The sequence below is a fragment of the Molothrus ater genome, chromosome Z, assembly GCF_012460135.2.
Source record: "Molothrus ater isolate BHLD 08-10-18 breed brown headed cowbird chromosome Z, BPBGC_Mater_1.1, whole genome shotgun sequence".
In the NCBI taxonomy this organism is placed as follows: Eukaryota; Metazoa; Chordata; class Aves; order Passeriformes; family Icteridae; genus Molothrus; species Molothrus ater.
Window position 1 is genome coordinate 11,734,448 of NC_050511.2, and position 144,179 is coordinate 11,878,626.

General features: G+C 37.9%; 1 protein-coding gene across 1 annotated transcript; it reads left to right on the forward strand.

The window, feature by feature from the left end:
• Positions 1-53,318: 53,318 nt before the first annotated feature.
• On the forward strand, positions 53,319-119,281 carry SLC1A3 (solute carrier family 1 member 3). Its single transcript, XM_036402882.2, has 10 exons — positions 53,319-53,445; positions 55,832-56,105; positions 73,027-73,164; positions 99,004-99,208; positions 100,944-100,986; positions 109,371-109,666; positions 111,694-111,927; positions 113,715-113,909; positions 115,302-115,436; positions 116,711-119,281. Exons 2-10 carry the CDS (start codon positions 55,925-55,927, stop codon positions 116,913-116,915), a joined length of 1,632 nt encoding a protein of 543 aa, XP_036258775.1. The 5' UTR covers positions 53,319-53,445; positions 55,832-55,924; the 3' UTR covers positions 116,916-119,281.
• Positions 119,282-144,179: the final 24,898 nt, after the last annotated feature.

Sequence of the window (144,179 nt, forward strand, 5' to 3'; positions counted from 1 at the left end):
GCAAGTGGCTGCTCTTGGCAGTGCTGCACCCTATGGTGCCACACTGCACCGCTTTTGCCATCTGTACTGGCTTCTGCTCAGACACAGCAACACTGCTCTCAGATTTCTTAAGAAAACTCTACCTACAGCTCACCTAGAGTTTAGTAAACTTTTTCTGAAGTAACATCTTAAGCCTTCAGCTTCTACTGAGATTTAAACCTCTATTCTTGTCATTTAAGTATTGGCTAGATTAAGAAAATTATGGCAGAGATGTAGCAAAAAGTAAGAAATGTGTTTTAATGATGAATGCTACTAGTAAATTATAAAAACTTTTCTGAACTGATGACAGGTCAGAAGACAACATTAGATTTCACATATTTTTGACGTCAGAAGAAAAGACATGAAATTGTTTTGAAAAGCAACATTGCTGAAAGCAGTTACATTTAGCTAAAAATGACATTTCGGTGTTCTTGGAATTGAGACAAGAACAAAGAATTTGTTATTACTTGCTGGTGTCTGGAAACTCAGACACATTGCTCTTTTCACCTTGATTGTGAGGCATTAAATCCTTTACAGTATTTTCTTCTGAACTGAGGTTTTATAAAACTATCTCCTACTATAACAAATACAACTAAGATCATGGAAAATACTTGTAATAAAAGATGCAGTTAACAATCAGAAAAAATAAGTGCTTCCCAGAAACAAAATTTTAAATCTTCTTTTTAATGTGACTCTTAATAGATGCGCATTTAAAGATTCTAATTCATGCTGACCTGTTTATCAAAAGACCAGAAGCAGCAGAGTAGCTGAAGCTAGGGCATGTTAGAAGCACTACTTGTGTTGATGAGAAAGACTGATATCTAGTGGATATGTTTGAAGATAACAAATACAATTGCTTTGGATTAGACTTTTACATAACATATTTTAGAAAATTAATATCGGTTATTGCAAAAATGCCTTTGAAGCTTACACCTCAGACTTTGTTTTTAAAAGGATGCAAGTACCAATCTAATTTACCAACAACAATTATAAAAGGTGCTTAAATCCCTTAGAATCTGATTATGTCTTCACCATGGTGATTATTCAAGGTTTGTTTCAGTAGCACTGATGTTCTCAATTTCTGATATGATCACACATCCTCAAATTACATTTTACACATCTCCAGAAAAGAATGGCAGTCAAACAGTATAGCCTTTTAGTCAAATCAGTGTGTGCTGTGACTACAACCGTCCCTCATATGTTTGAATACTTTGCACATATCCCTGTTCACTAAACAACTGGATGGCTTGGTGATGGCAAGAAAGTAGTGGATGGTGTTTATATAAATTTCAGTGCTGCTTTTGGCACAATCTCTTGAGACATCCTTATAGACAAACTGAAATACAGACCAGGTAAATGAGATGGATGGAAAGCTGGCTGGACTTCAGCCTCAAAATAATGTCTTCAGTGGCACAAATCCAGCTGGAAGCCAGACACTTGACCTCAGGGCTGGGTATTGGCATCAATACTGGAGTGAGTCCACTGAGAGGCCATGAAGACAATTGGGTTGGACTGCCTGAATACAAGGAGGAGCTAAGAGAGCTAGGACTGTCCAGCCTGGAGTGAAGAAAACTCAGGGGGTTGTTATCAATGTGTATAAATATCAGGGGCATGGGGCTGGCAGACTAAAGAAGACGGAGACAGGCTCTGTTCAGTGGTGCCCAGTGACAGGACAAGAGGCAATGGGAAGAAACCAAAATACAGGAAACACTGTCTAAACCTCAGAGTTTTTTTCTAAATGCCTAAGTGATGAATGCATAAGTGATTGAACAGAAAATCAGGTCGCCCAGGAGAAGTTACAGGGTCTCCATTCCTGGCAATATTCAAAACATGGAAGGACCCAGTCCTGGGCTGCCTGCTGTTGCTGAGCCTGCTCGGAGCAGGCAGGTTGGACTGGGCATTCTCTGGAGGTGCCTTCCAACCACCACTCTTCCATAATTCTACCATTTAATTCATCCCTTAAATGCCTCTAAACTGGGACACTCCTATGTGAATAAACCATAACATGACAACTACAGAGAATTCCAGTGACTGATTCAATCACACTCTGAATTGATCTAGAAGCTTTCTCCCATGTTTTCTTAGTGGGACACTTTGAAAAGGAGGGTTTTCTACTTTTTCTGATATGCTGGTTTTCAAAGGCTGAAGAATTATTAGCACCTGCAAAATATTAACAGAATAAACAACACCAAATAATTTAAAACATCTGCTTTTTGTGAGCAAGTTTAAAAAAAAAAACAAACCAAAGGCTTTGTAATAAAAATGCTGTCTAACAATATAATCTTGAAGCAGTCTGACAAGTTGCCCAATTCTTTCATGGCTGGTGCCTTTAAAACCTACTCCCTGTTGTGCAGTACTTTGCTGAAGTTCCTGAAGTCTGTTTTGTCTTGCCAGTGTTTCTCTCCTTGCTCATAGTTCAAAGACACACCATGCAAAGCACAGCACTTTTATGACATTAGTGATTAATATTGTTTATTATTTTATCTTGCCCTGAGTGAGCCAGATATTTCTCAGGAAGTGCATCCCAGAAACACATGGGCCTGCCTTTATTATGCTGATAGTCCTCATGTCTAATATGGCCCATTTCTTTTTTGTTCTGTTGGGTATTTGGCAGCACAGAAAGAGCATTAAAACACTTCCCTTATCATCTAGAAAACTCAGGATCAGTGCAGCTTTCTGCCATAAGAAATTTCCATCTGCACACAGAGCTACAGAGGGAGCAGTATAACAAACAGTAATTTTTCCCCTTTGCTGGGATGGAGCAACAAAGGGGTTGAAAAGCCCATTCATTCCTTCCCCTCTAAACCCTGGCTGGAGGCAAGTTCAGAGCACCAGAATTATTGTGTAACCTGGGCATTGCCCTAAAGTCACACTTTGTTCAAGGCTTCACAGAGGCTGTGCTTGACTGCCACTGATATTTTTTTTCCCTGAGATGCCAAGATCAATTGCACAGGAAAATGACAAGCTTTATTTTCACATTTCTATTAGGCCTTTCCTGCCTTTGACAGATGGTGTATTCTTCTGCTCACATGTATGAAGAGGAAAACATTTTTCAACTTGTTGTTTTATTCCCTGTACAATCTTCCAGGCAGGCAGTTTTTCACTAACACTACATTCTTATTCTCTAGAAAATACAAGCCTCTTTCCCCATTTCAAAGACTTTTGGGCCCACAGCCCCATATGCTATTTCCCATTTTTACTGAGATACCAATCTCTGGTTTTCATCAACTACTTTCTTCTGAAGTATCCTGATTGCTTATAAACAGCACTTTAAATGTCTCTTCAGTAGACTGCCAATAAGAAGATGATAATTGAGTTTGTGGTTTGCTTATCATGCAGACCAATGATATCTTAACATCCCCTTGGGCTTAGCTGATGATATCTAATGTCACTTGTTTTCTACTATTAGATTATTTACCAAAAAAAAAAAATTCTGTGAACTTCTGGTCCATGAATCAGATTTATTGGCATTAAAGTAATGCTATTATTATTCTTTGAGGTAATTTAAGTAACAACAGTAACAACAGTAACAATAATTATTGGGTAAGCATAGTAATTATGAAGATTATTATTATTAACAATATCAATAAATTTTTTAAACTTTTTATCTTGCTATAGTGCAAAAACTGACAATATCATCGAGTAATAAAAGTTCAAATACATCCTTTCAGTAATAAACAAATGGGATCTGCTCTAGTCCTATAAACCATTGGGAAATACTGGCTATCCCCAGAAGGTGGTGCTTATGTGCCGCTAAATGAAAACCACGACGCCGTCCTCCAGTTACAGGAAAGTTTCTCACATGACAGAACATAAAATAAACAATCGTTCCTGACCTCAGTGCTTCATTTTGAAAAGACTGACTGAATTGTCAAGATAACAAACTGGTATCTTTCTTCCACAGAAATGACTTTTCCAAGTTTTCTAAAATGAGCTCTCATCTCATTTTACATGCAATGACAGTAACATAACTTTTTGCTGGTGGTGAGTATTATTATGCCCAAAACAATGAGAAATAATTCATAAATTTTTTTGTTACAAGACAAAAACATGTAAGTTGTTTTAAGTACAGATTATTTAATTTTGTACTAACATATACCTGACAAGAAGCTTCAGTTTTAATAGTTTTTTGCAGATTTTTACTATCTTTCTGCAGTTCTAATGATTGATTTTTACTACTTCAAATTAAGAAAATGCTTTTTAAAGCCAGAAAGTGAAGATAAAAATATGTTTGCAAAAATAAGCTCAAAAGGGTTTCTTTGGAATTAAAATGTAAAGTATCTGGATGTCAAAAGAATCCATAAACCCCCTAATTTATTAAAAAAAAAAAAAAAAACAATATTTTCATTTATGCTTATGTATTATGTATTTTTCACACAACAGGAACCCAGAAATTGTTTTAGAGCCTTTGGTATATAATATCTAGAATTTCATATGCTCTATTTAAAAAGCTAATGTGGAGAAGTGAGGATTGTATCCTCTACTTCTGTTATCAGCTGTAAATGCTTGAAAACTTGTCTGTTTCAGTCTGAAACTCAGCTTAGACTACACAGATGGTCTCATTCACTGATTTCTAACAGGGACTGGAGGCACAGGAGACCAGGAGTTGCTCTCTCCAGGTGTTATTTCTGTGTCTCCATAGACTCAGTGCTAACCCAGAGCACAGCATCTCCCCAGAAACACAAACTATTCTGATATCTAAAATGCTGAAGTGCTACAGTCACCACAGTTTTTCCTGGTTGTATGACCTGGTTCTTGCTAATAAACATGTGGCCTTTATTGCAGGTCTGTGTCTTGCCCAGGTTTCCCACTGGATAAAGCCATTTAGATGAGTTTATGGATTGGTTGGCAACTGTTTATTTAATCAGGCAGATACCTGACTGGAGAACCTTGGTAGGGTTGCTTCTGCCTGTGTTTTAAGCTCCATGGTATGTCAACTCTTCTGTGAACCTGAATTAATCTAATGGTTAAAAATAGAAACAAAACAAAACACTCAAAAACACAAAAACCAACCAAAACAAAACCCAAAACCATATCAAAATTGCAATCAAAGCGAAATGGTTGATTAATTTTAGTATGCAAATGTGGATGTTCATTACACTATCAACTTTCTTGACAGAGCCTGCCAACTTCATACCACTATGTATTCACACTACTGAGTTAAAAAGTTAGCCAAAGTTTAGGGCCTTGATGTGTTATCTCCATTAGAATCAGGAATGGGGAATCTGAGTTAGACATCTCCAGACTTACTTCCAAACAAAAAACAGACTAAGTTTCTGTTTTCTTGAAGATACTTTAACCAGCTATAGGTAGAGTCTTCACTTAAAAACTGCCCAATCCATTACCCTGCCAAGAATTGTCTTCAGAAACCTCCAGGCCTATTCTCAGATTCACATATCCAATTATTTTGCCTCCCATTATAACTGTACTATTAAATACATTCTGTGACTTTTTGGAAGTGCTACCATTGGAGGCTACATTCACTTGCTGTGAAGGCAACAGACAGAAACACTAAGAAAAACAGATGTCACCTCCGTTTGGTCCTTTACCAGAAAAAATAAGAAAAGGAAAATGTCCTCAAACAACTCAAATGTCCTCTCATGATCTGTGGCAGAAAAGCAGAAAACAACAACCAGCATTGTTCTGCTTCTTACCCCCACTGCTTGGTGACCGGCTGAGAAGGCATTGATCTACTTGTTGTACATGTATAGAGCAATTAAAGGAGTTATTTTCAAACCTGGCTTAATTGGAGGTTGAAGGACACAAGGAATATGCTGCTGAGGAAGGAAAATTGCATTTACCAGAGCTGTCCTTACGTTTGTTTGTTTCCTGTAACTATCTCTTTTGGTGGTGCTTAAATGACTTAAAGCCTGACTTACATCTATATGGACCTTACTCCTTCCTTTTTAGAAGGTTCTTTTCCCTCTCTTTCACCTCTTCCCTGTGGAGCTCAGAAACATGGTATCTTTGCACAGTTGAAACTGCGCAGTGTTCTGTCCTCCTCAGAAGAATGAGGTGAGGCTCCCTGTAGAAGGACCCAGTCAACAGATGCTCCAAACCTTTTTGCTCGATTTCATGAGGAAACAAGGCTCTGATGAGATCTCTTTTTACAAGTCTTTGTACCCCAAGGGTTCTCTTCTGCTTTGGTTCTCTATAACCTCACACATTATGAATTTCAGTTGAGCCTTGAGCCACAGAACAGACATTCCTGGTATTTTTCTCTCGTTTTTCAGAGCTCTGATAAGGGCTGGGCTGAAATCATCCCCTCAGCATGTCTTGATTAACAGTTTTACTCAACCAGTGCATACAGGAAACCAGGCTTCACTTAGCCCAGCACTCAATGAACCCTTTCCTATTCCAAGGAGTCAGCCCAGTATCTCTGACAGGGATGTAACTCTGCCTCTCCTCCCATCCTTCCCCCTGGTACCTGAAAATCCTTTAATAACCAGACTGTAGGTATTTCTTTCCCAGTTTCCCCTCAAGTGTGGCCTGCGTGGTGACTGCCCTCACCGCTGCTTGACCTATCAACAATAGGTTTGAAGCATTTGCTCCTCTTTAAAAGCTTGAGCTGGCAGAAATACAGTTTTTATTCCAAGCTTCCAAGAGGAACTTCTGCTGAGCACACCTCAGCCAGCAGAGCCAAGACCTCTGTCCTGAAGGTTGGTGTAAGACACTGCAGGAGAGTTTCTGCAGAACTGTTCCACACAAGGAGAGCACAGGCATGTCTACACTGGATGTGGAGTTACTCAGCCCACACAGAGCTGCGGCTTGCTGCCTCATATGAGGCAAACTGGGGTCTTTTCTAAAGAAAGGACTGAACCACAGATCTTGATTTTCACAAGAGTATGCACAGGCTGCTCACCAAACCCAAAATCACAACCTTCCCTCTAAACAGAATGCAGCATTTTACAAAGTAAGGACTTTTCTATCCTAATGTGCCCTCATTAAAAAAATTAGATTAAAACACTTTTTTTTTAACCTGTAAGGTTTTTTTCAGATTTATTTCACCAGTAGTTACAAGAGGTTTGATAGTGCTATACATCCATGCATGACATAGCATGACATTTACAAGAATATCCTACATTGGACAATCCAGTTTGTCAAACACCCACTATGTATGTTTGCATGGTGTTTTATATACTTTTGGCTGACTTCTAATATCTAATAATATTATTTTTGCCCAGTACTATTAAATTTCCTTTTCATCTTTACGCATTCTGCATACATTGACATAGCTCTCTTGCTTAATCACTTCACTACTTATTATTATTGTAGAACAAGTTGAAGAGTTGCTGCTAAAATGCTAAGTTCATGTCTTAAAGAAATCAGCACCAATTTCCCTTCCCATGCATGTCAAACACTTAATTCTGCTGCAGTGGAAATTTACAGTACACTGAAAAGAAATTTGATCAGGTTTTTTTTCTGTATGCAAATGAATAAAAGTTTTTGAGAAGAGGTTGTCATTGCAAAGGGACTAGAGAATTTAGGAAATTAATCTCTAAGAAAAAGACTAAGACTTATGCAACCCTGGTGACATATGTCATGTATATTCAAAGGTTTCTTTTAAAAGATCACTATAGTATGTGAATCCTCTTGTAAAAATACTCAGTATTTAAAAGCACAGGATATTGAAGAAATAGGTTAATTCTGTCACCTAATATATGTGGTGTTTTCTTCAGAGGAAAGAAAGGTGAATGTGGAGTTAAAAGAGAGGAAGGACTGGTTAACCAGGATAGACACAATCAAAAGTTTTTCTGATATTATAACTTGAGCTTGAAAAAATGGATTAACTTTTAAAAAACAGATGGCTTGATGTGGCAGACTTCTTTGAGAAGGAAAGGATTTTCAGAGAATTCACATGTTTGAGGAGAAAATGAAACAAAGCTAATTCAAAGAAAAGTCTGAAAGCTGAGGAAAAAAACCCTGCCTATTCTAATAACATTAAGTGCTCAGTGGGAATGTCAATTTTCTTTTGGTTATAAAACTTGGATTAGACTGGAAAATGAAGTGCTTGAATTTTAAGGACTGAGTCAATCTTTGAATACTCTCTGCAATTATGGTCTCCCTGTAATTCTTTCTTGAACTTTATCCTGAGTAATCTTCACATGCATGCTTTGCATTCTAAATCATTAAGGGTTTTTTTCCTATGTTGTTTTGCATGGACCAAGGACCTGCTCCAATAGAGCAACTCCTGCACTCTAAATCAGTAGTTTTCAAACTATTGTTTGCAGTCATCCACAGAGAGCTGGCTTGTCACACGGTGCTGGCTGTAACCTTGTAAACAGAAATAAAAGACACTACAAAGATGTATTAAAAACTTTCCCACTCAGTCTCGGCAGATGAAACTGAAGGGACTATGCAGAGCTGTAAGAGCATGGGGAGTGTTCTGGGATAAACCTTGGATTCTGAATGTGATTTTTGTGTACTTCTAAAGCTTCCACTGCTTCCTTGGAGTACCAGGACTACTCACCACAGAGAATTCTGTTATGAGAACAGCAGTGAAGAGTGGTGAAACTAAGGAGAGGAAGGCAAAATAAAAACAATCTACCTTCAGGAAGGTAGATTCCAGTAAACTCAGGGAAACATTAGTTAAGAATTTATGGCAGGCAAGTTCATGGGGGAAAGGATTTAAAGAGACCTGGCAATTCCTCAAAGAAATGGTATTGAGGCACAAGTACAAACTGGCCCAATGCAGAGGAAGGATGGAAAGCGTAGAAAGAGACCGGCCTGGCGAAGTCATGAGCTTGTTATTAGCCCCAAACACAGGAAGAGAGCACAGAGAAAGTGGAAATTAGGTTAGACTGCTGAGGACAAGTATTTTTCAAAAGACGCAAAACTCAGGCCAAGGCACAAAGAGCTGTAATTAGCAAGGAAGACAAAGAGGAACAAGGAAGAAATATATAAGTAATAATTACATTAGTAACAATAAGCAAAGCAAGAATAATACACCAAGAATAGTACAACAAGAATAATAGGAGAGAGGCAAAGCTTCAGAAACCACGAAAGAGATCACTTGAGAACACAAAGCTAACACACTTCATTGAGTGCTAAAATATACAGCTTGAATTTATAAAGGAAGAACAAGCTAGGCAATTTTTAAATATGTTATATGTGAAAACAACTCAAAGTAACTTCCATATTGGTTTGACCCACTATCAAAATTTTCTTAGCATAATGCCTGATACCACCTCAGGGCATAAGCAGTCCTCTGAGTACTTGTGAAAGAAAACAGAGATAAGAAGCCTCTACAGAGGCAAAATATAACGTATAACTTTATTTGGAGAGATGGAAAGAAGGAGAAAGTGTTCAATGACTGAGAAAATCCCACCAACAATGACCCTTAAGGATCCCCTCCAACTCAAGACATTCTATGATTCAGTGAAAGCATGTCAAGTTTTTTTCTGTAAAGTAACAGGACTTGCAGCTGAGGATGCAGCAGGTAATTCAATGTTTTCAGACACTATAGAGGCTTTTGAAAACTGTCCCATAAAACATCCTCATCAACAGGTTACAGAAGCTTTTTTTGACTCTTAACATAGAAAGAGTGTATAATTTGTTGGAAATCCATACCTATAGTGTCCTTATTTATGTTTAGCTGTCAAAAAGGAGGGCAGTACTGAGTGATGCCATGACCTGAATGAAGCCCAGCAGGCATGCATAAAAGTACTATAGAAAACAGGGGTAATCTACCAACTATACAAATACCATAGACAGGAGAGCTGGCTAAGGAGGAACTAGGGATAAATCACATGCTGAATGTGAGCCAAGACAGGCTTGCTCTTACAAAGGAAGCAAAGACTCAGACTAGGTTATATAAACAGAATGTATACCACAGAACAAGTGACGTAATCTGTCTAGTCGGATCAGCGCTGATAAAACCACAGGGTGTGCAGGATAAGGCAACCAGTGTGAGGCACTGCCCTTCAAGCAACACTTAGATCCACTCTAGTGGCAAGTCTAATGGAACCACAGGTTCCATGAAAACATAACCTGAATAGACTATTAACAAAAAAAACCCAAAACACCAAAAACTGAAAATAAACATGATAATAGTGAAAAGCATAAAAAGAAAGAGATTGGGTTTTTTTTCTGTACCTGCATGTGACTGCTATCTGCTGATAGAATGATTTTTCTATGTGCCTATTCATTAAAATTCCCAAATCTTAGGCACATTCCTGTGGTTCCAATCAGTTATTTTAGAAAAACATTGTAGAAGGCAAATAGTGTTCAAACTTTCATTACTGTAATGAATATATCATACTATATACCAGTCATACCTTTGTCATCAACTCCAGTTCAGAACTGTCACATTCTTCAGCACAAGAAAAATGCAGTATACATATACAAACAGTGTTCCCAAATTGTTTTTAATTAATGCTTCTTCAGTTTCCTTTTAAGGGAACACATCACCCAAACCAAAAAATGTTCTTGTTTCTAGCTTCCTTTGCTTTATATTCCTCTCTCCTATGCAATAATGACCAAAAATTCCAGCTAGGTAGCTTAAATAACCTTTCTCACACAGAAAGGACTCCTGAAATAACCCTGAAAAAATAAGAGTGCTGCTTTCCTGATGACTGTCCAAGATCTTATTTCACAGTTAAGTCTGAGCAACTAAAACAGAAGTGAAAAATGGGGAAAATTCACAGTATTAAAATAACCTCACCAAAACAGCTAGTCAAGTAGATCACCTCTGCAAAGCAGAACACATCTTAAAGTTGAAAGCCCTATTGTATCTGAGAGTTGAAATCACACTGCATTTCTTTTTAGGAATAATTATTAGTGTTAGCTACTGTTTTTTTCCACAAGAGCGTGAGACAGAAATCTTTATCATGAGAGCTGAATTACTTTAATTTACTAAACTGTTGGACTGACAATAACACAGGCATTGCTTGATACATTACACATGGGATGCATGGAAAGAATTAGTGAAAAGAAACAGATTAATTACTCCTTTGAAATACTATTGTTACAACTGGTTCATAATTCATAAAGTCAGCAAGGAAATTAACCCAGAATTTATTCTGGGTTTTGCCCACTCAGACTAAATTCTTTCCTCCTTAAAATGTCAATCTTAGAAACTGAGATGGATTTGCAAACTGTTTTGATGAAATTTTCATTATTTTTTAAACTGTTACTCATTTATTGTCCTGATAAGAAACCAAGGTTCTCTGATCTCCACTGCTATCACATTTTGAAAGTTGGTTAATGGACATCCAACCTGGTGCTATGGAAGAATTTGAGATGTCAAATGTTGTATGAACTGCTACTCTTTCTGCTGTCAACAGCAGATAGTAAAAATTTACCCTCTCGCATAATGAAAGTGCAAAAGCACATGTAAGGGGAAGCACATGAGTGCAATTCCACAGGTACAAGACCAAGATAGAGCCCTGTTTACTATTTGAGAGCATATTCTGTATTCTTGAGGACAAGAGGCTTAAGTACTTAGAGACAATACCTAAACAACAAACCAATTGGTTAGATGGTTTTGTATTTAGGAAACAGCTACAAAAACTTCACTGATGTTGCAAAATTCAAGCATTGGAAAATTAGGAAATCCCCTCTGCAACCTTGGCTTTCACAAGTTTACAGTATTTTTCATACTGAATATCCTGCTCCAACAGGCATGTTCCTGACACAGAAAGTTTTTGAGTTTTTGTAATGCTATGTGAGGAAAAGATAGCTGCTTCCAGTGTCATTTTAGCAACAGCCAAGCTGACACTCCTACAAAAAAATTCCAGCCCACAACAATTAGGGTGGTGAAAAAGTCTAATCATTGAAAAATAAGATTTCATAAAATTTTAATGGAAATGGGAGGTAAATTTATTAATAATAAATATTTAACATACACACAGCTGCAGGCACAGATGTATATACACTACTGGTCAAGACTGGCAAAAAAGTATGGGAAGTTTGTGCCATTCTAGCAGTTACAATACTATGAAAATAAGCAAAGGTATAATTTGCAATTAAAAAAAAAGTTTGTGAAGCATCCATAACAAAAACTGTAGGTAACATCCAGACAACTTGATTTTAGTGGTGACACTTAAATTCTTTTGGATAGAGTATAATGCTTTTTTTTTTCAATTTAGACCAGTGAGACTTTTATCATGCACCAATCTGCACAATGCAGTGTTCACATTTTTTTGTGAGGGATTGTACTGTCTTTTCTTCTTCATTTCAAAGTGCTTCCTTTCTCAGGGTAGTGCTCTCTCTTTCATGGTGAGTCACTCGGAAGTACTCTAGCAATGCTGCATCTTGCAAATAACTGAAGGCTTATGCTTTCTCCTTTATTTTGGTGGTCTCTAATTTGGGTGGTCTCTAATTTGCATTTGGTTTAAATGTGAAAGCAGTTACCGTATGCTCAACTGATTTTTTTTAAGTACACATTTAGTGATTACCTAAAAAAGGGTAAAATCACATATCTGCTATCAAGCAGGTCCTGATAAAAAAGATCATGTTCTTCTTCAGACATGAGAACAACCAGTAGCTATTTCTAATCAACAGTAATTAAAGAGAATAGCAGGGCTCATTTGAAGTTTAATTCAGGAGGATCACAGTAGCAGCACTAGTTCCAGTGTGCTGGTCATATTTCTGTCCTCAGAGTGACCCTGAAGGGCTCCTGTTCCCCTTCTCAGCATCAATGCAGGCAGTCCCTGGAGGATGGACACTCCCTAATCCACCTTCAGAAGGTCAAAAGGATTAAATAATAGATGTAAGATTTATTTACAGGTAACTGGGATGCTGCAGTGTTACATTTCTATGCTACATGGTTCAAAAGGCCTTGCAAAACAGCAGATGATAAGGCTGGCAATGAAAGGAGGCAGTTTATGCAATTTATCTATAAAGGAAAAAAATAGCTTTTTTGAGGATGAATCACAGTTCCCGTGAAATCAATTGATTCAGTCAGACCAGATATTCACTCTGGTAGGTAACTTTAGTTGTTTGTAAAGGTAGCTCTAGTGTGCATTTACTGACTGAATAAGTACAATTGAAGTTCGTATTTTATTATTTAGAATTTTTTCCCTGTTTTAGTGTATGAACACACATGACACCCCTTTAGACCACAGGTCTTTCTTTACACACTGGACACATTTCTGAGAAAAAAACCCACTTTGTTTATCAATAGAACACATCAAGTGTGAGGTGAAAACAACCGAGTGACAGCACAGGTAACTTTTGCCTGCTCTTTCCATTCTCCTGGATTTCACTTGTGGCCACTGCTACAGGAAAGAGTTTGGCAGACAGTGTGGCGTAGATTGGCAAAAGGAAAAGAGAGGGATTAATTAGTCAGTAAGAGAGAGAACAGGGAAGAGAGAAAGAAAGTTCACAGTCCTGGTTCCTGCATCAATCCACCTGATGGGGTGTCCAATGTCCGCATGCACTTGGGATTGCTGGGAGTATCTTTTTACAGGTAGGTTTTCCCCACTTTGGAGATACATTTCTCTCTTTCTATGCAAATCAGTTCTCAGGTGCTATTCATTCTTTCAGACCTTTCTGGAAGTGAGTTGGAGGTTTTGGGGGTCCTGGGTAGTCTTGATCCCCCCTACAGCCCCTGCCCACTTCTTGGCCTCATTCCTGCTGTGCTGTGCTGTGTTGTGCTTATTCCCAGGAGCCAGAACAAAGACATTTGTTCCGAAGAGTGCTGCCCTTACTGTGTGTGTCCCCTTCTGCAGCCACATCCTGTTCTTTCTCACAGCATGTTTGTACCAACAATCCTTGCTTGGAATTACCAACAAACCTTAGCTGGCTCCTCAGCTATGTGGCTATTGGTGTTCAATATCTGGATACCTACACACTACCCCCCTTAACTTCTGGGTGTTTATAAACCGAGCATAAAATAGAAAAACAGCTATAATTAAAGAGGAAGAATTTTAAGTTAATCCTAAGTAAAAAGGTCTGAACAGCGCCCAGACACATGGCTTACATTCTGACATTTTTCTGCAGGAACTTCTAAAATACTTGTTCTCTTCATCTACATAGTCATTGGAATAAAGTTGAGATGATAATATACTACACAGTGTCCAAATCAGAGGTGTTTAATAAAAATATATTAAAGACCATAGTGGTAGGAAACAGAAGATTATGGGAAGTTTTAGAAAGGTAAAAGAATATAGTCACAAAGCCCAGTAGGTTCAGAAAAATATTTTCCATTGCAAGGGGATAGTGTTTCATCTCCTGACTAGCATCCCTAAAATTTCCAGGCCTACAAGCAATTAGAGGACATATCTGAAGGATTCTACAGGAGCACAGACCCTCAGTCTTTGTCTTGCATCACTTAGTGTGAGACTTCTACCATTTGTTTGAATGATGTATTTGAATTGCTTCTACTGCAAACATTTGCTGCCCCCAAAGACTCCATAGCTCAGTTCCCATGGCACCGTGTACTTTGAAAGATGTGTCATATCTACAGTATCACGTTTCTGTGGCTGCTGTGGAAATGAAAGTACTTGTCTTTAACAACATTGCAAAGTGAAAAAGAGGGATATAAAGCATGAAGATTAAACACAGAGTTTGAAGTTAATTACTGAGGGAGGTTTGGCTAAATATGTAACAGACATACCAGTGACTTTACCTTCTTTCTGTGTAAGATTAATATGAAGCTGAAGTAATATAATCAAAATAACCCCTTTACCTAGACAGTTCTGCCTATTTGATTTGTGCATTGATTGCACAAATGTGTATATTTGTTAAAAAAGATACTAGTCGATGACTGACTAGTATCTCATCATTTCTGCATTTTCCTCCGCAATGTAATTGTTCCATTACTTTCTAGACCATATCTTTATTAGTGTTTCTAATGAACAATGACAATGTGTTATTTGAGTCCAAAGCTAGAGTAGAAAGCATTCCTTGTGCTTATAAAATTAATATTTTGTTGTCCGAATTCCCCATCCAGTGCGTAAAGAGGGTAGCAAAAGAGGGTGCCCCTTACCAAACTTTAGTACTTCCTACAGAGGAAATGAACCAACTGGGATACTGTATTTTGTAAGAAGCTAAAATATGGAAGTTGTCAAGTAAACAAAGGATGGGGACACAGAAAACATGAGTGTAAACTTGAAACAGCAAAACAGGATCTGCTTGTGGAAAGTAAAATCTAAACCACTAAGGAAGTGAATCAGCATCTCACACATATACATTGCTATATACTTTCTATAGAAACACACAGAAACACATACAGACATAGTCTTATACATGCAAACGCAGTATAAACTTAAAGAGGAATGAGTGGAAACATCGATAAATGTGCCAATAACATTTTGGCATCACAGCCAGCAACACATAAGAAATAAGAAGTAAGTGTGCAAAGAGCTGTGGTTAAAACCCAATATATTTTGCATTGCATATACACAAATAAGTTGACATTAGGCAAAAAAGCCTGTCTGTATTTTGTACAATTCTATTGCAACCATGCCTGTAATTCTGGACTCACCACATCTGTTAGAGTAGCACATTACATTCTTTCTCATCTGCTGGAAACAGCTTTTCAAAGTGCTAAGCTCTGAGGAATGTTTTCAATTATCTAGACATACATTACCTTACACCTCATACTATCATTCTGTTACTCTGGTCTCAAGACCATTCAAACCTTTCTCTCTGACCACAGGTGCCTCCCAGTCCTATGGCAGTGCATACAGGCATCATAGCAGTTCTTGTCTTGAGTTTATGGTCTAAAATTATTATGAAAAAAAGAAAAAAAATTAGATGAGAAATTAAATGAGAACTAAGGCCAGTGAGTCCCTGTGAGTTAACTGCAGTCCCATACAAAGCCTGTAACTTAGCCAAGACATGATCCCAAATCACCAGGGTCTCAGTTAATGCCTAAACTGCAAAGCAATGCTTTATGTTGGAATAATATTAAGCCAATGAGTCCTCCACACCATCACTGATATGACAACCTTGGCATTTTTCCTTCCTTTTAACGATATCAATGGTAACAATTTTATTTGCAATAAACATGTGTCTCATACAAGCATGATATTGCATTGTTTACATATCAAAGAAATTTTCATGCTCATTCAAATTATAATGGCAGTGTTGCTCCCTTAGAATTAGTTACAGAAATTTACTACATACTATTAAACTCCTGACTGACAACAAGAATTTTTGCTTTCCTTGCTTTTCTCTAACATTTATCAGGACAATATCTGAGTTGTTTGTTCTTGTTAATTTAAGTTTTATGACACTCATATGGAACAAAGGGGACATACCACCTTATAGATACAATAAAGTTGTAGAGTACAAGCTTACATATTCTAGGAAATTTCTCTGAAGTTTCCATTTTCTAGTCTTTCCCTGAAAAGCAAATGAGAAACACCAACCAACCAAAACAAAGATCCCAGCTTTCATCTTGAAATTTGCCCCTTTTTGTTCTCTCCATTCTTCCTTTCTTTTTAATTATGTCTTTTAAAATTTGTTCTTTTATGTTTTTCTAAACCATGAGAAGAAGAATCTAAAGCTAACAGCACAGCAACTGTGCTAAAGGAGTAAGCCATCAGTGACAGTCACTGTGCTTATTAGGACCCTGAGAAGCATCAGGATCAATTGCTATTTGGCCAGATACAGAGACACTAGCTCACAGATGAGCAGTGGAATGCAGAGAACTGGGACAGAAGTGTTCTTTTATGTGCTCTTTTTCACATCTCCACCTCCTTTCTTCATACTTTGCTAAGCTAAAGGGTGCCAACACTGCTGTGCAGCATGTCCCATGTATTGACACTCACAGGTCTTCCAAACATCAATCTATATTGCATCCACCCTTTGTGGAGGGCTACAATTCTAAAGACCTATGTTATCTTAATTTCAGTCCCATTCCCCTTACCTGCCCAGTCTACTACAAAATAAATGGGGTTATCTTTTGTTCTTCCCTTTCCATTTTATCCATGTTTAGACTTGTAATCCCTAAGCATACAGAGATAAAAACTAAAAGGAAATAAATTCACCCTCCTGGCTTACCATTCACTTCACCATTACCAGCAACATTCCTTTGTACAAGTCAAACCCATTCTCAGACCTTATCACTATTCTTTTGTTCTATTAAAATCCATCTTGCTTCCATAGTGAATCTTGTCAGATTTCTCTTCCTTGACTTTCAGCCCAAATCAAATTAAAGAAAGTGCCTCAAAAAGGGAGATTTTCTCAGTGATGGTGCTTTATCCTTCTCCCTTCTGTGCTGTGGGCTGCATCCCCCTCCAATGCACTTTATGTTAGAATTGACACCTGTTGGAGCCCTTGAATGGTCACTTTAGTCTCCTAATGTTGCTTAAGACAAACTGAGAGGAAAAGGCTGGATAATTTCTGCTGGGTATGGTGTATTGAGGCAGCTTAGTGTCACTTATCAGTGTCACAGCAAGGGATTGGACAACGTACCAAATGCAAGAAGGGGAAGGGGGGCAGGAATGGGAAGGACATGTGGATTAAAGGACACAGCACATCTTGGTTTCCTAACTTTCATAAGGAACTGCAGCCTAAATCTTCCCTTTCCCTGTCTTGCTAGGCATTTTCCAGCTCCATTTCCTGTCAGTTCCCTGTCCATGATGTTGTGCTATGTGTGTACATATCCCAAGCCCCACTCCCAGTTCAGTGCCCTATCCCCCCTGCCCATCTGCCCCCTGCAAGTCAACACTCCAGCCCCCAGTACTTTCCCTGGGTCAGTGCTTGTCTCCACTGCATTCCTGCCAGGTTCCTCCTGCCCCAGCCCTGTCTGCACAGCTGGGGTGCAGGACAGACCTGCTGCTCCCAGCAGCTGCCTGCCTGGAGCAGAGCTGGCCCAGGAGCAGCTGGGACTGACTGTGCTGAGAGAGGTTTTGTGCCTTGGCTACTGCACAGCGTGCACAGCTGTGTTTTCAGAGTGACGTGTACAGGCTGGCCAGCATGAGGCCATCTCCATCAGACTCAAGATTAAGGTGCTGAACTCTTCTGAAGTCTTGCAGCATATTCCAAATGAAGTAATTCAGAGTGTAACTTGGCTATGTGTGGGTGGAACTCCATGGGAATAGCTATAAGCACTCTGCCAAGCTGCAAATACCATAGTAAAGAGATGGCAGAGCTATTCAAAGCAGAGGTTGATGGATATCTTTCTTAATTTGAAAGAGAGAAGTTTTTGTCTGTCTGAATGGAAGAATTACATACAAAAACATGCCTCCAAATGCTCAGCTGAGGCACACATTCAGTCTGAAATGTGAGTAAAAGCCTGAAAAAGTTATAAGCAACCAATGACAGATTCTTAACAAAAAATGTCAGTTAGCTTTCATAAAAGATTGTTACCAGCCCAACCTATAATTACTGTTGTATACATTACAGCTACAGATCTATGTGTTCTCCTCCTAGTTTATACAAGTTACAGCTTATTTCTTGCAAGTTCAAGGAAGTGGGTCTTGTGGAATTATCTGATTCCACAGAGAAAATAATTTCACAGGAGTTAGTTTAGGCAGTATATTCAGACAAATTAGAAAAAAACGACAGCAACAAAACCAATGAACGAATGAACAAAAACCACAAAAAACATCCATCAACATCCATGATGTTTTTTAAAATTGTCAAATCCACAGTGAAAGTCAAATTATCAGCACTTTTAACGGGACAATATGATGTAAGTGTGTGAACAAACAGGAAGTTTTTGAGATTATGAAATTTATCAAAGCCTTAAAATGCCAGGATAAGAACTGTAGATCAGGGAAGAAGTTAGTTTATGATGTTATTCCACAAGGTAATCAATGCAATCAAATATTTGATTAATTGCTTTGGAAACTGTAAGGCACTATAGTGTATTTATTCAAGTCTCATTTTCTGCTAAATTAATGTAGCTTCAAACAGTTTATAGTTTACATTGTAACATACATTAGACCTAAATGTATAGCATATGTTCAGACTTCCTTAAAATCAAATCTTCCTCCAATTTTTAATTTTTAATTATTTTTTAATAGAAGTGTCGCCTCACTTTTGAACCTCTTATTAATATAAGTTTGTTTATCCTTCAAGATTGAGTTAATGGAAACTAAGCACCAATGACAATATTTTTGGATAGACATAAATGAAAGGAGAATCTCACTGATAGATCTCTAAAGGTTTGGATGACACAATTGAAAACAAAATAAGATAAGGCAAATATTAACTAACTTTGGAAATCTTTGTCAAATAGTTTTGATTCCTGATGGGGTTTTCTTGCCACTGTGGCAGAGCTGTACATCAGTATGTCATGAAGTCAGTCTATGGGACTGAGTGAACAACTCATCCTTCAGTTCACCTAATAAAGAGCTAGATAATATTTTGCCTAAAACAAGATCCCTTGCTTTCATGTGTTTTGCTTCTTTTCCATTAAATGCAGAAAAGTGATTTAAAAATAATAACAAAATATGAAATGCACTTACAGAAATCTCTATTTTGTTTTCAAAACCTCTGAAATTATTTATTGGACAAGTTTCCCCTGAGATTAATTTTGTACTTGACCTTTCATTTTCAAATTTTTCCCACTCTATTGATTTGTTCACATCTTTTTCACTTTGATTAAACAATTGATTGTAATTATTTGAAATTATTTAAATTAACTATATTTGGGGAAATGCCAAACAGTAACTTCTTTTGTAGTTTTATGAATTCTGTTCGTCTCTGATAAAAGTAGCAGATGCAGTCCAAAACAGCAAAAAAACCCAAGAAATTTCCCAAAGATTCCAAAATACCATAAAACTTTTATTATATTGATCACCAGAGATCTGCATATCTGTCTCAAAAAAATTATGAATGAAGAAAGCTATCAAAGCAATAGGCATTCATTCTCAAAAGAAGCCAGCACTATATGGCTGAACTAAAAATATTTGTAATAAAACCAAAAGCTGTATTTTTGTAATAGTGTTGGTCAAGAATTTGATCAGAAAACAAGCATTTATAAGCTAGTCCAACCTTTTTCCTCTGAAAATTACAGAAGTATTCATGGGCACTACACTTCATTAACAGAGAAAAATACTATTATCCATTGTGGCCACCAGAATATAAACACAGCCCAGATTGTCTTGAACTACAATTTTAAAAAAAAGAAGAAAAAAAAAAGATGGAATGTTGCTGGTTTGTTTCCTTTTTAAATAATTTCTTTTTTAACACAGAACTGATAGGAACTCCCTTTTCATTGACTGCATTAAGATCCAACTAGTTCAAGGAATTCCTTGCTCACAAGCCCTAAGTTATCTTTCCAGACAGCACACAGAAAATAAGTCTCTTACCCTCTCTATTTGCTTGTGTCACAGTATGTGAATGTTTCCGCCGTCCCTCTGCTCTTTAGATAGTTTTATTACATACACACACCTATGTTTTCATCTTCCCTTTTATAGATATTCTACAAGACACAGCAAGAACCCAAAATCTCAGACAGTGATCTACAAACAGATGAGTCTTCAGATACTGAAAAGGCAGTCTGTCATCATCCTTCATCTGCTCACATTGCAAAGCTTGAGTTCACTCAGAAACAGCGAGGCAAGCTGGAGTCAGTGTCATATGTTAGCTGCATTTGTGCTTCAAAAATTTCTGGCAAACATTTCTTTCCTAATTGGGGAAACCAGAGTGGCCTTGTTTGCAGATGAATCCAAATCATTCTCCAGGTTTTGTGTTTGGATGATGTGTCACTGTTTCAGCCATCAGTCAAAGAACAATAAGTGCACTTGTTTCCACATTTTGACTGAGTGGGCAGCAGCTGACATACCTATCAGCTTGAGTGCAGTCTGAAGTCTTCTTAGATCAAAAATGCATTCACTAGCAGTCATTCAGCATCTAGCATAACATACCATATTTTGCCACTAATGAGCTACAAACAAAATCTCATCTGTGTGCTTGGCTGCACTGGAAAAGGTAAGAGGCACAGGAAATACCTGACAGAAGTGCAGACTCAAGCAGATGTCAGTAATTAAAGTGCTGGCCAAAAGAACTTGTTGTGAGAAAGAGAGACCCAGAGGAACACAAAACACCTGGGGAGAAAATGAGTGGCCATCAAAAAAGAAGCACAGTCTGAGTCAGTCTGAGACCAAAGCGATGTTTGAGACTGAAGTGACTTGATGGAGACTGAATGAAACCACAGCACGTTCAGCCATGCACATATTGTTGAATGCTAACAAGTGCTCCTCGTGCAGGAGCCATGGCAAAGCCCAGGAGAGAAGCTGGGCTGGCCAGCATGATGGTTTCTTGTGTGACTTCCCTGTCCTTCATCAGGGCACTCTTTGATTCAGAAGAAAAGTCACAGACTCAGAGATCATAGAATGGTTTGTGTTGAAAGGGACCTTAAGAATGATCTATTTCCAATCCTCTGCTGTAAAGGCCAGTCAGGCGAGCACAGAGGTCTCAGGGGGCAGTTTGGTGATCATGGGAGCACTGAGGTTTGTACTTCCACTCACAGGCTTATTTTAGAGCATGGACCCTCTAAGATATGGATGGCACCTTCATGGTTTTGGGTTACCCTAACACATTTTTGCCTATTGTGTGACTCAATGTGACTGACTGTTGAACTTCAAGCATTTTTATAACTGGCTTAGTAATATTTTTTTTTAACTGATAAGCAGAATTATTTCATTCAGGCATGAATATATTACGCATTATGAATGTAGTTGCTTGAGACTCACCTGAACATTTTTTTTTCCATATTTGAGTTATAGTCAATATTGCTGTTACACTACGTAGACAATATTCAGTTTCTAATATATATTATGAACAGCCTTATTTTCAGCTGTAAAAAACACAGCATACAAACAATCTGCACTGTATTCATGGTTGTGGATTGCTAAATCACTGTATGGCATACGGAAATTTTTCAAAGCAAGCTACAAAGTAGCGGGCAATAAATTGCAATTCCTGCGATAGGAAGATGAACAGAAATCTCTTGAACCAAGACTCAAAGCCAGACACTGTACTTCCTCTCTTTTAGATCTTCTAACATGTAAATCGACCGTTACAAAGAGGATTAACCACCAGAAGTGCACGACTGAAGCCCAACATTCAGCCCTGCTCTTTATTCACCGCCAGAGCAGACCAGGTGTCCAGAATCCTAATGCTGGCCTCTGCAGTTGGGGGTTGTATGATCTGCATACTAAGCACAAGTCACCATTGTATTCTGGCTTTAATTTATTGGTGGCCTTAACAACTGGCTATTTTACTGCTAATTGTACTTTAAATTGCTTGTACAAAATCAAACAGTACTTGGGACTCTAAACACGCACTTTCATGAAGTACAGTTATTTTTTAAAACAGTTTATTTTATCAAAGAATTAGATTTATGCTCAGAGAAGTAAGGCTTTCTCACAGAAAATTGCCTTTTGGTATTTTAATTATGTTAATGGCTTAAGCTGGTTTGGTTTTTTTTTGGATAGCTTTATAGTATGTACTGTAAATGGGATGATGGTGTAAGAAATCATCTTCAAAAGTTGCCAGAATCTAATCACAGATATATCTCTGTCATTGCCCTCAGCATTTGAGAATCTCCCCTTTTAGCATTTTTTGAAAAAAGATGACTTGGTATTCTGACAAATTTAATTTTGGAAAATCTGTCTTATTTACCAAAAGTCACCACATGGCTTCAGTTTGTATTCTGAAGTACATCTTGTTATGATGTCTGTGGAACAGAGCTAAGGGCTGGCAGGGAATATGGAGTTCCCCTTGCCTGACTGCAGATGTGGATGTTACTCTGGTACAGCTTAGCCCTTATCTTCTAAGTAATTTCCTCTTGGAGAAGACTAATTTAAACTACATGGCCTGCTAATTATTTTGGGATCTGTCTTGCTGAAATGCACTGTGAAATAACAATAGCTAGCTTATGTTCCTGGTTCTCAGAGCATTTTTCAGATCTAGAAAAGATCTCTCTGCTTAGACCATATTTGTAGATAAAGAGACCCTTAAATTGAAAGGATTTAGGTCACACTAAGCTTCCCTTGCAAAGTTGGTAGCAGACACTGTACCTGTCACTTCTACTCCATAGTCCAATAACAAAATAATCATTTTTTTGCAAAAATTGAGGGTCATCTTGATCTACACAAAATACAGGAATTGTCACATAACTCAGAAACAAGATCCACTCTACAGACCACAATACTCCATGCCTACTCTTCCAGAACCTGGCTTCATTTTTCCCCTTTAAAGACTGCCTAGGCAGAGTGGATGGAATACTTGTTTCAATGTTTACCAGATGTGCAGCTGCCCATAATAAAAGTAAAATTTCTAATGTTATGGGACTGTGAGGTCAGAAAAATATAGTGATACCTATGGCAGCTATACAGTAATCTCGAGGTTATGTGTGAAAAGTTATTTGGTCTGCTCTGTATTCAATATTGCCAAACAAACTTAAGCCCTTCTGCTGTCAGAACATGAAACAATCGTGTTTCCATCCCACAGAGTATAGTCATCATCCTCATGTTGTCAGCTCTGGAATACTCTGTGATGCTTCCAACAGCAGTGAAGTAGTTTAAAGTGCTTGGAATGAATGAACGAACAAAATAAAAATAAAGACATAAAGTATAATGCTCAGAAAAAAAACCAAACCAAAACAAAAAACCCACAAAATCCCCAAACTGAAACCAGATTTTTTTATCAAATTGAGATCATAAAAGTAAAATCCTAGTTGCAAGTGCCACTTCTAAATTAAGAAAACAATTACAAAATATTTTAGAAGGACATTTTAATGAAATTCTTAAAAACATTAAGCCTGGCTCGAAATCTGCAAACATTTGATGGGTTTTAATATAAGATAAGCAGTAGATTTAAAATTTCATGGAAGATGAGTGAAATCTTTGTCATTTTCTTGAATGACCCTCAGCCCCATGGCCTGTGAAGAGGGCACAGTCATTTTATGATGGGCAACAACTTGGTGGAGAGTGCAAAGATGGTAACCTGGCTGGATGGTCTTTTCATTCTTTTTCCTTTTAACCTTGGCAAAGACACAGAGGTAATAACCCTACTTTAAGAATAGTGCTGTAAATATTATCACTATTCAGATGAGGCAAGGGCTTGACATCATATGTCATTCAAGTAGCATCACTGAGATCGTGTGTGAGATTAGCTCAGAGAAACTGCTATGAGCTGAAATGCTAACGTGGCTAGAGCAAACACTTTTTCCAGGCTATGACATACAACTGCTGAACCTATCAGAATAATTTGAGGGACCTGCTTAGATTGCAGGCCAACATAGGATGTGGTTAATCTGTCAACACCTAAAGCATTTTCTCTGATTAGAAAGGTCTGAGCAGCTGCAAGATGACACTTTACACTGTGTTACTGGAAAATCAGTGTTAGGCTTAAAAAAAGTTATTAATCTTACTTTCTGCTACTCTGCTTTCAAAGCACAAACAATTAAACCATCATTATTTATAAATTCTGAGCAATGTAAAAAGAGTACTGAAATTTTACTGGACTTTTAAATTTTCAAGACTCTTGATTATTTATTGTTAGAAATGTGATACTGGTATGTGACAGAGGCTTGGCAGAGCTCTACTTTGTGCATGTATCTAGAGTTGATTTGAGTCATAAATAATTGACCTATGATTCTTTCCAATATCTTTAATGTATATCATGTGTAACTGAAAATGAGGAAAAAATCCTGGAACACGGATAGAGTTATTCAACCTGCTTGAAATAAAGTGAGCTGAAAGACTAAAAGATTGTGAGAGCTTAATTTTAAAAGTCATTTTTATGTATCATGTCTGAACATCGTATGCCAAGAATTTTGCCCATTGTCAGCCTGTTTGACAGATTTGAGAAAAAAAAAGGTTGGATTATGACTCTGGTAGATTTACATATAAATATTTATATTTTCAAGGTGTTGTCAATTTTCCTATTCAGTGTTCCTTAGCCTCAGTCTGAAAAACTTTGAGGTAACTGAAATGGTGTGTTTGGATTATTTGCTAATAGTTCAAGCATCTAAGTCATGTGAAAGAGATTTCTGTCTTTTTATTCTAAAATGATATGGATTTATCTGTTACTTCTCATTGAAGAAGAACTAAAAACTGTTCAAAGAATTGGAGCAAAGGTGAAGAAGAAATTTCACTTCTATTTTGTTAAATAACAAGGCACAGAAGGACTGTGTTGTTGAAACATTCCCAAATAGCTGTGAATGGGTCATTTAAAAAAAAAATCACCTTAAGAAAACCCATCACTATAAGCATACACACCCTCTTATTCTGTTTACTGAAGTCAGTTTTAGAAGATGAATGCCTTTCTTACATAATTCTTCTCTCAGTATAAATACTATTTTTGATATGTTATTTGATAACTTGAAACTTGCTCTTCCCCCTACACAGCAAAAGCAGTATTTGTGACATAAAATAACTGAAGCCATCTATGTTGAAGTACATACAGAAATATTAAGAAACAATCAACCCAAAGTCCTGTTTTTTCTTCTCACTGTGGTTTCTCTATCTGTAAAATAAAGAAACGATAATGAGTTACTCTGTGAAATATTTTCAAATCTGCAGATGGGAATCACATGGGAACCAGATATTTTTTATTTTAACTAAAGTTAGCAATTTGAGTAAAATCTATGTTTTGGGAAATCAGCTTATGCACAGTATAAATATTGCAAATTTATACACCCTTAAAGAGATGCAGATTAAATGTAAATATACATTGGTACTTCTCTTCATAGTCTGTCCAAGCAGCTGTACAGCTGTACAGCATTTGAAAAACCCATATTACAGTATTTTCCTTCTAGACTCTAATAGGAGACAGGATTCTAGATGTGTAATGATCAGCATTAGATAGTCTGAAAAGGCATGCCTGAAAATTTGAAACCTTAGGAAAATATTCATGATAATCTGGATGATGCATGCAACCAGTATATACTTTTTCACTCTACACATGCTCTCTGACATCACTCTTGGCCTTTAGAACTGAAAATGAGGGCCTAATAAAAGTTTCCAGATTTCCATAGATAACGTTGCCTTCCAATAGACATGGGTTTAACTGTACCTAAAACATTCCAGGAAAATTCTTTTTATGTGTATTGGTTTTGCATGGCCTGGTTTTGGTAGCAGGAGGGAACTGCAGGTGTGGCTTCTGTGAGAAGCTGCCAGAAGCTTCTTCCATGTCCAGCAAAGCCAGTCCCTGGTGGCTCCAAAGATGGAGGTGCTGCTGGCCAAGGCTGGGCCAATTTGAAATGGTGGTAATGTCTCTCTGGTAACATATCTAAGAAGAAATCATGGAGCGGTGGCCGAATAAAAAGCAAAAAACCCAGGCTAGATGAGTGTCCAGCCAACCTCCAGCCAGTAAGGCACTTCCCCAACACGAAGTCAGGGCCTTGTGCCCAAGGCAATGCCAAGCCTTGTGGACGTCGGCCGCTGGGATTCTCCAAGGTCGCAGGACAAAAGGAAGAGGCGACTCTCAGTCTCTTCGGGGTAGGAGGTTTTATTGGTAGGGGATGCAGACAGTACCAAGGAAAAAGCTGAGAGCCCCGAGGCAGGGAAAGCCTCGGGTTTTAAAGAGGGTGGGAGGGGTGAAAGATAGCAAATCAGAGAAGGATACACTAAGGATTGGCACAATCGGAGAACCAATCAAACACAGTTGTGGGGGGGACCCTGGCCCCTAACCCAATCACCCGACACCCTGGCCCGAACTTTCTAGAAAAAGAGGCAGGGGTGTCGAGTGACAGGCAGGCAGCCAGGGGTGGGGAACAAGAAAGATACATTTAGTAACCAAGACAACTGGGGAGGGGTTTGGGGATTGACACAAACTGGTAACAGGGCAGGACCTTCTGAGAGAACAATGGGGGGGAAACCGAACAAACATAAAACACACCACAACAAAATCAAACAAAAATTCTAGTGCAGTTGTAATACTGAGCAGAGAAGAGTGGAGTAAGAGCATGTAAGAAGAACAGCTCAGCAGACACAGGGTCAGTGAAGGAGGAGGGGCAGGAGCTGCTCCAGGCCCCAGAGCAGAGATTCCCCTGCAGCCCCTGGCGCAGCCCTGGGTGAGGCAGCTGTGCCCCTGCAGCACAGGGAGGTGCACAGGAAAGCAGAGATCCACCTGCAGCCCCTGGAGGAGCACAGCAGAGCAGGTGGGTGCCTGAGAGGGGCCTGAGGGAGACCTGTGGGAAGAGGGCCCTGCCCCAGGCTGGAGCAGCCTGTCCCTGAAGGACTGCACCCCACTGAAGAGTGACCCAATGTTTGAGGGGTGCTGTGGCCCATGGGATGGACTCACACTGCAGTAATTTGCAGGGAGCTGCTGTCCCTGAGGTGGTGCCATGCTGGAGAAGTTCATGGAGAACTGACACCCATGGGAGGGCCCCCATGGCGCAGCAGGGGAGTGATTCCTCTCCCTCAGCAGTGAGAGAAGCCCTGGGTGATGAACTGACCACAACCCCCATTACCTGTCTCCTTGCACTGCTGGGGTAGGAGGTAGATGGAAGAGGGAATGGGGTGGGAAAGGTGTTTCTAAGGGTTTTACTTCTCATTATCCTGGTCTGATTTCGTTAGTAAAAATTCACTTCATATCTCTAAGTTGAGCCTGTTTTGTCTGTGATGGTATTTGGTGAGTGATCTGTCCTGGTCCTTATCTCAACCCATGGAACCTTCCTTACATTTTCTCTCTCCTGTCCAGCTGTGGAGAGGAGTCAGTGAGCAGCTTGGGTGAGGGCCTGGCATCTGGCCAGTATCCAGCCAAAACATTATGCCTTTTCCTTTGTTCCAATATCAAAACTCTTTACTTAGTTCAGCCTATCTTTTATTAAAAGTAATCTCTGTTTTCATGTCTGACCTACAGAATAAAATAATGCTTTGTTATGGTAATGAAGTGAGTAATATTAACCTGTACAGCAGAGTATAAAACAGTGTTGTAGCATCTCTTTGTATGAATGCTAATTTATGAATATTTATTAATTTTAACATATCATCACTCTTCAGGTTGTGAACATCATGAATAACAGATTTTCTTAGAGGGATAGGTATTTTTCTTTGGTATCTTGATTTTACCTATTTGGAGAAAAGAAATGAAGATCACTTGGGTTATAGGTAATTCATGGGCCGTTCTTTTGCCTAATTCTTTCCTCCAGATTGACACTATTCCATGGATAGTGCTGCAAGAAAGTGTGGCCTACAAAATCAGTAAATAAACCAGAAAAATCCATACCCGTTACTGGGACTGGAGGCGATAAATGCCATGAAGACTCAGCTGTGGGTTTGTTGAAGGTTTCAAGTAGTTGACTACTGTGCAGGTATGCTCCCTCAAGATCACATCTGAAACCAAAATTTAAATCAAAACATTTAAATTCATTCAAAAGGTTTCATCTATTCCATCTCTTTAAAGATGTCAAAACCACTACCCTTGCCCTTTTTTCTGCCATTATATAAATTAACTGAAAGTACTTTTGTCTGAATGTGCATAAACTATTTTCTCTAAATCAAATTAGAAACCATATATAACATTAAACCTTATCTGATATTCAGATTCAATTGCAGATTCTGATTACATTAATTTAGATATATTTAATGAAATACTTTTGATTAACATGATTCATGCTCTGTTCTTTCTGAAAAATCAAGACTTTTTTCCATTTGAGAAGGCAGTATTTCTGATTATGTAGGTGAAGAACCAACAGCAAAAAAAAACCCCAAACAAACAAACAAAAAAACCCAAAAAAACCAAAAAAAACCCAAACCAAAACAAAACAATGAATATCAAGCATTTCCTTCAAGAATTACCTATGAATGCTATGAATGAGAAGATAGTTACAGATTTCTTTATGGTTTCTGATATTGACTTCTAGGTTGTTTATAAAATTACAGATTTCGCTGTTATTCTACATCTTTCTAATATTTCTTCACTAGAATAATTTCTATGACTGGTTGGTAGATAAAATACTCACTCATTTCCGGGTGGATATCTCTTCTACAAAAATGATTTTAGGAAGCTTTGTGAATGTTCTGGAACATAGATAATGGGGAAAAATTAGACAGAGATGAATCTTTTTTTTGCTGGGGTTTTTTCAAATTTTTCTGATTAACAAAGAAAAATATATTTCATGTTCCTGTCCAAGCACACAGTACTTCATGACAAATATAAAAACTACCTTTCATGTATTACCTGCTGTATATTTTTGGTGGTATTTGTTTCATGCAAGCCTGGTTAGAAATACAGCATTTCCCTGCTATCTATTTTACTAGTGTATTGTGCTAGTAAAGGAACAAACCTAAACAGAGAACAGCAACATGCTGTCCAAAGCTGCCCTATGGCAGACCAACACCTATTATATAAAATTACTGCAGGAATTCAGCCAATGGAGCTGGATTGCCTGCAGCTTCTAAACACGACTGAAAAACCATAAAAGGCAGGCAGAATTAAAGAGGAAAATGAGAAAGGTATGCACCTTCCTTTTATGCTCTGAAGTACAACAAATACCAACAGAAGGGTGGGAATGTCCTCCAGTAAATTTTGCTGCACCAACATTTTAGTAAATGAACACAGTGTTAGCAGAATTTGTGTCCTCCAGCAATACAGAATCAATAATTTACACCTACTGCCTGTTAGTCATCTAAGTAGTCAATGATTATATTAAAGGCGTCATATTAAGTGTAAGTCACACGTGTCAGTTTTTGGCACCTCCCTGATGGAGAAGTTTTACAGAATTTTATATTACTGTAGAAGGCCTTGATACCTTGGATATAAATGGATGAAGTAATGGGCAAGTAATAGAAAGGGGAAACTGGTCTTTATTAGACCAACTAAGAAAGTTGGAAAAAACAGGCAAGTGTTATCCTTGTATTAATTTATTTTTAAATAATTTTTATAGAACTATATCTGTTTCAGCCTACTAAATTTGATTATTTTCTTCTTGTAGTTTCCTTTTTAAATATCTGGGCTTTTTGTGAGATCTTAGTTTCAAAATTAAATTCATTGAGGTTGCAAAAGTCTCTCAGATAGAACTAGCTATGGAAAATTTTGCCTGCGTTCAAATTCTCCAAAGTTCTCTTTATAAAAGTATTAGTACTGGCAAGTCAGAGCATGCCTCCCATTTATTACCTGACTTTTTTGACTGTAACTTCATTGCAGTATTCTTCAAATTTCCATGCAACATCAACTTTATGGCTGATTTCTGTAATAATTTCATATTTAGCATTTTAATTTCAATAACAGGAGTAAAAACTGACGCTGGAGCAATCTCCATACGTAGCATATATATCTGAAATAATATTCAGACAAGTGGAAAAGATAGGATCACTTTTCCTTTTATAAATGGTATTTACTTCTGAGAGTTGTAGCTCTTGTTCCTGGCATACTACAATGATTTGTGGTTTCTTTTAAAACACACTTCCATGCAGACATACTTTGCATTTTTGCTGGTAAAGCAAGCACAAGAATCCACAAAGAGGAATTAAGGTGCCTGGTTCACACATCTCTTCCATTCCACAGAGGCCATCCAAGCAGTTCCACAGCTCCCTTCCAGCCCCAGCAAGTCAGAAAGCTGAGGGAGGATGCATTGTGTCTGATTTTCTTTTCTTTTTATTTTTCTTTTTTATTCAGCTGAACACTTTTTGTTTAATACTGAGTGTTATTATACCTTGTTACATCTTTTATGTTATAAAACCCTGGGCATGAAGTCCAGCTTTCCAAATTACCAAGAAAATGCTAGACCTTATTAGCTGCTTTTTGTCTGGATAAAAATTGCAGCTTCTGAATGGGGTCTTCAGAATTCTTAGGGAAAGGAAAAAAAAGGAAAAATTATTCATGGAAGCATACAAATTTACCCTATCACACAGCAGAAATGAAAAACAAGATCATGAAGCAGGTTCTAATAACTGTTATTTTCCTCTGAGTACTGGTGCATTACAAACAGGCCTGAATGTAATTCCAGAGAAAGGCAACAGTAGATAGTGTGGGGGGTTTGTGAAATGACTGCAGCTCTGACTGCAATAGTGAGACCCATCACCTCTAACTGAATCCTGGTCAATGGAAACCTCTATTTATTTTTATGTGCCACTTATGGTTGGTGAGTACTCATGGGTTTTGGTTTTTTTAAATGCTCCCTTCACTCTCTGGTAGTGACAGGAACTGCCCACAGGGCTGCTGCTTATGTGCTCTACCTCTTCCAGCTTTTGGTCATATAATTCACATGTTTACAATTACTATGACAACACTGACTGCTATAGCAACACTTAGTAAACTGACGCTAGAAAAGAAACGTTAAAAAAAAAGAAAAGAGAAAAAAATAAAAGGAAACACATCTTGCACTAAATTGCAGGAAGATAAAACATTTTTACTCCAGCTCACTTGTTGCAAGACCAGATTCCATTCCCCTTTCTCACTCAGTGAGTTAAGGCTCAGGCCTGATTAAGGAGGAAAAGCTAAGAAAATTAATCAGACTATCTTAATTTACCCCATGAAAGGGGTAAAAGGTTAAGTTTCCCACTTCTGCATAGCTCTTTTCAATTCTCACTGCTGACAAAAAAACCCTTCATTTAAATAGACGTTAATTTAAAATCTGGTATCATCACTGTTTTTACAAGCTACATAGAAATCATTCAAGTTATAAGTACAATAATTCTTAGTGTATTTCATTTCAAAAAACTTCTGTACAGACAGTGAAATGAGCCAAGCAAACATTTTACAGAGGGAAGACTGAGACACAGAAACCTCACTTAGAGATGCAGACACAGTGCACGTAGTGTCATGAAATGCAGTTGATAGCATAGGCATGGTACCACTTTATACTTGTTCCTAGCCATGGCAAATGTGAAAAAAAAAAAATCATTGCCTTATAGTTCAGAAATGTTCTATGAGAGACACCAAATTATCTTAAATCTTCGGTTAAAAGACACGTAACCAAAATCTATTACAGGAATATTTAATCGCTAATGTGTTCAGTCTCAGAAGGCTCAAAATAACCCAAACATGTTGGTTTTTGGCCATATTTATAAATATTCTGTTTCAATTTAGGCTTTAAATTTCAAATTAAATTCCAAGTCACAGGGTAGAAAGCTGTACTCTACTCATTTAAAAAATTGATAGCTCTTAGCAGGTTTCATCTGTTTCCTGAACTGAAGACTTTTCAACCTAGGCATTTCTGTCTTTATGTTTTTATAAATTATGTAGAAGTGCTAAACCTTCCCTGAAAGTGTCACCATCCTTATTAGGTTATGTTAGCAGAAACCGTAACTTTAGGAGGAAGAGTACAGATTGAGGCTGAGTAAGAAGACAGTTTGAGGACAGAGCACTGGAAGGTGTGACCCTTTTGAGAGCACATACTATCTCTGTGAACACCTTCAGGCTGTCCATGAAGTAATGGGATGCTTCAGCTGCCAGCATGGGCAAGTCTTTTGTAATGCTTAAAAGACATGCTGTAAGACTTGAAAGGCGGATCTTTAGGTGAGTAGAGTAGAGGTTGACAGAAGGGAAAGTATATAAACTCTGAAACTCTCTCCCCTAGAGAGTTAGCAACGTATGATCTCTCTTGATACAAATAGAGTGGGGTTTTTAAATCTGCCAAACTAACAACCAAGATCTGCCAAAACAAAAACCAAAAAATGGCAACTTTTTTCTTCTCATAACTTCTTTCTTCATTTTCAAGAAGTCTCTATGTGACCTGCAGATTAAGCAGCCCAGGAGTATCACAGATAATTTTTACATTAGTTACTTTGTAACAGGAGTCTAAACTCGGAATTTATGGCTAACACACAAGGAAGCCATTTATTCCACATAGATTTATAATATACTCTTAACAACCAAACAAACCAATGAAAACCTAGTTGAGAAAGCAATATATTCAGCTAGGAAATCAGATAATCTTTTTTTTGTTCATCATATATGAAGACTGAGAAGATGTCACATTCTGGTAAGAGGTAGCATTGTTCAAAAACATGGGCTTATTTCAAAAACTATTCTCTGAAAAACATCTTTAGGTGATGTCAGGTCTGAGCTGACAAATTACCTGGACTACTTTACAGACAAAAGTAATCACATAGAAATATTTGACTCCTTTTCTCCACCCCTGTCACCACAATAAAACATGATATTAAAAGTCATTGAAGTACTTTCTACAATCTTTCCTGAGCTGTTTGCTAATCTCATTCATGAGGTGAGATCCAAAGAATTAGTTTGGTATTGCAATGCTTAATGCTTCAGTGCCTAAAAGTAAGAATCCAAGGTGCTGATGAATTCCCTATGCAGTGACTGAGACGGAATTAGACAATTGTAAGTAGCACCCAGTCCAAGAATAAGGCAATACAACCAGGGGGCAGGAAATGCTAAGGAAAAAAAAATCCCAGAATTCTGTGCCTTGCCTGCCTGAAACCTGCAGTTATGAAACTTCAGAACTCAGAGCCCTAGGACACATGTGGTGCTGACACATTTACCTGGGGAGACACTTCCTAGTCATGGAGGTGAGCTGAAAATTTGCAGTTTTGTTATTGATGCCACAAGTTAATTCTCAGCCAGATCAGTCCCTCAAACTCGCCAACTGTTTAGCTTGGCTGGAATTCATTCTGGCAAAAAAAAAGACTTTGGACAGCAGGCTGAGCAAAGGCTTACAGAAATCAAGGCACTGCAGATTAAGGATATATAATGGTACAGCTAAGGGTAGCTAAACATGGGTGCTGCTAACAGGCAGAACAGCTCTCCTCTTGGCCTGTGGGTGTTTGCTCCTTCCCTTGCATTAGCAATGGTTCTTTCTTGGCACTGCAGTCACCCCTATCAGGAAGCTGAACTGACGTAAACCAACATTACAGGGGGAAAAAAACTGCATTCCCATCAGATCATCCCACTGTCTCTGCACCCACCCACATAATGTGCAAAACACTGAGGAGGGCAAGGGAGTCAGAGAAGTGAGACAAGGGCAGGACAATACAGGGAGCAAAGAGGAGATGGGCTGGACTTGCTGCTGGAATGTCAGAACTGTTTGAGGTATAGCTTAAATCACACCAGCTGTTAACAACAAAAACTAAAGTTGAGAATTTCAACACTGACACTCAGATCATTGTTTTCTCCTAAAAGTGTAAAATAATGTAAGTAAAGACTGGTAGTTTTATCTTTAGCACAGCAATCTAGTGATTTAAACACTTTCCTTGTCATTGGAAAATGCTGGTTGTGCTCTGTTTTCAGGGAGGGGGCTATTTTGGTGTTATATCACACAAGAAAGATAATTGTGAAACCTGTTTGGAGTACTTTGGTTTTTATAGAGTCAATAAAGATGTCTATAGAAAGCATCCTGGTTTTCATCAGGTAAATGAGATAATTAAAAAATCATGTGGGAAAGAGAAATGAGATTTTTTAAAAAATATATATGCAGTTAATTCTGTCAATATAAACCCTCTTTCTGTAAAATTATTTCACTTTGTATTGCTGTCTGCAATATTTTAATGCTTGTTCTGCCTAGAAATAATCTGTCCCAACACAAGAGCAGATACATTCAAACAGATTTTTTTTTTCACTCTGTCAACCCCGTGGAGTATAGCTATGACCTTATCCTCTTCTTCTTCTTTGGACTCTTACTTTAGTCTGAATACACAAATCTCTGAGTAGAGAGTACTAAATAGTATCTCTTTCTTTATTTTTCCTCAGTTTCAGAACTTAACATGCAACCTTAGTTAGTCCTAAAAAGTTTCTCCAGGTTTTAAGGCATTCACTCCATTGCCTACTTATTGTTAGGAGTCTTTATAGACATCCAAGTGCTAACAAATGCAAAATAAAAGAACCTGTTTTTCATGTTGCCAAAGGAAAACTTCAGACCAAAGGAAAAGCCTGAAAAGAAATATTTGTCCAAGATTCTCTAAATGTCACTGAGGATGTGATTTCTAGTAATTGAGTTCTAGTAATGGCATTTCCTGCATTTTCACACACAACCCTCAGCTGAAACAACTTGTGTGTAAATAAAATGACTGTGTGTAGTCATCGCTAATGCTTTAATCATGTTATGCAGATACTGAAGTCACAGATTCTACAATTTCTTATTTTACCCATTCAGAAGAAGATGAGGCAGAATAGAAATAAATTTCAAGCATTAATTAAATAAGCCCTGTTTTCTTTTTTGCATCTCTCATGTCTCTAAGTGTGGTTGCAGGACAAGAATCATTCCCTTTCCAATGTTTGGGAAGCCTAAAAAACCTTATTGATGCCTCTTTTGGTTTTAGTCCCCATCTTTGGGAAAATCAAAAGAAGAATTTAGGCACTCTAAGTGTAATTTTTGCAGAATTTGAATGTTTACATTTGTTTTAAGCAACATCTGCAGTATCAAATGTTTTAAACCAAAATGATTTACCTGTCCAAACTTGACATGCTCTGCATTCCAGATGCACTTTCAGCTATGCAGCTCTCACCTGAGGCCACTTGGAACCCTCAGCAAGACATCCCTGTGCCTAAGTCCTTAGAAGAAACAAAGAAATAAAAAAGGGGAGAAAAAGGGGGGGGGGGGGGGGGGGGGGGAAGGTGTGCTCTGCAGTAGAGAAAGTGAAGTTAATATTTATTCAGAGATGGAAATTCTGAGTGAAGAAAAGAATTTGTCCTGAGGGTTTATGCAGCACAGAAGTGGGTGTAAATGATCTCATTCTTATCTTCTCCAAATTTGCCCAGTAATTTGAATTCCTTCTAGACCACTGAATTAGGATATCTTAATAACAAATTATTCCTGTAGCTGGCATGACTAGTTTCCTAGCCATTTTTATTCACAAGATCAGACTTCTCCTAGGCTGTTCCCTTATAAAGTTTAAGTTTACACAGTTACAAAAACAGAACACTCTCTAATTCTATCTCCTAAAGCTAAATTCTCAACAGGAACCATAAGGAAATAAAGTGGCAAAGGTCTTCAAATTAACTCCTGTTGAAACTGGTTGTGTTCAGAGCATCTTTTTTGTATATACTAAAGATCCGTTTCTTTAAAAATTTTTTATTATGCAAGCCTAATTCTGATGTTTAGGAATTGCATGTACTACTCCAAGTTTGTTCTTTTGTGACTTCAGATCCAAATGGACTCATTGTTTTCCTTCATCAAATACTTGTGTTGCTTTAAGTTTACTAACAGGGTGAAGAGATGCTTTTAATAGTGATTGAATTGTGGTAATATTGATATCTGGAGTGCAAGAAGTAATGCACCACTGCCCTGCAAGATCTGAGTATTTTTTCTCCCTGTATCAGCAACATCTTTGCTTTGGTATTCTTTATATGTCACATTTTACGCTTTTCAAAAGAAAAGCCACTGTGTGCCTGTGTGAGAAATTCATTTCCAGCATGAATACATACCCTGTGGTCTACACTCTAATGTCCAAGTCTGCCCTGGTGGATTTCAAGACAGGGATTGGAAGAAGCCTTGAGTCCACTCTGCAATAATGCACATCTCAGGCCATCTTTGAAGAACATTACATTCACTTCAGCAAAATATAAATTTGGTATCTGAAGATAATTTTGATCCCCCTTATTGTTTGTTAGCTGGCTTGTGGTTTTTATCTGTAGTATGCTGCTGCCCAAATTACATCCTTTTATGACTTTTGAGGTAATGCCCTCAACACAAGTCAAGCATATGTCAACACAATGACAAATCGGCGTGATTGAAGGCCTTGTGCAGCAAGGCCTTGTCCAGTGAAATTTTGAATATCTCCACTGATGGACTCCACAACTTCTCTGGTTCCTATTTCAAAGTCTATCACCACCTCATTAAAAAAATCTCATGAAGTCCTTTGTTCCAACTTGTGCTCATTGCCCTCTGTCCTTCCACTGGGCACCTCTGGGAAGAGAATGCATCTGTCTTCTCTACATCTCCCCAGAGGTAAAATATTTCAAGAGAGCAGTAAGATCTGCCTCTTTTTTCCCTCTTTTGAAGGCAGAACTGCCCCAGTTATTTCCTCATATGTGACATGAGCCCATGATCAGCTTCACAGCTCTTGGATGGACTTCTCCAGCATGTCAATGTCATTCTCGCACTTGGGAGTGCAAGGCTTGACACTGCAGTCCAACTGAGGTATAGCTAGTGCCAAACAAAGGGGAATAATGGGCTCCTTTGACCTACTGGTTACAGTCTAAAAGTCATCTTGTTAATGTGGTTGGCCTTCTGCAAGGGCACACTAACATATCTTGTGAAAATATGCTGCTCCTAACAGAGATAAAGCTACTTAAGACACTGAGTTACAAGGCCAGCAACAGCAAAGCTTCTGTTTGGACAGTACACTTAAATTTTATCATCAGGCCTCTCTTACTCTGATTTTAAAGAAAACAATTATGGATCTCTTATACTTTACCATCCACCTTAGGAGACACTCTCCACTCAAGATGGCAACTTAGCTCTTACTCCCTAAGGGAAAAATAATACAAATAGTATTTGATCCCAAAGACTAAAGAGAGTAATAAGAATGGGAAGGGAAGAGATGTAATGAGAAGGAGCAGGGAGAAGTAATGACATGGGAAGAAAGAAAGAGGGACTAATGAAAGGGCAAAATGGGAAATGGTAGGGGAAAGGGCAAGAGAATTATTGTAGAGGTGAAAGCTGGGAAGAAAGTCTTTAGTCTTTAAAAGCATCTGGAAAGTCTGGCAACACTAGCAAAGGCCTCTTCTCAAGCCCCAGAGCCTACTGCAAAAACAGACCCTGCTGACCTCCTCTTTCAAACCCTTTTAATGTTCTAAACACTATAAAATCTATCCTAGTGTTTCAAATAAACTCAGTGACTGCTTGCAGTGCGTGAATCCTTGATCAGTCTTTTGGCTCTGCATAATCAACTTTCCACAGTACACTGAGACTCTGGCATTGCTTCTCAGTGGCCAGTGCCAGCAGCAACCTGAGTTTCAGCCATTTTAAATTCGGAAGGATTAAGAATTTAAATCCAAATTCAGTGACTTGTTTAGTCTAAAGAGATATTCTATGCTTCAAATTTAGTTTTTAACAAAATCACTCAACAAGTCTAGTAGTTATTCCTAAACCAGTTGAGTTTCTCCTAATTTTGCTTTTCAGCTTTTGAGCTTTATATTCAAACTATCCTCCCGTTTTTTAGCCATTTGCCCCAACAGGATCAAACAGGGCATTTTTGTGTAATGAACTCCTTTCTCCATGACCACAGCTTTCACTGTGGACAGCAAAAACGTTGCAAATTGGGCTTTATTTATTTATTGTATTTGTTATATAACACCCATCCCCATGTATCTGGCTGCCCTACAAAAGTTAAAGGCAAGAATAAATAAAAGAAGGCCATACCCACTGGCCAGAGAGAAGCAGCTGTTCTGCCAAGAGAAGAGCCAAGAAAAAACAACTCTGAGAAAAAGAGCTGTTGAGAAAATCAAGATAAAATGATCAAAGATGCACCGTCCAGAAAGGTCAGCAGAGTTTATTATTGAAGCTTTCACATGCCCAGTCTGCTTAATTGCCTTTTATAAGCATTTTACAGTGAACCCTGGAGGCTAATGCAGGTAGGGAGGTTGTGCAAACCTATCAATGGAACCAAAAAATGTTCAGCAGCTGTCCCAAAGTCACAGCAGTGTGAAAAAAAATGAATGATGACAGTCAACTATAACAGCTTAACAAAGACGAGGACACATTGCATTCATTTGCTAGAGTCACCATCATAAAGAGTTATGTAAAAGTTACTGTGTTTGCATAGCAGAAACCAACCAAAAGGAAATTAAATTATCTTTACTACTAAAAAGGAAAGACAATATCACAAGTCCTGAAGAAAAGTACTTTTTTCCATACTTTTACAAAAGTACTTTTACAACAAAGACATCAAAATTCCAAAACAGGAAAAAAAAGTTAGCACTCCATCTTCTACCCCAAGTCTCTTATAGAAATATTAGTAAATTGCATTTGAAATATGTCTCTCCAAACAGTAAAGAAGTATTCTCTGTTCTATTTCTTTAACACAGCAGAAAACAGAAAAATTTTGAACCCTATCAGTACAGCCATATGATATTAAATTCCTGCACAGTACAAATGCCAGCCAGGTCTCCCCAGCTTTTTACTCAGTGTGGCTATATGAAGATGTTGAACCCTGTCTGGAAAACACGCAGTTTATATCGGAGCCAAACTGTGTCATCTGCACCACTGGGCAGGCAGTGAGATTGTTCTACTTCTCTGCTGTTGCTTTTTCCACATGTTCCCTGCTGAGCTGGCATGCTCCACTGGAGATACCTGCTTGTACTCGAATATATTTTAGGGCACACAGGAGCTGTCTGTCCTTTCTGGCTACAGCTGTGCCAGCTCACACTGCTACAACTCCTATTTGTCCTTGGCTACTCACTGGTGCGCCCCTCCCAGTGTTTGCCACACTTTCTCTCTTGCCAGCAGAGCTTTCCTGCAAGCACCTTTTAAAACATTTCAGGCAAATTGAGACAAATTCACAGGATTCAGTGGGAAACTTGAACTCATGTCCATCTCAAATAATAAATCCCAACAATTCAAAGCAGAGGTCCAGGCTAATTTACAGTAATTGAAGTTGATAAAGTAATGACACCATAAATAATACCTGTTGCTCTGAGAACCTTATATCTCTTCTTTTTTCCTTTTATCACCAAAATTCTAAACACAATTAAAACTTCCTGTACCATGATAGTTGTGGTTTGAAAAGCCCGCATCATAAAATTGCAATAAATAACCAGACATATTTTATCTTCCACCAAATCCCCCTGTAAGGCCTCAGCCTCCTGGCAAATTTCCAGCTATAAAGATTTTGTTGCTGTTTCCCATCCCTTTATTCATTTTAAAGGTACTTCCTCCCCAGTCTCCAGACTCAGGAGAAGAGACAGAGAGTGCATGCCATGAAAATGTTACAACAGAGCCAATTCCCCCGCAAATTGATCTGTTTGGTACAACCTACTCTATTCCATGTCTTCAGACAGAAAGCCCTTCAGGGCACAGTCTGTCTCTTTTCTGTGGTTAAATGACACAAAAGGCCCAACCCGCCCTGGGGACCTGGGTGCTATCTGGATTCTCTGAGATGCTTTATCTCCCTTCATTATCAGGCCATCCCAACAAGATATCATCAGGCTGGGCTTAGTCTGCTGAGGCTCTTCAGCATTTGTCATCAGATTTTAAATCCATATAAAAATGAAATACATTCCTTCTATTTCTTCTAAAAGACCTCCTTGTCCTTAATCTCCCAGTACGTCAATCTCAGCACAAGGAAGCCATCGCCAAATTTGGGCGCAATTTAGCACACACAGGATGCTGTAGTTTTTTGCAGCCCAATATGAGCTGGTCTCATAGTCAGAAACCAAACCTCCTGATATACGCAGTCAAATGTGGATTTTTGAACATGCAGAATCTGCAGATGCCATGGTCATGGCAATAAGTACCTGGAACACAAATCCCTGTGAGCGTTCTGGCTCCACTGCCCATATGGAGTTATGAAATCACCATGCAAATACAGAGTGTTTTCTAAACTGCTCATCACACTAGCACCAAACCAAACACACACAGAGACTGAATTACCTCTTGTCCATGAAGAAAATATTTCTTTTGATTGCAGGATTGAGGTTTTTGGCAGGCTACCAGGGAGCTCCCAGTGTGGTTGCTGTATGACCCAGGAGTGTATATGGCTAGAGGGCAAACATAAGATTCCTGCTGTGCCAACATATCAACCTTTGTAAACACAAATATGGAATGAAAAATAAGAAGCAGCACAACCATATCATGCCATAGGTAAGTGCTGTATTTATTATTCTAGTGCAAATGTTCTGAATAAAAAGATCTTTGTGGGGGTCCCATTGCCTTTTCCCTCAAAAATAAAGCATTTCTAAACCCACAACAGCTGATGGAAATATGTTTTCTCAACTTGATGAAAGATCCCAGAAGGAGAAATCTAGTTTTAAAATGTCTATTTTGTTTCTTATTGCCTTTTAAGTTTTTATTTCCATACACTATGGTGTATGCTGTTATCAAAGTGTATCTAAAATGTACCCTCATAATGCAGTGTTCCAGGAAAACAGCTCTCCCTGACCCGTCAGTCACCAGCTCCCTGCCACTGAGCAGGCTGCATTCTGTAGGAATAGTATTTCACATAAAACCTGTGAGGCAAATGAAATGCAAATAATTTGAATTGTCTGTTTTCACTGTTATAATGTAATTAGGACTTCAATTTGAAACTGATCTGCAGTAAACAGATATTTTTCTAAAGTCATTTTGATTGCCCTGTTTTTAAATTTTGATAGAAGATAGCATAATGATGAGAAATACCAGGATAGCTGTTTCAATCCAGTTTCACTTTTTCAGCTAACTTACAACTAAGTTTTATACTAATTTTCTTTGCAGTAGATCTGGGAAGAAATTCATAGCTCTTGCAGCGAGATGTGTGAAATGTAATGATTTTTTCTCTTGAGTTTGCTCAAAGGATACACATTTTTCTGAAAACCAAACAACAACTTTCTTGACTTCATCTAAATTGCAACTCTCACATTTTCATGTGCTTAGAAACTCAACTTTCTACTCTTCATTCACAAAGAATCCACAGGCACCACTGGAATGAGAGCTGTGCCAGGGGTAAGGCAGCTTCAAGATCAAAGTGCAGATTTATCAGGAAAACAATGAAGAATAGGAAAACAAAACCACTTTAACTATGCAAAGTCATTGTAGATTCTTACCAAGAAGATTTCACTCATTACCACATTTGTGAGCAAAAGCGAGAGGCAAGTATAAAAAGGAAAGGCAGAATGACATTAATGAAGTTGCAAAAATGCAGCTGAGAGATTTCTCCCTCAATTTTTACATGTGTGTAATATAATCAGTGATGGATTAACATGCTGGAAGTGAGAGGTTTGGAAGATTTTCTGTACTCTGGAGAATGTCTAGTTTAAAAGTTGTGTTGTAGCTATTCTGAACAGTCTCTCCAAAAATGTTATTAGAGTATCTATGGCAAAAGTATTGCAATATTAAACTTTCCTAATAACAAATTTGTTTCACTCTTCTTAGAATTTACAGTGTTAAAATGCAGGAGTGCCTACAGGGAGAAGTTAATGTTTTCCTATCTGCAAGACTCTTGTTCAAATATGCTACAGAATGCTATACTGAGAGCCTCAAAATACGTAAAAAACATTTTCCAAATGTCACGATCAAGTCAATTTAAGTAAATAAACCAGTGTCAGTAAAACCAGAGAAATAGAATATAAATGTGGTACTAGTGCATTTATTCTTTGATGATCCCTTTTAAGACTTTTCTTACAAATCCATCAGTTCAGAACTTTTCTATTTGTGTAATCACTGACCAGTTTTGTGGTTTACACAGCACTCCTGTGATTCAGAAATGAGGGCAAGTACTGACTTTCACACACTTGAGTATAGAAAAAAAGTCAGGGAATGACCTTACATATATTGTTAGAAAAGGAAAAAGTAGTGTTAGTAGGGGCAAGGCTCTTATTTGATTGTTTGTTTTGGAACAAATTCAGGAATAGAAGGATATTATTAGCATTGCAATGCTGGCAGGACATAACCTCCTCAGGTCTGGCTGCTCTCATTAATTCCAAGTAAAACTGTGTCTGCTTTCTCTGCCCTGTGTTAGAACTACCATTCCTGTCCAGAGAGTGAAAGGCTTCAAAGAGGTTAGTATGAGAAGAATAGTTTTAAGATTAGCACATATGAGGTTCTTTGAATATTGAAGACAGGGTTTAGAATCACAGCATTGTGCTCATTCTATGGCAGCATCCAGATTTCACTGATGTTTCATTCAGGATCTTTTTGATCGGTTGATAGCAGGAGGAAGTGGCAAGTAAACAGGCAGAGCCGTCCTTTGCTTCTCTGGAAATATTTCTCTGTCCTGTGCCAATTGAGTTGAAGTGCTGGTTGAGACAGGCAGAGACAGATCTTCTAAAGGGTCATCTTCTCTCAGCTCTGACCACATTTCTACCACCAGCTGCACCTTCCTGTCTTTGATTGCCACCTGTCTCTGATGCTTTTGTGATTTGGTCCAAGTTACAAAGCAACAAAGAGTTTTGAAATAGGAACATTCCTAACAATTTGTAGATGACCTTGCAGCCCAGGTTATATTCCAGTAGTCTCACTAGTTGGCCAAAGATTCATTCAAAAGCCACATATAGCTCTTGAAACAAAATTGGAAATTTTGCAGGCTAAATACAGATGTCAGGAAAGTGTTCTCTTGTGTGGATTTTTTCTGGCAAGTAATGTAATCAAATGGCCACCTACAGAATATTCATGAGGGTAAAAGTATGTTTGAAAGATCTTTTCTTAAGAAATGCCCAAAGCAATCAATGGATACATTAATACTTTTTGTCAGATTAAAGAATATCTTCGGAACAAGACTGAAATCATCTGCTTGGCAAAATTTTCGCAGGATCTTCCACAGTGATAGCTTCTCAAAACATCTAGCTTTCAACATGTCACAGATGCTGACTTATACTAATACCAAGTAAAATCATAAACTTTTAAATCATAAACTTTTATCTGCAAGTGATCTTAACATTAGAGTGTAGAAATATGTTGATTCATCTCTACTAGAAGAATGGACAACTTCTGTTATCTTTTTATGATGATTAAATATTACCTCAGAACCTTCTAACTCAGAATTAATTTGGCAGGTGGTGGAATTCATAATTAGTACTTGGAAATAACTGAAAGATTCTGTTTATTTTGCTATTAAAAAGAGAGAGAGGGAAAAGCCAAAGAAAAAAGAGAGGCAGAAATTATCTTGCTGCATGAAGATTGCTATTTATTCTGGCTACTAAGACCTCATCTAGAAATTATGTATGAGTACCCTATTATATTGCACTGTGGTAAAAGTACCAGAATGAAGAGAAAAGTTCTGAAGTGGTGAGTCTGGGAGGGAATATTATCATGACCTGATGTGCTTCAGTAGGAAGTGGATATGTTCCTTCTTCAGGACCCATAGGGGAAGCTCTCAGAAAATGAATAGGACTGTAAATTCCTCTAACAGTGCTTAGCAATCCAGACCTGAAACCTCCCTATGAAAGGCAGTTTAGTAGTAAATTTTTTAAAAATTTAAAATTCAAGAGAGACCATGAAGATTTATTGTGCTCCTCTTCAGACAGTTTTTTACTGTAATCTACATAATCACAGCTGCAAAAGAGACTAATTTAAGGGCTGCAACACACAGATAACTTATGAACATAGGTGGGATAGGTCCTTTTACATGTACCAATGTGGTTTCAGAGGAATAACTTCAGAAAACAGTCTGACACAGTAGAAAAAACTGAGTTTATTTTTACTTTTCAAACTTGTATGGAAGTTTGTGATCTTAGTTTGTGTTTTCTTGAAGAAATTTGAGGAAATCAATATTTGGGATGGGAAGAAGGCCTGTGGTCCTTAACTTGCATCCACTACAAGAGTCCAGTAGGGAAAGATTATATCTGGTATAAAAAAAGCATCTCAAAATGCTCTAAAAAGTAAGTAAAAACTCTTCAATGAAAAGAGTCATCAGCAGAGATCTAATAAAGCAGGATGAAGAGTGTTGAAATATTCTACATTCTCTATGTCTCAAGTGTTCTTACACAAGGATCCAAATGAAAGCAAAACTATTGGTGATGGAAATCAAGTACCTCGATGACATCCATCCTTGATTACTGGAAAAAAATGGATTTCCAAATTATCTTGATATTTCTGTTTAATACAGTCTCTATTAATGCATCCATCTGAAACACACAAAGTGATTCGTGACCCCTGCACTATGTTGTAAGTTTTGAGGATTTGAGGGGCTTTTACTAAATATCTGCTCAATATTTTTAATGTGAACAAAGAAAAGTTCTGTGATAGGCAGAAAGCTGCCTTTTCTGGATAACTGATCCCACACCTTACAGAGCAGGAACTTCTCTGTGGAAGATGGGACTCACTGTTAGATAGGGTTCCTGGAGTTTCTGGTAAGGAAAATGAAATACATTAAGGGTTATGCCACATATCTATATAAAGCATAATTCTGTAGTACATTGTTGTACATTTCACTCAGTGAAATTAGTGGGAAGGGAAATCAGAAGCATTTTAAACTTATTTTGCACCACATTAAGAAAGCCCTGAGGTATCAGGAAAGAAAGGAATGAAGCTCCTCTCACATCCCTGATAAAACAGGGGAAATAGAAAATTAAAAATTTTAACCTGAGACAAAGCACGTTTGATTTTCATGGTATTCACATAGATCCTTCAAAATAAAATGTTAATCCTACAGTCCACTAAGATTTCATCTGTTTATGTTTTTTGTGCAAACAGGAGTTCTGAGTCTCATTTGTTACTGAACCACTGTAGACTTTAGTAGCTTGTGATTTTAAAAAGTTCTCATAACTTGTTTTAAACTGTTTGAATACAGCATGACAAAAGCAACTGAATGTGATCATCTCATTTCACTCATCTCTCATTTTATTCTCCTGTTTTGTGTTATTGAATCACTGGAACTCATTCTTTAATAATTTATCAGGAACTTGATCAAAGAATTAAATGCTCTCATATTCCTTGGCCTAGAGGAAGTCAGGAGTAAGAAATACTTTATAAGTATTCAGATCTCAGAAAAAATACTGTTTTAATGATACTTCTCCCAAAATGCCCTCTTCTCACAGGTGATGTGTTTTTAACATTTAGTCCAAACAAAAATTACTGGGTAAATCTACGAAGACATTTATAATGATTTCACAGAATTAATGAATCATCAGGAAAATAATATCAAAGCACAGCTGACTGGGTTCCTATTCAGCACTTCTGAATCACTGCTCATTGAGCAAAGCAATCACTGGACAATGGGGGTTTTGCCTGAGCAAAATGTGAGTCAGGGGACCTGGACTCGCATTGTCTTCACTGGGAGTTTTGCCTGCATATGGAGTGAGCTGAGACTCGTGGTGAATGGGAGCCATTCAGAGCATGGCTAAGCAAAGCACCCAATACATCACCATTCTGAAGTTAACACTAGGTGGTAGACATAACTGGAAGAAATACAGACATTTTTGGAGCCATGTGAAAGGCTTGTATAAAGCAGCATTTTCAAACGCATTGTCTCTTATTTCCCCTTATTTTGGCCTAAATGTTTTTGTTTTGAAAGGCATCTGGCTGTTCGCTCTGACATTCCCTTTGGTTTAACAAATTAATTAAAATAATTTCCTTTCTGCATGCAATCTGTAGGCAGAAGAGGCACCTCTGTTTGGAAGGGAAGAGTTGACATCCTTGCAGTTTAGAAGGGAAATCTGTTCCCCTGTCCATACCCTCTATCATTGTTTAGTTGGAGGAGGGAGAGATTTCTAACTAACCAGTTTTCAGCATGCAGCTATGCAAGTGCATATCCACTGTCTGTGGAGACACTCCAGGCTACACGTTTATGGTACAAACTCCTCCATGGATCCACATCAGGATGAGTGACACCTTCAAGCTGCCTCCCAAACCACTGAGAGCTGGTATAAGTGGAACACATGTGAAAGCTAAAGGTGAAAAAGAAGATACAATGAACTAAAGAAAAAGAACAAAATGACAGGAAAAAAAAGAAGGAGAAAATAACATGAGTGAACAGAGGAAAAAGGAGTATTACAAACTACCCAAATAAAGCTCATAAAATAAGGAATGGTTTGGAATAGGTATCTAAGAACCAAGTAGGACCAAAGTCTAACTCTCCCTCAAAACTTGGATTCATTGATTAAAATTAAAACAAGACCTGTTCTGAGTCATTTTTCTCTGACTCAAAGGAAACTAGTGGTGGGCTAAGGCCATAAATTGAGATAGAATAAATGGAAGTAAAGGAAGAAGGAAAGAAGTGAACCTGCAAAAATGTGGGGAGTAGTTGTTTTACCAAGGAAAAAGGGCAAGGGGGGATGAGGACATTAAGTTAACTTGTCTTGGAGTAGAAGTTCAGAATGGAGCAGAATGGATGGAGTAACTGATAGCATGAAAACAAATCTGAGATGTAGCAATTACTGAATCTGTAAATGAGGGATCGGATACTATATTATGGGAGAGAGATTTGATTTACATCTTTCTTTTAACGATTTCTGGTCCGAATGAAAAGACTACTGTTTGTTTTCTTTCTATAGATGCATTTATAATATATGTCAGAAAAGCTTTCATTGTCTGTCACAGAAATCTAAATAAAAACAATGTGCAGTGTATCAATTCTTTGTCTTGTTACAGAAAGAGGGCATTAAAATGTGGATTCAATGTATCTTTTTTGTGATTGTAATTAAGATTTAATTACAATGATCTGAACTTCTTTGTACAACAATAATATTTGTATCCTCCCAGAAGCTGAGTAAAGAAATGAGTGCAGACAGAAAAAAATTGAAGTAATATATCATACCAGTGACATGCCATCTTTCCTTTGAAACATACTTGTTCACACTATAATACTTAATTTTTCTATATATATGATGACAGGCATTTGATCATATTTCAAGGAGAACAATAAGTAATAAATATTAAAGGACTGTTCCTGTTTTCAGCTAATTGCTGATTACCAATGAGTTCTGTGAACTCTGGATCCCAACAGAGAATGGAATTTCAGAATGAAAAACACAGCAAGAAAATAAATGCTGATCACCACACAGCCTAAGTGTCTGGATGCCAGGGATACTATGAAACAGATATTTTGAGATCTGCTGTAGTATATTAAACAGATATCGTCTAAAAGAACTCAATTACTTTAAATCATCCTAGCCTATGTGAACTAAAGATATGGAAGCAAAACAGACTTTCTGCCACTCTGTTTTGCAAACCTGATACTGCTTTTTCCTTTGCTGAAAATTTGCATGTTTTCTCAGAGCCTGTTTCTTTCTCACAATAAACAATGCAAAGCCCTCCTGCCAAAAAAATGTCCAAATGCTAAACAGTTGCTATTATAGTCATTATTATAGCAGCAACTTTGAGCTGCGTGCTTTTAAATTATAATTATTTTTACAAAAGATTTTTGTGTGTCTTGATTGCAGTAATTATGATTCCATAGTAGTAAATGCCTATTTAAAAAGTCATGTTAACTTACTGCTCCTGATAAATTAGTTTCCTTAAATGAACTTCATACAAATGAGTGGTTTTTTCTGTATTTATCTTACTTGCTATACTAATAACAAACTAGGATGTATTAAACAGCTGATAAATTATTTTTTCGCTATAAAAATAACTATGGACAAAAATGTCAAATGAAAAACAATGATTTTTATGAAAAGTGCTTCATGTAGATAATACCATATTCTAATTCAGAAATGCCCATGTCTCTTTAGTCTTGTTTCTCACCTTTCTGCCTTTGCTTTGTAAGGAGGACATGTCAAGAAAAAAAAAAGGCAGAGGAAAAGGAAAAAATAATCGGAGACCAATCTGTTGTACAAGCTAACGCATGTGCTAATGATAAGCCTGTACCTTGTTTAAAGAATATCCAATGTAAACAACACAGGATCCAAGAAAGGGGCTACTTCAACAGCAAGTCTGGGAACTAAGACAGAAAACAGTTCAGCCAGTGGGACACCCAAAAATGATGGACCCAAAAATGGTCCCAAATTAGGACCCATGTGGGACCATTGCTCTGTCACCACTGTGACAGGCAGGGATTGGAGGTCAGGTTTTAAAGTACCCGTGGCATGGAGTACTCTCTGCTGGAGCATCCCCAGGGCACTCTCAGAAGCTCTGCTGGTTCACAAGCTACTGAAGTTCAGCAGCTGATCAGAGAAAAGGCTTTAAAAAAAAAGGAAATCGGGAAGAGGAAACCAAGAGGGACCTGAGCGACAGGGGGTAGCAAATTTCTGGCTCCAATGCCATGCTCTTTTGTAACTAGCCACAATGCAGCATTAACTTTTTAAATGAACCTGCCTCTTCCCCAGCACCCATTTAAGTGGTTGCCACTGGCTGTGGGAAAGCCAGTGAAGCCATAGTGTACAGGCGTTTGCATCTGAAATGCAATCAGCTACCGATGAGATCCCATTCGATTTCTTACAATGACACAGTCCCATCCTATCCCCAATCCTTCCTAGACAACCTTGCTTATTCTTTGGTGAGAATCGCCCCATTGTACGTACAGACATTCACATCCTTGATAAGACAGTTAGGGGAAAAGTTCACGAGCCACATCCTCTGCTGGTGTAACTTCATTTCCCTCCCCCCTTCTCCCAGGAGTGAGTGCTGATCTGACGCCCTGTGTTGAAAGGAAACAAGGTTGTCTATTCAGCTGCAGTCAGACATACAGTGTGTGTTAAGGCTCAGACAGCCCATGATGCTGAGTGGAGATACTAAAGGTTCGTGTTTCTCTGCTGGGAATTTTCACAGAGCAGAAAAGGAATGCTGCCTTTTTTGTGTGTGACTTCCGACTGACTACTGACAGAGCTCAAAAGCATAAAATCACATTTATTCTCACAGCACAAGACCTTGAAATGCAGGAGGATTTGTTGGCTGGCTTGAGTGAGCAACGTTAAGACTCTAATGGGACACTAAATAGAAAAACAGAAACAGATCACTGAAAAATCGAAGTCCTGCTGATTCAATTGGCTTGTACTGCAAGTCGTTCATCCTATGTTAGGCAAAAAACTTTACTTTTTAAATGTTTTTTGGCAGAATAGTAGCATTTTCTAAAATAATTTGATCCTTACCATCAACAGAACATTTTAACAGTGACTTGGGGTTTTTTTTGAAAAGTGAACTTGACCAATGGTTTACAACATCTCAAAGATAAACTGAAATTCACTGTAATCAGTAGAAGCAGTTTCCTCTAGAAGTGACCAAGACATGCTTGATTCATTTCATGGAGTGGTCTTAGAAGGTGGGAACTGGATTACTGTAGGAGAAACAAAACCAGATCATACAGTCAAAGCACTAAAAGGTGTTTGGAGCACAAAATGATGTTAGAAGCAATTCAGTGTTACAATGTGCAGATTCTGCAAACTTTGTACTCAGAACCAGCTATGGATCTGCAGATCTTTTCCTACAGCAATTCATACTTGCTAACAGAACAGAGCCCATGCTCTGTAGTTGTAGTGCACATGCTGGCAAAATTTGGCTGCCTCACATTTGGCTGGCCAAAATGGAGGTATTCATCAAATTCCCCTTTGATATTTGAAAAGAAACAAACACTAAACCTCAATTTATCCTACTCATCTTATCATGCTCAAAAGAGCAAGAGCCAACCAAGTATCTCAGAAAGAAAACCATGCCATCATCCTGTGAAAATATTCAGGAGCCTAAGGCTTAGCTTTGCCAAATATTTGCTAACTTGTATGGATTAAATTCGACCTCTTAGAGACTCAGCTTCTTCACTGATACAACAGTGTATAATGGTAATAAACAGTTCTAAGCTGGATTGCGGCTTGAAAGGGAGTAATATATTTTCTTATTTTGTCCAGCTTAATTGAAGTCTGGGACAAACTGGCATGCCATTTACCATGAATAAACATATTCTTTCACAAGAATTTTACTCCCATTTTACCATTATGCTATCAACAGTATTTCACTGAGCTTCTAAGTAAAACTCCAACACTTCAGATATTCAGCCAGTATTAATTAATAGTGCTGATTTATTAATGTGAAACCTGTGTTACTTTGAATCTTGAAATTTATTTCAGCTGGGATCCATGCAGTCTCATGCCACACTTATTGCTATCTAGGAAATTAAAGAATTGTACAATTGGTTGCTTCATTTCCACTTTTTGGATTTGCTACAACTGGCTTCCCTGGGTTTTTGTTTGATAGCTCTTGTCAGCTGAAAATAACAATACTTTGTGTTGGAACAGCAGCTTCCCCTCTAATACCTTTACTTATTTTACAAAGGCACTGAGATACTGTGCAAAGTGCACTTAGTGACAGACTTTGTCAGCCACAGCAACGCAGTGCTTGGGTTTGCCACAACACGATTTCAGCCGGCTGAATCCACACTGCTTGGGAGGACGAGGTCCAAGTCAGAGCCAGTCCTTGCCCTGCACTTGCACTTCACTGCTCTGCAGGCTACCTGGGGCATTATCAAAGGGCTGAAACTGGAATCCAAAGCACAGATTAGAGTGCTGAGCTAGTATGTCAACACAGACACAGGCCTTAGGTAAATTCCTTGTCAGTTTTTATGAGGAAAGCCTACCACCTGAAGCATGTAGAGGTTATTTCATCTATGTAAAATTGGTGGTTGCACTGATGGCTACCCCTCTGTGTCACTCTACAAAACATAACAAAGTTTTTGTGTATTTTTTGCCTTGGCTAATCCAGTCTAAAATCTACAATTCGTCTAACTTCTAAATTGGTCTTCCTAGAAACTAACACTGCTGGAAATGCTACAGGTAAGAGAACATTACCAATAACATTTTAAATTTGTCCTAGCCCTAGTATTAAATACTGCATACTAAATCTGTTAAATCTACTGTATCTATAAAGAGAAAATCCAATGCATTTTAATTAGATGTGTTGCAGAAAGACACCATGCTATGAACTTACTTGACTCTTTTTTTGCTGTCCAGAGATATCTAAAATACATGGGGTTTTATAATATAAAGGATAATACTCTTGAAAGTTAAAATCAATAAAATAAATGAATGTCAGAAGATGAAGGAGAAAGGAAAAAAGACAGAAAATTTGGAACATATTGCCATAAAAGCTCTTAATATTCTGTTTATGTAAGAAGTGTGTAATAGTGTCTGTTGTTCTCAGAGAGATAATGGAAGTATCACTGTTGAAGTTAAGCTGAGCTCTCCAACTGATTATTGTTTATTTTAATTTTGTCTCACTGAATAGTTAATTTTCTCACAGGATTATCCTCATTTCTCGTGGACTCCAGTATTAATGAAATCATTACATACTTTTGGACCACCTCACTGGGACCCGGCCCTGTCCCCTTAAATCAAATGTATCATAGCTATTCATATGAGCAGAGGGCAGGACTGTATGGGAGGTTTTGCAGAAAGCAAGCCATGCTCCAAAAAGAAAGATCAAACAAGCAGATTGCTAGAGGGCAAAGGTTCATTAAAAGGTCAGTCCACATCTACAGAAAAAATAGTGAAAGTATTTAAAAACTGCACCACGAACAATAAAAATGAGATAGACATTTAAGATGCCAGGTGCAAGAAAATACAACATGTGTTTCTGTCTTTGCAACACAAGCTGTCAATGTTTTTTATTCATTTTAAAAGTCAATTAATAAGTTGACTTAGATGTTTTCTTTCTTAAGTTAGATGCCAAAGAGCAAGATTCCATGGTACACAAAACAATCTCAAACCTACATTAATCATAAGAAAATTTGAAATTATCAGATTTTAGATTTTTTTCTCTACATTATACATCATTATTTGAATCACATTCAAATTGGAAAACACTATAGCAAAACCATTACTCTGACTATGTGGAAGTAAATCTTCTCTTAATTTTATTTTGCACCTATCTATTCTTTTTGAGTATTGTACATAGGTCTTTTTCCTGTCTACTTAAAATGACTTCTCAGGAAAATAATTTGAATATCAACATCATTTATAAACAAACCTTTAAAGATGAATATATAGAGAATTATATAGAGATTAATAATATATTTAACATAAAATCATGTTCCTTTTGATTTACAATATTCGTCTATAAGAAAATACTTTCGATCCCTTTAAAGATGCACTAAAATATAATTATGGAATATTTTAACCTGACTTTACCAATGCTTAAAATGAAAGTGTTTTTCTAAAAAGGAAAGTTCTTTGGGAATTCCCCTGATTCCCATCAACAAATACCTTTTCAACAACGCATACTTTGAAATGCTAGAAAAACTGAATGGCACTTATTTCTCAAAAGTGGATATTTTATACTTTTCATTCATTCATTCTCTGTTATTGAAACAGGCTGAATGGGCTTGCTGTCTGTGAGTTTAAAGTGCCAAACAAGAGGCAAGTCTTACTATGTATTTTGAATATCTACAAGAAACATACAAAGGATTATAACTGATCATGTTTTTCTCTTTCCTTGATAATGCTCCAGTTGCTTCTGAAAGATATGCCTGGTTCCCCACCCTGGGAAGAGTAGATCTTGGATAGCTGTCTTCAAGAATTCGAAAATATGTGATAGCTTTCACACCATGCCTGTTTTTAGAACAAAGTGGCATGCTCAGATATTTTATAATTTGTTTTAAAAAGCACAGGGCTAGTGTTACATAATTATGTTTAGGATTTTCAGATGTCCAGCCTGGAATGTCTAAGGAAAAGGCGCTCCAGCCTTCCCTGCCCTGTGTGTGTGCGATCCTTCAATTCTTCCCGGATCCTGATTTGTCATTTCTAACGAAGCTGAACTGACAAAGCGTGAAAGTGGTCTAAAAGGAAAAAACAAAGAAAGTGACCCTGCTTTCACTGTGCCAAGACTAATCAATATTCCAGAAGCCCCGTTTTCCTCCCCTCTCTGCTGATGCGTGGTTCGTGGTGGGTTGGTTTTGTCCTTTTTTTTTTTTTTTTTTTTTTTTTTTTTCCCCGGCGCTGGGCCGGCAGTCTCCTCCCCTTTCCTTAAGTTACAGGGATAGTAAGTTGCCGTACTCGGGAGCACATGCAGATGTCAGTTTTCCCCCTGCCGCCCGCCCGGCTCCGCAGCTCCGCGCTCCCCGCCCGCCCCTGCCCCATCCGGCGCGCTCCCGAGGGCACGGCAGCTCCGACCAGGTGAGCCCGTCCTGTGCTCTCCTCTCCTGTCCTGTCCTTTCCTCTCCTCTCCTGTCCTGCCCTCTCCTGTCCTCTCCTGTCCTCTCCTCTCCTGTGCTCTCCTCTCCTCTCCTGTCCTGTGCTCTCCTCTCCTCTCCTGTCCTGTGCTCTCCTGTCCTGTCCTGTCCTTTCCTCTCCTCTCCTCTCCTGTCCTGCCCTCTCCTCTCCTCTCCTCTCCTCTCCTCTCCTCTCCTCTCCTCTCCTCTCCTCTCCTCTCCTCTCCTCTCCTCTCCTCTCCTCTCCTCTCCTCTCCTCTCCTCTCCTCTCCTCTCCTCTCCTCTCCTCTCCTCTCCTCTCCTCTCCTCTCCTGTCCTGCCCTCTCCTCTCCTCTCCTCTCCTCTCCTCTCCTCTCCTCTCCTCTCCTCTCCTCTCCTCTCCTCTCCTCTCCTCTCCTCTCCTCTCCTCTCCTCTCCTCTCCTCTCCTCTCCTCTCCTCTCCTCTCCTCTCCTCTCCTCTCCTCTCCTCTCCTCTCCTGTCCTCTCCTCTCCTCTCCTCTCCTCTCCTGCCCTGTCCTGCAGCGAGGGTCCGAGCGGGGGGGAGGCATCCTTCATCCTTCACTCTGTGCCTCTGTGTCCTAATTAATCGATTTGTCTTTTGATTGATTAATCTTTTGGCTGCGCCCATGTTCTTTCTTGATCTTGATGTAAATTGTGCAGGACAGATAAGCTGCTAAACATCCTGGAAAGAAAAGGCACTGTGAACGATATCTCTCTCTCTCTCTCTTTTTTTTTTTTTCTCTTTTTTCTTTTTTTTTTTTTTTCTCTTTTGTTTTTTTTTTTTTTTTTTTTGGTGTTTTTTTTTTGTTTGTTTGTTTGGTTTTTTGGTTTTTTTTCTTTTTTTTTTTCTTTTCTTAATGCGTACATTAATCGGTCGGGGGCGGGGGGGGCAGGGTGGAATCCTACTTCCATACAGCAGTCGTGTCCACTGTAGAAGCCTTACTAATTTAAGTATTTAGCTAGGTCTCAAAATTTCTATTTCCACTCCTTAAAGCAGCAAAGTTTATAGCGTTCTGTTAAAATTCAGGGAGGATATTACACTAAAGTGCTAAAGTGAACCGTCTTGAAACATATGGTAAAAGCAGGGATCAAAATCCACCAAAATAAACTTGTTACAACATGCGATTTTGCATAAAACGTGCTGGCTGAAACCACAGTGTATTTATATTTTAAATGCTTCCGGAAAAAAAAAAGTGTTTTGGCACTAAATTTATTTAATATGAGGTGTTAGAGTTGAGCTGTCTATAAACAGAGACTGATTTCAGCAAAAGCACCTAGGTTTATACATTTATTCGTTAATAATTACTTTTTAAAAAGCATGCCAGTGTATATAGACTAAGACTTCAGAAAATTGTATTCTCAGCCTGGAAAATACCTTTGAAGAGTCTCCATTACTAAACAAACTCATACCCAGCAGCCATCAAAACAAACCCACACCATCTAAAATAAAAAGTAATACCTTAATGAAAAACGTTTCATATTGAAACATTTTAAGGTTGATTCAGAGCATGATTTCTTAAAGTCAGACGTGGTGTGGTTCTTGGGTTGTCCTGCACAGGTCCAGGATTTGAACTCCGTGATCCTGATGTGTCCCTTCCAACCCAGCACAGTCTGTGATTCTGTGATATATGTTCATAATTGCTATCAGGACAAGCTAAGCATTACTCTGCAATGTGAGCTGGTATTACTGTCTGAAGGAACAAGTTAAGTGGGATATTACTTCTGATGTTTTACAGATGTGCTTGGAGTAGTTTATACAGCTAAAAGATGAATGTTATCAACATAAAGCTGTCATAGGCATATCTTCTAAATAGTGGTTGAGGGATAAATAAACTATTGCTGCTGCCTTTTTCCATGTGAAAAGAAGGAATTGAGACAATGCATTCAATCATTTAAAAACATTTGAAATGTAGAACAATTTAAATGTACCATTTTGAGCAAAATATTTCTCTTCAGTGGTTAATGTAAAGATGAGCTAGATTTTTTTTCAAAAATTAATGGCCTGTTAAAAAGTACAAGATCAAGCCTGACAGAGAGTTTTAAACATATACCTTAAGTTGGTATGATTTGTACTGATTTTACATTTATGTATCAATAGCAAATATTTTTTAAAGTCACTCCTGGGCTTTAGAGCATGACAGCAGTTCATATCTGAAGACATGGGACACTCATCTGATCAGTCCATGTAATCCTTCCTTCGAAGTCATTGAGGTTCTGCATCAAAAACTGCTTAGATATTAAGAATAATACAAGTTTTACTGAAACATGAAGAATATTTGCTTCAATGTAAATATATAGCTAACCATTCCCCTAAAATCTTACTGTAGTGTTTGATATTTCTTGTCTTGCAGGTTTCTCCAGTAACTCCCACTGAAAAGAGTGCTCCATTTTTTGAAGGGATACTGACAGAAATTAATTATAAAAGAAAGCTTTCAGCAAGATAAATGACTAAAGGTAACGGAGAAGACCCAAAACCTGGAAGTAGGATGGAGCGAATTCAACAAGGAGTCCGGAAACGTACTCTTTTGGCAAAAAAAAAAGTGCAGAGCATAACAAAGGACGATGTTAAAAGTTATTTAATGAGGAATGCCTTTGTGCTCTTCACCGTTGTGGCTGTGATTCTTGGTGAGTAATTTGTTCAATAGGAATATTCTGTTCTCCAGTGCATTTGACAATGACGATGTGACTGGCTGATTTGCATTACAAATGAGTTTCCAAATTCTTCTGCACTGATAAGAATGTTCTGGCTTGGAGAGTTTTGGCTTTGACAGCTGCATGAAGTTTAAGGAAGAGCCATTAAATTATTCTAGTAATTCCTAAGAAGAATTTTGGTGAGAAAAACCAACCAGAATAGCTGTGTTATGAGTTCTTCCCTTAAAGAGTCAGATACAATAACTAAATTGAATGCTTTCAATTGTATCTTTTCCTACCAGAGCCAGTTGCCGCAAAATGCCCAGGAAGCAACTTTTTTTCACCTAAACTATCAAAAAATTATCACTTTGCAATGATGAACGGAAACTCTCAATGAACGAGATGAGAAGACATTTCTAAGCAAAGGCATGAAATAAATACAGCCTCAGTCTTTTCAGTTTTCCCCTGATAAAGGCAAACCTAAGCTTATTCTCCTTCAGCCACTCACAATCTTACACATGCATCTTTCAGATGCAATTTGGGCAACAATGGCAGTGTTACTTATTCAAAGGACTGAAAGATAGCACCTGAATAAATGCCTTTTAAGAGTATACTGAGAGGAATCCAGTACATCAAACAGCCTTTAGATTTGGAATGCACCAAAATATTGCTACATACTTTGAATTAGCATTAGAAAGAGAATCTGCTGAGAAAAACATGCAATTTTTAAAACTTGCATAAATAATAAAAATAATTTTTCTTTAAATTTTTACATGATCACTTAAGATAATTTTTCTTTAACTAGAGATTGTCAAAGTGACACCATATTTCATGAAATAAACACTCTTTATAGGGTGAGCAAGAACTTAATGGCTTTACTGTACGGCTTTCACTTTTCCCATTCATTTAAAATACAAAATTGTGAATCTGATCATGATGATGGTGAAAAACCATATGTAAGCACCTAAAGATGATGGTCTATATCCTTTGCCAATGTAGGCCCTAATGTCCTTAATAGTGCTATTCTATATAGGTCTGCTTGCTGTGTTTCTGCAGCTCTTACAGGAATTGAAATTTTAGGGCTCTACCATTATTGTTGCTTGATACCACATCAGCACTGTTATTTCAAATTAATTTCAGGTTTGATGGTCTTTTCTTGGGAGACATTTATATTAATTTGCCTATTGGTAAAATAAAGTACTTCTTTGCTAAAGCAGTAACTTCAGTTTCTGATATTTATAAACAGCATTTGATCGTAAATGTTTTTAATTCCTAACTAAGAACTTTACAGATGTAAAAGTCCCATTAATATTGGGTGAAAAAATCAGGTGTTTTATCTACAATAGTCAGAAAAGGCAGAGCAAATCAAGCTAGTTTTGAAACACTGTCCAACCACAAAGAACACAATTCTTTGATTGTTATTTTTCTAGACGGCATGTGAAAAAAAAATTCTTTTTGCAATTTTTTCTCTGTCATCTACATCCAGTAGGGCTCCCACAGATTTGTCAATGTGGAAATGAAATGTAGACTGACAAGTGGTTTTGCTATTATTGCTGGTTCCAAATAATTTTAGGTAACTACTGACACTCTGCCCACTACTCCAGTACCACCTACAGCAGAGGATCAATTGGCACTGGGACACAAGTTGGAGAACTGATGAAAATGTGCAGCCTAGGATGAGCTGGCTGCTCCAATTCTGCTCATGAACCTGTAGATATATCTTGTATAACATGTAGAAGATATAGTCTACTTGTTATTATCACAAAATGCTCAAAATTCTTCTTATATCTGTTATTTGTGGAGTAATTTTGTGGTATGATTAGAGCAGTAATTTCATGGTTATAAAAAGGTAATATTTGGGGCTTTTGAGAGTTTTTTGCTGTTGTGGAAATACTCAGAAGTAGGGAACAGATGGCTAAAGTGGTTGGGAAACACTCAGTGGTGGAACTCCATCTGTCTAGTATGGCAAGGACTAAGTTGTTCTCATCAGTTGTTCTCATCATTCAGTTGTTTGGTGGTCTGTGGAATATTAGATAGTGGGCTTGATCCCCTCCCTAGGAGACAATAATCATTGTTGCAGAATTAGCCCACCAATTAGCTCTCCCATTTGAGGTGCTTGGATATGAGTCTAAGTGGAAACCAAACTATACTCAAGCCAGGGTTGAATCATTTACAAGAAATAATGCTTAATGTCTGTGATCTAACAGACAGATGACAATTCTTAGAGCTGTCAGTCCAGAAATTTTCATAGACACCATACTCAGGAAAACGTTTTATTTAGAGAGAGCAACATTTCTTCAGAGACATTTTTTTCACATCCTTTTAGTCAAGGGATAAACATGAAAAAGCCTTTTTTAATAGAGAATTTCCTATTTCTTTGCTGAGCAGGATTGATTTCAGTAGAGGTTAAGTGCATAGGATCTTATCTTAGTTCCAGTACTGTAGTTTATAGTGGGGGCTTGAGCTTGTGTTGAAGTGGGAACTTGCCCTTAGTTATGAAGTGGGAAACTACAACATGCAATTCTCTCTGTTGTATACATATACAACAGATATTTTGCAAATAGGGTGAGGTTTTTCTGGTATTCACATGACAAGGAGAAATACAGACATTTATATAGCCATTCTGTTGTTACTCTGATTCTAAGCTAAATTCTAAACTAAATTCACTAGCCATTACCATACTAAGCCAATTATTCATTAAAAATGTAGTGATGAAGATGCAAGAAGGTATAATTCATGTTGAAAAATACTTAGAATTATTCTCTATTCCCATAAAAATGCATGGAATGTCCTTCAGACTACACCTTCTGCATAGGTAGGGTCTGATTAGCACATTGTCATAAAAATTGTTAATATTTTTTGTGAAATTTAAACTTTTCTCAAGCCCTTCGAGAAACTTGGAGACAAGCATAGTCAAAAAGCGAATTATGATGCAATTTTTCACATTTTCCTTGTCCACATAAAGATATTATGAATGAGTTTTCTGTAGTCAATCTTGCCAAGACTCAGTAGATGAGAGCAATCCTGTAAGACAAATTTTTGAGGCTGACCACTGGCAAATTGAGAATATCACAATGACCAGGAGCACTTGAGGGTAGTGTAGGAAACATGGTGGCTCATAGAAAATCTGCAGGAAGTCTCACAAACTTTGAAGTGCTAGCCAAATTACTGGCAAAATCTAAGGCTCTCCCACGCTACTCAGAACCATCATCCTGTCCCCAAAAACTCCTTCCTTTCAGATACACTTCCTTTATCAGCCAGCCTTCATTCTCACATCCTATTTTCTCAAAAATGGCACAGGAACCCAGACTCTGACAGGATTCTAAATGCCAAAGAATCTCCTGTGTGTTCTGAACTTGTACTGAAGGACAAGACCGAGATACAGAGCACTGCTGAGCAGAGATCCTCAGAAGCTGTCTGCAGTGAAATGCTGTTTTAATTGAAACAGAGGAGGCTGTGAAGCAAGTACTATGAAAAGGAGTTTCTGCATAATTATTAAGCTCCAATTCACTAGCTAAAATCCTTTTGCCAGACTTATATTATACATGTTGCAGTTGTCTGCTGGGACATTCAAGGCGGAGGGGGATGGATCCATTTTTTCTGACTCCCTGTTTCCCCAAAGGGAAGAGGGAATGCAGGTCTGGCTGTGTCATTGAAGCCAGGCTTCTGTAATTGCCAGCAATCTCACAATAGGTGTGAAATATAGATAAACCTGTACTACCTCTGTTCTGCAACAGCACACACCACGTGGGAGATTCCAAAGCTTTCCAGTATTTACCAAAAAAACCTAGCTAAAAGAACAGGAAGAAGACAGTTCTTGCCTTGCCCCTTTTCCCTGAAGAAAAAAGCAAAGAGATAAATAAAGCCTTGAAAGCATCCTTCGTGACACAGAAGGCAAAACACCCACAGAGCCCTTAAAATATCTAAACAGTGAAAAGCTGTGCGAAGGAGCACAGGATATGAAATTCTCCTATCTCGAGAGAATCCCTGTCTGAACAAGAGTTTAAATACCTATGAGGTACAAGTCTGTGATAGGCAGGTAGACAAAACTCAGGATAATGCCCACAAAAACAGCAGCCTTGTGTGTTGAAGCACCACCTTTTCTGCTATTGACAGATTTCTGTATCCACTTAAGGGTGAGGCTGACATACCCAGAGAAGAGTATTTGACTTCACTATATATTGACATTGAACTCTGTGACAAATCCTAGTGCCGCATTTGTAAAATTTGCATGAGAACAAAGTGAAGATCCATCACTGAAGGAGAAACAGCTGTGGGACCTGAGTTTTAGGTAAAAGAATAAGTTAAAGCATAAAGAGAGAGATTATACAAAAAAAAAAAGGAGATAAGATATATGCAAGAAAATCAAGACAGCTGGCTGCAGTTAAAGAGAAATTAATTATTTTTATACTGACCTCAGAGGCTGACTCTGTCTCAGGGCTCTCCTAAAGAACCTGACCAACGCAATTGATTTCTCACTGAGTGACAAAGCCTTCCTAAGTAATAGTCTGAAAAATTTGCTAAACAAAACCTTTTTTTTTAAAGTATAAAATAGCTTTAATTTTGGAAGAAAAAGAAGCATGAACAGACACCATAAAACTCAGAGTGACACTTGAAGCTCCAAAAGAGATTATTCTTTTCAAAAGTAAGGAAAAGTATAGAAATGCAAAGAACTTTAATTCTGCCATTAAGACACCAGTAAAAGTCAGACTGCGAAATACAAACAGTACTCTAGTTTAACAGCAAAATAAAATAATGTTAATGTATTATCACAATCCACATTTCTTACCACAATTCATTTTGGTGTTACTGAAATGAAACAGCACTGATTGTTGAACTGCCATACGTGGCACAGAGTAACAACAATAAGCTTGGCTACCTCGTGAAAAACAATAAAGCATTCTGGAGAGAGCACCTGTGCATAAATGCACAGTAAAGATGCAAAATCTTTAAAAGCCAAATATCAGCTTATTTCTATCCTAACGCTCTAAACTGTCAAATCAGTGGACTTGCAAAGTGGTGCTCAAAAGCAGTATGTCTCAATGGTCATAAAACAGTCCAGAGAAACATTCATTCATTCCACTCTTCATACAGATTGAAAAAAGGCTGTTAATATTCTCAAAATTCTCTCTAGAAGTTAAAAAAAAATGTATATACATAGTAATGCTTCTTACAAATCAAAATTCAAAGCTATCCTAGGCGAAAGGCATGGCAGTAACTGTGTGGGGCATTTAGGATGTGGTTTCTCAGAGATTTTTACAAGAAAATTCTCTGAATGCCATTACAGTATGGTCAACTGAAACAGTAGTTATCTCAAGGATTCTCAAGAAAACTTTTGTGTTGATCCTGAAAGGGGTCAGAAAAGGCACATAAACATTAAATAAACTATATTAAGGCTTGCCAACCCTTTCCATTTTTTCAGTAGACAGGGACTATAATTGCTGTGGTGACTGAAAAGCAGCACAAAATCATAAGCAAGATGCCAGTGATTTGTATGCTGAATAAATATTTAACATTGTTGGATCCTTACTGGCACTTGTAAAGCTAGAACAAGATGTCATTGGAGATGAAATGCTTTTGAGCTGGCCACAATGAAGGTGTGGCAGAAGATGGTATGTTCAGTTGTTCATGAATTCCTGAAAATATTCATTTAGCTTAAAATTCTGACAAAATTCCTTGAAATAGCTAGGCATCTGAAAGTTCCAAGGGATTATATATCATAGAAAAAATGTTTTTATAAAATTCGTATCTTTAAGTGCATTTGAAAAACTATACTAATAAATCCAATATAAAAGAGAAATAAACAAAGGGGCTAGATATTCTAGATGTTGAAAAGGCTGCTACAAAAAAGTAAGATAAAAATGCAGGCACTGGGATAATTTGTGCTGTATTGTAGCATAGACATCTAGATCCATAGCTGAGACACACTAATTTTTTCTATTTTCTATTTTTCATGCCTTGCTGAAGGAAAATCAGGTCCTTTGCAACCACCAGCTTCATGAAATAATCCTTGTAGTCACATTAGTTGTGCACATCCTCTGACAATCCTCTAAAGTCCTTTTGTTTGCTGTGCATTCCCTTAAAATTTTATATTTAATTTCATTTTTAATTAAAACCCAGTAATCATATAATAAGTAAACTTACAACAAGGCAGACACTGTGGTGCTGCAGCAACTCCAGAGACAGACAATAAAGCTGGGGAAGGGTCTGGAGCACAAGTCCTGTGAGGAAAATCTGAGGGAGCTGCGAGGTTTTAGCAGCTTTTCTCCTGGAGAAAAGGAGTCTCAGGGGACCTTCTCACTCTCTACAATTCTCTGAAAGGAGGCCTTAGCCAGGTGGGGATTGGCCTCTTCTCACAGATAACAAGGGACAGGACAAGAGGAAAAGGTCTGGAGATGTGTCAGAGGGTGTCTAGTTTGGATTTTGGAAAAAATTCTTTCATTGAATGGGTTGTCAAACGCTGAAACAGTCTGCCCTGGGAAGCAGGGCATCTGAGGGAGCCACCATTCCTGCAGACACTTAAAAGCTGTGTAGATGTGGCACTTTGGGTCATGGTTTAGTGGTGGGCTTGGCAGTGCTGGGTTATGACTTGAACTTGGTGATCTTAGAGGTCTGTTCCAGCCTCTGGCTCTATGATTCAATGGGATTTAGCATAGATCATAATTTTTTGTTTTTCACAGCATATTACAATTCAGTTTAACTGGGCCTTTGGAGCAATAAGGCAGTGCAACTGGTGTTTAAAAAGTACTTAGTAAGGAGCAATAAGAAATTTCTGTCTCCCATATAAATTTCTCCATCTCTGTTGTTCACAGAATATTCTGCGGCGTCTACAACGTATATTAGAGAACACCTAAGCTCCTCACCAAGAAGTCTTAAATTATTAATGGATACAAAATATATATATGGTATAGAGTAGGGAATAAACTATGGAAAATAGTAAAAGAATAAATGGAAATTATTTCAGTGGAATTTTAGTAAAAGCTGGATTATTGCATTTATTATGTCAACCTACCAGACTTGAAGTTGTATAGCCAGTGTCTGCACTTCCAATCAACACAATGAAACCACATGGTGTGTAACCCTTTAAAATCCATACAAGAGAAACTTATTTTCATTCTAGGTTTCATGGGACTTTTTAAAATAAAAGAGTAAAATAATAGGTGTGATTAGCTGCACAACAGTGAAAAGGAAAATAATTAAATGCTAGAAAAGAGGCAAAGAAAGCCAGAAGGATCAGAGGAGAATCAGGATAGTAAAATATGTTACTGCTACTCATATTTCCTGGTATTTCTCCCACATCCTTTCTTTTAGCATGAGTTTTATTCACATTTTGAATTCCCTTTCTATTCTCTGCATTAAAAAAATGCAATATCTTGCTTGAAATTTAGCATGTGTGTGTATATATATTCTATTGGCATGGGTAGAAGACCATAAATAGAAATAAGCTTGAGAGTTACAAAGTGTGTGCTTGTTTTTCACTTTTTACTGTAACTTGGTATAACTGTAAATTGATTTATTCAGAACAAAATCTATAAAAGATGGGGCTTAAATTTTAAGCATCTTTTACACTGCAACATAATCTGGCCCCTCAAACTGGCTGCAGTAAATGCTTTGATTTTACCATGCACAAGGGCTAAATGAAAGTAAAAGAGTAGAATTGCCTTTGTATTATAGGACCAATAATCAGGGAATTTCTGGGAGTACTAACCAAAGGTAGTTGACAAGTAAGTCTACTACATATATTTTGATGTCTTTTAAAATTTTTTTGACTTGGGAATCCATATATTAAACAGATACGGATGTACAATCAAGTTCTTCAAAGTCTAAAATGCAAGCAAAGGAAGCTGCCCATGGAACCTAAATCTCAGAGCTGTGTGTCTTTTTAGTGCATGAGCTAGAGCAAGGAGACTCATCTGGGTAGCTGCAAAAGTCCATGACCTAAGCATGTAACAGCCCAAAACTTCCAGGGGGAACACAGGCAGTCAAACAAACAAACAAACAAACAGGTTTGCATTCCTACTCCCACTCCTTTCTGAGTCACGACCATGCCAGACATTTTCACCCAGCGGAGGTGCAGAAGCCCAGATGGGAATGCTGTCAGCAGCACTTGAGGAGCTAGGTTATTCTCTTCCTCTCAAAAGGGAAGTTACAGGAGGAGGCAATTCCACCATTCCTTTCAAAGCTGTGGTTTTAGGCAGAGGGAAATGTAGGACTTCTAAGGATGAATGCATATGCTAAGAGAGCAGAAGGCAGCATTGTGTTTAACCTAATGACTAAAAGGTTCACCTATAACAGGAAGCCCCAGGCTGTGAAGCAGCCCTTGGAGCAAGAACAGGGACACAGGGTATGCCAAGTCCAGATGATTCAGTGCATTCTGTGTGACAGTTGTGTTCAGTTGCTAGTCCTTCAGGATTTAGCCTGGAATTAGGCAAATAGATGTTTAGGTCATGGCAGATCTGAGAAAAACACAAGCAGAAGGGTGAGAACTAGGAGTCTTCTAAAGCAAATGGAGTAGTGCCCATCAACTTCATAGATTTCCAGAGCAAAGCTTTTTTTTATCTGGAGGGACTTAAAAGGTCATAGTCTGGACTCAGGTACTTACTGTGTAACTAAGTATTATTCCAGGTGCAAGTTTCCCTGTGCCATTTTTGTGACCTTTAAGATAGGAATATTCTACCATTCAGAATAACACCAAACAGTTGGAAGAGAGGTGTCGTTACCTGTATGGAGGCTGGGTCTAAATTAATAAATATGCTACAATGTATCTTCAAGATGAGTTAACTCACAAGAAGTAAGGCGTGATTTTAATCAACTGAAATTTTAATCAACTGAAATTAAACACTTCTGGAAATTCATGTTTTGGAAGGGGCTGTTGGCAAGTAAAAGAAATAGATGGAGGGTTCTATATGTGAAGAGTTTCACAGTCATACTGAGGATTTCAGGGATGAAGTGGCTCATAATCAAACAGCGAGGGACTGAAAGCATCCCAGCTATCGTTTTAAGAAAATGGTAACATGATTCCACGAACTTCAGCCATGAGCCTGATTTTCTTATGGAAAGAATTCACCGAACAAATCGAACATTAAAAAAAAAGTGTTATGGTGAAGCTTACATCTAATTTGGCAAAAATCTTATGTTCTACAAGGAGAAATGCTCCCCCTCAGTCTATCCTGGTTGTTTGCAAGTCTCAGCAAAATATTGGACAAAAAAGAAATTTTTTAACTAAGTCTGCCATATGTTCCCTGATCCAGATAGTTCTGGCATGGCCATATCTTGATTCAACAAAATACTTAAACCTCAGTGTCAAACAAGTCATTTACAGATTTAGATTACCAGCACTAAGCTAAATTAAAAGGTGATTTTGTAGGAATTAAAAGGTGGACTAGCTCCATAGGGATATGTATGCATAATTTGAATGTCCTGCTCATGATGGTGCTTAACTGCATATCAAGATAGTCCAGCCTAAAATGAACTCTTTGTAGCATGTGTCTAAGCTGGAATTAAAAAAAAAAAAACAAAGGTAACTGTCCATATCCAGCTTCAAGATCTTGGTCAAACTATACTAAAATTCCTCAGAATAGCGCTCTCTTTTCTGTGAATGTTTGCATAAAGTTCTTGGACCTGAGTGGTCTCAGTCTCACTGTCTGCAATTCCTTTGTGCAGCTATACTGTCAAAAAGACAAAATAATATGGATTAGCAGCTGAAACCACAGTAGGGAAAAGTAGCATTCAGTGCTGGTAAGGATGATGTCAACTTCTCACCAAGGAAAAAGAGGAAAGAAAGAAATGTAAAGCAGGAAAGGTACCCTATAAACTTTGAGAGAGCAGCTTTCTTATCTGTTTTGATCTATATTTTATAGGAGTAAATACATTAACTTTAGTCATGAACATGAAGCAGCAAAGTAAAACCAGGCATGAAAGGAACAGCTATTATAGTAACTTTGTAAAGCACTGAGTAGTATCTTAAGTCTAAGTAATACTACATAAAATATAATCTGATATATACTGTGAATGTCTGAGCTTTTATATATGCATAGTAAGATATTATTCCTGTTCATGGAATTTTTTGTTATTTTTTGCATTAAAAGTATTTTTTTAATATAGCTCAGAGACTAACGAGAGTACATAAACTAGGCATAGTTTGTCTTTCAATGAAGTCTCTTGTCTGAGATGAAATCATGAATAATGTCCCTATTCCATTAAGAACAGTCTGCTTCGGTGCCAGCAGTGAAAACTCTTCATTCCAAATCTGCTACTAATGCCATGCAATTGCTTGTCTGGAAATAAATTTTTTTTTAAAATTTAAAAAAAGAAGTGAGAAATCAATTACAAACAAGAGGTAAACACAGAAACAGTTCAAGGAAAACAAGTGAAAAAAATTTAAAAACAGTTAAAGGCAAACAGAGAAGTTGAAGTTGGATAAAATGAGAACAATTTTTTGGACATGTTCTCAAAGGAACAAAATTACCTCCTAATTGGGGAAGACAGGGAAATGAGCCAAACAACTAGAGACAAAAGGGAAAAAATGTATGAGTCTTAACACTAGAGCAAAGAAATAGCAAAGGACAAATTTCAATAGTTTCTAAAAAGCCTTTTTAGCAGCACTCAGAAGCTGTCCTCAGATTTTGTATCCAGTTTTGACCTCTGGTCAAATGGTGCTTTTGCACATCAGTTCTTACAGCTTCAGACTCCCCTCTCCACTTGCATGTTTTCTGTCCACAAAATCCAAGGAGGAGATGCTATGTCTGCAAGTAAAGGCAACATGCAAGTGTTTTATAGCTATAGATATAAAGATGTGTCAGAAATTCAGGCTCCTCCAGAGCTGGGCAGAAGATGTCAGGCAGAGTGTTTGACTCTGAGCTGGGAATTGAGGGCCCATGTATCTCTGTTAATCTAGCTCTAAATGTCCACAATACACTTTTATGATAAAATGCCTCTGCATCTTTGCAAATTGTAACTGAATACTGTTGTTAGAAGGCTGGTGGGGTTTTTTTGGGGAAAACAATCTCTCTTCCAGGGTAAAGCAAACCTTCAGGGTCAGGTTCAGGTGGTCCTGAGGCACTGTGACTATAGGACTGTGACTCTGTCTCCCCAGCACAGCTGTGAGCTCCATGGTACTCCTGTGGCCCCTGAGCAAAGATTACACACTGACTTCTCTTCTGATGCAGAGGACAGCTCTCTGACATCACCATGACTCTTACTTTGCTATAAATCTGCTTTTCTCTGCCATGTCCCTTTTTGCAGATCCCAGATCTTTTCTGGATCCCAGTCATGTCTAGTATATCTAGCTCTTCCACATTATTTCTCCCATGACTACTCTCAGTATGTCTCAGGCAAACGAGAGGGAGCTGCTTGTGTCCAAATCAACACATATTCCACTTTACTATAGATTCTAATGTGGCAACTTGGAGCACAGGTCCTTAAACTCTCTGCTGCAGTGTCATCACACAGTTATAACCTGGCATTTATGTTCAATAAAATGGTTTCAAAGGGAACACACATTCCTACCTACATAAGGAAAACCAGAAAGCAAAGAAAGGGCAGGTGTGATACACCAGGTGTACTAGGGGGTGAAGATTCAATATAAAATTCTGAAACAAGAATTATGAAAATCAAAGTCATGCTGAGCAAATTGGGTGATTCTTGTGGCAAGCAGGGAAAGAAATTAAGAAAGAGATTTTGCCAGCAACTTGAAGTATTTCTTATCAACAGAGAAGTAATTTTCCTGTTTGTCTCAAGTAAATACAGTTGTGGACTTATCTGAAGCTGGCTGTTAAAAGAAAAGGTGTCAGAACAAAATGGTAAATTAAGCAATAACAAATGACCCAAAGAACAAAAGCAGTCGCTCCAGAGCTCTGCAGGAATGTAGGAATGAAATGGCTGTAGAGCTAACAAAAATATACAATGTCCCATTAAACTGGCAGAAGCCTGATTCCCTTCATGGCTCTTGCCCAATTGCTGTTATAGAACAAAATGTTATTTGCTTGCTGGTTACAAGGTTTTCTGGAACTGAACTATTAACAGCTGTTAGTTTAGAACAGCATTCTACTCAGCATAACAGTTTTTTTTTTTCCCAGTTATTTTTGAAGTTTTCTATTTTCTACTGGAAAAGAAGAAGTAATTCTGTATCACATATATTTAGGGAAAGGATATTGATATGGACCTCCTTTAACAGTGTTCTGAGATTTACAGTAAAAAGCAGAAGCGTATATAACTCTTAGTTGTATGTTCTGGCTGAGCTGGCAAGCACTGATAAAGACAAAGCAGCTCTTGCTCCATTATTGATATAAAAAATAGTAATTTTCTCTTGAAATATGTTTAAGTGATGTTTGGTCAATTGAGAAGCACAACTGTCAGAATTCCGCACTTCTTGCTTGAAAATGCAGCAGACAGCATGGGCATTGTAAAAAAGTGTAAGTTTGAGATAACTCTACAGTCTTGATTCCTCTGTAACTCTGAAATAAGATTGAGACCAGAAGCTCATAAGAATTCATCTCAATAACTTAGACCCTGACTTTATTGCTTACTTCATCACACTTTGATGTTAATCCATTAAAGACATTTTGTATAGAAGGTTGTGGAGGTTTTTTTAGCCATACAAGTATCCCTATAATTGTTAAAGTCCAACATGAAGACTTAATTGTTTTCTTTCTGGTACCCAATGACCAGAAGTGAAGACCATAGGCCATTCATCAATGTAGTCCTATTTTTGGAATAAAGAATTCCAAATCCAAAGTACCATTTTGCCATTTCCTTTCCATTATCCTAACTGCCAGAATTATTTCCACCTTCTGCTTCTTGCAAGTTTTAAGTCCTCTCTTCACTGTATTCATACATCTTGAATTTCATTTTGATTCACAAAAACATTGATATAAAATCAATGCAAAAATTTTAGCTTTTTAGGTTGTTCTGATTATCATCAGGATCATCTACAAATAAATTTTTCCATAAACTTAACTTTATCACTATAGTGGAAAAATAAATTTTTCCATATACTAAACTATCACTATATCAAGAACACCTCAAAAATCCTTTTATAACTCTAAGCTAATTTGCTTTTTCATTATAAACTGTATAAATTATTTAACAATATTGTCCTGTTATACACTAAACACATGTATAGAATTCTTGTTAACTTACGTGTTAACTTGAACAGGCACTACTGATTTTTGTCCAGAAAAAGCCCAAATTCTGTGGATAAATTACTCTTTGCTGCAGTGCAGAAATGGAACACTAGTAAACATTTGAGAAGTCAGGTTTTGAAAGTGTTGATTAGTTGATCTTTTCTGTTACAAAGGGTACACAGAAACCTGCACAACAGGTTGTGGGAGCTTGTTTCACACAAGGCTTTGTCTCATTACAATTTTCAGAATTAACCTGAAACTTGAAACTTTTGCTGAGAAAGGCCAGTTCCAGTATGTAATCTTCCGAGTCTTGGTCGTGAAGCACAAAAACTCCTGCCACACACAAAGTAGTGGATGGTTGTTGGAATACTGCACCCCTCCCAAAGGTTTAGTACCTCCTACCAGGTCTTGGTTCAGGACTTTATTTTGATGCTTTGCCATTGTGCCTATTTTTACATCATCATCATATGCTGCTATCTCACCATTTCAAGCCTGTGAATGTTGGTTCTAAGAAGCTAATTCAAAGACAAAGCTACTTTGCCAAATTTGAGTTTTCTGTCTCAAGAATTTTGTTAAATAAATTTTGTCAGATGGGATATTATACCCTATTTATATATATACCCACTATTTAGTTATTCAGACTTGGAACAGAAAATAAAGTTCAATCTTAATTTATTCTAAAATCAAGAGGGACTGGTAAAATCACGCTGTCCTGCATTCATTATCAAACCCTACAAGGAGGAATAATTTGTCTAAATTTCTTCTTGTTCTGTATGAACACAATCACTTTCCAGAAATATCTGTGAAACAGCTACTGCTGTATCTATATTTCAAGCAGGCGAAACTGAGTCAGAGAAAGGTTCTCATATCTTGGGTATGGCTGCATAGAGATCAATAGCAGTGCTAAGATTAAGGCTGAGGAATTAGTAGCTGTTGTGTATTGACCCATTTCAACATAATACACTACCAGGGCACATTTCTTTTCACATTGCAGAAATTCTTTCTGTAAACTGCAATGCTGGGAAACCCTGTAATTATGCACAGAGCACATTAGGACAAAAAACAGTCAATAATTTTTGGCTCAACAGGTTTACGTGGGACTTTAGAAACTCACTCTCACTACCAATAATATTCATTCAAACAGCCATCTCAGGCCACTTTGTGCTGCTTGGATGGTAGTGGGACAGATAATCAAGCCCTTATAGCATAGCATAAGGACTAGTGCTTATAGCAGCCTCAGAAACCCTTACCAACCTCAGTGAGGCTTTGTACTAGTGCAGGGATTAATTCATGTGGAACTAATTGCAGAACTGTGGCCTAAGTAAGAAACCAATCTAGCTCTGTTTGCTTGTTACCCAGTTGTCAAAATGTAGTGCTCATTAAGTGCAGAAACAAAAGTCCAGATGGATTCTTTATATCTGAGAAATGTGTTTCTCATAAAAAAAGAAAATAATGAGTAACTCAGCAGCAGAATTTAAAACTTTTTTGAAAAGAAGGGAAACTCTCAGGCAGGTCTTTTAAACAAGAATTATCCAGAGGCCCTTCTTCTATGCACTTTATTATGTAATTTTACCCAAAAAAAAAATTTATGCAAAACACACTTTAGCTACCTGAGACCACAGAACATGAATGAGACTAAACAAATGCCTTCTAGTCCTGCTACTCTTTTCCATAACACCAACTCCATGCTTGGTGTCATTTGCACTCTAGTTACTTTTCTCTCCATTCTGTAAGACTATTCCCTAGAACACAGTTCTATTTTCTGTTCTACACAAGATATTTCTGGACTCCTCTAGCTTAACCAACCTGGTAAAGTCCCTAAATCATGATCAAAAAGAGGTCACTAAACTGAGAGTTACAGATGTTTCCTTTCTCCAGCAGATGTCAATAATCTGGTGTAGGAGGCATGACAGCATATTTTAACTAGCAAAATTTGGCTTGAAGATATTATCTGCTCTATGGAGTACCAATCAAAAATCAGTCTTTAAAAAAAAGCAAAACCACAAAGACTAAGAATTGGAACTAGCAGTTGTCAAAATTGTTCGATGCTGCAGCATTTTCAGAATGTACTCAAGACCCAACATGATCTAGAGTGGATCTGGAATGTTCTGCTGCCTGACATCACTGAGGAGCAGCTTTATAAAACATTTTATGAAACCTGAGTCTGCCTATCTTTTAAAAAGAGCTATACTGCTCTTCTCTGAGGCACATATCTACCAGAGAAGGCACCAACCCCTGAGTAGCCATACAAAATAATTGCATCAGGGAATTGACCTGGCTAAAAATTAACCCAGTAAAATAATTTCTTTTGCTGCAAACCCACTGTGGTTTGCAGCAGGATCAGTTGCCTGATCCAGCTTTCTACACAGAATTTACCCAAATGCTAGTACCAGACAGTGGTGAAGAACATGGAGTCTTGAAGGGAAAGGAGAAATAGTTGAGTTTTGCCATGTGTATGGTTAATGTGTTCCAGATAAAGCCATGTGTTATTTGGCTGGGTATAGCAGTCCTACATCAGACAGGCACCAAGCCATTTAACAATTGCAAATTGCAACTGGTCATGTCAGCTAACCAAATAACTAAATAAATATGCAAGCAAAGCAGTTGGTGGCAAATACAGGACAAAATCTTCAAGGTTGTGGCTGGGAAGTTTAGGTTCCCACACATGAGCCCACCTATGACTTCCATTTGTAAATGTATCTCAAGCACCATTTATCTGTTCCCAGCAAGATAAATGGCTCCAGGCATTCCCCTGCTCCTGTCCCTCAGGCATTGAAACCCACCACTTAATCATCCAATAAGGCCTTTCAACCCTGATTATCTTCTTCTTTGCAAGTGTCAGTGTTCCTGAAGGTAGGCATGGGTAGAGATGCTTGCCTCCTGCTTCCTTTTTGACTGTGAAAAGACTAAACCACAAGGGGATTCTCAAATATGTCTGTCCTGGTTATCTCCTTTAATCTGAAGCACATCTGTAGGATCAGGCCCACAGAGTAGACAGGCACGGACAAGACTTCTGAAGACTGGTAGCTAGTATGCATTTGCATTGCATATAGGATTACACTCAAAATGTCAGAATTCAAGACACTTGGCTGTAGTAGCAGGGATCGCTTCATTAGCACTCAAGGTATACCTTTGACAGTAATCCAGATTCTAAAAAATAGCAGCACAAAAATCATTCTAAATAACTGTGCTGATTCTGGCCAGGAGAGAGTTAATTTTTGCAATAGCCAGGAGGGGGCACAGCCAGGACCCAGGGGTTATTCTATAAAGCCTGATCTAACTTTTGGGGTCAGGGGAAGGGGCCCCTTCTGGCTCTTGGAGCATGTTTAGGATTTCTGCATGGTGAACACTTGTCTGTGAATCATTCACCTCTTCTGCACTTCATTATTAAAATTATTACTGTTCTTTTTCTTATTTCATTGCTGTCTTCAGTAAAATGCTTTTACCTCGATACATGGTGTCTACATTTTGTGCCTCTGGTTCTCCTCCCTATCCCGCCACAGGGGGAGGGAGAAGGGGACTGAGCAAGTGGGGCGTGGTTTGCAGTGTTTCACTGGGAACACTAAATTGGGAACACCATTCCTAAATGGCAATAAACTTAACATTTTCAGGAGGGCTACTCATAGTAGTAGATGATACCAGAGAAAGTAAATCATCATAGTAAAGACTGCAGGTTACAATTAGATATGTCCAGTATTGATGCTTTTTCAGATACTTTATAGATGTTCATGTTCAGATGCTATTGCTTCTTTAAAGGACTGAGTAACGATATCTCTTTTCCCTCCCTTCAGGTGTAATCCTGGGATTTTCTCTTCGATCATATAAGATGAGCTATCGGGAAGTGAAATACTTTTCGTTTCCAGGAGAACTACTCATGAGAATGCTGCAGATGCTGGTCCTGCCACTAATTGTATCCAGTTTAGTCACAGGTAAACAAAGAAAAAACAAAACAAGATACACCCCCACACACCCTCTCTTGAATAATTTTACAAAGATGTACACACCAAAATCTAAAAAGTGAACATTCTATGTCCTAAAAGTGTTATAATCTGCAGAAAGCCATGGCATTGCTATTGCTGCTTTAGAGAAAATATAATAAGAGGTTTGAATTAATATACAGAGAAAATGAAGGATGGTTTTCCAAATTCATAGACAGACTAACAGTACAAGCTACTATATGCAGCTGCTATGAAGCTGACTCTGTACTCCACTCTCTTCTTTTACTATCTGAACAGATATTTCCTCCACAGTGTCCTATTATTATCAAAGATAACATATCTCAGAAACACAGTGCCAAAACCCAAGAAAGTTGAAACTGTTGATTGTGGGCAATAACACACGCCTGTAACCACAGATATGCAAAACATCTGTCTGCCTCCTAGTTTTCCAGCAATAGATTAGAAAAAATGGAATCCTATTATAGAATTGTTTAGGTTGGAAGGTACCTAAAAATCTGGTTCCAATCCTCCTGCCACGGGCAGGGACACCTCCTACTAGAGCAGATTGCTCAGAGCCCCATCCAGCTTGTTCTCTGACACTGCCAGGGATGGGTTATCCACAAGTTCTTTGGGCAACCTGTGCTAGTGCTCCATCACACTTATAGTAAAAGATTTTATTCCTGATATCTAATCTAAACTACCTTCTTTTAGTTTAAGCCATTTCCTCTCCTATCACTACAAGTCCTCTTTAGGCCCTTCAAGTACTGGAAGGAGTTCTAAGGTGTCCCTGGAACCTTCTCTTCTCTAGGCTGAGCAACCCCAATGCTCTTAGCCTGTCCTCATGAGAGAGATATTTCAGTCCTCTGATCGTTTTCATTACTTCCTCTGGACCCACTCCAATGTGCCCATGTCCATAGGGGATAGATGGGATTGGATGGAAAGTTTGGAAGAAACTTAATTCCATCAGTTCTGTTTTGTTGTCTTCTGGTCAGAAGCTCTAACAAGTTTTGAATGCTCTTTACCAAGTTGCTCCTCTAACTAGTGATATAATATTTAGTTTCTTATGGTGATGTATGCCTTGGCATTCCACCCAAGTTTTGTGGAGGACCTCTCAGATTTGTGATGAATGTTTAGGATATACCTGTGATGTATTTATTATTTCAGTTATCTGAAGAGAAGAAGGTATGTATTTTAGTCTATAGACAGCTTGGAGAACTTAATTGAAATCACCCACTGTGCAGTCCTAGTATCTAAAACACAAATACACTGCCTTGATTGACCGAGAATCCAGATAATAAGTTGTTCTCTATTTAATTGATTGTCAAATATGTTAATATAAAGATCTCTTAAAAATGCAAATGAACAGAGACTCCCATGTTCAGCGAAATCAAAGGAAGTGTGTATAAGCTGTTCATTCAACAGCAGAAAACTCGGGTATTCACAATTAAAAAAATCGTTTGCCTTCTTATATTACAAGAAAAAAAAGTGAAGTTTGTTTCTATGCATACACATTATATGGATACTGAAACTTAAATGAACACTGCAACTAGGGAGTATAAGTTTTGTAGGAGAAGTAAGGGTAGGTTTTATTCCCAACCAATATATAGTTTTGTTACATGTCATGCATTCTCTCATCTTCTTGTCCCTTTCACCTGCAGAATTCCATGGGTTAGCAGGAAACTGATAAAAGAACCATTAAAAGTAAAAAAGGAGAGATATTTACCCCTTTTCAATGTCAGCTGGCACTGTTGCTCAATTTTGCAGGATGAATTATTTCAGAAAAATGTATCTGTTCAGTTCTCAATTCCTTATAACTCTGCAATCACACTGGTTCTCTGAGAGAGCTCAAGGTAAATCAGGAAACTAAGTAGATCATCCTATACAGGGATTTGAATGATTTTCAATAATCTAAGTAGAAAAACTTCGCTCAGGTAAAGATCAGCAAATTCATCTAAGAGGGTCACAAGCATCACAAGGAGCTGGACTTTTGATGAAATGATCTCATTTGCTGTGTAACCAGCTCTCAGTAGAGATTTTGTGAAATAGCAGAAAAATGAGTTTCCAAGTAATCCTATTCTGAAAAGGATCTTCATTCTCTGGATTCAAACAATACCCTTCTTTTTATGTGTTTTTCTTTCCCTTTAAAGCTCTTTATCCTTTTTTTCATAACGATAATTTTCTTTATTATAGAAAAGCATTTGGCAAAGAGAAATCATCTCTATTGGTAAGATTTGTCTTCCTACCATCCATATGCCTTATAATATTAAGTGGATATTAAGTGGATTATACTTAGAGATCCCTTTGAAGTAGAGACAGTAATTTTCAAGGTGAATAACATTTTAAACTTCTTTAGCTGGTAGGGAGCAATCAGAGAAAACTCAATGCAATTCACAAATGGCAGATTTAATTTCTTTTTAAGAATCATTCAGTACTGCAGGACTATACTCTTTCTCATGGGAATAAAATACTTTTACATATTATTCTAAAACTTGTGGAAAAAAACTCCTTTCTACACTGAACAATGCCTCATTTAGCATACAAATTGTTTTTGTAAGAAGGATGTTTTTACATATTTGCTGCAGAACTCTCATACTAAAATGAACATATAGGCATTAGTGAATATCAAAATAATAATTAAATATAACTTTTGCAGGTGTACTACTGTGCAATTTTATGCATGCTTGAATTCTTTTTTTACATGTTATAGGATAATTCAGTGGAGTAAAGTCTTATACTTCTCAAGTTAGTCTTCAGACTACTCAATATATTGAAGGCAATTCTCTTATTTCCTGTATTTTTTGTGTCAAACAAAGTGGATGCCTCTTAACTAATCGCAAGGTGACTCCTCCAGGTCTTCATCCTGATAACATACTTGTTTCTTTCAGTTGTCAATTATTTGAATAAATATTTTGCTGTTTGCAGGAGCAACAGTGTCTCCTAGAAATTATATTGTGGGTTTTTATATTTATGCAAGTGTGATGGATGTAACTGTGGCAAAACCATAAACTATGGTCTCTGTGGTATTAGAAACAGGCTAGGGATGGTTACATTCCCTTGCCAACTTTGTGATTGTCAAAGAAGTTAGAACGATAAAATCCAACTAATAGTTAATGCACTGTTATAGTGTTATAGAAATAAAAGGAAAATTGAGAAACTGAAGACTTGTGCTATTCAGGTAAACAGTACTAATGGTTATTCACAGACCTCAGGAAAATAAACTATGCAAGATGAAGTCAATCCAGTCAAGTTTCTTTAACCCTGGTTTCTGTATTTCATGAAAGAAGCAATACAGGATCACTTTCAGAGGTTTTTAGTCACATTTGCCTTATGACTTACCCCCATTGCCTGTGGTTCAAGCAGGTGTGCAGCTTTCTCCATGAGATTTTATCTTCTGACGTGTGTTTTACCAGGCATGTACTAACGTCTGCTTGGGAGAAAATGGAGGTTATCTGCATATCATTCAACATCTTTTCATGTTTATAGGAAAATATGATTATATGAATGTCTATATTATTTATTTTTGTGGTCTAGACATAAATTCAACTCCATCCTCTATGTTGGGCTTTATTGTCTACAATCTTTAAAATGAGAGAACTCCTATGTCAGCATTCCCAATGGGGATGTCATATAAAGTCAAAGGAAAAATTATAACATGGTATATGAGAGGAAATGTAAATAACCAAATAAATAAATTCCAGTTTGGATTGTATTATGGCCAAGTCTTAAATATGAATTCCTATACAAACAGAAAGCTGGCAATTTTGCTCTTTCTGTTTTGAATTTGCAGCAGTTATAAGAGAAAAAATATTTTATGTTTTCTCATTTCATTACAGCTTGAAGCATATGTCATGAAATTGCTTTACACAATTATTTTAAAATACACATTGTCCCTAAAAGGTATATAAAACAAATATATATGAATATGATAGCAATTCAACTCACCATGAAATAGCCAAAGCCAGAGAAAATTGCACTAGCAATAAGAGCACTGTGCATTAACATTTTTTTAGCTGTTATAGCAAGATGATAATGAAATTGAAAGTCCAGTCCTTAAAACTGTCCCACAAATTTTTTCTGCATGTTTCAATTATTGAGTGAATATAATGCAGTCAGAATGAGGTATCTTTTCTTAACAAAACCATTAATTTCCTGAAATCCCTTCATGAAAATGATTCACAACAAATCTTTATGAAGAACATAGTTTTAACATAATATTAGTGAGAAATATTAAAGCTGGAGAAATTTTGTGAGGGTTATTTGCAGATATTTTGCACAGTTCTAGACATAGTTCAGTTTAATAGACTTCTCCTTCCACAAAATTTTAAGAGCTTGGAATTTACTTTTACAGGGACAACTACTTTTAAGTGCAAGTGAACTGGTATTAAATTCTGTGCAATTATTTCAGATATCTTTGTCTGGTAAATCATAGCAAAGCATAAGAAGCCCATTCTAGACCTGGCACTAATTTTTGCTGCATGCTGCAGAACAGTAAGTGTACAGTTTGTTTACTAACATACATCAAGATAGGGAAGGAGAATAGGAGTACAGACACAGTAAAACTGAGGTCTGCTGGCTCACCAAGGATTATACAGCAATTACAGAACCAAGCAAAAAGCCCATTTGTGAGCACCAGTACAACACACTGTGCACTAGACAATATTGATTGTCCAAACTGCTTATGGGGGTAACACTAATATGGAGCAAATAAGTCTTAACCACTTACCAGGATTTTGTGTGAAAGGTTCTGTACAAACACAGACCATGGATCCCCTGCCAAAAATAGAAGGCTGTGTGGAAAAACAGTTTAAAAGAATGAGCATGGAAAATTTACTTGAAAGAAGAAGAGCATTTTAATATGTAGTTTGTATAATATCTTAGTTTAAATTTTTTAACTTTGTAACTCAAATAATGTAGCTATTGTTAGTGGGTTCTGGAAGAAACAAACTTCCCTGCCTCTGGTTTTCAATAACAGTCAACAACACTGAGTACTGCATAAAACACGAGTGATTTTGTTTGGGGCAGACTCAGAGACACAGGAATTTTTCCTGAAACTTTATGAAAATGTTCATAGTAGTTACTGCTACACAAACTATGGAAAGTGTTGCCAAAGAGAAGAAAGCTGGGATTTCCATGGATGGAATCTTCTTAAGCAAACTCAGAAGTGCATACAATGCTTTTGAGTTTAGCTATCAAAGGAATTCAGTGGATGGTGCCTGTTAAAAACATCCAGTAAGGAATAAGGTGTTTAACCTCAATGAGATAAAATAAAACACACAAAATTACTTAAGTAATAAAACAAAGCACTCTCAGGGTTCACAACTAACAGACAAGTGGTAGCTGCAGTTGCTTAAAATTGCCTACAATGAACAAGGGTAACGTTCAAACAACTGAACTTGACATAGTCTCCAAGTCACGCCCTTACCTAAGTCAGGAAAAATGCAGCATCTGGACATGAGCATATTCTACTGCAGAAAAGCCATTTTTTTCCCAAATGCTACTCGTGGATGTAAAATGTGGAAAGTCAGTGCTGTGACATTTTTTATAATCTTAGGCAAATCATGTTTTCCTTCTCCATCTCTGCTTTCTTTCTCCCTTCAGATGGACTGCTGGTGAAGTGTTCTTAGGTTTTTTAATAGCTATTAGGCAGAAAAGAAGATGATTGTATGTGATGGAAATTTTAGTAAAGGCATGAAGGATAGCTCAACAGATCCATATAGCTATTTTAGTTACAATGATGGACTTAAATTAGGGTATGACAGGGGACTGTGACACAGTGACTCAGCCTCCCACATCCAGACAGCAGATGTACACTATCTTCTGTAAAGACATAATTCTAGAAAAGAGTCTTATGTTATTAAACTTAAGAAATTAGGTTTTATATTTGCCTTTTTAATGTTGGAATGAAAAAGTAAAAGACCCTTGAAGTGTAACTAGATGCAAATGCTATCAATCATATCAAACTCCTAACTTATGTTAATCTTACTTTTTTTTACAATAGCAATCTCCTTTATTATCATAATAAATTAATAGCAGTAAACTTAAAGGGCCAGAATTTTTAATTTGCTCATCTCAACCTTTCACATCAGAGCACACAACAGGGAGGGACCTGTGCATCATCCCTTCAAAAAAGGGGCTGTGAAAGCCGCGTGTGTCTAGGTTTGTTGAAGCAGGACCCATACTGCTTGAAGCCTCTAAGTAATTCCTGTATTCTCCTGTCTGCTGGCTGACAAGTGTGCTGTGGAAAAAAAGTCTGCCACCTACTACGAGGCCCCAGGTGCTGTCTCATATCAGCTACAATATTTATGGTAATTTCAACAGATGGAAGGTCTCTCATTCAGGCAGAACAGACCTGTGGAGCCAGTTAATTCTCTCCCAGGGAAAAAAAAAAAAAAAAAAGAGGAGAGACCTAGCAATAATTCCCTGTAATTCATTCTGGCAAAACAGACACATAACCAGTACCTGTGAAACATCTAAGCACTCACAGTTAAGCTGGAAGGTAAAAACATTAATAAAAGTCAGTCTTACACTTCTGTGTTTAAGAAAAGTTTAAGAAATACAGCATTCCTGATTCAGTTAATATAGTTCATACACAAAACCCGAGAAGCATTTATGTAGTATTTGGTCAGTTTAGCCAGCCACCAGAGCAATGAACCCATTTTCCAAATTCTAAATTTTGGCACATTTTCTGATTTTTCAAAAATTCTAATTTTTGATGGTCTGTAGAAGAATTTTAGAAGTCAGAATAATTAATACCCACCAAATCAATAAAAAGTTTTACATTCATTTCAGCTGACTCCAGTTATAGGGAAAAGAATTAACAAATTCTCTGAGTAAAGCACTTCTGAGATTGTCAGTGAATTTGAACTGCCTATGTATTTGTATTGGGATGTCTCTGTAGAGGAATTCTATACACATGTCCTGTAGTATGAAGCCTACTATGAGTAACAAATTCATGGACATCCTAAGGGTGTATTATTTTTTCATTTATGGCTTTCTTTTAAGGCATAAAATATTATTTTAAAAGTAACATATTTTCTTTCTAGGCAACTCTTTCCTCTTTCTCTGCCACCCAAAGCTTTGTAAGCACATCAATATTGTAAAAGCTGAACTACATGGCAGCTTTAATTTTATGCACTTGTACATTTCATGCACAAATGATTTCATGCATTCATATGGATATTTGCATATGCAATTTACATAACAACGACACAGTTATTTAATTTGAACATTTACATACCTAAAGAAAATAAAGGAAAAGTCATGCTCTGATTTGTGTGTGTCCAAAACAGAGACTGTCTTAAAGTGTGGGCATATAAACTACAAAGTTAGTAGAGATCCAGCCATCTTGTAAACAGAATATCTTGTCAGGTTAAAAAATCAATTGAAGAAATGTTACAAATATTGATCCAAGTTCAGAAACAGTTTCATCTCAGAATAGCATCTTTATACTAGATTTAGGCCAACAGCAGCTAAAAATATACAAGCACTCATCTATAATAAAACTATTTTAAAGACCTTCCCTTCAGTAGATGAATTTCTGTACAAAACAAGTGTCTATCAAGTCTGGCATATAGTCTTTAATAATCATTACTTATATAGGTACTCATAGGTGACAAGATTGGAACCTTCTTAAATTGTTACACTCTGCAGTTTTAAGGCAATGCGAGCAGTAAACGTTCCATAATTATGTCACATAATCTTAAATATTTTGGAAAATATTTTTAAAGTTAAATTCTGAGTTTAAATAACAGGCAGTTGCACTTAAAAAAATCAGAAGGAAAAAAGGTAGCTTAGGAAGTATTCAGCACCTAGAAACATCAACTTTCGTATAAGAATACTAAAGAAACTATGTTCAGATTCTGAGTGTGCTGGCAATCAGTTAGGAAATAAACTGTACCCAGCATTTTACAAGGCATGGAAGCCAGAAAATCATGATGAAATGTTGTAAGTATTTGTACAATAAATATATCTTTGGGTAGAACATCTTCCTCAAAAACTGCCATAATCTCAACCTATACAAGTACTAAAAGCAAGGACTCCAGAAAAGTTCATAAAATTAAATATTAACTCATTTCTGAGCCATTTCTGAAACAATTTGGCAATATGGAATACGCAAAAATCTATCGTCACAAGAGCTTATGAGAACAATTCTAAGTGAATTCTTAGTCAGATTTGACCAAGAATTAAAATGCAATAACAGCAGAGACTAAATTCCCACACAAAATAAGAGTCTGTGTAAGATACCATAAAAGAGGAAACCTAAGCAAGACACAGAGCATTCAAAAGCAGAAAGTACAGAGCAGCATGGTTTTTGAAGTCTTAGTCTGTGAGAGCAGCAGAAACAGCAGGGGTGATCAAGAACAAAGTCTACAATATCTAAAGATAGTAGAACTTAAAGGCTCCTCTAAAATAATTCAATTTAGCTAGTGGTCCTTAACTGAAGACTGATTTAAACTTCATCGCAAAATATAAGTTTAGTTGCTGCCCAAAGTATTGAATAACAGGTTGTTATACTTTTATTTAGTCTGCATTCTGCATAAGATTCCAGCTGAATTAACAATAGGGACAACCTCCCACCCACAAAGATTAGTTTTGCTTTTATATCTTAGTTCAAATGCATAACATCAATACTTTGCTTGCTGACAAAGCAAAAACTGTTTGAAAGAATACAAAAATTAAAGCATCTTGCCTGAGCACTGGTGGACCATTGTAAAACCACATTGTCTTTTTCTTAACATTTCAGTCAAAGGCAGAAGGACTGAAAATGTATTAAGGAAAACTTAAAACACTTTTTTGAGTTTAATACAAACTGTTCTCTGTTGGTTATAGAAAAACAGCAGACCTGAAACACAAAAAAACCTCAAAAATATTAAAAATACAGCTTTAAAGTCAGTTACATTAGTTTGTAAATGGAAATTTTGTACAGCAAAATGTCCAAAATGCAAAACCAACTCTCAGCATTTTGAGAATAAGGACACTGAACAAGCATTTTGTTCAGGATATTGAATACTGAAACTGTAAAGAATGATGTCTTCAATAATGAATGAGTCTGTGATAACGTGACAGGTGAACTAGAATGGTGGCAAGTGCAAAGTAATACACCCTGGAAAGGGAAATGTGCTACACCTAGTCAGGAGTTCTCCAATGGGCATTAGTACAGACAAGAGTTCTCAGACTCACTGTGAGCAGTCCAGAGAGGGTGACAGGGCTAGAATGAAGTTCCAGTGAAGGACAAGGAGGAATTAAACAGACTTCATTTCTTTGGCTTGAAAAAATACAGACACAGAAGTTGCTGTAAAAGTCCTCAGAAATCATTAATTCCTTGCAGAAGCTATAATGCAGTGGCTATTTATTATTATATCTCCTAACTATATTTCACAATAAAGGAAAAATAGGGTGTCCTAACAAATAACAAGAGCATGCATTTATATTAAAGAAAAGGAGGTACTTTTTCACATTACACAATTCAGTTCGATTATGTTAATAGTTTCAAATTAAAATTAAATTAAAAGAGTTTGCAGATACAGTCATCACTGGCTAATAAATTTGGAAACTAGCAATTTAGCAAGGCCCTAGATCCCAGTGCTCCTTTGTTTCAGGGAGGGCAAACAAGGGCAATTTAGTCTATCTTTTTCTTTTCCTCTTAGTCTCTCAGTGAGAACCTGTTGTCAGATTAATGTGAAGACAAATGGGTTGGACAACCTCTGGACTAATTTATATCCCATAGTTTTATGTTGGTTTTGCACTCCTTAGAATTTCTTTACAGATTGAAAGTATGTCTCACTTGCTAAGATTTCACCTACCAATTACTCCGAGGCATTGACTACTGTATACAGTTTCAGCTTTATGGCACGCACAGCTCTTCAAGAAGCAGTTCAAAACCAAGGAAACAAACAATTCCAGGATTTAAGAGTCATCTCACCTTACTCAGACATTAACTCACTCCATTGGCATGAAATTGGACTTCAAAATAAAACAGCCAAAGCAAGCTGCCATGCAGAACAGAATTGGTAGCTCTTAATTATTCCACTTCTGGGAAATTTACAAATAGCAACAGTGTAAGAACCATTATCACAATATCAAAATATAACAACAACAGAAAATGTGGGCATAGTTACCTACATGCAGGCTTCTTTCAGGCTTTATCAGCTTTCACTTTCCTACTCCTTTCACCTCCTTAACTCTCCCTTGGACACTGTGATTCACATTCTCATTTCCTACATTCAAATATAGCACAATTCCATCATATTTTCTTTCTTGCCAGTCTGTCTTTGCTGTAACTGCTTGTGAAAACTGAAAGAATCCAAGGAAGAAAATTCCTGAGGCTGAATTTTGGAAACGGCAGGGATGTTACTGGAAGTACTTGCACACCAGGAGAAGTAATACCTTTCATTGTTTCATCAGCACTGTGAAATGTGATAAGGCACAAAGTACTTTCTGAAGAATTGCACCAGTTACACAGATCATTTTAAAACTTGCAGAATATTGTCACTTTCAAAAACATATACTATCATTAGTTCCTCTAGCCTTGTTTTCACTCTTTTTTTTTTGCTTTTTGATAACTGACAGTTGTTGACCTCTAACATTATTTCCATTTAATTCTCAAAGGTAATTGTTGGATCTACTACATACTGTCCTTCAAACATGTATCTGGATTATGAACTTCTATAAGGTAGATCCATCATTGTCACCATCACTGGAGACAGAGGTACTAAAAGCATTGGTGGAAATTCCACCTGAATTCTGAGCAATGGAAAATGAGGAAAGCCACTGTGGACAAGACTTCCAGGACTTACAAAGACTTGCAGGACTCGAGCTTTGGGTCTGGATTCCAGTAACATGTTGGATTGTCTGGATGAGGAGGAAGGCTTCCCAGATAATTTTTCATCCTAGCATTCTAGCCACAGGTCACAGCTCTCACTGGTTGAGAATAAGAAGGAGAAAACAAACTCTCAGAACAAAAATCTCTAATAATTTCTTGGGACTATATATACAACTGAGGACCAGCAGTATCTGGGATTTGAGTTATATGTCAGGGAGTGAAAAAGCACTTCCTGCATGTGCTAAAATTCTTTACATCCAGACATTCCTGGTAGTGCATAATTTTTTCTTTACTTATAGGTTGTTTCTGAACACATTCTATATCATCCTGTTCAGATGTTGAGAAACAAATGCACCAAAATATAAATGATGCTGTTGTACATGGTGTGGAGAATGTCTCAAAAGATAATCATTGCAAGTATATAAGAGCTGGCCTCACTGATAGGAATTGTTTTCCAGTTGTATCATAGTTCCTTTCCCTAGTTCTTAACTTTTCACAGAGACATGGCTGGCAGAATGGTAGAATACCTTCTCCTTATTCCTGTGTTGCAATGTTGTCTCCAGATGAATGCCTGAGACAGTCATGGACATTGCAAAGTATTTGCTGCAGCCTAGAATCTCCTTACAGAGTTGCCAGTCTTCTTTAATTGGGTAGAAAGTCTCTTGGTGCAAACTTTTTCAGACTCACAGAGTCAGATCTGTTTCTCTGGGGTGAGTCTGGGGTTCAGCTTTTACCCTGCTGAAGTTTGGTAAGAAGCTCTGGTGACCCCAGAAATGACTGGGATTTTGTGATGGGGGCTTACCCCAGAAAGCATTGGTTTGAGCTAAGTCTGGGCATAATTTGCCACTTCCATGCACTGCATCAGATAGTTCACTTGGACCTCTGGTGCCACATTTCTCCATTCCACATGGCCTTTTTCCTTTGATTCTCTCTAGGACTTGGTCTTCCCAGGTTTGACAGAATGATGCCACTGATACACACTGCAGCAAAGCTGCAGTGTGTATCAGTTTACCTAAAATCACATCTATTAGTCTCTGCAAGGCAGCAAGTGCCATTTGAATTCCAGAAATGGGTAGAAAGAAATTTACAGACCTCTACCTGTCCTCAAGGCAGTCCTTTCTCCAGTTGTCTGTCTGACTGTTCCTCAGGTCAACAGACGTTGTCTTATATATCAAGAGTTCTATTATCGTTATAGTGCGAGGATTCCATATCGCCAGAGCCTCGTACCTCCTCGATGTCTCCCACAGGCAGCTCCCCTAAGAACTGCCTCTTCCTTGCAGTAATCATCTAGCTCCACTCATCCACTCCAATCATCCACTCTTTTATAATACTGTTCTTATTTGGCACAGGTGTGGCCTGTTGTCATCAAGCCTGCCCCTAATCTTTAGTAATTGGTTCAGCTACAACTCTTTATGGGATAAGATTACATTCTATACTATCCTCATTTACCCCCATACTGTATCCCTCCTACAGAGTTTGTATTTTTAGTGGTTTTGATTTTGATCAAGTGTGCCTTGTTGCAAAGCACAGTATTTCCAAAGGAAAAGGGGCATGTCTAATCTATACAAACATTAATTCCTCAGAGGTTTGCATGCTCTTTAAAAAAAAGGCAGTTTAGTACTCCCCACACTTTCAGCTCCTTTTAGTGTGGGCACACTTACGTCTAGCAAACTAGCAAGAAAGGCACCTGGGATGACAAGCTCTGAAATATTGGTTCATTGGGTTATCAGAAACAGAAGTTCTGTGCATTCCTTCTATCAATAGCATCTTGAAAAGACCCTATTCTCTACAGGAGTCTATCAAAGGAAGATATACAAATGATGATCTAAAAGACAAGTAAAAACTACTGGAATAGAGGGAGACTTGTGGGGGGAAAAAAAGAGAGATAAAAGTACTGTCATGTAGAAAGGAAAAGATAAAGTTCTTTACAGCTTCACACAGTTGAATAGCAATTCAATTCTAAGACTGAGGAATTAATATGCAAATAAAGAAAACTCAACATTTGTGCCAACAGAAGCTTTCAGGTCTTAATGTTATTCTTAAAGAAGCATCATCTCTGGAAGTAAAAAATCAAAGCAAACTAAATTCTGGGCCTCTGGTTGTAAAATAAAGCTCACAAATAGATCCCAACTGTATTCCGAAAACTCAAGAGTCACAATACAGAGAGCACTCGTTTGAAAAAATTTTGGGATTTACCCAAAACCAGTGTTCCAGTATTTGAAGAACATGACTTCTAGTTCCTGATTTACCAGATCTGGTATTAATCTTCCAGCAATATTCATCTTCTCTACTTCACTGAAGATCTTGAAGGGCTTCAAGTGTATCACAAGTTGTGAAGAGGTTTTCAGACAAAGTACTTTAACAAAAATATTTATTTATATGCCTCAATTCATTGCATTTTCAGAATGAGACCTTGGTTTGTTATAATTGTATACTTAAACAGGATCAACTCTTTTTCAGATAAATGCGTTTTTTCATCCTTAGACAATAGTACAAGTAGCTCTTTACTGGTGGTAGATAAGAAAAACAAAAGTACAGCATAACATTAGAAATACACTATTTGCACTGCCGCTAACATAATGAGTCTGATTCTTCCCACCATAAACAGCTCTCTATTTTCTCTTTACTCACATGCAAAGCTGAATACTTAATTCTGAAGTTTCACCACCCACTTCTAACTTATTTCTGAATACTTAGATAAAATCAGAGCTTCTCCAGTGAATATAGTTTCTTTTCAGAGCTAGAGAGAAAGTAGGTTTTGGTCAAGAGTTCACCTAAAGAATGGTTATTTCATTAATGCACTAATTCATTCTTGCACTGAAAATCAGCTTTGTCCAGATTTTACAATTTCAGTACGTCTTAATTCCCCAGACTCTGAAAACCAAGTTATAGAACGTGTTCTTACTAAGCCTGGTTAACATCTGTCTCATGGCCAATGAACCTGTGCAAAGGACCATCATCCATTAGAAAATAAACCTTTCAAATTTGATATAGGATGATTACTTGTTGGTTAAAAAAAAAAAAAAGGTTAGTTTTCTGTTCTGCAGAACACCACAGTCCAGCAATAAGGGTAACCTAAAAAACCCCTCTCTTCTCTTCCACGTGTTTAGTTTGAAATCAGCTGATATTTTCTTGATACTTCTGACCTGTCATAGAGATTCATATTCTGAATCCTGCCAACAAGCAGATAGTGTCCAGATGGCAACTGTATAGCACTTGAATTGTGGATGCCAAACCCTCTTTTTCATCTGTACTTAGCACTGTAACATCCTGAAAAGAGTGTAATAATATTATTAAAAAGTACTGATTGCTACTGTCAGGCATTCAGGGTAAGTATTAACTTCTTTCCATTCCCTCGTACAAGTCTGTAAGATGAAGAAATACAAAGAAAAATATGTACGTCTTTGATCTTGCAAGGCTGTAACTGAATCAGTGACCCAAAGTTCAAGAGGTCATTGAAACAAAAGAGAGAAAAGAAGGAAAACAAAAGCCTGTTCACATGAAACTCCAATTCCACACTTTCTTAATGAGTTCTCAGAAGAGCCTTAACATCATTACTGAATTGTGAAAAAACCCCTCCAAATTATAATGACAATTGAAAACATAATAGACTAATTGCAGCTAAAGTAATGACTCCTTAGTATTCATATGGCATATTACCAGAGGACCTTAAATTCACAAATAGAAGCTATTTTTTTCTTAAGCTTGATTTGATTGTTACTAATTAATTTTTTGGGGGTGAATTTAGAGTGTAATTAGGTTCTGATTTACTCCTATGAAAAAAAGGAAAAATGCTATCATGTTATGCCTTAGGATATTCTCATTTATTATTAACATATTAACTAATGGATTATTGGATTAGTGGCATTTTAAAAGGCTACAAGATCAGAAATTTAATCATATCTATATAAATTTTTTTCTAACAATTTCTGTATGAAATACCATTCTCTTGAAATAGAATATTGTATATGATAAAGGAAGTCTCAAATTGTTTCTACATTCTTTATCAAGACAGGATTAATTTTTTTTTATCAACAAGTTTATGCACATTGTTTCTTTTGTCCTTGTGATTCTTTAAAAAAAGGATCCTAAAGTAGTCTGTATGGTCTAATTAGTTACTGCTCTGTAGTTTCTAGTTCAAAAAATGACCTAGAGACATGAAAGAGCTCTGTGTATTTCCTTTTGACATGAATAGATACTGTGTAGTGGCGCACCTTATTTGTGCCTGAACTCTCAGAGGAACTGAGGCATCACTACTTTAGGTCCTGTACAAATGTCAGCACAGGCTTGGGTATAATGTCTTTCAGGACAAACCTCTGCAGACTGTGAAGCTGTTACACCAAGATCACTGTCATAGAGAGATAACTGAGCTAACTCTTATCACTGTGGGGAGCAGCATAGCAGTGGTACCATGGAGTTTCACTGAAAGCAATTTTTGTTGCTACAGTGCAGATAGCAACTGAACTTGGAGGGGGTTAAAATTATACTGGAAGTGTGAAAGAAGAAAAGTCAGCAAGGAATGCTCCACAGAAGCATACAGGGTGCTGTAAAACAGTACAGACTGAAAAATGCAGGGCACATGGAGAGGAATGTAATAAACTAAAAGGTTCATGAGGAGATGTAAACACCAGCAGAGTGTGTGCAACATACACCAAAAAACCCACTAGCTCCATGAGCAGCTCATGGAAGATCAATGGGTAAAACAGCAGCAGATGAATGAACTGCTAGATGAAAGCAAAACGAACACTTAGAACTTTTAGGTCGGACACAGATGCACAAATCGGCATTGTATCACTGACAAGATTTATTAAAACGAACAAAACAACAAAGCAGGGCTATTTTTATTATTAATAAACTGTTGCAAGAATAGATTGTAGCTACTGCAACAACAAAAACCATGAAAAGTTCTTTAGTGAGTGAACAGTTACAAGTGGAACTTCAAATTACTCAAAAAAGCCAATTCTCATACATACCTAAAGGCAACGTCACACCGTTTCTTTCCAAATTATCTTAGTATAGATGAATTAACAAACAGTACTCTCAATGTTTTAAAAATTGTGCTAAAATTAAAAATCCAAGCAGAAAACCAAAGGCTATGATGTTACCAGATGCATTAGTCACACACTACCATTGATTCAACTCTTTATCGAGTCACATGCAACTGGGCAAAGCTTCCTTTCAAACAATGGTTGCTGCATGAACTCTATAAAATTAACTTAACTAGTGTCAGATCCTAGTGGACAAACATCCAAATAAGATATTACCATTGCAGTAGAGTCTATTATTGGAAGTTTCAGTGAAAAAGCCATGAACAGGTTTGACAACAATTCTGAATCATATTTTAAGTGAGAAGGTGATGTCTCCAGCATAGAACTCTGACCAGTTAATGATCAGAACAATCCCATGCCCCAAAACCCATGTAGTTTTGCACATAAATAGAGACGTCTATCTCTCTTTTTTTAGGGGAGAAGCTTAATTTCCCATTCTTTAAATCTTGCACCACTCTGACTAGAACTGTATCAATTTTTCTAGCAATTCATGTAAGTGTCTCTTCAGGCACTTGTTACATACCCAAGATGTAAAAGCAAATTATTTTTTACACTAGACTGCACTACCAGCTACTTATGGATACCTCTAATTTCTCACTATTTTTTCAGCAGCAACTAACGTACATCAGGAGTGATTTAGTAGAGTAAATAGTTAGCAGCTTCATCGCACTCTATAGAGCCAGTCAGATAAAAGAAGCACTGTACATTTGTGGAATGTTGTTTAATAAGTGCTGCACATACAAATACATGTCTGTGAAGAGCTCTTGACACAGTCTGCCAAAACTTAGACCAGCATTTTAGCAAATTAAAAGTTTGCACATGTATTTTGAGAAATTGCATTAGGGATTTTTGTGGAGCACTGAGTAATGTGCTCAACACCATCCAGAAAGCAAAGGTAACTTTATCGCTTGTATCACTTCATAGGATGGCGTGCATTTCATGCTTAAGGCAGGTATTTTTTGGCAATACATTCAAAATAAATGAAAACTAGTATTTCATCCTCAGGGAATAAGATAAAAGTCACACAACTACTACCATATTTATTTCAGTCTTGCAACAACATGCACTTTAGGATTTAAACTAATTGAATGTGCTTTGGCTTAGCAGCTACCAAAATAAACTTGTTTCCTGATTAAACTGAACTAATTTACCGTGTTATATTATGCCTTTTCATAAACAAATATACTTATTTCTTTCACTCCTTACACAGAAAATAATCAGCTTTATGTCCAACATAAGAATCTCATTTCCAGGAAAGCTTAGTTCAAGTGCCTGGGCATAAAAGGATGTCTTTTTAGAATTGCACTGTGCAGGTAGCAATAGTGTTTTGTTACCAAAAAAAATTTTGAGCTGCTATTTTCTGTGTTCCTGGGTCTCTGATTCTTGGCTTGAAGACAGTCAGTTCTTTGTACTCTGTTATTACAATGAAGTAACCAAAGAAAGAGAGTCTTGGTTTGAGACTGTCAGCTGTTACTAATCACTGCTCCATGGCTTGCTGTGAATCCCTGCTTGCATCTCCCTCCTGCTCTGCTTAGCACACATAAAGAAGATAAATTACTCCCTAGTTTCCCTTCAAAAAGCATATTGTTTGTCACATTCCAATACTGTGAGCAAAAGACGGAATAATGCGAAGAGTTAAATGAGTATCTCAACAGCCCCGCAGCAGGGTCCTTCTCAGGCAGATGTGTTTCAGGAAATGTGCTTTCCTACTGGTTCTTCAAATGTATCCTGTTATACTGCAAACCTGAGAAGCAAGCCAACTACACTTTTCAGAACAGAAGAGCATAATCTTGTAGGAGCTTTCATTTAGTAATGTAAGCATCATTAACACTCAGTAGAAGCACTGTTTTATATTGACATATTTCATTTTACCAGGTGCTATACTTCATTGTTTATAAATACTTTAGCAAGAACAAGCAGAGTAAAGGGGAGGTTTATGAAATTCTTCCCTGCCCTCAGTGACTCACACTGACAGAGAGAAGAATTTTAAAGGAAGAAATGTAGAACAGTTTTCATCAGAAGGGGCCTTTAAGGTCAACTAGTCCAACCCAGTGCAATCAGCTGGGACAGCTTCAGCTAGATCAGGGTACTCAGAGCCCTCTCCATCCTGACCTTGACAGTTTGCATGGATGGGAGAGACACCATCTCTCTGGCCGAGAGTGTTTCATGTCCCTCATTGTAAAAAAGTTCTTTTTTATGTCCAACCTCAATCTGGCCACTTTAAAACCATTAGCACTCTTCCTGTAATAACATACTTTACTAAAAAGTCTCTCCCCATCTCTCTTACTGGCCTCCTTTATGTACTAGAAGGTGCTGAAAGGTCTCCCCAGAGCCTTCTGCTCTCCAGACTGATTAGCCCCAAATCTCGCAGCTTGTCCACAAACAAGATGTGCCCTGTCCCTCTGATACCCTTGTGGCCCCTGGACCTGCTCTAATGTCTCTTTTGTGCTGAGGACCCAAAAGGTGGATGCAGTGCTCCACTCCCATGCAGGTGGAATCTCATGAGGGCAGAGTGGAGGTGGAAAATCACCTCTCTTGACTTCCTGGTTATGCTTCTTTTGCTGGCTCATGTCCAGCCTCTCACCCACCAAGTCTTTCTGGGCAGGGCTCTGGGTCTGTTCATGCCCAGCCTGTGCTGATACCCAGGGCTGCCCTGACCCAGATGCAGCACTTTGCACATGGTCTTGTTTAAACCTCATGATGTTCACCTGGGCCCACTCCTTGAGCTTGTCCAGGTCCCTCTGGATGACGTCTTGTTCCTCGGGCATGTCAAACACCTCTCTCCTTGGTGTCATCTGCAAACCTACTGAGGCTGCACTCAATCCCACTGTGTCATTGATGAAAATGTCAAACAGGCCTGATACCAGCACAGACTCCTGAGGGACACCATCCATCATGGGTCTCCATCTGGACATTGACCAATCAAATTATTTTTCCACCGAAATAAGCAAACTAAAAAGAGAGTAAGGCTGTGGACTATCCAAACATGGAAATTGTTGGGATAAAAGTTGCTATTGGTTTGAACCTCAAGCTCAGTAAGTTCTTAACCAATACTCTAGAATGTATTTCTCTGCTGTATTAGAAGGCTAAACTTGATGGCCCAAGAAATACTTTCAAGCACACACAAAAGATTAAGTTTCATAAAGTGAAGCTATTTTGCTGAAAGAGCATTACTCAGTGATGAACCACAACAAGAGAGTCTTTTATTATTCATGGTTAACTGAAAGGTAAAACTCACTTAAAGCCACTAAAGATTATTTGGATCTCTTCCATTTATAACATTCAATGATGTTCAGACATTATTGTGCCAGGGTTTCACAAACATTCTCCTTCTAAGGAATAAACTGTAGCTAAAAAAGCAGGTGTTTGATAGTTTTCTGCCCCGGACACTTTCCTTCTGCTTCCTTTGTAGAAGTTCTGGTGTTCACATGACCCAATTCTGGGGTAATTCAAAATGACAAATTATCAGAAAAAACTAACCCTACAAAATCCAAAGCTGATCCTTTTTGGGCAAGGATGGGGCAGGACCACTGCTGTGGGGCAAGGCTAGTCATTTAGGAGCCACTCTTAGCCATTTAATTGGCTCTTTGAATTGCATTACTATATCCCAGCCATGGGTTTCATTAGTCAGCTTGGCTTAATCACGGTCACATAATTTTGGATCAAGTACAGCTGCTAATTTTCCTCTATTTACCCACTGTTCTTAACAGAACTGGAAAAAAATAATGTGATATCTAATTTCATTATCTAAAAATTCATATCTAAACAAAGTTAAGTTGAATTGATATTTGGGAGCAACTTATCAGTTTATTCAAAATGGCTGTATTTCAGACATATATTTTAAGTGGCTTCAGTAAGTCATTAGCCATATTGATTTAATATTGCTGAACTTCACCTATCCATATAGTTCTTTGAAAATATTCATGTCTTTTTTCTTTGCAATTTTATAATTTTACTGTTACCATTATTAAAAACTCCAATCTAGAATTAGGGTAAAATTTGAACCTGATCTTGGGAAGGGCCCAAATGTCAAAGCCTAAATTTAACTTTTGTTTTCTGGGAATGCTCAGAACCACAGAGGACATATTCAGCTGCTATTAGAATAAAGCTCTAGTGCTTAATCATGTTAATTAAACTTGGGCAATACCTCCACTGCCTTTACCTAACTGTTTTCCTTACAAATTTTCTGTCAGCATATTTTACCGTGACCTTGTGCAGTGTTCTTAATTTCCACAAATCCTCATCAACATACACAAAAGGGATTGTTCTCATGGTCTCACACTGAGAGTTTACTCATCACACAGTGCTTAGTGGATGTAGGGGGTGGGAGTAGCCCATTTTAGACTGCTTCATTAGGAGAGTGAAAGACAACCTTAAAGAAACAAAATTAGGGCAACACTCCTGAGTCAACAGTTGCCATTATTGCTGCTCCACCATAGGAGTCCTTAACAAGCAACTGCAATTTCCTAATGAAGAGACCATAAAAAAGTAAACAGGAAAATAATTAGGAATAAAAAGATGCTCTGTTCATAATGTTTTGTGTATAAAAACTTAGCTCAAAACATCTAAAGGGAATTTATATAAAAATCTCCATTGGCAAGGAAGTGCCATCAATTCAATTCTAATATGCTGAATAGGGAAAGAATTCATCATGGTCATAGGAATCCTCTTTTTTTTGTTTCAAGAAGTCAGCATGTATAAGGACCAGAATGGGCAGCTTTTTCTACATGCTCATTCAGAACTGCCTCATTATTTTATGCATTTTCATCAACATGTTGCTATATCTTGTCAGAATCCTGACCTGGAGGTGTTGGGTCCTGTGCCCACAGATGGGAGCCCCATGTCGGTGACAGCTCAGCCAAGAGCCTGCACCTGGGCTCTGAGCACACGATTTCTCCCCTACTGAGAAGAGTGACCAATATCTCGTGAGGAGTGACTGAGGACTTTGGGTTTGTCCAGTTTGGAGAAAAGGAGGCTGAAGGGCTGGCCTCTCAGTGTGGGAGGCAGCACACTGGAGCAAGCTTCCCAGACAGGTGGCCAATAACCCCTACCTGTCGGTGTTGAGGAAGTCAATGCCATTAACAACTTTAATTTTTGGTCAGTCCTGAAGTCTAGTTGGCCTAGATGGGCATTTCAGCCCCAACTGAAAATATTTAAAATGCTTATCATTACGCATCAAAAGGCATTATGTATTTTAAAGAAACAAAAATCTAAAAGCACTAGGGGAAAACGCTTAAAACTGCAATAATTTTAGTGTAAGAAAGAAAACACATAAACTGCTTAGTTTATTCAGAAGTTTTTAAAGGGCACCAAAAATGTTCAGAAACAGGGACTTTTAATATGATAAGCAGTGGCTGAACATTTTAACCATTTTCAAACTAAAATTATAGGCATGCATAAATGTATATGCTCACATGCACACCCTCTACTCCCAGTGTCAGTCTTGCTTGCCCTGAGGAAAGATAAAATCACCCAAAATACTAGAATCAATCCTACATAATGACTGCTTTTCCTCAGAGGGTTGCTATTTACTTTGGAGTGTAAGAAAAGAGATCCTATTTAAAAGCTACTATTTATGGGCTCTCGTTTGTTAGTTAGTGATTAATTTTGGAGCCAAATATAAACCCAAGGATGCTTTGCTGACTAGGAGTTTACACACAGAAACAGGGCTTCAGGCATACCAGCTGCTGACCAGTTACTGTTGTGGGAAAAAAGCATTTTGCATCTAATTATATAATATGTTTAGTGCTTCTTAAAAGAAAAAAGGAAAATACTACAGGTAGAAACTTTCAAGTACTGTAAGAGGGAAAATTAGGCATAAACTCCAATCTCAGACTGAAATAGCTCATTGAGGACATTGGACTGTTCTGCACAAATCAATTTATTCCATTGATTCTATTGTGCTAATTGAAGGGAGAAAGTATTCTGGTATTCTGAAGCTGTAGGACTTCTAGCATAGGTTCTACATTCCAGTTTTTAAAACAATTTATTCTTGAACAAACAGATTCAAAGCTATTTGTCTTAAACATTATCTAAAAAAAACATGCTCAGTGTATTTTATGCTTGATCTTCCAGGAGTACAGTACCATCCCTCTGCATTAGTGTGCCCATTTTAGTGTGCTATAATCCAATATTATAAAAGCATATATCTATGCTGCACATAGATTATGTGCAGCATGCTTTTGATATGTAGTAACTCTGGATTTGGTAAATTCTAGAATTCCGTATAATAGAAAATCATAAATAAAATATAATTGACATAAAAGTAGTCATAATATTGTGACTATTCATAATATAGTAGTTATTCATGATGAGTCATAGAATCAATAGCTCATGCCAATTTACACAACAGTGATCAAGTCAGATGAGCAATCAGAACTACCAGATTAACAATTCAGAATTGTTAAAGTCCTCCTAACTAGATTTTTTTCTCCTTTTCCCTGTGTCTTTTCTCTCTCTTTCTTCTCTTTTAATTATATATTTACCTTCTCCTTGCCTTTCCTATATTCTAAAATATTTTCATTTTTTCTCTAATATCTTTGTTAATAAAATAGTGCTTCGCTTTGTGACACTCTGGAGAACTCCTTCTCATGTCCTTATTTCACACACAGTGTTACTTCCCAAGGGAGGGAAGGGGTAGGTGAAGGAAGAAGACGGGGTAAAAAGCCTGGGGGTGTTTTGCAGTTCTGCAGACTTATGCCTACCCCCTTCTTTCTTTTCTCCCCTTCCTTCTCCCCAGCCTCCCTCCCTCCCTCCCTCCCCATCAGTACTTAAAAAATCATTCCCATTCATGTTGTGTGAGTGCACACGCTGGGAGAAATTGCAGGGGCTCTGCTCCAGATCCCCTTGACAACCTCAAGGCATCCCTGTGCGTGGGGACTGGTGGCACGGCAAAGTTTCCCAGGCCCCCTGGGGAAGGGGAGGGAGAGAGGAGGCAGAGGTGCTGGAGCCAGCAGCGAGGAGGAGAGAGCAGCGAGCAGGATGAAAGGGGCACATACATCTCCCGCGGGACAATGGGGGTTTTGCTGGCTGACTGTGAAAAGACACACTGAGGATACAATGCTTTGTGACACATGAAAGCTCTGGGGACCTTTCCAGAGCCCCATTCAGTTCTAAGGAGTCTTGTCAACATCTTAAAATGCAAAGGAAACAACCCCTCTCATTTTCCCGTGTTTTAAAAATGCATTTTAAATATTATTTTAGGCAACTGTTGTTGTTGGTATGCTGGAAGCTTTTGCAGTTTGCCCAGTTCCCATTAATAGCAGTGGGAGGGGAGACTGCCCAGCAGGTCCCCAGCAAGGGCTCTCAGAGGTGAGCACTTGTTTCCCCCTCATACAGTTTTTGTTCATACTTAGGCCTGTCATCCTTCTGCTTTGAATGCCTTCTGCTATACGTACCACAAGCAGTTACAGCTCAAGAAGAGAGGAATTGCTGTTCCCTATGTCCAAGCTAAGAAATAAATTATATGATAGCAAGAGCAGGAATGAGACTGAGCAACATAAAACAAGGAGCAATGTAGTCCCAGCCAGAGGGCACCCCGGGAAGCCAGGCTGGAAAGCAGCTTGCAAAGATAAGAGATCACTCCTGCTCCCTGACATACTGCTCGCACATAGTTCACCACTCAATCCTAGAATCAGCCCAAGAAAAAATTAGGATCAAAATATCTAATCCTTCAAAACAGCAATCTTTTCTGGTAAGGTGTGCCCCACTGACTTTTGGAGTGTAGGAGGTTCAACCTTCATAAGGGGTAAAGTACAAAAAAAAAATCAGGCTTGGTTAAAGCACAGGCAGGTGTGCTTACAAATCCTCTAAGAATGACAGTGCTCAGCCTCTGGTCCTGAATCTATTATCTGTAAAGAGCAGAATACTGGGAGCTGACTGATTCAAAATCTCTGCATTTCCAAACATTCCTACTAAACTGTACAGTTTAACTGTTTGTGTTCAGGTTGTGAAACAAGTTTCAAAAATCTTATCCAAAATGAAAAAATAGATAGACCATTGTTGTTACTTTAGAAAGAAAAAGTAAGAACAGAAAGAAACCAATTGTATTTACAAAAATTAAATTGACTGGACTAGTATGTAAACATTCAATCTTTCACTTTGTAAGTTATGTTTTAAGTGCCATATTAATACTTTAAAAATAAAATTTGTAACAAATGCTGTCTGAGATATGTGCTGTGCAGTTTGATAGCAGATCTAAATTTTCCATAATTATTAACTTTATTTCTTTTTTTGGCTAACAGCATTTGCATTATTTCAAATTTACTTTACTTGAGGACTCTAAAAAAATCAATCTTCCATCCACAAATAAGAGGGTTACAGGACTTCCTGTTTGTAAAACTTGAAAAGCTATTTGTAACTCGCTAGTATTTACCATTTTCCTCACAGCATTTCAAATAATAAATGTAAACATACGATGAACATAATAATGCAGTTATACAGATTGAAAAGCTGAGTAGAGAAATGAAGGATCAAATGCTTCTAATGTTGGATTTCCACGCTCAGTTTCTTGCTGGACACTTTGTTCTTCCACTACAATGGCACACACATAAACCAAACAATTCAGTGTGTGAATCTAGTGATGTCTGTTTGCAACTCCTTTTGTGGGTACAAATCTTACTGACTCTAATGGTCTCTGCCAAAAGGGCAGAAAATGAAAAAAGCTGAACTGAAAGGGTAAGTATAAAGCATGTGATTGGTTTTATACTTCGGAGATTTGATCAGAGCCTGGGACACATCCTTGATCTCAGCCACATCAGGGACTAGAGTGCTTTCACTGTAGCTCCAAGAGAATGTATCTCCTCCTTGAGAAGACAAACAGAAGTATTGTATATCTACAATAATTTTTAAAACTTCTAGTTTTGCCAGGCAATGATTCAAGTTTCCATATTATTCCTGTGGTCCTCTTGCCTTATTTTAAATGCTTTCTCCTCTGAGACAGGCACCCAAAGCAGAAGTTGGTCAGGTTTTTTTATATTTTATATGTTCAAAGTTAGCATCCATATAAATGTGTAGGGAATCTTGAATCTTAGGAAGCATGGACTAGGCAATTCCACATAGGAGGAGATAATAAAGCTAAAAATCCTTTTCTAACCCCATTTTTCATTCTGCACTTTGAAAGCTTGATTGCAACAAGAAGCACGAGCACTGCTTTGAGGCAGACACAGCCCTCCTGATGGAGAATGGGCAAATAGCAAGGAGAAGGAGGAGTGGGACTTTGAGACTTATCTGCATCTGCTGGAAAGAGAAAGAGCATTTCCATTTCTGACAGCCCTCATGAGACATTCCCTCTCAGAGACTCAGAGCTCTTTCCCTGGCAGAGCTGCACCTTCTATTAGAAAACACATTGCAGCCATTCATCAGTGCAATCTGATGAACAAACACTATAGAAGATGCCCTAGGGAGCACCCTAATATTCACAGAAGATCCAAATAGAGCCAAGAATTAGGATTAATGTTGCAAGTTCTGCAAAGTTTATGAAAGACTATAAAGGTTTATTCATGCAATGGTAAGGATTTTCTGAAACAGCATTTAATCTGTTTTAAACTCCCACAGCTTGGGAGAGAGGTAATCTGAGGTTGCCCACTGGGGACTAAAGACAACTCTTCATACATGTTAATTGTTGCAAACATTATCAACATTACTTAAGAGTACTCACTTTTCTATCTTACAATTATAAATTATGTGCAGCACATTTTTCAGACTATGGTAACTACATTGATCAGAAACCATGAATTCTCTCACTAGTATATATGGAGTGCCACACTGCATCAGACCAATAACCTTTACTTTAAGATTATGACAATGACAGTATGAGCTGCAAATGAGGGACATCTTGCCTTGGGTAGTTTTAAGTGTGATCATCAAAACTCTTCCCACAGAACTGTTTTCATCATGCTTAGTTCATACTCTTTACTCACAACTGTATCAGGTAAATGTCATTGTGCTTAAATCCACTAGGAATTGCTGCCCTGGATAGTAAAGCCTCAGGAAAGATGGGAGTACGAGCAGTAGTCTACTACATGAGCACTACAATCATTGCTGTACTGATTGGCATAATCATTGTGGTCATCATCCACCCCGGGAAAGGTACGAAGGAAAACATGCACAGAGAAGGCAAAATTGTGCAAGTGACAGCAGCAGATGCCTTTCTTGATTTAATCAGGTATGGCTATGATATTGCACATTTTCTGTACCAATAGCTATTTTAATGTTAGACTCACAGAGAACAAAAGTAGAGAATTTTAAACAGTGATTGCATAAAGTTGCCAAATTCCTTTCAACTGTGTGATATGGATTTACTTCCAAATCTAGCTGTTGCAAGGAAGAAATTGCTTTTAATACTAAAAGGAAGACTTTTTCTTTTTCTTTCTTTCTTTCTTTCTTTCTTTCTTTCTTTCTTTCTTTCTTTCTTTCTTTCTTTCTTTCTTTCTTTCTTTCTTTCTTTCTTTCTTTCTTTCTTTCTTTCTTTCTTTTCCTTCCTTCCTTCCTTCCTTCCTTCCTTCCTTCCTTCCTTCCTTCCTTCCTTCCTTCCTTCCTTCCTTCCTTCCTTCCTTCCTTCCTTCCTTCCTTCCTTCCTTCCTTCCTTCCTTCCTTCCTTCCTTCCTTCCTTCCTTCCTTCCTTCCTTCCTTCCTTCCTTCCTTCCTTCCTTCCTTCCTTCCTTCCTTCCTTCCTTCCTTCCTTCCTTCCTTCCTTCCTTCCTTCCTTCCTTCCTTCCTTCCTTCCTTCCTTCCTTCCTTCCTTCCCTTCTTTCTTTTCCCCTCTCTCTCTCAAAAGAAAGACCTTTGTTCTGCTATCTGCACATACCCATCTGCATGGCTATTTTTTCCTCCTTCCATAGCACAGACCTTATTACTAAATTCCTCCCCTTCCAACTTCCAATAGTTTTCTTACTTCACCTGAATCCCTACTTACTTATTTATTTTAATTCTGAATTGTAGCCACCAATCTGGGTGCATCTACTCAATTTATTCCATTTATATGAATGGGAAATGACTTTCATGAACAGGCAAGTAAAATGCTTGAGATAGAGGGCACAGACATAAAATCTTGTTTTGTCCTCGCTCAGAGAATCTGCAGTACCTCTTTTACAGAGCTAATATGTCACAGATATATTCCAGGGAGTAGGGAAGCTGAGGTTTTGAACTCAGGAGCTTTTCCACAGGTAAAACCACCAAAATTTTGTGCTCCACTAACCCATTTGGAGAATCCGGAGACAGGGAGAAAGGCCTCCAAGGATCACGCTGCCAGAAAGGGGCACTACAGAAACCTCCATGAAGAGGTTTGCACTCAGATTCCTCAAGATTTATTCAGTTAGGCTGCTTCTAAAGCCCTCAGAAATGCACAAAACAAAGGAAAACAAACAAACCCCTATCTGCAACAAATGTACAGACACGTGTATGTATTATTATTATTATAGAATACTCAAACTTCAGAAAGATTTGGGTATAACCACAACAAGACTAAATCAAGTAATAAATACCATTAAGTACTAGACAACACAAATGCAAAAATTGTTTGAGAACTTGAAATATATTAAATATTATTAAATTATTTATTAATTTGGATTAATAATGCATTCATAAGTACAAAATTAAAAGTAAGCCCATAGAGCTTTGTACTTTTAGTAATTTAGCTAATATACTTCTCCATAACCAGATGTGTTATACAATACTGAGTACAGAGATTCTAATTGCCAGGAACTATCCAATCCTACATTTCATCCTGGTAAAGCTAACCAGGCAAATGCTACATGCAAAGCTCTACTCATTGAATATGTAATCACATATTATTCTTAGGATTCCTCAAAAATTAGCTCTCTAATTCTTTTATTAGCTGTGTCCTTACTAAAGGAATTATTATCGTATTATTCTCATATTATTTTCTTTCTCTTTCACAGAAATATGTTCCCTCCAAATCTGGTGGAAGCTTGCTTTAAACAGGTAATTTTTTCTTTTTAATTCCAAACAAAACATGAAGAAGTAAGAAATTAAATGTAACCACACTTGCCTTAGGAATATCTACTTACAGCGGGAACATAACTTACATTTGCTGCCAGATGTCAAAAAAAAAATTCCCTGAACTAAACCAACCAAATCTATGCTTTGTTTTCAATCATATTGAGACAACAGTGTTTGCTATGAAAGTGAAGAAAACCCACACAGTTTGGCAAATCAAAAAATTACTTTTTTCAAAATGTCAAATTCATAAGTTGACAGCAAGGTTCGTTAGAGTGAATTCAGCTTTTCTAAAACAGTGTGGTGTTAAACTGGGAGATACTGAGATTTTCACCATCTGTGCAAAGACTGGAAGATTTTCAAGGATGCCACATGACAAATATGCATTGGTTGGAAACAGAAGAAAAAAATGTATGGACATAAACAAAAAAAGCAAATTAAGATCTTCCTGCCACCTACAGTAGAAGTCCTTAGGAGTGCTTTTTTTACATTGCTTTTCAAAATCCTCTATCATTAGCCCCATCTTATTCTTAGCTGTACTATGGAGAAAATAATAGACCCATTGTTTTTTTCAAAAATGAGGGCATTAGTGATTCAATGAAACCTAGAATGTGTCTTTCCATAATCTAATTGCTTCATATTGACATCACATAATCTTGAACCGATATTATTTACCAGTTGCTGTTGTAGCAATAAAAAAAGCCAAAATGTGGAGGTCAAGAAGAGCAAAAAGTATAAACTTTCCAAAATCCAGCTGACTTACATCTTGCAGAAGAATTGAAAAGAAATTGTAGCATTATCTTTAGCTGTATAAACAGAAACCAGTAAAAAGGAGTCACTTTCTGCATTAAAGATTTCTAGATTAAAGATTGAAAAGCAAACTAGACCCAGGTCCAAATGCCATGCCTCTGTCTTCAGCAAGGATGTTGATGAACTCAGTACAGAGAAGAAGAAGAGCAGTATAGAAATGCAAAAGCCTATATCTAAACTAGAAATAAATTCAAAGAATGTAATGTAATAAAGTACAGGAATGATATGATCTTTATCTCAAAACAATGAAATAATTAGGGCATAAAGTTATGGACGTAGCAGAAAGTATTTTTCATAAATCTCTCAAGTTTGGAAGTTATTATCTAGAGCTCTTGAGAGCAATCAAAGTGTCTTCCAGACTGCAGTTTCAAAAAGATTCGGGAAATTATTTAGGCAGATAACAGGCCATTAGTTTGATCTCGGTTGTAGTGAAGGCTATAAATGCCTTAAAGGGAAAAGTATAAACAAAAAAGAAAAACACACAAAACAAACCTACTACCAAAACCATAAAGATATCTGAAACATAAATTTTACCATCTTTCTTCCATAATATTGCTCATTTCCTCTTTCTTTTTTTTTTCCAATTTCATTGTTGGTTTTGTTATTGTTTGTTTTGGTTGAAGTTTTGTATTTTGGTTTTTTTTGGGGGGGGGTTGACTTCTGAGAAACAGTAGTGTTTTTAAGATGACAAAAGTGAAATAGTTGCACTGGGGTCTTTAAGAATTTTAAAATTTGTGGAGATAGCAATGGAAGTTGCTGAAGGGATGGGAGTAAATCAGTTGATATTTTTATGAATGACATTGCCAAAAGATGCACACAGTTAAGTTTACAGATGACAAGAAAGTCCAAGCACTTTGTGTTGAGATATCAAAAAAAATGCCAACGAAGGTAATAAGACCCTGGCACAACATAATACTATAAAGTCATATCAACAAATGACTCTGCTCTTGGACATGTTTGCATGTTTGGTTACCTCCTAGTAGCTCTTCAACACATGTGAAATAAACATTTAGAAGTTACAGTAATTTCTTCTTTACCATAGCAAATAATCATCAAAAACACCAAAAATGTTCAATTCAGCTCTAGGATATACATTAGGTGACAGAACACCAAGACATGAACTAAGGCCAGAGGAATGTGACCATTTAGGATAATGAGTATATTCAGTTTTCTTCATTCATAGATTCATGCAAAATTAACATAGTTAAGAGAGGAGTTGTTGGAATTATCAAAAGAACACAATATATAGAGAAAAAAAATTACTGAGAAACTATTCAACTACCAAAAAAAAAAAAAAGTGGGAACAGAGGTAAATAAGATAAAAACATGCAAAAAGAAATGAATTTAAACTGGAAATTAGTGGTGTTTTTAACCCTACACAACTTGAAGTTGAATTCCTGAAAACATCTTCATTTAGGAGTTATAGGAACACTTCAGCAGTTTTCCAATACAGTTTAAAAAATTCTTTTGATAGTATTCTACTGTAACAGAAAACTTGGCTTGGTAACTAGCAGTTCTAATCCTATGTTCTTAATTAAAGATATCCTGTAGATTATGTTAACATTTAAGTACCTTGTATTTCTCATGTGCTTTAAAGCCTAAGGGAGTTTTGAAAAACAATCTAGAAAAACCAGACATATTCAGTGAAAATTTTTACTGACTTTCAGAAGCAGTACCAAGATTTAACAAAGTACCAGCATTTTAAATTTTTCATACCATTACTTTTTGAACTTGGTACCAAACCCTAGATTTTTACATAGAAGTTTTTTTGTTGTAGCAGATTCGTTAAAAAAAAGATCTTAGCATACAAGTATGTGTAATATTCTTAGGTATCCAGATGATTTTGTACATCTGATCCCACAATTTTCTTTCCAAAAGTTTTCATCCATTATTTCACATGTTTCTCAGAAGATTTATGAAGAGGAATGAGCCATCTGGCACAAATCTGTTTGTGCAACACCGTGTCTGATGGTCAGAACACAGTACTTCTCATAGCTGTCCACACTCAACGGTGTAACACCATGCCACAGCTTCACACACCTGGAAATCATCACTGGAATATGTACTGCACATTTAAATTTCATCTTTGGATAGATCAGATGTGCACATCATGTCCTGCAGCATTCTTAGGCAGGTTTGTTTCCCAGTTTGTACTGGAAGCACTGGAAGGTGTGACATTAAATGGAGAGCATAACCAGAGTGGGAGGGATTTTAAGTGGAGTTGGCAATGTTTTTATATGGTTGCTGCTGGGAGACAAAGTCCTGGAGGGGGACTGGAACCTTAGAACTTATCTAGGAAATGTCTTCCTAAATTTTCTACTGTTCTTCTTTCAGTTTGGTCCTTTGGATTCCCTTTTCTGTTTCTTCCCAACAAGACTGTGAGGCCTCCCCTCACAGAAAGTTGCCTCCCCTTTCTTTTATTTCTCCTCATCCTCCATCTTTGCACCTTTTCTTTCCCAGGTATTTCCATTTTCCACTTGACTGACATGAATTTTCAAATATGATGGAGAGTGGTTTTGTTCCCTCAAGATCCTGGGATGAATTTTTTCATGTCCTGTATACATCCGTTCAATTTCATTAGGTGCTTCCAAATCTTTGCTTAAAGTGGGAGGGACTTGGCTCCTCCGAATTCCACCTGGAGATTCAGGGATTGAGAGTTATGGGGAGATATGCCAGACAATGAAGACTGAGACAAAGAACTCATTGGGTACCCTCAGACTTCTCAGGCTGATTGTTGAACAGCAGATTATTAATCTAAATAACCTGCTTTCTGATGATGGGTGTTTTCATATGACCTGTCACGACATTCACTATGCACAGGTCTCATGAGGCTTTTGTCATTTTTATGAGTAACAAGAGAATCTGAATAGATTGACCGCAGGTGAATATTCCACACTTACCTAAAATTAGATTACTTTGTTAAAATTTTTCTCTGTGCCCCTACATTCACCCCAGTTTAGGGAGATCTAAAGAAATCTTTGGGTTTATATTTCAGCTCTGGCCACTATCTATCTCTTCATTTCTCTTTCTTTGCTAAATTAAAAAATGCTGTCTAGCCTGGGGCTGAGCAGTAGTGAGCAGTCTGCTTGTTAAGCAGATACTGCTTTAAGTATCTTGTTCTTCACGCTGTGCTTTGGAGGTCTATCAAAGGGCAGAAGAAACACAAGGAAACTTGCAAAATCAAGAGAAACAGAATCAACCTAAAAATTTGGTGAGGGTCACTCTGGTGTGAATAGATAGAATTTGATACCAGCTGAAGCCTAAAGAACTGCATCTGATAACTGCATTTCTTCTGAGATATTTTTAATTATATATTCTTTCCTGAACTTGTCATTATCATGGGAATTGTAAGTGTTAATCACACATCCAGAAATGAATACTAACTAATATATGCTGTCTATTTTTCATGATAATTTGGGGTAATTAAGATATATTATGACTTGTGTCATCAACTCTTACACAGAAAATTTAGAATGCATTCACACATATCCATATGGAGAGCAAAGGAAAAAAAAACAAGAAGAAGATGGAATTTTTTTTTTTTTTTAATTTTGGGGGGCCGCATTTAAGCAAACTTGTTACTTTTAAAATCATTATTCACCAAATGCTGCATCATCATACAGACTTAGCGCAGACAGTACTAATGACAGAGTAAATTATGACAGTGAATTATGAACTTTCAGAATAGCTACCATTGCAGTTACCTTTTCTGCAAGTTAAACCAATGGGATACGCTGCTGCCAGGTTATAATATTGCTTCTCCAAAAGTCCTTCAATATATCTAAGTCAAATGATAGGGTATCTTGTATCACTAATAAAACCAGAATAATAATCAAAGTGTGAACAACTGATTCATCATATTATTCAATACAAAATCTATATTGTCTATATTGTCTATCTATCTATTTCATAGTAAGCTAAGTTAATTAAAATTAATTTTCCAGTTGATCATTATCACCATGTCTTGTAAAAAAAGTCCAGAAATTCATTACTTTTGCATTTTACTTGCCGATATGATTGTTTGTAGAAGGCTGTTCAAATTAATACATTCAAATAACATTTATCTTACTCCTCAGTTGTTCTCAGTACATGAATTTAAGGAAAAATTATAAGTATTTTGCATCTAAAATCTTACCAGGCAAAAATACCTCTTCCTGGAGGTTTAATGAAGTTATATTCTCCCAAAATTATAGGACTTCAGTAATATTGCCTAGCCCATCACATATCATCAGTGTCTGGACCTCTGTTCTCTCTTCTGAGACCCTTAAGGCTACAATGAGTAGTTTATTTTGCCTAATTTCTTCTATTTCTGAAAGTTGCAAAGGAACAAGAATCAGCAGAATCACAATGTGAAATTAAACTGTCAGTTTCAGGTACATTAAAAGCTGATAACTCTGATTGCCACTGAGATAGAGATCTGCTGAAAATAGGAATATCATAAAAGCTCAAAAAATTAACTCTTACCGCCAGTTACTCTGCAGAGCAGTAATAATCAACCCTGCTATTAACTCAGCTATTTCAAAGCAATTTCTAACATCCCGAAGGTGGTCCCTCATCCAGTCACTTCCTATGATCAATGGCTTTTTCACCATTTCACACGCAGAAAATATGTTTTGAGGTGGCCAAGCAATCTTATGTTCTGCCTTTCATGTCATTTGAAAAAACAATAATAAGGATAAAACTCAACCAACACCTCACACTTTTTTCCTCAGTAGATACATCCCTTGTGTTCCCTGTGTCTGGTTTGCCTTGATTTCTTTTGCTTCACCACGAAACTTCTCATGGCTTTTGATAGACAACTTTGTGCATAAGACAGATCCACAGCAGGCATATCCACAGGGATCTCCTGGTGCTCAGTCAGCTATAATGGAAGAAAGAGCAGCTCTAGTAAATATTTCAGTGGAAATAAAGTTGCTCTGGTTTCTGCTGGTTAGATTAATGTTTTTAATCTCACTCTGAATAAGCTGTTTCTCCTCTGCTCTGGGAGGGGTTCCAGAAAGACTATTATTTTCTGTAGTAATATTTCTGAATACTTAAGTCTGATGAATAAATGAGCAAACAGAAAAGACCTACATCTCTGTGGACACTCTTGTGGCTGAAATGGAAAAGGACTTAGCTGAATGAGGTCTTAAAATCCATATTATACCCCAAAAGAGACCTAAGTAATGAATTAAAGGCATGTTCCTGCTGCAACAGAATTGCAGAATGACCATAAAATGAAGACATATTCTTATTACCACCTAAAATTCTTTCTAACACAGCTTTTTGAAGGTAAAACCTTTGTGTGATTATACTTTTTTCCATATAACTCCCAACACCTCCTCAGTCCCCCACCACAATTTTGTAGCCACATGGGCAACTCTGACCTGATCTGACACGAGGGGGGCAATTCTCAGACAGGTAAAGGTCATGGTGCCTCTGATGGAAAAGTGGTTTGTGACTTAGCTCATGGCCTGTTCCAACAGGCAGGCAGCACACATCCAACTCTGTCCTACAGCTGTTTCACACTTTTGACCTTCCAGGTAGGGATGAGAGAAGAACCTGAGCATAATGGAGGAGATTCAGAACCAAGTAAGTTATGATGTGCTAGGGAAAATGGGAAATTAATAGGAAATTTCATAAGAAATTAGGTTTTAATTCCAGACCTTATTGTTCCAGAACTCATTAAATAGCTTGCTTTCCTACTTTCATCTAATCTGTGTGCCTGCAAATGCAAAATAGTTACAGACATTTGCATTAATGAACTTGCACCTAAGGTTTTTTTCCTATTGAAAAACAGCAATAAAAATAGAAATGTAATACAATTACCACACCTGGAGACAAGGAAAGAGAATAAGATAGGGAAAGAGAAAGGGAAAGGGAAAAGGAAAAAAGGAAAAGAAAAAAGAAAAAAGAAAAAAGAAAAACAAAACCAAATCGAACACCCCCTCCCAAAAAAAAACCAAAACAAAACCAAAAAACCCACAGTGTTTGATGTAAATTGGTAGGCAGTATTTTGATATTCCTGACAAGACAGAATAAAAAACACTTTAATGAGTACTTATATTACTTTTCCATTTACATTTTAATACCCCTATGTTACTTAAAGAGACACCCCTTCTTCCATGGTTGTGCAATTCCAGTCTGTGTTCTTCCCTCTCTGACACTTCAACAGCCAGTTGAGCTGATTCACTTCCCCAGGCTTTATGCAAGAAATGGTGACATTTTTTGCTTGGTGAGATTTCTGTCACTTTTTAAAAAGTAGAATTGTCTCACTAGCAAATCAAAGAAGAATTATCACAGGTTGGATGTGAGTGGGTGAGGCAGTGGAACTGGGCTTTTCCTTGTCAGCCAACTGCTCACACAGCTCTCAGCTGACTTCTGTACAGCCCAAATCTTGAAAGATTTTAGCAAATTTTATTCAAAACTCAAGAGCATCTGACCTTCATGAATCTTGTTTCTGCTACATATTATTCAGAAACCTTCCATAAATGTCCAGTTACCAGGTTTTATTTGACATTCTGAGAGACTTAGAGCCTTTAGGGGGTACCTCAAATATGTGGAAGGAGTGCGTAAAACTATTCAGGTGCAGAAAGTAACATTAAATCAGGCTAGTGTTGAAAGATGATGATACTCAGGTTTCCCATCTTGGTCATAATTGCTTCATTTCACTCAAGTACTTCTGAAGTGTTCAACAGGTCTCCAGATATCAGTAAGGATAATTGGAGCTTTCCTGGTAGCTCCAAAAAAAAAAAAAGAATAAGAAAAGAAAAAAAAAATCCAAAGTTGTTGAATAACCTCAACACCAACATTCTGCTGCTTTAATGGACTAAGCATCCTGAGACACATGAGGAACATCCTAGTGATATTCAGTATGCTTTGTGTTCAGCAAAATTTAACCAGGACAGAGCTGCAGGGCTTTTTGAGTCCAGATAGAAATATTCAGGCTGTAAATTTCTCTTTGGAAAAACATTTCGGGGTGAAAGGCTGGTTTTCAAAGCAGACATTTAGGACCGTATTGAGATTTAGAAAGTGAATTGTCTGTTCCATAAAGGAACCAGTTAAAGTATAACCCTTTCTCTAATTAAGAAATGTGGTGATATTTCTGCAAAGCAAACTAATGGCTTGCCATAACAAAAGAAAAAAGAGGTATGTTATATGTAAGCTAACTTCAGTCTTATTTTTTTTAGTACAAAAAGATGAAGAAATAAAGAAAGTCCAGAGCACAAGAAAATATTCTCACTAGCCAAAAAAGGACTATAAACATTTAGAATTTTGTTGTTAGGAAAAATGGCAATTTATATAAAATGCAAATTAAGAGTCAATAGTTTTTTTACAGAATATAGGAGCACAACAAATTTGCATCTTTGACTTCAGTCTATTTAGGAGAAAATTATTTCCAGAAGCTAAAGCTGAGGATTCAGTTTTTGAAGTTAATAGGACTTTTGTTGTTTTCAGGAAAACCAAATATTCATCATAATACATTTTACCTAGATAAATAATAATTTAATTTGTGATTTTAAACTTTGTTTGATATGATTCACTGAATTTTTATCTTTCTTTTATTTTTGTTTTAACAGTTCAAAACCAACTATGAAAAGAGAAAGTTTAAAGTAGCTATTCCACCCAATGACACATCCACAGTGACTTCCATAATAAGCAACGTGTCAGAAGCAATGGAAGCTCTCACCCGAATGAAAGAGGAAATCGTTCCTGTTCCAGGTTCTGTGAATGGAGTGAATGCCCTTGGCTTGGTGGTGTTCTCAATAAGCTTTGGCCTGGTGATTGGGAGCATGAGGGAGCAAGGTCAGGCGTTGAAAGACTTCTTTGATAGCCTTAATGAGGCTATCATGAGATTGGTAGCTCTAATCATGTGGTAAGTGCCTCTTCAATAAATTCCTTTTTCAGCTACTAACAATATTTTTTCATCACAGCCAGGCACTGAGTAGCAAGAATCTTTTTGGCAAAAAGTCAGACAATAAGATTGTATCTACCTTGGAACTTTTTTCATGATCGAACCCAAGAGCTGTAACTCTCTGTGACCATAATCTGCCCAAACATACCAACTCTTTCAGTGGGTTTCACTTTTGACATGAGAAAAATCAGGGTCCATGGCAGAAGTTGCTACCCTTATCAGTCTTACTCTATGTCTTCATAAAGACAGCACTCACAGCAGTAAGCTGTTGAAGTTTCCTTACATACTAATCTGAATTCATTAAAGGAAACTGACAAACCTCTCCCATAATCTTATTTCTACACAGCAAGACCTTGTTATCATAATTTTCCAACACAACTGGTTTCTGTAGTTGTGGGGTTTACATGTACGTCCTTGCATTGTAGCTGCACTGCTCACACATACACGTAATTTTCCTGCTTTCTTTATTGTGTTCAGTAGGTAAATAAATACCTTTTCCCTCAAGGTATGAAATCTTCTCAAAAATTTAAGATTCATTATTCTCCAGGTAGAAGCTTAACTTTGAAAAGAAATTATGTCTTGTTGCCTTCTTTACTACAGGTAAAAACCAAATCAACTACAAGAGTCTATTGAGGAGCACACATATACACTGCCACTAGATATGAAACCAAAAATAAGTATATTTGCTCCATTAACTAAAATCTTTTCTCCTCCACAAGCACATTTAAAATGTTAAAGCAGTGGCTTCAGATAAGTTTCCACAGGGACTTGATCACATAAAGGGCAGTTGAGATGCAGTGGATAGATTCCATTCCATGGTATCTTACTGTGAGAAGGCAAGTGGACATTTATAGGAGTAGGGCTGTACCTAAATTACTGCTGCAGCAGAATTATGTTCAAGTTTAATGCTCAGCACCAGCTCTTTCTTCACCTCTAGCTGTGCTTCCTGATAAGCAAAAGCAGCTCATCCCACCTGTGCAGCCAACTTTTGACATACGGATTTCTTCATGGTGATGAATGTATCATCCCATTGGATGAAATGTAACATAGCCAGAATTGATGCCTGGAAAATAGACAGACCTTCCCAAAAACATTAGAGTGAATGTAAAAGCAAATCTATAGTTGAAACCTTTCAGGTACACCATATGTCAAAAGTCGCACGTGGTATATTAATTCTACCATTTTTATATGGTTAGTCCATTATTATACTTATCATACACTGTCCAATTAAAAGATTATTTGTTTAGGTAATTATTCCTGGGGTACTGCCACACTGGACACAGTCTAGAGGTTTCTTTTGCCCCACTTTTGATATGTCTGGTCCAGATTCTGGTTGGAAAGGAGAACACCCTTGTACTCCTCTTGGAATAAAACTAAACAATATTTAGGTTAGCTTTTATAAGGTTAGCTTATTGTTCCTAAATGTAGGGAAGAAAGGTAGGAAAAATATTAGAAGCTATAGCCAAAGCTACAAAGCTGCAAATATGTGAAAAATATAAAAAGGTAAAAATCTTAGGATCAGAAGCAGCTTGAAATCTTCAGAAGTTATCAGACTTCTGTGTGGGTTCCTTCCCTAAGGAAACTTCCTTTCCCTGTGGGAAACAGCACTGGAATAGAACTGGGTGCTTGGTATAGTACACATATATCAGTTTAGCCTTCATTCACACAGGCAGAATTATAACAGGATTGGCTAAACTAGCTTTTATATTACACTTGAATTCCAACAAGAATTCATTTCCCTACCTGTCCAAAAGGCATCTTGAAACCCTCACCAGATCTGGAATCCACTGAACCCCACCAAAAACACTCACTGCTGTGGTTCAATCCAGGTTGAATTGTTAGGAGTTGAAGAGTTAAATTTTTGAGCTGCTCCTGAATAGGAGCATCCTAACAGTGAAAGTCTGCATTTTTGCATATAAACAAAACAGGACGGTGGGGGACCAAATCTCTACTTTTTTTATAATGCTATTTTGATTTCTTACTTGCAGGTATGCTCCACTTGGAATTCTCTTCTTGATTGCTGGGAAAATTGTTGAGATGGAAGATATGGGTGTGATTGGTGGTCAGCTTGCCATGTACACTGTAACAGTTATCATTGGCTTGCTAATTCATGCTGTCATTGTCCTACCTCTTCTCTACTTCGTGATCACTCGGAAGAATCCGTGGGTATTTATTGGAGGCTTAATACAGGCATTAGTCACAGCTTTGGGAACATCTTCCAGGTATAACAAAATATTTTAAAGCTGTATCTTTTTTTTTAGTATTACTGGTTTAAGAAACAATTTTGTTTAATGTTTGATATTCTAGGTAGTTTGTAATGGCTTGATAATGAAGGATAGAGCTAGCAAAGAATATGCATGGCAAAATGGAGCAGCAAACAGAAAAGTCCTGAGGGATTCCTATTGGCAGCTGACATTTTGTGCCCAAAATCCTGATAGCCAATTATGGATACAGAACCTACAACAGAAATGCCACTTTTGCTCTTGCAGGTGATCAGTTATGTCATGTGAATTTTAAAAACTGTTTGCATCTATGACAGAAAGAAACATTACAATAAAGTATACATTTCAATACCATTTGACCTTTCATAAAACAGCAGCCATTTTGGTAGGTTTCTAAAAAGTGTCCTCAAGATAGGAGGTTTCAGTCAGATATTCTGTGATGCTAAATTCAAGTCCTTGGTGTTTGAGATTATTTTGAAGTAAAAACCTAGGCTGATGCAAGACAGCATACTATACTGCAAGTGGATTAAAAAACCATTTAGAATTCAACTGTAAGAGGACTGTCAGCAAAAATATTTTTCTAACACAATTTTCCACAACCCCTCTTTATTTTTGGTCAGTATTTTATCAATATTGATAGAGTTTTCCAAGACTTGAAAGTCTGCTGAGTATTTAGCAATGAAAGTTTCAGTGGGATCAAGTAGCCTGAATTGCTGTGTCTTGGAAAACCTCTTTACTTTGGTGTGATCAGATGAAGACATCCAAGACATGTAGTTAACTTTCTTCATAGCTACTCATATATTGCCAAGTTTTATATTTTTAGCCAAAACAACAATGATCACATGTTGACATTTTAGGTGTTGCTAAGTATTTTTACAGCATCAAGATCTTCTCTGACTCTCATCCTGCCCCCACAGTGAGTTGAGGGGTCCACAGTGGGTTGGGAGGGCACAGGGCCAGACAGATGAACCAAAGTAAGTAAATAGATATTCCATGTACATACATCATAGTCAGCAATGACAGGGGAAAAAGGATTTCAGGAAGGCTGGCCACGTATTACTCCAGAGCATGCTGGCCACTGGTCCATCTGTGGGAGCGGTGCCTAATTATCACTTGTATTGTTTTATTTTCTTCTGCGCTTCTTTCAAACTTCTCCCACACTTACTAAACATTTTTATTCTCAACCCCTCCATTTTCTTGTTCTTACTGTTCCTTTCTGTTTTGCCTGTCCCATCAAGGTGTGGAGGCAAATAAGTGACTATTCAGTGCCTAGCTGCCTACTGGTGTTAGCCCATAGATGGGAAAATAATGTAACCATCAATCAAAATGCCTTTTACAGGAGAGCCCACAAACCAGAAGAGAAAACAAGCTTGTTACTGAAGGTTTGAATAGTCCAATTAGTATACCTTCAAGAAAGCAATGCTTAGAGATGATTCAAGCACAGCTCCATGACTTAAACCTGAGAAGCAGGAATTTTAGATCGATTCCCATGCCTGGCTGAAGAACCTTGTGATGGAACACTAAACTTAGACACATTCAGATTAGGGATTACATAGAAAATAGTAGTAATTAACAGTTGGAAAAGGATTCCAAGAGCATTAGGAGAACCTTCACCATTAGAAATGCTTAAATTCAGTATTTGCATTAAAAAAGAAACCCTATTCTGGTATTCTGGTAGATCACATAAAAACTAAGACAAAACCGTCTTGTGATTATAATGTGACATTCTTCTCTTTCCCTCTTTACAGAATTTATATTATATATTATCTTTTTTCTTTCTGTTTCAGTTCTGCAACACTACCTGTTACATTTAAGTGTCTAGAAGAAATAAATGGAGTGGACAAACGAGTTACAAGATTTGTACTCCCAGTTGGTGCTACAATTAATATGGATGGAACTGCTTTATATGAGGCTTTGGCTGCAATTTTCATTGCACAGGTCAACAACTTTGATCTGAACTTTGGACAGATTATCACAATCAGGTATGGAAACCACTGTCACCTACATTTAATAAATGTGCCTTTGTGATGACCCCTTCCTGGTTTAAGTGGGATTAACCAAAAGTGTCTAGAACTTAAAAAATGAACTGCTACATTATCATATTATCAGTAATTTACATCTTCACACAGACGGACCTCCAGCACATATTCTCATTTAGATAAACTTTTAGCAAAACTTTAACATGATGCACCTGTTACTACTTTAAAGACAAGTACAAAATCTAATTAGTTTCAAATTTTTATTTCTTAAGAGCTCATGCAGCTGTTGGGACCTACAGACTTATAATGAGTACCAAATAGTTTATAATGCATGTACAAAGCTGGAGCATAAAGCCATCACAGTGTTATTGCTAGAGGAGGAAGTGTTTTCCTGTTTTCAGAAGACTATCAGCTGTGTAAGAACAGTAATACAATTTTATTACATAATCTGATGGAAATGGTGAACACAGGTTATGTTTTCATGCACACAACCCTTCTTGTTTGAAATATAACAGCAAACAACCCACTACTTATAGCATTCAATAATAACTGATCTGCTTTAATTTCATTTTGTTTATCACAACTTAAGGAAAAAGGGTGATGGGTATTTGTGCAGAAGAAAGGAAAATCAGCAAGGGGTCAAGTGGGCATTGTGGGACAAAGACACATATCTATCACATAGGAGCACTGAAAGTTCAGATATAGTGCTCCATAAAAGCCACCAGTTTATTTCAATATTCATTAACCTAAGGCAAAACTCTGCCTTCACCCTCCAAGGAAATTGTTTCACATTCATTAGTACTAGGGCTGCTTCCTGGCAAACCACCTGAGAAAACAACTTCCCCCTGTACCAGGTGTGAACAAGGATATTTCTATGAAGTCACTGGACTGTATGACTCAGGGTTTCTGGCAGCTTTCTGTTTTCTGATGCCAGAACAGCACCTGCTGGAGCACAGAGACTTCACCTGGCATGAAGTTATACTGAGATGGACAGAGAGCAAAGTTCATGTGTTAGGTCCGCCAGGACAGAACTACCTCCTCAGCTTTTCTTTTAACACGTTTGAGCTTGTGGAGAGAGTTTTTTCAGTGGGTGGGGACATGTAACGATAATGGTTTTTTCTGGCCCTTGGCATCTAGCTGGGAATTTATCACTAACAAAATTATGTTTCAAGGTTTCTGGATAGAGATTTAGTGAAACACTTTGGATCAAGGGTCATAGTCCCCTGCAGCTACAGGGTGTTCAGATAAGGGATTAGGCTCATCTTTTTATTTAATGCTGAGTAAATGCCTTCTTGCTTTATATCTCGTTTTATAGTTTGACAGATGATAAGGAGAGCTTTTATTACAGTTTAATTGCAGAAATCAGTTAATTGTTCTTGTCATCTTTTTGCACAGCATCACTGCTACAGCTGCCAGTATTGGGGCTGCAGGCATTCCTCAAGCTGGACTGGTCACCATGGTCATTGTTCTCACATCAGTAGGTTTGCCTACGGATGATATCACTCTTATCATCGCAGTGGACTGGTTCTTGTAAGTATTTTTTATTGTTAAAGGCTTAGAACATATTTGGAAGTGAAATAGCCAGGCACATTGTGGCTATATTACACTGCTTTGGAGGGCAGTTTAACACTTTTTAAACAAGTGTTAAAAAGAATCACTATTTCTTGCTAGTAAGGTATTTTCTTAAAGCAGATGGTGAGGGGTATTGCTTAATTATGGTTCCTTTTGCATGCAAATTTTTTTACATGGAAACCTGTATTGTTCAGATACTAAGAAAACTTTCAGATACACTGTAATTAAATAAGCAAAGAATTGCTTTATTCTTTTATTTTTTGTAGTATGACAATGAAAACTTTTCACTAAATCAGACTCAGAACTGAATCAGATCCAATTCCTTACAGCCTTGCTGACTATCTAACCTAGGAAAGGTTCATCTGTCTACCCCATGAAAGCAGAAATTAAAAATAATTGTGTAGTTGACAGCACAAAGTATTGCCCCTCAGTTTTTCCATTCATCTATCTGTAGATGACAGGCACCTTTAAATATATATACCTAGGTCCCGGAAATAAATGAAAGGAAATCTTTTTCCAACCTCTATTTCATCTAACAGCTATTATTTAGCCTTTCTGGGGGCTTTTACCTTTCAATCTTCTCAAGTGATCCCTGGAAGAAGTTCCCTGTGTTGTTATCAGAACATAATGCCTTCCAATGGTTATCCAACCACCTGATGTTGGTGGGTGCTTTCCTAGTGACACTGCCAGTCACTCCTTGTCAAGCTGCCTTCTACAACTGCTGGGCACAGCCCTCTGAGAGAGATGACTTTTTGTTTTAATTTGAGTCATTCCTGCACAATTCCACCCTGACTTATATATCATATTTTATGGTCAGGAGACAAACAAAGTCAAGGTAAAACAAGGTCAAGGTAAAACAAGGTAAAGGTAAAACAAGGTAAAGACTAACAAGGTAAATTCTTGCTGGCTTACACGTTTAGAGGATATAAACCCAAACTCTTGATACCCAAGAGTATCAAAATGCCTCCAAGAACCCATATGCTCCCTTTGCCATCCTCACCACATGACCATTTCTTGCTGTGAAGTTGCTAAGAGTATTAACACACTTTGTGACTCCATGTCCCGCTGTATTTGTAAATGTCTGTAGAAGAAATCATGACGTTAAGAGTTCAGATGAGCGAATGTATATAAAAGAGGTGACTCACCTGGTACCTATTTGAGGGCCATTTTAGCACCTAGTCTGCTTGCTTCCCTGAGCAAGGGATGGAGTCACTCACTGCCTTTTTCCCTAGGGATCGTCTTCGTACCACTACCAACGTCTTGGGAGACTCCATTGGAGCAGGAATTGTTGAACATTTATCACGGCACGAGCTGAAGAATAGGGATGCTGAGATGGGCAATTCCGTGATAGAGGAGAATGAAATGAAGAAACCATACCAACTGATCTCGCAAGAAAATGAGAATGAGAAACCAATAGATAGTGAAACCAAGATGTAGGCTAGAGAAAGCGTGAGTTCAACACTGCAAGTGTGGGAAAACACACACTTTTTCCGGCGATTTATATCTTGAATTCACCAACTTCATCCATTCCTTGATTTCTCCCTTTATGCTCGCACTGGAAAGAATTAATGAAAATATATTCCAAACTAGCAGCGATCATGGTATATGTTGGCTTCCCACTTAAAAAAAATTAACAGGCAACAACACTGGTCCTGCTAGACATATGCTAACTGGGGATAAAAAAAGAGATTGTGTATATGTTACTCAGTCCTGTGAATCTTTTTTTTTCTTTTTTTTTTTTTTTTATGAACTGGAAAGTAAAAACAGATAACAGAGCCTGAAAATGGTTTTATTTTTTTAAATACCTGTTGCAAAATTCCTAACATCTATAAACACACAATCGACCCTTCTAACTTGATAACTGCATCCAGCTAAGTAAATTAACAGGACTTTTGGTATTTTATCTGATTTTTTTTTCTCTAGTGTTATATTATTGTTCAAATAGTAGCAGGAAAATCAAAAGCAGGAGATTAATTGAGGGGATAAAAAGGGGGAAGATATATAAATAAAGAAAAGAAAATACCCCCAAATCAGCACTTTTACCAGCTGAGATGAAATATTTCTGAGAAAGTTATTTTATCTAGACAGTTTTTTGAATTAGATTCAGCTGATCTTTATAAAAATTTAGCCTAGTTGGCTCCCACTGACTCACAAACATTTACATATGCATGTATGTACTTCCAATCTGGATTTGCTCCCTTAATTTCAACATCACAACCCAGTTAAACAATCTGTGTGTGTGTTTGTAGGAGCAAGGCCCTGGTCTGGGACAGAAAATGTGTCTTCATCTCTGGATGAAAAAATTTGCACGCTCTGGATGCACTAATGAGCTACTTAATAAGCAATTATAAGAAGGCAATGCCAGCCTTCTACAGAAGGTGCAGAGGGTGAGATGTTCAGCTCCTAAATGGGCTGCATTCTGAATCTGAATCCCTGAGACCAGCAGAGGTTTTCTGATTGGAAACCTCCCAAATTATGATCCACTAATAAATTATAGAGGTATGAACTGGATTTACATTTTGCCATCTGGAGAAGGCTCCCTGTCTTAATGTGAATTTTTTAATTCCTAGAGAGTTTACCAGTAGCACCTGAAAAAGAAGATAAAAGCCTTTAGAAAATAAAATTAATGGATGTTTTCGTATTTTATTAGGAAAAGATATGAAAATTGAAAAATAATAAATACTATAATATATGTTGAAATTTTAATTAGAAAGGATTTTTAAAATGAAATATTGTAGGCAAATTTCAGACAATAGATAAGGAAAGAATGAAAAAAAGAAAACAATGCACTTGTAATACAGTGGCTCTTTTGCTCAAGATTATTCCCTGAAAAAGTCCTTTTCTAGCAATACAAATTATGTACTTTTTCCTTTTTCCTTGCATTATTAGAGAGGTTAAACCAGAAAGTTTTATAATGAAGATGCAGTTGGGAGCAAGAAAAATAATACATGGACAGGCACAATAATTTTCAATGATCTGTTTTATGGAAATATTCAGCTTTCTTCTTTATTTGCCCCCTTGCCAAAATAATTCTGATGACAGAAATGAAGGATCCCTTTGCATTGTCCCAGCTGCCATTCAAAAAACATTCAATATGTTGCATTTGTCACTTAAAGTCTATCAATAAGGTGTACAAGTAACTGTAGTGGAAATGTTAGCATGCTGGTCAAAGACAAACCTTTTCCCTGGCAAGATTGGTTTTTTGGGACTGAAAATTCCTGTCAATCTTCTCCAGCTGAGTAATTCAGAAAATATGAGCAAGAACTCTCAAGTGAATGAAGTGAGCAGGGTTTAATATAGGTTACTGAGCATCAAACCAAGAAAGCTCTAAATGAATCTCTAAATGAATGACAGAAAGAAAATATGGGTTGTTTTTTTTTAATTTTTGGTTTTGTTTTGGTTTTTTTTTTTTTGCTAACAGAATGCAAATCTAGGATACAGACAGGCATTTTCTGATATATAATTAGAGATATTTTTATATAGATACTGTATTCAGAATGTGTGTATAAACATTAACTGTAGAATTTATGGCATAACATTTTAAATTTTTGTTAAGATTTTGTTTGGAAATACATTGCAAAGACAATGTAAAAGGCTGTCTTTCTATGACATCAGCTGAGAAAAATGAATTGTGTCACAAAGAATGTGATCTTTTTTATACTAACTTTGTTTCTTATGGAAATCAGGTATTATAGAAAGATTCCCTTCCCCATCCCTCACTGGTTCTGCATTGGTATGCACCCAGAGTGGATTGAGAAACATTACTTTGTAGATGTATTTTCAATAAAAATAGTTTTACATTACTGCTCTTATTGTGATTTAGACTTCTTTCAAAGGCTCTGTAATACAAGCTTTGCACAAACCCAGAGATGAGGAACTCATAGTATGGGATTTCAGGAATTACAGGCCATTTTGTACAACGGGGCTTTGAACAGGGCTTCTTCACTACAAATACTTACTTAGTTTCATGATCAAAAATAAAGAAGTAAACGGTGGGAGGCAGAAACATTAAGAATTAAAGGAACCAGTTTTTACCCCACCAAAGTTCATTCAAATTCAAGTTTATAAATGTGTATTAATGTCTGAAAAATGTAAAAAAAACCAGAAAACTAAAAAACCCACAAAGCCAACAATAACAACAACAACAACAAGCATAATTGGATGATCCAAACCCGAAATTCAGCTTTATAACATTACAACCTTCATAGACAATCCACTATTATGCCCATGAAAGTGGTTTATGATACTGAGTTCATTGGCAAAACCTTCAGCTAGCAGTTATCATCTAATGGAAGTGAATATCTCATCATAGGCACTGAAAAGGTACAGAAGATACAAGCTGAACCACTTGCATCTGGGAAGTTGTGTTGTTTGGAGCAAATGGAGACAGCTGGGAGAAGTCCTGCCTTCCTGAACATACTTCAGCAAAACACCAAACAATGACCTCTACGAATACATCTGTGGTGTTTTAAATGTAAACAAATTTTGTGAAAAAATTGGAGATGAAAAAGGTTCAGAGAAGGCATGGTGTTACAGGGCACATGAACATTACCTTTAACAATTTTATTTCTAGTTACATGCATTTTCATTCACCCGATCCAGGTAGGTATATTTGTGTCTCTGGAACTACTGTCATGATGGAAAGAGTGTAAAGAAAGAGGACTAGTGTATCACAGAAACATTTAGGTTGGAAAATATCTCCAAGACCATTGAGTCCAGCCTTTGACTGATCAATATTTTGTCAACTAGACCATGGTACTGAGTGCCATGTCCATCCTTTTCCTGAGCACCTCCAGGGATGATGACTCCAACATCTCCCTGGGCAGCCCGTTCCAATACTTGACAACCTTTTCTGTAAAGAAATATTTCCTGATGCCCAACCTGAACCTCCCTTGCCTCAGCTTCCTCTCATTTCCTCTCATTCTGTCACTTGTCAGTTGGGAGGAGAGACAACCCTGCCTGGCTATACTCACCTTTCAGGGAGTTGCAGAGAGTGATAAGATTCCCCTTGAGCTTCCTCTTCTCTGGTTAAACACTCCCAGCTCCCTCAGACACTCTTCACATGACTTGACCTCCAGACCCTTCCCCAGCTCCACCGCCCTTCTCTGGCCATGCTCCAGCATCTCACTTGGAGATGTTGGTGGCACAGTGGCCTTGCTTACTCTGCCGTGCCCTCATGCCGATGTGAGATCTCTGGTATTCCATAATTTTTCAGCAATATTTTCATTTAGAAGTTGCAGAACAAACCAGCAATGCCATTCTCGGGCAAGAACTCATGTCTCTGTAACGGTGTGTGGCCAGTGAAAAGCAAAGTGATTATGCATGTGGAAAATGAACTCCTGGCACAGGAGAGTATTTCTTCTGAAGGACTGAATTTGCACAAGTGACATTTGTGTTCCAATGCAGGCACAACAGACCAGAAATTTAAGGCAATTTTTTTCAGCTAACTCTTGCTTATTTTAATAAAGTTACAACAGAAATGGTACTGAAAAGCGTATCTTGCTTCTCATGTGATCAACAGTGTCCTAGTTGGGATATCAGTGCATGACCAACTTGGTTCTGGTGTGACCAGCCATTTCCCAGGACAAGACAAAAATTCTAAGATTAACTGAGAGATCACTACCTGCTTGGATTTCCCTCTTTCTAAAGGGATTGGCTTATCCTGGAAGCATGGATAAGGTGGAAGAAGACTTCCACATGTCCACGAAAAACTGAAAACTCAGATTTGCGGCATCAGAGAGGCAACAAGATTTCTACAGATAACAGAGCAGTAGTCAGGGGATATAACCCTTCATGATGAGCCCTTTCCTTTTCCACTTCCCCCACCCAGCTCCTCAGATGCCTCTGAGACACACAGACATATCTAAAATTCCAAATTTTTAGACAGGAGTACCCGCATCTCTAACCAAAGTTTCACTTGAACATGCCTCATTACACAACTAGGGCTGCACAAATAATTGATTTTTCACTTCAGTGATTGAACTGAAAAACTGGGGAGAATAATTCTTCCAGGGAATCATTGAAACAACTTTTTGTTGCTTAAAAAAAAAACTATCTCAGTTTTAGATTGCTTTTACTCTTTTTAAATTAAAACAAACTCAGCTGTAAAATGAACTGAACTTGGAAATAAAATGTTGAATCATTTTGTTAGGAAAATACCAAAATGAAATGTTTCAACTTTTCTATAATATCTCCTCACTTTAAAGCCAATTGTATTTATAGAAGTTGGCACAGCTTCACAAGTACTTGCCTCAAAAACTGCATTTTTCAGCAGTATATTTTTATATTCATGCTTTTTCTTTGTTCTTTACAACTTCCTTTCTCCAGACACTGCACATTTTTCTGGTTTTCCCGATTACTTGGAGTTTATTCTTCATTGTACTATTAACTTTTTTTAGAGCTTTGATACTTGATTAAAATGATAAAAAATGAACTCTCTTCTGATATTTGTCCACTATTGTTACTATTTCTCAGGCTCCTAAACTTGTGTTCATTTTCTGCATCATTTCTTTTTCAGAATCTGAATCAGTTTCCCATTTTCTACAGTACCACATTCCTCTTTCCAGCTGTCCCACTTGCTCTCATGGCTTTACTCATTGTTTTCACAGCTTCTCCATCAAGAGGTCCCCCACAATAGGTCTTCACATACCCAGATTCGTGTCTCAGGAGTATTCTCAGTTTTCAAAATGACTCAGCCTTTCTGAGTTTTGGTTCCTGACCAATGAAATATGGAAACAGCATTGCCCTGGCACCAGGGTTCCAGAGGAACTGAGATTGTGGAGAGCCTGTACAATGGGGCTGACACAGATACCTGGGACATATCTCAGGGATCATCCAGACCCTGAAGTTTTGTGTAGTACTCTTGCACTTCTATCTCCTGTGCTCTAGTTACTTGGGTGAATGTAAGAATTTACTCTACCCTCTCTTCAAAACAGAAATTAGATTAATTAATTCTTCATAATTATACCTGAAAACAGGCCAAATCATGTAGTGCTCCCTGGCTCCTTCCACTGGCAAAACCACCATGAGTAGCAAAGAGAGAAAGATAAAATAATGATCTGAGTTGGATTTCAAGCCCTACTTTGCAAATATATTCCGAATAATGGTAGTAACAGTATTTTTGTGTTACTACCATTATTCGGTAGTAACAGTTGGTGGCTGTCATTCTTCCCTTCACAGGTCTTCCAGTTCACCTTGCTCGTAACCTGCAGTCCCCCTCCCATTCCAGTCCTGCTCCTCTCCCAGGCAGCAGCCCCTGGCCATGCCAAATTGCTCGGTCGTTTTGTGATAGGCACAAATGGGGACTGGGATGAGACCACCCAACTTGCTTTCATTTGCAGGCTCGGCCAGGATGTAAGCCCGAGTCTCCAGAAGAAAAAGCCGACAGTACTAACCCACTGTGCCACTTAGCCCGCACAGTGCAAAGGAGCTATTCAGCGGCTGCCAGCGCTTCGTTTTGAGATGTACTGTGGCTCTGCAACAATCAGCCGCCTAAAAACTGCAGTTTCCCAGCAATGACAGCCAAATTTTCTGTCTCGCTGGATTATGCTGCCATCGTGTGGCAAATGTTTCTTACAAGGCACATTCTGCATCCAAGTAAAAAAATTAAGCTAAATGCTCTGGTGATCTTTTGAACACAGCACTTAATGTATTGAGCGCCACATTTAACATTTGTTCAGCTGCAGAATTTTCTTGTTGCGGTTATTATTACTATTATTATGCTTAGTCACATAAAGGATATACTCGTTCATCTTGTCCTCTGTTTACACAGCCTCTAAGAGGTTTAGTGTAACACTGTCATTCTCACACTGATTCTTTGGTTTTTGTGTTCATTGTGTCTGCTTTCTTTGAGCACCTCTCAGGCAAGATGAAGGTGTCTTGGGGAAAATGTGTGCCAAAGTTCCGAAAACATTCCCTCGTGTGTAAGGCCTATTCTGCCAACACAGCAGATTTCACACAGTACTAATCTGCCTTCCAGTCTCAGTTGTCTCTCTTTGAAGGGTTCTCTCTTGTAATCTGATGAACCCCAAGGTTTTATGAAAATGGTAGGTTTGCACACTTGGAATCTGTACCTGCCAAATCATGTCCCTGTTGAAGCGTGTAGAGTGTACCTTAGATACAACTCATGTCAAAAGGGTGAGGAGCAGCTGAGGGAGCTGGGGGTGTTTAGCCTGGAGAAAACAAGGCTCAGGACAGGCTCCATTCTCTACAACTGAAAGGAGCTTGTGGAAGGGGAGGGGCTGGTCTCTTCTCCCAGGTAACACGGGACAGAATGAGATGAAATGACCTCGTGTTGCACTAGGGGAGGTTTAGATCAGATATTAGGGAAAATTTGTCCATGGAAAGGGTTGCAAAGCATTAGAAGGGCTGCCAGGGAAGTGGTGAAGTCACTTTGTGAGTTTTTTTAGAGCTGTGTGAATGTGGCACCTGGGGATATGGTTTAGCCATGGACTTGGCAGTGCTGGTTTAAGGGTCGGACTCGATGGCCATAGAGGTTTCCTCCAACCTAAACAGTTCTGTGATTCTGTGAAGCAAATGCTGTGTGGCATCTGGCTGGGACCTAAGCTGTTCCTTTACAAACAAGCAGCACTGCCAATGCTTGCAGTGCTAGTAGTGTATTGCAAACTCCTAGAGACAGAATTGGCAGAATTTAGCCTACACTGTCTTCAGATTCATTCCCAGCACTTAGCACCATCTAAAAGCATCCCATGACACAAAGGACCAGAATACAAAGAAAAAGAGTTCAAAATTACTATTTTTAAGACAGACTCAAAAGGACTCAGGTCATGATTTTGAAAATTAGGTATCAGTAATACCAAATCCTACTAAAATTACACTCCTCAAAATTTAGTCCATAACATATTGATCTTCCTTGCAATTACTCTCTTTGTCAAAGGCAGCAGGTTTTTCACAGTTCAGCATTCATCAAACTACCATGAAACTCCACAATTAAAAAAGTGCACTGTCTGCTAAAAATACAAATACGTATTTTAAAATTGTAAATATAATTCCAAGAACCTGGGCTGGACTTTGTTCACTGCCAGCACACAGCAGCTCTTCTGTTTCAGAGCCATCACCAATAAACTGCAGTCAAGCTTCGCTTGCTCCCTCTTTCCTTTCAATTCATTACTTTCCATAGTATACTTTAGTCTGGTGGGTAAAGCATTCTCCAAATATAAGCTCAGCTGTGAACACAAGAGAGGGAGAATTGAAAGGGTAAAAAGGTGCAGGGGAGATATTGGGAACAAGAGCACCAACTCTGACTCCCTGCCATGGTAAGATATTAACACAAACCCACTCAGCACATGAGCAAACATAGGAAAATATTGCTAAGCAACTGATAGAATTCCAACAAAGAGAAAAGCTGTGTCAGGAAATCTGTCTCATGGACCTCCTGGACTTCTTTGGGTGCACTAGGAAGGAAACTAGTTGCACCAGTGGATGCAAGTATCTAAATTTTCAGAAAGCTACAGATAATGTCCTACATCAAAGGCTAGTAGAGAAAATAAGTTGCCATGAACTGAAAGATAGGTTCTTTATAAATTTAAACCTTGTTATAAGATGAGAAACAAGTGGTGGCATTTAACTAACACTTCTCAGTAAGAAGCATTTAAAGTGAGTCCACACAAAAAATGTTTGGGGACTAATTTTATTGAACAGTTTTGTCAATTCCTTGGACAAGAAATTTGCAGTGCCAATCTCTGCAAGTGATAAAATAACATCTTGCTTCTCTAAAGTAGTTGTGTTCCTTGACAACGGCATCAAATTCCAGAAGTGGTCCACAAATCTGAATGGGTGAAAGTTTTCCAGGTCATCTTCCCTTAAGAAAAAATACAAAATTGCGCCCTTATGGGAAAAAAAAATTCTAAATGGCAACAACAGAATGCTGAACACAAAACTAAAAATAAGGATCTCAGAGTTGCTGCTGTTTGCTGGAATCAATGCACAGCCAAAATAAGGCAGCAAGATGCTGGGAATCACCAGCCAAGGTATTCAGAACAAGGAAAAAAGAGGATATAATTTTTCTTCTAGGTAAGGTCCTTGGTGCAGACACACCTCAAATCCCTTAGGATGTTTCAAGGAGGATGTAGAGAAATTAAGAGAACTGCATAGACATGAATACAAAGTAAAACATTCACAAAAGATGATGCAAAAATCTGGGAGATACAAAAAGTTCTTAACTGCAGAAGCTGTATGATGAAGTAAAACAAAAACAAGAAGGAAACAGATAAAGTGAAGGTAGAACTGTTAATCACCATATCAAACAACACTAGTCATAGAGGGACCTGGGCAAGTACTTTAAAATAGAATTTAAACTGGTTAAGGAGTACAGCTTTACAAAGTGGGTAGTGAACTCTGAGGCAACAGTATCAACAGCTTCAAAAAAGAGATTATATACATTCAGAAACAGGCCTAAAAGAGGTACTAAAATAGTACTAAGGAAGGACACAAGCCCCAGCACCCTTAATACAACAACTTTGAAAGGTACTGAAGCCACCCAGAGAAGTGGCAGCTCACATGCTTTCACAAAACAGTGGTCTGATCTTGCAGGAGATTTCTAATGTGTTTATTTTTCCATCTGTCAAACAACAGCAAGAATTTAGGCAACATAGCACAGCTCATTCTGTTATCTGCTAATAAGTATTCTATGACACAGTAATTCCTTCAGTCACTTTCCACTTCACTGACACATTCCTGAAAGTTATGCATCTTGCATAAAGTAGTCATTCTGGAGCTGCAAATTGATGATTCATATGTTTTGGGAAAAACTATTTTCTGCCTTCCCACTTGTGATATTGTGTGTGCTCATGTGTAAATCTGCTATCCTTCTCTTTTGCAGCATGTTTCAAAATTCATTTTTTAAACCTTTTACAAAACTGACATGACTTCCCCAAGCACAGACCTCTCCTCTAGGCTTGGAGCAGCAAGACCCACTCCCAAGAGCTGCCAGTATGCACCATCATGCAAGAAATACCAGGTGAGATGCTGAATAAAATATCACATCTTCTCATCTCTTGCTTTGCAGTTCCTTAATCAATTTCAGAAAATCCAGTGGAGCAGCCTGGTAAGTACAATACACAGATGTAAATTTATATTCTGCTGTTTTCCAGATGGTCCATTTATGCAGACAAAGTTCAAAGTCTGGAGCAGGGGGACTTCAACTCGTTTACATGCAGTTTCCCAAAACACTACTTCTGTTATGCTTCCTCCACTGTATGCAATATTCTTAAAGAATATGCAATTCTCTTAAAGAACTCATGCAATTATTGGGACTGTGGGAAAAAAAACCTCTCCAGAAGCCAGATTTTTTTTCAGAATTTCACTTCTTTGCTTGGAGAAAGCAAATAGATAAAGAAAGACAGCAACCTGGTGAAGTAATTAATCTCTTAATGAAAGTACTGTTAGAACCAATTGTTGCAAAGCTCCATTTAAAAAGTCATTAATACAAACTATTTTTAATAAACCAAATTATTATTATTACTTTCCAACACAAATTATCATTTTAATGTTCTTGTTCAAATATTTTGTGGATTTTCATCTTTGGGTAGTAAGTCTTTGAAAGCACTTGATTAAAAGCAGGATACTTAGAAAACCTAGCATTAAGATATGTAGAAATGGCATACATAATGTGATGCTGCTGTTCTAACCAATGTGCCAACTGTATGGGACATTGTGAGACTTGTGATTTCCTGAGAAATCCCTCTTCCTGAGAAATCCCTTTCCCTGAGAAATCCCTTTTCCTCCCCTGAGAAGGTGAGTGCTGTAAATAGTTATAACCCAGTCTTGTAGACATCATTCATTGGCCTGATTAGCCAAGATTAAACATGCCTTCAGCTGACATCACAAAACAAAGCACTAATTTATAGCAGAGTACAAAGGATAGCAGCTCTCTTCATTTGATTTCTTTCCCTTTTGTCTCTCTCCTCCTTTACACAGTTTTCTCTCCTGACTCTTATTTCTAGAGCTCAGACTGATGGGTTTTGTACATTAAGGTACATTGCCTGTTAAGCAAGAGAGCTCCTGGAAGTCCCTCTCAGAGACTGGGCAGTAGATATCTATCCTTGTGTCATGAAATTGGTTGAGGTGAGAAGCAGCTAGAACAAGAATTTGTTAGCTCCCACATGCTAGAGATTTTGTGGTTTTAAGCTCACTAAACCAGTGAGGCTCTGCTTTCAGCAGAGTGCTTTTATCCAGAAGCTGCACAACACAGAGATGTGCAAAGGAAGCTTGAGCAATAGATGTGACACACAGGCCTGCAGATAAAGCAAGTCCAGAGCTGGGAGCTTGTTTCCACATCCCTTCCTTAGGTGGATCTGTAGTCTTTGCCAGGATGAAATTCACATTGTTCAGGCAGGGTGAATTCTGCGTTCTGCCTGACACCTTGTGGTCCTAAACTGAAACATCGTCAGCAGTTCCAGACAGCTTTTCCTCGAGTTTCCTCTTTGGATAGTACATGCTCAGTCATGAGAAAAATTTACTGACTTATGACCTTTCCTAGCATTTTCCTCTGAAGATTATTTGTGTCAGTCTTTTAATCTGAATTCTGCTTACCTTTCAAATGAAGCAAAAAACTTAAATGAAGTATAGAGATGTCAATTGATTTTTAAGACAATTACTTGCCGTGGGCCTTTCTCATGTGTATAAGAGTGTTGTGGAAGGACAACCCTGATACATGACCTGCAAAATAATGGTTTCTACACAATTGTCTTGTTTTTAAAAGTAGTAAAAGTACAGATTTTCCTGACTAATTGTGTTACCTTTGGACACGGCACTCAGTACAAGAGATGTGTGAAAATCCAGCTCAGAATTTATGAACCTAATTTTCACTTTTCATTATTCAGATTTAAGGAATTAGTATCTTTTTTAACTACAATTTTCTAAAAAAAAAAAGAACTAGCAGTATGAAATGCAGTATCAAAAAAATCCAAACTCTGAAAGGATGGATAATAGTAGAAAATAGTTGTGGAGGTTTTTTTTTTTTCAGTAGGTTAAATAAAAACTCCTCATTGTTCATCTTTCACTATATTAGTTCAAAAACTATACAACAGCAAAAAAGCCTTTCAAGAAAGACAAAACTCCCTTGAGGTCAGAGAGGCCCTGTAGAGAAACCTGGTAAATTAGAGAGGTGGACAAGCACCAACCACGTTTATTTTAACAAGAGCAAGTTCTGGATTCTGCATTTGGGGCAGGGCAGTCCTGGATGCACAGACAGAGTGGAGAATGAGGTGCTGGAAAGCAGCACTGTGGAAAGGGACCTGGGGCTCCTGGTCAGTGGTGAGCTGAACACGAGCCAGCAGTGCCCTGGCAGCCAGGAGGGCCAACCCTGTCCTGGGGGCATCAGGCCCAGCATCACCAGCCAGGCAAGGGAGGGGATTGTCCTGCTCTGCTCTGCACTGGGGCAGCCTCACCTCGAGTGCTGGGGGCAGCTTTGGGTGCCACACCATGAAAAAGACATGAAACCATTAGACAGTGTCCAAAGGAGGGTCATGAGGATGCTGAAGAGTGAGGAGGAGAAGTTGTGTGAGGAGTGGCTGAGGTCTCTTGGTCTGTTCAACCTGGAAGAGACTGAGAGGAGACCTCACTGCAGCTACAACTCCCTCATGAGGGGAAGAGGAGGGGCAGGCACTGATGTCTGCTTTTTGGTGAGTAGTGAAATACCCAAGGAAATGGCCTGAAGTTGTGTCAGGGGAGGTTTAGGTTGGGTATCAGGAAAAGGTTCTTCAGAGGGTGACTGAGCATTGGAACAGGCTCCTGAGAGAAGTGGTCACAGCACCAGCCTGACAGAGTTCTAGAACACTCTCAGGCACAGGGTGTGACTCTTGGGGTGTGCTGTGCAGGGGCAGGAGTTGGACTTCATGACCCTGATGGGTCCCTTCTAACTCAGGGTGTTCTGTGATGCTGTGAATTCTATGAAGAGAAATTGTACTGGAGGAATGGAAAGACTCCTCGCAGCTGATAGGAAGGAGTAGACCTAACTGGAGTGCTACTAAAGAAGAGGCCAAGGCCTCCATTAAGTGTAAAGATGCATCATTTATGTCCTCCTCCAATGAAGAAGCAAAGTTGCAGTCCATGAAATGAAAGGCTGAAAATTCACACACTGCAGTTAGTTACTTCAGATTATATTGAGGTGAAGATTTCAGCAGAATCCAGGAGTTTCCATGGATTCTGCTGAATCCATGTTTATAAAATTCCAGTTTATAAAGACACAAAGAACTGTCTTACTCACAACAGATAGAATCACATATAAGTTTTTGTTAGAGGTAGAAATTCTTTTCCCTCGGGACATCTACTATTGTCCTTATGCTGAGTAGGAGAGAAATCCCCCAGGAACGCATGTTGTGTTTAGAAGTTTTGTACTTTGTCTGAAACTTTAGCTTGCAATTGTTGCCAAAATCAAATTACCAAATGAGATGGACCATGGAGGTCTGATCCAGGATGGCAGCCCTCATCCCAGTTACCACAGCAGCATGGGGAAACAAAAGACATTTTTGTTTATTAATGGAGGGCAGGAAGTCAAGGAAGCAGGAGACTTCCTACCAGTGATAGCAACCCATATATCTCCTGTCATGAATTTACCAAGCTCTGTTTTAAAAGCAGTTAGGATTTCACTTTTTACCTCCACCTTTATAATTAGGAAGCTGTTTATTAAAGTACCCAATGGTTAGGAATTTCCTTTTGACATCCTATTTTTTAAAATTATTTGTTCCTGTTCTGTATGCTTTCTAGCCTGTAAGTACCTCTTCTCACTTCCTTTGTTGACTTACAGGTTTCCCTTTCAGCCTTTTTCTGGACTAAGCAAACTTTTTCAGATTATTCCCATGTATCTCTGCTCCCCTGATTGTGCTTCTGAGTCCTGACCCTTCTTGCATATAGGTGACCAAAACTGCAAATGGTATTTCAGATGAAGTTTAGGATGCACAAAAAAACATATTCTTTCTAATAGCTACCAAATACTTTACTGACACACCCCAAAATCTCATTTACTGTTTTACTAGCATCTCATTCTCTCTACACGTAGTCATCCTTTAAATATTTTCAACTAATTATCTCCAAATATATAGCAGAAATCCTTGTTATGTCTCCCTAAGAGCAATGACTTTGCACTTTGCTCAAATGAATTTCATTGCATTGCATCAGTACTTGAATTCTTTTTATCTCAAAGTCAGTAACAGAATTGTTAAGACTGGTTGCAAATGAGATACTTTACCAGTACCTCCCTCGCCTTCAATGTCACTCTTTTCCTCTTTAAAACTGTCTCAAACTCCTGCACAGTTCAAACAAATCTTCTTCAATGCAGTTAATAGTTTTCTTTAAGATCAGACATTATATTGAATATTAAAAAAAAAAAAGAGATCCAGTAAATTATTCTTGTCAAGAAAATTACTTGTATTTAGAAAGAAAATGATGTGTCAAGTTTGGATTGATCTGTTCCTCCTGAGTTTACACTGCGTTTTATCCTGTTTCACACCTCATCTCATCTCATCTGGCTTCCTTCTGAAGTTTGCCAAGTCTTACATTCTCCTAAGCACAGCCTGGGCTTGGTGTCACATCCATGGGGCTTCAGAGGGATCTGTGCAGTCTAGACAAGATCAGCACAACCAACACTGTCTTTGACAGATTAACCTGCTTTCAAAAACTATCATGGCTGTAAAAATCTTCAAAATTAACCCAGTGTTATACTCCAGTTAGTAGTGTCTCCTACTGTTCATTCCAAGCTCCCTCTGCAACAAAAAGTGCTGGTTTATCTTGTTTTTTTTTTCACAAGAGAGAAAATTATTGATCAACATTTTGTAATGTCTTGCTACATGGATAGACTATGGCTGTTTCACTATCTTCTTCCTTGACATTCAAACAACCCCACTGTCTCAGCCCCTCTTAATAGCATGTTTTACAAGTGTGCATTTTATTTCATATCTTTCAGGGATTTTCTCTAATTTATTCAATAAAATTATTTTAAATAGCAATCTATTTATTATGTTTTACCTAAAATCAGGTAATTCCTGTTTGAAACATGAATGAAACATGATAACTAGTACAGTGAATATTTGTTGTACAACAAGTGCACAGGGGCATATGTGCTCATACAAAGAAATATACACAAAATGAGCCTTATTATGAAGCAAATATTTAACTGGGTACTGATCAAATAGATGGACCAGCTGTCCATTTGAAGTATTTATTTTTTTCCTCTGGTCTACATATCTGAAGCCCTGATGCCACAGACTTGAAAACTTAAGTCTATTCAACCACTCTACAGAGTTCATTATTACTACTTCATGGTTACTACTTCAAAAGAATTATTATTAACACAGGCAAATTTACATTTTGTAAATAGTGCATAAGGCAGCTAATACACTTGTTTCATTTATGAACAGCACAAAATATCTAACAGTTTCTAAGGCAGCCAAAATTATTCAAAGAAAATTCAAATAAGGTTTTAATACACAACTTTACACTTCCAGCCTTCCTTTAAGAACCCATCACAGGGCTAACCAGCCATGACTGCCTGCTTGGTCACAAAGTACCCTGTTTTTTCTAGAGGAGAGAGATCCCTGTAAATTGCTGCTGAGCAGCTGTGTAACACTGTCTGCCCACAAATTTTTCATAATTCCATGTAAGATAAGATAAATACTTATCCCATGGTTCCATATGCAATAAACAAAAGAGATGTTCAGAAGATAGTGCATAAAAAATGCTCACATAAAAAAATTTAGAATACAAACACTTAGAGACTTTTCTTGGGAAATCTGAGCCTTGTCATGCTCCAAGATCTCACACCCTGTGCTGAAGGGATTCCTAATGTTTTTTCTCATTAAGCCTTTCCCCACGTAGAAGCCCTAGTAAAATACAAGCACTTTCTAGGTTTGGGGTTTTTTTTAAAGGGTCAGTTTATCATTTTGCCAGCAAATTTCACCTATCTCACACATTTTTCTGCAACACTGATTTATTCCTGAGGTCCACATTGTATTCTAATTCAGATACTAAACTATATGTTTTGGAGTTCTTCTTTGACTCCCTTCCATCGAAGAGGTAACACTAATCCCTTGCTGTCAGCTCCAGAAGCATTGTTGCATCAGTTTACAGACTTGAATTCCAGTCTTGTTGTCTGAGCAGCCAGGATGAAAGTGCCTGAATATCTGATGCAAGAGACACTCCCCAGGTGGCAGCTGTACCTTATTAGCCACTTGTTAACATTAACCCCTCTGTTTATCTGTCTCAGCAAATGCTGCAATCCCCACCCCTACTCTCTTCTGCTGCTCAATGACAGGAGGACTTTCAGCGACTTGCTCTCATCTCACCTTCTGCTACCCTGTGTTTAAAAGAAACAAGATAGAAAGGATGTTGTCCTGCAACAATCACAGGTTAGAATGAGGGTGTGTTCCAGTTCCAGGCAGCTTTTTAAGCTTCCCACTTTCTGACACTCCATGTTAAACAGTGACAGGTTGTCTCACGGGGTTTTAGGAATCCAGGCTCACTTGGCAACACAGAAGGAAAAACCTCTGTTTTTTGCAGCTTAAAAGGCTACAGAAACTCTCTTTCTTTGTCATGTGAGAATTCAGAATCTGTCCTATTTGAAAGCATCTTCTTGCAAAAATCCAAGAGACCTTTCAGCTGCTTTTTTCCACTCATTTCTGAGTACAACTGTATAGTTTGAGATCGCTGTGGGTCACACTCTGAACTTAACTGCTTACAGAAGTACTGATTTCAGTGTAATGAAAAGCTCAGGGTGCTTTCAGGTGTAATGAAAAGCTCAGGGTGGAATTCAATCAGATTTTCCTCCTCTTCCCCTTCCCTTTCTCCTCCCCTCCTGCCCCTCCACAGTCACACTATAGGAGCCAGGTCTAATGGCAATGGTCTCACAGCAATGACCATAGGGACTGGGGTATATTTTACCCTTAAAGACTTGAGCTCTGTTTTCCCAGTGATAGTGCTGTAAACACCTCTCTCTCCAGAAAGGAAAGTAAAATTGGACCTGAAATGTCCTTTGAGTATACCTCCTCAGGGAAGGAGATTACCCTGTCCCAGATAAAAAGATTAGCAGCCATCACTTTATTTATGTAATGTTTTGTTACCCAAATGTAAGGGGCATAAAACCTAGCATTAACACTTTACTGTCTGCCTTCCCTGGGAGTCCTCCACTCCCAGGAGTATTCCATATTTATTCTTGTTTATGCTTCAGTCAGGCATGAGCCTGATATCTTCCCTGGTATCTTCCCCAAGTAGTTAAAATTCAATCTGAAATAACAGTTCCCAGAAGTTTCACTTACCTCAGTAATTACTGCTCAGGGAAAGGGAAAAAGAAACAAACCAAGTCTCTAAATCCCAGTACATTCCTGATAGTTCCTCTTTGCAGCTGACATTGTATTTACTGATATATTTTAATCCAAGGATGAAAAATTTGTCAAATACTAATAACTTTGTTATCCAGAGGCTGAAAAAGAAAATAGTAGAACAGTTAAATGGCACATTGGAACAGGCTCATGAAACAAATATACCCACCATCTTACTGGAAACAATATCTTCATTAAAACTCAGTGTCAGGCAGAGGAAAAGGAAAAAAGGGAGGGGGATGGGAAAGTGAGAAAGAGAATGCAGTAATATTTTGCAGGACATCTTCCAACACAAGAAAGAATATGGAATGTAATTATGTTTATTTTCTATCAGAGAGTCAGTGCCATAGAAGTGGACTATGTTGAATTTCCCTCACATGATCAATGACCTTCTCAGTTCACACCTGAGTGATTTTATAAGGGAAATAAATCATCTTGGTTCGGACACAGAGTTACTCCTGCAAGGTGGTGAGGAGACAATAGGATATTGTGCTCTGACCTGTACAGGATTAAAGGTGCAGGATCTACCTGTGAGCTTCCAAAGGCCACAGCAACCAGTCAACTGCTCACAATAGGGCACTTACCTAAAAAAGACATCAGCAAACTCAGATACAGCCCTCATGCCAGATGTGCCAGCATCCTTACTTAAGCCAGCACAGTGAGCTTGTTGTTCTGCATGGATCCTGACATTTTCCATTAAACTTTTATTGTCCTCTTGAGCAATAAGTAACTAGATCTTTGAAGAGGCTGTTTGCACATTTCACAGCTCTTCTGTTTTCCTGATTGAAGTAAGTGCCATTTATAACAGGGGAGATCAGGTGGGGAAGATTTCTCTAGGCTAAGGATATGCTAAATTGTGCTGTCTAAATCTACAAGCAGATGCCTTGAAATTACTAGATTTACCTTGGGAACCTATTTCTGCCAGAAATAACAAATCTGACTCAGTCTGATCCTTTCAAGCTCACTCAAGTTTACTCAAGTAAATACCTCACTGTCTTCATAGATTGCTGTGTCCAAGTCATATTTACAGCCACATTTCCCCCACAGAGAAGCTCAGCCATGACACCTTTGGCTGTTCTGTGAAAATCCAGCTTCTGGCACCAAATGCTTTATAAGTTTTGTATCATCAGATGTGGGAACCAAGTGCCACAAAGCAACCCCACCCCTCCCTTTCCAGTCCATACAGGATTCATGCATCCAACATTTATTGTCAGCTTGGAGTAAGAAATCTGTGCCATGGATAGGTTGGAATCTTGTAATCTCAAAGAGTAATTATTCAGCCAGCATAAAAATGCATGAGTCAGATGTAGAATGGGGTGGCTCAGTGAGCAGGCCCAGCAGGGCAGAGCTCTCTGCTCTGCCACCTGGGAGAGGCCAGCACTGGCGGGAGTGCCCTGGGAGTGGGTGGGGGCTGATTATGCCATGCTTGACAGAGGTGGAAAACTCATTTTTATAATAGCAACAGATAAGTGCCAGTCATGTGCTGGCATCTTTGAAATGCTTTCTGAACGTTAGAGATTGATTTGTTCCTGAAAACCTGAGAAGCAAAATACAAACAAGGCAGGAAAACTAAAACATACAGCAGAGACAGGGAGTTGCTGAAGTGCAACCCTCCTCATCACCACAAAAATTGCCTCTGGCCATTTTTAACCTTGATGCATTCAGGGTGGCAGGATATATAGGTCTCATGAGCCAAGGGAGCAGATACAACTTTGTCTGTCCCTAAAGACCTCAGCAGGTCTGTGTTTCCAGCAGCATTTCCTCTCACCTTAGGGGGACAAAAAACCCTATTACTGGCTTCAGAATTGAATGTTAAGAAACTACAGATGATGTATTCATGCTAATCAGCCTCACCCCAAGCATCCAACAATTTTGCATCCCACATATGACAGGAGATGCTATTAATCTCCTATAATCTAAATTATGCATAAAGCTTGATAAAACTGTGCTGTGCCTTTAAAATTACCTAAGGTGTAGAGCAAAAGAGGGGTTTTTGGACAAACATAAATTCAAAATAACAGGGGGCTGGGGGATTTCGAGCCAAGGGAGTGGCTGGTGTGGCAAAGAGTTGGGATGACCACAGAACAGAACATGGTGATATTCAAATTCTGAATATTGTTATTAGCTGGGTGGAACATCCCTTGCTCAGAACTAGAAACAACAAGTCCTGAAAGCAAAGCAAAACCAGCACCTACCTCTATGGGCCAGTGAAAGGTTAAATAGTAGTGAAGTGGTAATGCCTGGAAATGTTCAGCAATGTGTTGGAAACAAAGATAAAGTGGTTTGGGTGGGAGTATGTGATCAATGAATTTCATAAGAGAGGAAGGAGAGAAATGAATGTATGCAAGGAGGGTGGATCAGAGGGACTCAGTTTGTGATCTATCAGTATAAAGACATGAAGAGGCATGCAGATCACAAAAAGGTGCCACCTTAGAGCTAAGATCATCCCATGTAATTAAGAAATTAGAATGTTCCAAACATAAAACACCAAGTTCACCTAGAGCCTAGCTCAGTTTCAACCTCTGTTGATTTTCTTGGGATTACAGTATATATTGTGCCCTGACAGGTGTTTAATCAGCTGTTCTGTTCAAATAATGGTTTAAGCATTATTCTCTCTCTACTTTTCAACCTCTGTACAGGATTGATCTTGTAGGCTACTTCACATCAGAGAGATGGTGGGATTGAAAGCTACACAGATAATCACCTTGGGGGTTTGGTTTCCGTATTAGAAAACCTGAACAGAGAAACTAAAATTCATGCTGGACCCAATGTGAATCTATAGTTATTGCAGTGCAGCTCTATGCCTAACTTTTCAATTCTATGTCTAGCTGCCCTGAAAGCTCCTTTGCCAAGGCTTTGTGCAGGAAAACACAATTCACACTTTGCCTCTAGATCAACATTTTAGTAATATGATTCTTGTGGACAAAGGAAAGCACATTTTGTACACTGTGTGAACTACAGGAAATTTCTGTCTGAGTGCTCTGAGTGCACAACATTTGTAAGGTAAAGCAGCTGAATCTGCCTTTTTTCAGTACAGGCTGAGCTTTCACCAGAGTTATAAAGTTCTTATGTTGTAGAAACAAGATTTATGAAATTCACAAATAATCTGAATTAGCATAAAAGACCTCTGACAAACCCATGCTAATACACAAATGTACTCATAGACCCAAAGAGCAGTTTTAAAAAACTGGTTTTATCACTTTACTCAACAGAGTTGTAGCTCTTTGAAGAGACTGAGAGAAAAAGACACCTCTTGCCAAACTTGTTCAACACATCAGAGAACAAGGTGATCGGAGCATCTAGAAATGGGGAGGTTTAATTTTACGTAAATTCGCAAAATTTAGAATTTCCAGTTTCTGTGTATAGATCACTCTAAAATGTTTCTTTCAAAGCTAAGACTTTTTAGGGCATCAAGGACTATACTGGTAATCAAGGACTATACTGATTCAAAGCTGCCCTATGCAGGTTCAGACTGGACATCAGGAGGCATTTCTCTAGTGGGACTGTGGTCAAACACCGGCGTCCTGGAGAGGTGGTCAATGCCCCAAATCTGTCAATGTTCAAGAGGCATTGGACACTGCCCTTAATAACAGGCTTTAACTTTCGGTCATCCCTGAAGTGGTCTGGCAGCTGGACTAGATGATCACTGTATGTCACTTCCAAATCCCTTTGATGTACAACACGTACTTTCTCCAGATTCCTTTCCAACTCTTTGTATCCTCTCCAGGAAAAATACACCACAGACAAGTCTGTGGAAGTAAGCAGAATGCTACAGAGAGACTGGTTTCCAATGGGAAGGGAGAATTATTTTTGAAAAGTTTGAGCAGAGTGTAGTCCAACACAATCCATTCCCAATTCCCAACTGTAAGTTTTTAGCTTCTCCACTAGGGATAAGACCCATGCAAGACACCTAGAGGAAAGATGTGTGTATCACACACAGAAAAATCAAAAATGCAAATTCTTGCCTATAACCTTCTGTACTATGCAGACAGACTGAGCTTGCATGTCTGCTTCAGATCAAATGAAAGGATTCATATGTATCTTGTCTCATTCCTCCTTCATGTGTCATTCTCTTCTAACTCAGTTCTGGGATCTTTAGCCCCACGGAGTAATGGCTGCTAGCACTGTATAGGAAGTTGTCCACAGTTGGGTCTCCACTTAATTTCTGTGAGTAACCTTTGGGCACTGAGCATGCATGGTTCTTACAGCATAAAGAGGAGAAATGGGCAGGCATCACTCCCAATGCATGCAGCTCGCTGCATCAAATATGTCTTTTGTGGAAAAGCCCACGGGGTTCTTCTCTTGCATGGCTGCTGAAGAAAATAGAAGTATTTCCTAGTGTCAAAATGTGGTAGTCAGACTGATTGTCCTTACCCAAACACAATGCAAGTGGTACACAAAATTCCAAGAGTACAGGAAACCAACAATGTGGTTTTTCTTGTTCTGTTGGTCTTTTCAAAGGGTCCTGTTACCACAAATCACTCTAACCCCAGCCTTTCTACACACAGGCAAGATTAATCTCACGCTACAGTAAATCCTGGGGCACTTGGGCTGAAATGAGACACAAGGCACTATGTTCATGCTACAGGGGTCACAAGAAGGGCAGCTGGCATTTGCAGCCCTTTAGGAACTGCTGTTTCTCAGGCTGGGGCTGGGTCAGGCTCCCCTGTTCTGCTGCCAGCAAAGCTTTGAGCATTCAGCAGGCCAAGCAAAGCTCTTGGAAAATAAGGAAGAGTGAGGAAGGAGAGAGGAATGACAAGAGGCCGAGTGATAAGAATATAGCCAGTTGTTGTACAATGGAAATCTCCTGCTGGCTTTAAGCCCAATGGCAGCCATGGTGCTTAGTGTTCAGGAGAGGAAACAAAACAGATGAAGCAGGACACAAATGTTAAAAAAAAGGAATGACTGCCACTGAGGTAGCTGTTTATTTTGGTCTACTTTTGCACTTACAACTTCAACTAAATCAACTTTACTTGGGCTTTCAGTGTAACGGTGTAGCTCGGCTGTTGGGCTCTTTCCCTTGGGGGCTAAATGCCTCCTGTGTGGTAGGTGCTAGACAGGCAAAGATGTACCTTCAGACATGTTCCAAATTAAAGCAACAATCTCAACAGAGTTTCTGAAAAGCTTAGCTTTATGGCAGATATTTTTTTCCTAGTTACATCTGATGCAACACTGCTGGGTTCCTCAGCCTACCTCAGGTATACTCTGTAACTACCCAAATGTGTGTAATAGAGGGAGATGGAAATAAGCTGCATTGCAACACTGATGCTTTATGAGGAACGTCAACAGACCTTTCTTGCCCTTGAAAATGCCCAGCAACTTCAAGGATATTTCCATTACCTTCAGATTTTCAACTTTTAAACTGGAAGCACACTGGAAAGCACAACGTCCTCGGTGAGTCGTGTGTAAGAGTTCCCGAGGAACAGCAGCCGTGGGCTGGTGCTCACATTCTCCACCAGGGCATGCAGGAATTTAATTCCTCCACCTGCTATGAGGCTGCTCTGACCATATCCCCACTACAAAGTTTGTGGTGACTGGATGGGTGAGAGACCCAAGAAGAGACAAAACCCCAAAATACACTGGAGTCCACTCCGCTCCAAACTTCCAACCTGACTGCAGACATAAGCATCACATGCGTTTCACCTCATTTTCTCTAATTTTAAAGTCAAATTGGAAATACATATTTATAAATAACAGTGGGAGAGGGGAAAAAGCCCCCAACCCAACCCAAAAACCAACCAAACAAACAAAATAAAACAACAACAACAAAACCAGAAACAAACAAAAAAACAAACCAGCAAACTACAACCAGCCAACCAACCAAAAACCACCCAAAACAAACAAACAAAAAACCCACCAGAAAAGCCTCAAAAAGAAAGCTTTTGACACACAGCACACTTTTTCTGTTTTGACAAACAGCACACTTTTCCACTTTAAAGATTTCATTTAGATGACACATTAATTTTCTTTTTATATTTAGGCATACCAAAGTAGCTTGCTGCTTATCTGAAGCTTATTTCCTATCTGAACTATGTACAAAATGGAGGTGGCATCTCTTTGATCATAGCTTTGCTTGGCTGCCCTGATGGTTTCACTTTCAATCAGAGGTGGACATTCAGGAGTGATTTTAGGAGCCAGAGGTTTTGAAACTCTTCCATGTTCAGATGTGTTTAAACCATCATCTGTGGTTCTTCTTTTCACAGAAAGAGAATTCCACTGCCGGGAGCAAATAAATATGTAAAAATACACAACTGCAAGATTAAAAATTTATACACTGACTAATAGGGAGAAAATTCTATTTTGTTTTCTCACAGAAAGTAATGTAAGTAGTCTGCTTAAGTGAGAGGTGCCTGCTCCCTAAAGTGGTGCAGAGCCTAGCACATTCCAGCAGCTTCACAGCAGAGTAAAAAATGCATATTAGTGTGAAATGTGGCACCTTATTGTTGGTTGTTCATCATTTATTTCTGTTTATGCATTCTAGGAAAGTACAAGTGAGTACATTTAAAATATTGACCTTCTAGTTGCAATCTGTAGTGAGTTCTGCTGGAGACTGGAAAACTATCTGCAAAAACCAGATTACCACAGTTTATAGCCCTTTATACAAATAGCAGAAAACTGTTCTCATTATATCTATTCATGTTTTATTGCAGACATATTGTTTGTGTCATAAGAAAGATGACTATATTGTTATCTCCTCTTTAAAATCAAACCCTCTCTTGTAAATGATTATACTGCAAGGCTATAAGGACAAATGATCATACTGGAAGTTTTTAAGATGGTAAAATGACTACTGTTTATCTCAAAATTATATTTGCAATTGTTCCAACCAAATCTCTATCAATTGAACGATGTTGTATTCAACAAGAGCAGAAAATGCTGTTTAATATTGAACTGTAATATCATTGTGGCAATAATTGTGTTTTGTCAATTTAATTCCTTGACATGGTATTTCCCTCATGGTATTAAAGGTATTTTAAACTCCCATTTCATGGGACTTTCACCACCAGAGGGCAATATGATAAGTTCGATTCTACAATTTATATTAGGAAGAAAGCTTGAGCTCTAAAACTGTCTTCTGTATTAATACAATTTAACAAAACTTAAATACATTACCTCATTTATTCAACTTTTTCACCATTTAAATTTTCAAAAAAAGGAAGAAACTGTGTTGTGCATCAGTGTACAAAAGGAAAAAATACAAAGATAAAACCAGAATGTGTGAAAGAAGGCATTCTTTTCAGAAGAAAATTACAAAAAAGAGCACAGACCATCAATAACATTCTTCTTGTTCCGACTCACTGACTTTTTACTCCAAGGTAGGCAGAAAGTTGAGGATCTAGAAGGAGAAAGAACTACGGTCTTTTGGTATCTTTTCAGGCAGAGGATAATGTATAACTGACTGTAACTAAGGGCAAACTTCAGTTGATTTTGAACATCTGTTGATGTGTTACAATCAGCTATAACTGCACACCATGTCTTTACTATGCTGGCAAGAGTTTTATATACAGCATCTCTTTATATCGTGTATGTAAGTAATGCCTTACAGAAGAAACCTGAAGCTGTATTTATTGAAGAACTGACAATTGAGTTAAACTGGAGAAGGCTGATGTGTAGCTGTTCCAAAACGAGAGAAAGACAGCTACAGGTTACTTAATAGCTAAAAAAAAGAGTGGACAATTTCAGAGATTATATTTATTCTTACAAAATAGGTCTGGACTTTCCATTTCATGTCATTTTCCTTCCAAGTAATTTGCTTATTTTTTCAGGTTTTAAATAAAACTCAGTGGTGAATTATAAAGAAATACCATTTGAAGGCTAATTTGTAAGAGGATGCTTTTAAAGACAGAATTTCCTTAATCCAGAAAATAGGATTTTATGCAAAACCAGTATCTAGACAGTCTTGATATTCACTTAAAATCATCTAGGCCGAATGAGGAATGGAAGATATTTACCCCAATATCCATGACAGTAGCAAGTTCTCAGCTTCTTACATTGAAACCACGGGGTTACCAAGGATTATGAACAAAAGCCCCACTTTGGAGTTCTTCAACATTTGAGACTGTTTAGTTCCAAAAGGAACTGACTGTTTTCCCACATATGAAAACTATTACAGAAATTACGCTCTCCCTGGTTTCAGTATGGTAACATTTATACTTATCTAATTAAGGCAGAAGGACCTGGCTGGCATGCCTCCCTGAAACTTAGGAAGTCATTACTTGCATGCATGCAGTATAAAATGAGCAACACAAGGTAAAGGAATAGGATGCTATCAGTGAGGATGGAAGGCACGTCCCATCCACAGGTTTGCAGGGCTCCCAAATCCTGGTAAAATTAACTACATTTTATGAACATTGGATACAGTAAGTGCTTATTTTGTAGAGACAGACATTTCTAGAAAATGGCTTGTCAGTCAAAAGGAAGACAGATAATGAAAATGACTGCAAGCTTTCTGCAGTGAAGTATGTTCACCAGAGAGAATCAAAAGAATAATAGAAGACAACAGAATGGCAGCAGTGCTGATACTTTGCTTTTAGATTATATCTTCCATTTAAGAAGACTGTTTATCAAAAAGAGGGAAAATGCCTGAGAAAATAAAGAGGCATTATCCAATTTTGCCAAGGCCACACTGTGAATCAAACACCTAGGAACAAAAATTTACCTCTGCCACCACCTGCTCTGCTCCCCAAACAATATTTACTATGTACCTTGCTAAAAGCACTGTTTTCACATGGCACTGGTCTTTTCACAAAGAGTAATCTGGAACTCTCTTTTGCACCAGCCATAATCACATCCATCAGGAGGTTCTGCTTCATCTTTATTTGTAATATATGTTCATTATTACTTTTAGTAAGTATGATACATATATTCCAGTTAATTCTGGGGCTAACACAGGTGCATTTAGCTTCCAGATTGGTCACTGCCTGAACTCCAGCAGATTTGGCAGAGCTTGCACAGACTACCAGGTTCAACAGGCCTTGCAAGCAGTCTGCAGTGCCATGTCTGGAGAAGATATCTGTCTCTGAGCAGCTAAATCCAGCACCACAAACAACAGAAACATCACAAACTTGCTGAGACTCAAACGCGAATCTGACCTATATTCTGGTCTCCAGGCTGCTTTTGGATTTCAGTTCCACTCAGCAAACTTCAGAGGCCCTGAAAGAGTATGTGATGAGGAAGGGAATAAAGATGAAAGTGATTTACAAACACAGGTCTAGCTGGAATTCCACCATTGTTTGGTGTTTGAGTACTCGGGCTGATGTCAAAACAGAGCTGAGATACATCTTCAGGACACACTTTGATGAGAAGCTACTGACACACCCCACTTTTAACCATCTGGCACCAGTTAGTCAGGGTTTCACTAGCAATGCAGTGGCACTTGCAGCAGCTAATTCCTTTGTCCCAAACAAAGCACAGTATTAATTCTCAAATGCAAATCAGGAATTTAATGGCAATACACAGAATGGTTTTGAATGGTCAGAATTTTCCTCAATGGCGCTTAAAGTAAGCACTGAAGGCCAAAAGTGCACTGGAGCGCTGTGCTTTGGTTTCTTTCATGTTGGAATGTTGGCAATGCTCTTTCACCTCTGGGGTGCAGTATTGGACAGTTAAAGTAAATGGGAATTCTCTCACAACTCAGCAGAGCACAACTACTGCGTCTTCCACACGTTGTTGATTTTGTAAGAATTAGTTTGACAGTACCTGCTTTTTATTAATTTTAAGTCTGTTTGGAGGAAAAATCTGTATCTGTAACACTGTCTACAGTTTCCTAACCTGAAGCACTCAATGTTCTTGAAGTATGTCTTAGGTCTCTCATAGCCTGGTCACCTAGGGCCAAAGAAAGACACACATTGTAGACCATTAATTCATAAAGGGGGTCTAGACCTTGCATCATTGCCTGTTCTTTCCACATAAGCAGCCCATCACCAGAATTGGAAAGGTTCAAGACTTGCTATCTGTAAACGTGGCCACGATCCTGTCGCACTTGAGCACAGTTCTTCCCAAAGTGACCCTTGCAGTAGTCAGAGCTCGAGTCACAGCACCAGTATGAGGAGAGAAGAGTGCCTCCAAGACAGATTATGTGTCAGTGACAGGAAGATTGTGGGGTTAGCAGGAAAGGAAAATTAGCCAACACTTACAGTCACATACAAACACACCGTGTATTTATAGCTCCAAGTTTAGCAATCTCTCAGGCAGTCAGTCAAACATCATCTAAACTGTGCTGACTTGAAGGGAGTTATGCATGTCCCACAATGGCTAATACAATTGGTAGCTCAAACTTGAGTTTATGTAACTCTCTGTACTACACTTCAGAGGACAATTATGTAAAATTACAAAAGATACACTAGGACTACAAATAGTAGGACCAGGA

What these genes read in the sequence shown, in the direction of transcription:
- SLC1A3 (XM_036402882.2), top strand. Translation starts at nt 55,925, where the DNA reads ATGACTAAAGGTAACGGAGAAGACCCAAAACCTGGAAGTAGGATGGAG. An exon ending in TGTATCCAGTTTAGTCACAG is followed by an intron (nt 73,165 to 99,003) that starts GTAAACAAAGAA and finishes TAAATCCACTAG; the next exon opens with GAATTGCTGCCCTGGATAGT. An exon ending in GCCTTTCTTGATTTAATCAG is followed by an intron (nt 99,209 to 100,943) that starts GTATGGCTATGA and finishes TCTCTTTCACAG; the next exon opens with AAATATGTTCCCTCCAAATC.